Source organism: Ictidomys tridecemlineatus, chromosome 4, assembly GCF_052094955.1.
Source record: "Ictidomys tridecemlineatus isolate mIctTri1 chromosome 4, mIctTri1.hap1, whole genome shotgun sequence".
Classification (NCBI taxonomy): Eukaryota; Metazoa; Chordata; class Mammalia; order Rodentia; family Sciuridae; genus Ictidomys; species Ictidomys tridecemlineatus.
Genome location: NC_135480.1, coordinates 178,886,278 through 179,030,456, shown reverse-complemented (window position 1 = coordinate 179,030,456; position 144,179 = coordinate 178,886,278).

Here is a 144,179-nt window from a genome sequence, read left to right as displayed (position 1 = left end):
CAAAGCCTAGAAATAGTTACAAAGCATATATAGCATAGCAACATATTAATGAAATTATAAAAACATTATAAATCAACAGGAATTATAATGCTGTATTGAGTGGGGCACTAGTTAACCTATCTTTTAAAAAAAGTATTTTGTAGCCAACAGATAAATGAAAAAAATACACCTTATCACTAATCAGGGCAATGAAAATGAAAACCAAAGTGCCATATCCCTTGATACAGTGGAGTGTGTTTTGACATATTATACAAATATAAAGTGTAACTTCCCATGCTTGTGGTTGAACATGAGGTGGAATTACACTGGTGGTGTATTCCTATGAACATAGGAAAGTTATGACCAATTCATTCTACCATCTTTCCCCCACCCTTCTCTTCATTCCCCTTTGTCTAATCCAAGGAACTTCTATTCTTTTGTAACTTTTAGAATGGCTATTATAAAAATAAAAGATAAGTGTTGGTGTGGGCGTATAGAAAAGGGAACACTGTGCTCCATTGGTAAGAATGTAAATTCATGTGGCCATTATGGAAATCAATATGGAGATTTCCCCAAATACTAACAATAGAATTACCATTGATCGAGCATTCCCACTTCTGGGTACACATCCAAGGGAATTGAGATCAGTACACTGAAGAGGTATCTGCACTCCCATTTTTGCAGCATCATTCACAGTGGTTAAGATATGAAAGCAACCCAGGTGTCCATCATGAGATGAATGAATAACAAAAATGTGGTGTATGTACACAACGGAGTACTATTCTGCCTTCAAAAACAAATCTGTCATTGTGACAACATAGATGAACCTGGAGGACATTAAGTTAAGTAAAATAAAACAAGCAAAGAAAGACAAATACCATATAAGCTTACTTATATGTGAACTCTTAAAAAGTTTAAGTCATAGAAGAGTGGAATGATGGTTACCAGGGACTGGAGGAGAGGGGAATGTGGATCAAAGTATATGAAGTTTCAGTTAGACAGGAGGAATAAGCTTCAGTGATCTGCTGCACAGAATAATGGGTATAATAAGTAATAATGCACTATGTATTTCAAAATTTTAAATATTTTCACTACAAGAAAATAAGTATGTGAACTGATGGATTTGTTAACTAGCTTGAGTTGCTCATTTCACAATATAAACATATATCAAAACATTACACTGTACTCATAAATACATACAATTATTATTTATCAGTTAAAATAAAATTATAAAATTTCAATCATAGAAATGCTAGCAGAGTAAAAAAAATGATGTAAATGTACTTCATAAATCAATAAAGAACAACTGATTCTAGATTAAAAAGAAAAAAAAACAGAGAAGCAATTCAGAGCAATTTTTCCACATTATTGCTTTGTCCCAGATTTCTTTCAAATCCATTTTTGGACTCAGCTTTATCTTCTTCCTCAACTCTCCACTTCCTGGATCTGTTTTCCAGTTGATAATCCTCTTCCTTTCCAGTGTAGGTCCCCAAAAGTCCTTTTGGCTTAATGCCCCTGTCGACCTGAAAGAGTACTTCTGACTGGATTGGACAACACAATCTTTTCTGAGGGATATTTGGGATGATCTAATGATGAACGGGGTCAATTCTCATCAGACAACTGCAGAATTTCCTTTGTGGGTGGAAAGAAGAGTCTGGATACTCAGGCGTGGCTCTTTTCATCACTGTTAGAGAAATTGTGGGTCACTCGCGAACCAGAATGCATCGGTTAAAAGTGAAACTGAGACAGTGAATTTTTCTGACCATTCAGGTGTGATTAGGTGGGCTCAGAGGCTGCCCTAGGGGGACAAAGAACAGGGCAGCAGGTAGGGCAGGGCTTCCTACATATATTTTGACCAGGGCAATGTTTATGTACTGAGGGTTCACATAAAATTTCAGGAAAGGTTTCTGCAGCTAAAAAGTTTGAAGACTGCTTCTGATAAAAACAATTAAATTATAAAAATGTTCATAGGAAAAATGGATTTAACAAGCAGTGTGATTACCTAAATTTAAGAAACCCATGACTACTAAAAGCATTTAGCAGTTACGTTTGAGTGGTAGGAAGTGAACACTTTTATTTACTCTTTTTCTTACCTCTGTTTAAAATATTTTCTTTTGCTTTCTTTTTTTTTTAAATTAATTTTTAAATTTGTTCTTATAAGATACACATGACAGTAGAGTGTATTTTGACATATTATACATACGTGGAGTATAACTTCCCATTCTTGTGGTTGAACATGATATGGAATTACATTGGTCGTGTATTCCTATAAACATAGGAAAGTTATGTCCAATTCATTCTACCATCTTTCCTATTTCCATCCCCCTCCCTTCCCTTCATTCCCCTTTGTCTAATCCAATGAACTTCTATTCTTAAAACATTTTAAATTGATGACATATTGGTACTCTTTTTAAATTTTTGTACCTTTGGAGGTAATAATTAACTTAGATTTAGTGAAACACATGACCTATAAGTGCATCGTTTGATAACTTTTTATGTATGTATACGATCATGTGAGCACCACCCACGTGGAAATATAGAACATTTCTTTCACCCCAGAAAGTTCCCTCCTGTCTTAGTTCAGTCAGTCCTCCTGCTCCCCATACCCCACCAGAGTAATCACTATTTTGAAATAGTTTAGGTTAGCGTTGGCCTGTTCTGAAACATCTTATTAATGGAATCATCTAGTATATACCTTTTGAATTGAGGTTATTTTGCTCAACATAATATTTCTAAGACTCATTCATATTATTAGTACATTTTAGAAATATTCTCTTTTATAACTGTGTTATAACTTATCCATTATCCATTCTTTTTCTTGAACCTTTAGCCTACTTACAATTTTCTGCTATTAAGAATAAAGTGGCGATGTGTAACTGATGTGATCCTGCAATCTGTATTTGGGGTAAAAATGGGAGTTCATAACTCACTTGAATCTAATGTATGAAATATGATATGTCAAGAGCTTTGTAATGTTTTGAACAACCAATAAAAAAAAAGAATAAAGTGGCTGTGAACAAAACTTTTTTTTTTTGGGGGGGGGTTAAACATCATTCATTTTTCCAAGGCACATACCTAGGATTCATGTATCTTTAACTTTTCTGGATTATGCTAAATTTCTCTTGAATTAATTTATATTTCAATTAGCAGTATGTGAGACTCACCCATTCTCTTTCCCTCAATAAAGTAAACAGACTAGAAAGACTTTCTCCAAGTACTCCTAGACCAACAGTAAGCCAGGGAGAATGTGGCAAAATCAACTTTCATGTGGTCCGGCATCTCATCCAAGAGAAACATGCAGACAGCAGCAAGAAGCTCTTTGGGGCAGCAATAGTTGGTGTCATTGTGCACCTGGATTGCCAGCCTGGGAGGAGTGTGGGAGAGACAGGGAGGAGTGAGGAATGCCTGTCTCAGGAAAGGGCTATAGACATTAGGTAAGAGGTCAGGTTCCTCTGGTTGTTGCTTAGGTTTTCAGGGCTGGACTCCAGTTCCTTCCGGGAGCAGAGGATCTTGGATAGAAGGGATAAGTCCATGTGTCTGCCAAATTCCCAATGCTTAGATGATTTGATGTTTACACCAGCAACCTTCCCTGACACACCAAGGAGGGATCCTAAACCTGGGCTGACTTGAACCTGTGGGTAGGTCTTATGGACATACAGGGCAGAGTTGACACAGACAGGGATAATCAGTAGCCTACTCCAGGTGCACAATCAAGCCTAATCCTGTAGTTTGCATATCAATTTTCTAGGCATTCAGTTGTACATGAAGAGAGCTTGATCTATAAATGTGTGAAAGAAGTAGGCGTTGTTTGCCAAGACAAATGGAACAGTTGCACCAAGTAGCTGTTGGTGAGTTCTACTGTGACAGTGAAAAATCAGGCTACCTTCTCAGGTTTAGCCCCACACAAGTTCCTCACATTTAATCCATTCCATGGTCATAGTCTGGATGCTTAGGCCTCTTCGGGGGGATACAGAAATTTGTAGCTGATGACCTATGACAGAGTTTAGCTGATTCTATTCCCAAAATATATCCTCTAGCTTCTTTTCAATTTAATTGCCATCATTTTAATTGAAGTCACCATGGCTTATATTCTTTGGCATATTCCAACAGTCTCTTTCCTGGTCTCTTCTTATCAACTTGTGCCTCATGCAAATTTATTCTGTTGTCTTATGGGTCTGATTTTGTTATTTTTATTTTATTTTTTGCTTCTCTACCTTCAAGTACGTGCTCCTGAAATCTCAACAAAAATCATTTCAGGAGATAGATAATGTGGAAAATAGAAAATGTGCAGTTAGGGAGCTAGAAGACTTGGGTTCTAATCTTAGAACAACCACTCATTAGCTGTATCATTGAGCAATCCTTCCTCCACCCCCAAGTTTTTCAATTTCCTCATCTGTAAATAGGAGATTGGACCAAATGAGAAAGTCTTTCAGGGCCATCATTGGTCTAACATTCTGCCATGTTTTTTGAGTCTGATCCAAAGGATTTAACTTGAATTCTTATGTGGTGTGGAAAGAAATGAGACCTGAGATGGTATTCAATCAGCTTGTCTATTTTTCTTCCCTGAGACGTTTGGCATCTTTGAAGTTTGAAGATAGTTGCCGTACACTGAGGAAAAACCATATGAAAATGTTTTAGGAGCATTTCCCCATTTCAGCAGGTGTGCCAAGAGGACTGAGAGCTCCCGGCAGGGCAGAGGAAGTCTGTGCGGGGTAGTTTCACATTACTGGTGTGGGTTCTTGTCAAGTTCTCTATGCTTTACTGTACACTTGACTTGAGGGTTATACGGGTCCTCAAATGCCACTCAATTCAGATCTGCTGTAAAAGATGAGTCTGTAATCTTCACAGAGTGCTGCTGCTAACTTTGTAGGGTCCTGATTGAGTGGTGGATGTAAGACATATACATTTGTCCAGTTATATTTTAAAAATGCATTATGGCATAGAGCTATACACATATGTTATGCAAATGTCAGTTTCCTAATTTTGATATTGTACTTTAGTTATATAAGATGCAACCATTGGGGGAAACTGGGTGAAGGGCATGAGGGACCTTTCTGTTCTATCTTCACAACTTCCTGTGAATCTTTGTTTCAAAGTTAAAAAATGTAAGTCTTTTGAGGTGGTTTATAGGACATTGTAAGGCTGATTCTACAACTACTGCAAATGTCTGATTTGTGGCTTTTTTGTCCTAAAGCAAAAAGAAGATTGACTGATAATGTAATGGATTTTTATAATTTTTTTTTAAGAGAGAGAGAGATTTTTAATATTTATTTTTTAGTTATCAGCGGACACAACATCTTTGTTGGTATGTGGTGCTGAGGATCGAACCCGGGCCCCACGCATGCCAGGAGAGCGCGCTACCGCTTGAGCCACATCCCCAGTAAGGATTTTTATAATTTTGACTGTGAAGTCTGTCCCCAAGAAATTTCCTGTTGAAGGCTTGACACACACCTTCAGTGGCCTGTGTGTTTATGCTGTGCGTGATTGGCAGCAGGGTAACCTTCAGCGATGGCACTGTTTGTGTGCTGGTCTTACTGGATTTTTGGGTTCCACACCATGTCCTGCCATTCTCTTGTGTACTTCTAGGCTCCTCAGCCCTCCCAGGCTCTGGGAATAACTAAAGTACAGTGTCAAGGCAGACAGAAGGCGGTGGAGTGGCCCTGCCAATGACCACCCAGAACTCAGAAGAGAGTGGGTGGGACAAGATATGTCCCTGGGGGTCATTTGGAGATTCAGTCAATCCAGGATCCTTTCTTCTCTAGAAGAACTTATGGCGTGGGGAGTGTCAAGAGAGGAGGTGAAGGGTCTGTCTAGAAACCAAGAGTGGAAAAAGGATACTTGTAGTCGGCAGAATAATCTACTCCAGAGGTCCTCGTCCTCATCCCCAGAACCTAAGAATACATTAATTTACATGGCAAAGGGGAATTAAGATTGCTAATCAATTTACCTTAAAATAGGGAGATTGTCTGGGTCATTCTGGTGGGTTCAGTATAGTCACCAGGGCCCTTAAAAGTAGAAGAGACAGACAGATAAGGTCACGTGATGGAAGAAGGGATCCTGAGTCAAAGAATGTGGGTGGTCCCTGGGAGACAGTAAAAGCAAGGAAATGAATTCTTCAGAAAGCTTCCAGAAGGGAATACAGCCTTGTTGACAATTCGATCTCAGTCCCGGCAGATCCATGTTGGGTTTCTGATCTACAGAACTGAAAAATAATAGATCTGTGTTGTGGTAAGTGACTGAATTTGTAGTAATTTGCTACAGCACCGTGGAATGCTGACACCATGCTGATATAACAGAAAACGAATAAAATACTGCCTTACTAGGTTTTAGCAACCGAGGGAGGCCTGAGGCTGAAGACTCAGAGAAGGGAGCCCTGGGGCTGGGGGGAGCCAAATCTGAGCTGGTGGATACTGGTTAGGAAGTTTAAGAAGCCTGAGTTTAAGGGTCCGGGGTCTTAGGGAAAGGGACAATGTCCTGCTAAGAGGGATTGCATTAAAAATAATGAAACAGGAATTCGGCCCAAGCATCCGGGAAGCAGTTTTTGGGACTTGGAGTATCTGGTAATAGAGCAGAGGAGAGGTCTGAGTGGGGAGAGCGTACTTGGAAACAGTGGGTCATGTCAGGCTGGGGAACAGGGGTGAAAGGTCGGGGGTGGAATTCTGGATTTTGGTCATTTTTCTCCTGAGTTGTTTGAAATGGGTGAATCTTGAAAATTCCTGGGCCTCAGTTTTCCTGTAGGTAAAACGAGGGGCTCAGAGTATTGGGATTAATTGCTTTTTAGATTGAAATTAAAGCTGCATGATTTGGTGAAGGACCAGTGAGTCCTAAAGGAGTCATGTGGCTGTGGTCACAGTATTTCAGCTTACTGTGCCACAAAGTCAAAATCTCAGGCATGGCTCCATCTAATGGACCATGGCTTCTCCCTCAGCAGAGTAACTTCCACTCCACTTTTGAGTATTCACTGTGTTGCTTAAATGTATAAATAATGACCATGGCAGATGCAAGCTCCCAGCAAATGAAATATTTTATATTTACCGAGTTGTGTGTATCTGATGCTTTTTGTGGGGCAAACTGCCATCTCTGATTCCTTTGAGTAGGCAGGTAGTAACTCTTTTGTAGTGGGCCAGAAAGAGAAGCAGAGGGCTGTGGATCCCAAAATCTCTCAAATCTAAAGCATTAAATATTCCAGAATCCCGAAATACTGAATTCAGTAAAAATGTCTTTGCATTCTGTTTGATTTTGTACACTTTTCAGTTTCTCACAAACCTTTTACTGACAGAGCATCGTAGCATCTGCCAGTGATAGGGCAACCAGAGGGTTTGGCAGCTTGTGGGTGGGAGTTTCAGGGTTTGGGGACTTGGCTGCAGATAGATTGGGCTGTTGGAGTGGGTGGATGAAACTGTGTATTGATGATGGTCTTTGCTTTTCCTAAATCACAATTGCATCATCTGAGATAGCTGAGTTTATGTTGAGCTTTACAAAAGCCTCCTGGGAAAAGGGCAAAACTGGTTTGAGTGCGTAAGAATTTATTTATGGCAATCATGGTATCAAACTGAGACTGGAGACTGTGGAGAATCTGGACCGTTTTCTGTTGGAGGAGAAAAAAAAAATTCCATTTTACTTTGGTAAGTAAGAAACATACAGTAGAATCACTTTGTAGTTAGAGTGATTTTTGAAAGTCTTATTGTCCTTTTCATAGGGCGACAGATAGGATGTTCTTAAAATATACTGATTCAAATAAGGATAGATTCTGGAAAGAAATATCAGTGAGAAAAAAAAAAAAGAATAAAAATGAGCAGAAAGAAAACGGCCAGCTCCACAGGAGGTGGTTTGAGGTTGTCAAACATGGTTGGCCAGGTTTCTCCTGACTCATCTGTACGGCAGAGCAGTATGGCTGGCTCTCCTGGAAACACAAGGTCACAGATTTCTGTAGTTTCAAGATGAGTCACAAGGATGGGGCTTTTGGTCCTAACTCACGTTCACCTGCCATGCATAAATGTGACTGATTTCTTTGATTTTATTCCATTCTTGAACTTGTGGTACCTTGATTTCTAGTGATTATATTAAGTGATGGAAAGGAAATTCTATTAAGTGCTTCCCCTACCTCCCCGCCCAAAAAAAAAAAAAAAAAAAAAAACCACTCTAGAAAACTAGAGACCACCCCAATCATCCTTCTACATTGTTCTCTAAAATGGGTTACTTTGGGGAAGGTTCTGGAAAGAGTTCTTCCCATATTGTGTGTTACAATGTAACTCATCTTTGGTCAATTCAGTTGGGATACAATTAAGGACTTAATTTTTACCCTGTAATTTCTTTCCTCTGTATAGAATCTTCTTTTCCCTTCTTTAATGGTCTCTTAAGTAGGTACCAAGACATTCTGACAATTTAATGTTTTACTTTAAATTAAAGTGAGGTTGACACATGATAAGCTGCACACATTTAAAGGACACATCGTGATGAACTTTGACATAGGTAACACCTGTGAAGTCATCATGGTATTCCAAATAATGAACATTTCCATCAGGCCCCAGAGTTTCCTGGTGCCCTCTTGCAACACAATCTCTCCCTTCATCCCTTTCCCCAGAAGACTGATAGACTTCCTGTCACTAGGGACTGGTTTGTACTTGCTAGAATTTCATAGAAATTTAATCATATAGCAATTATAATTGGTAAATCGACACTGGCACAGCAGTGCCTAAAATCCACAGGTTACATGTTGGTATTGTACGCTCTCTGGGTGTGGACAAGCCTAAAATGAGACTTATCTACCAATAACTTTTTTTTCCCTGCCCTAAAAATCCTCTGTGCTCCATCTATCCATTTCTCCCCACTGTTAGCCCCTAGCAATCACTGAGATGCTAATCATTTTGATGAGTAAAACTCAATCTAGCCTCAAATCTAATTTAAAGCTTCAGTTCCTTGAACCCATAGCTCAAGGGACCCGACTAGTGAATTGGAGGGAGATGGAGTAAAAGACCAAGAGGAAGATGGAAAGAGGGAAGGGGAGGAGGAGAAGAGGGAGGGGAAAGGGAAAGGAAGAAAGGCAGTGGGGAGAGGGAAGTGAGAAATGGAGGAGGGTTAGGGAGACGGAAACCGGGTGAGAGTGGGGAGGGGAGAAAGTCAGGGAGTCTGTTTCTAAGCTATTCCTCCTGCTCTTCTCTCTGTACATACAGACCGTGCAGGATTGGGGTGGACAGCAGAGGCAATAGAAGCCTCATACTCTTGCCCACCTGCCAGTTGTAGGAAGGTGCCTTGGTCTCTCTGTGGTCAGCGTGGGTCTGTTTGTTTCTGGTGGCCTCCGCTGATGGAAAGCTCTCATCTCTGTCAACGAGGACTTCCTAAGAGAGGAGCAGCTGTGCCATGGCCCATGCCTCCAGGCCCCTTTCTGGAGTCACTTTATTTGTTCTGGTTGTCTGGGTGTCACCCTTTGTCCCACACTCTCCTCTGCTAGGGTCACTACAGAGGTTTTTCTCCCCCGCCTTCTGGGGTAGAGGTATTATGTTTGAGTTATTATGGATAGAGGTACCTTTTCTTCCCAAGGGGACTACCCTATACTTCTTCCTGGCTGTGCTGCTACAAGGCACCTCTAGGAAGCCTCTCATCTTCACTCAGATCCCCAGTGAAAAGTGGGCCCACATCTCTGTGTCCAAGGCCTCCCTAGAATGCTCTCACCAGGCTGCATTCCGCCCTGTCACTGGGCAGTGAGGTGCCTGGTCTCCCCCTCACAGTCAGTCTCCACTCTACAGGGAATTCTCTGGGAGCAGCACATCCCCCTCCCCCCAACAAGCTTGGATTGGTGGATAGAAGAAAGAAAATGTCCTCACTCTGCTGTCCACAAGGATGGAGGCTGTGGTCACTCCCTTCCAACCCCAGGCTTTTTACATGGACCGGAGAGAGAGTGTGTGCGGGGCTGATGGCTGTCAGTGGCAGGGTTGGCTTTGCTTCTAGTAAACCCTGAGGGAAGGTGTCTGTCCCTTTGGATATGGGGGCTTAGTGCCTGTGGATTTCATCTGTAGACTCTGGTGCTCATCCTGGGGCCACAGGGAAAGTCCCACTCAAAATCCTGGCCTACTGATCCATGGTTTTACGTTTGACTCTGTTCTCCTATTGGTGCGTGGCCCTTCGGTGCTCTGGGATGGTATAGCTTTTCATTTGTTTTTGTTTTAACCTGTCAATTCCTATTCCTAGAAAGGCCATAGAAAGTAATGGTTTATAAAGAATAATAAATGGCTCTGTTTGCTTTCGTACTGAGCTGTTTCCCAGGAAATATTTGATTTCCCTAGCTGGATGCCATAATTGCAGGAGGACTTTATATTTACATTGTTTATTTTAACAGGAGTTTATTCTGTGCGTCAAACCAAGGCCTTCAGATGTATTCTGTAATCAAAGCCCCTGGCGCTCAGGGAGGCAGTAGGGAACAGATTGGAGTCAAATCGGCCTGGCCTGGAATCGTCAGCTATGTGTGACTGGGAGGTCACTGCACTTCTTCCTCACAGGCAAAAGACAAACAATAGAACTTGCTCAGCCGGAGGGTTAGGAGGACTCCATGGAATAATGTGTGTACGGCACTGAACAGGATGCGGGGATCCTGGAAGGTTCGCAGTAAGTTTGGCTCCTTTCATTTCTGTGTGGTACAGACAATGCCATATGCAACTTGAATAGAAGCATGTCAGACAGGACAAGGGAGGCCAAGACTGGGCCCTGTACCAGATAGAAGGAGCATGGATCACCAAAGCAGAAAGCAGTCAAGTTCAGAATAGACAGCAGAGATTAGCTTCCATCTAAAAGATTAAGAGGGACAAAATGAGAATTATGGTCAAAGAGTGTACCTAGAAATTAGGTATAGCACAGCATGGTGAAGCTTGATAGTTTTGGATTTAAAAGTTAAGGTCCAGAACCATTTTGGAGGGCGGATAACCTGGGACTGCAAATTGGAGCAAATCAGGACCTCTGGCATCAGTGGTACTTGAAGTACCAGAGATGATAATTAAGTCCCTTCTTTTGCTGGAGGGAATATATTTTTTCCCCTTATAATTAGCAGGTCTTATTTCCTCCATTTCTGTTCCACTCACTCTGGTAGGGATGAAGCAGGATTAAATATCCCTTTAAAAAATATTGCTTGACTATTGTGAATTGTGCTGCTAAAAACATTGATGTGGCTGTGTCACTGTAGTGTGCTGACTGAAAATGTCATGCCAAGTGAAATAAGCCAGTCCCTAAAAGTCAAAGGTTGAATGTTTTCTCTGATATGTGGAAGTTAATCCAGAGTAAGGGGGGTTGTGGGAGAAAGAAAGAGAGAAAAAGTAAAAAAAATAAAAAAGAGAGGGAATTTCATCAAAATAGAGGAAAGATGAGTAGACAAAGGGGATTGAGGGGCAGAAAGGAGGGATGGGAAAAGGGAAGAGCAGTGGAATGAACTTTCGTGTGTACATACATGAATATAGCACAGGGCATCCCAACATCAAGTATATCCACAAGACACCAATAGAAAAAAAAACTATAAATAATTTCAGAAGATGAGTAGAGGGAGGAGATGGCTGAGGGGAGAGGAAAGTGCTGGGACCGAATTAGAGCAAACTATATTCCATGTTTTTGTGATTATGTCAAATTGAATCCTAATATTATATATAATTAAAAAAAATAAAAAAGTAACAAAAATATTGCTAACTGATAGGCAAAAACAATCTTATTCACATTTTTATTTTTTGATCATTGAGATTTAACATTTTCTATTTATTTGTGCTTCTACTTTTTTGAAGTATCTGCTCATGCCATTTATAATTTGTTTATTAGAATCTTAAGGTTTCTCTTATTAACCTGTGCATGTTCTGGATATATTGACTCTTTGTCAGTTATATTTCCTGTGTTTTTTTTCCATTTGTATTTGCCTTTTCAGTTTTATTTTTCACTTTTAGGACATATGGAATCTTAATAGCTTTATTACATAGTTAGCTATATAAATTTTTTACTTTAAAATCTCTTCTTGACTTTCAAGATGACTTCCATGACCTTTTCCCTGTGTGCATTTATAAATATGTGTGTGTATGTATGCACACACACACATACATATACATATATAAAACTATGGGCATCTTAAAGTTTGATTTTTACATGTAACTGTTGTTCATCTGAAAATTATTTGATGCAGATACAAATTTATCACAGCATGTCTATCATGCATTACTTCTCTTCTGCACTAATTTGTGATTTATCTTTATTACATATTAAAGTCATATAAAATAGGCCCTGTTTATGTATAATCTCTGTAATTGATTTCAAGAATATTAAAGGGATCTTTTTTGTATCAATGTTTTTGAGTATGGAAATATGGATAGTAAGCTTCTGGGTTGTATATTTACCTATAGCATCTCTCTGGGGTATCATGGTTATCCCATGTTAGTATAAACTCAATGTTTTCAAAATATGATTATCAAGTAGTAAGATAGCCCATTCAAAATTATCTACAAATGGTAATCTTTCCACATGTGGTCAAAGCTCAGCCACAGCAGTTGTGAAGAAACGGTATGCATCATGTTCAGTTTCATTAGCAGGGAGAGGTGAATTAAAAAGAAACTCCACTTCTATACTATTTGTAGAGCCATTAACTATTATTATGCCATTTTTATTCTTATGAGTAATGCCTTTGTGCACTACCCTTCCAACAGGCTGGTGGCTGTTAATTTAGCAAATTCAATTTTCTGAATGAGAAAAGTTGCCCTTGTGTCAAGTTCATGAATATAATGCCTGTTGGCGATATAATTCTTCCATTATCAGTTTCATCTATCACACTTCTGGCAAGTGGCCAGAACTGTGAGATTAAACATGTCAAAGACTTATAGGGGTTCCTGCTTACTTTCGCTTGTGCATTTGTTTACTTATTTATATTTTACTTTAACAATGATATGTCTATCTACACTACATCTTTACTGAGGTGGTCTATACTTTTTATATTAAGCCATTTCAGATCTGTTTTAGAATACTTCAATCGGTATTATTCTCTATTATTTATCCAGTGAGCTTGTCCATTGGAACATGCTGGTCTCTGGGCAAAGGGTCTCCTTGCTCATTTGGTGAGTTTACTCAATCTGAGTTTTGTAACTGCTAGATTGTGCCGGGAGGTTCGGGCCCACTGAGGTATGCTCTATGACCACTGTGGCTTTTTTAGCATTTAACCATTTTATGAGTTTCTCCCTCCCTTTGGACTTTTTGGTCTCTTATGTAAGGGACCCAAACAAACATAGTCACTCTATTGCTACTAAGTAGAGCATCAACAAAATTTATTTATTTGTTTGTTTATTTCTTAAATTTCTTGTTCAAAGTGACAGTGAGTTTTCTATTAGCCCCTTAATTTCTGGTGGGCTATACACTGGTTTTTCTAGACTCCATCAATTCACCAACCCATTGTATTTCCTCTTTTATGCCATAGAACCAAAAATACCAGCCCCATGGCTTAAGACACTTGGCTGAGACTTGCTGTATAGATTCTATGGATGAAGGATAATTATTAGAATCAATCCTAAAGATTTGGTGAGTTTACAGAAACAGCCACAGAAAGTTTCTGTGAAAAACAGGCAGATTTTTTTTTGACATCTAGGAATCAGACTGAGTTGGTAGTGGAAGAGAGAGCTATTTGAACATTCAGGAACTTAGGGGAAAATAGGCAGCTATTTCTGGAGCTTTGGTATTTTCTAGGATTTGTGGAGCAGAGTGTTTTCATCTATGTTATCTAATGTAGCTGAGGTTTCTTTAGCAGGTTCAAGACAGGATGGAGGAAGTAGATGGAACCTGTTTCAAAGCCTGGTCACATCAGGACCACAGGCAGAGTAGTAGTGTTTAAGCAGCCCCGGAGGAATGGTTCCCAGACCTTGGAGATGTAATGGTGATTGGGCTCCCAGGTTGTGGTAAAGAGATGACCAGGGAGAGGTTGAGCACCTAAGAAGCCAACCCAGCTGAGATGTCCATTTATTATATAACATATAACCCCAAAGATAAATTAAATTCAAATCTTGCCATTATGTTTGATTCTGCTAAGAGAGAATAGAGTTACTTTTGTTGTTCTTGTTTTGTTGTATTGTTTTGATTTTTGCTCCTTGGGTCAGAGATCAGAGCTTACTTTGCACTTTTCTCTACCAGAAGAGTGACCAATTGAAGCTGAAAGGATCTGGTCTTAATGTGTCAGATCACAAACAGTAGTGCTGGGAACCTGGGATTACAGACAGGAGATAAGGATGTGAAGTAGTAAGGAATTCCAATGTATAGACCAGACAGGGACACCCAGATGTCAGCATTGAGCAAGGTTGAGGCTGATAAGTATAGCTAGAGTATGAGCAAGAAAAAGCTAGGATTTGGGGAAACAGAGGTTTTGTTCAAGATTTTAATTTTTAGAAGAAAAGAATAGCATTTATTATATAACATATAACCCCAAAGATAATTTAAAAGAAAAATTGGTCTCTGGAAGTATTAATAATACTGATCAAAAGTTAAAAAAAATCATCAGTGCTTATTTGTGAATAGTACATAAATGTATCTTAAATATATACCTTGCTGGGTGCAGTGCCTGTAATCCCAGCAATTTGAGAGGCTGAGGCAGGAGGATCCCAAGTTCAAAACCAGCTTCAGCAACTTAGCAAGACCTTGTCTCAAAATAAAAAACAAAAAAGGCTGGGGATGTGGATCAGGCTCAGTGGCTCAGTGGCTAAGCGCCCCTGGGTTCAATCTCAAAAAAAAGTATATACCTTCAGGCAGATGTATTATGATAGACAGCATCTTAAGATCTCTCTCTCTCTCTCTCTCTCTCTCTCTCTCTCTCTCTTTCTGTCTATGTCTCTCTCTCTCTCTGTCTCTGTCTGTCTCTCTCTCTCTCTCCACACACACACACATACTCACATGCATAACTGTGTATAACAGAAACATAAATATAGAAATATGGAGGTGGGGGGAGGGAGAGAGAGAATGGACTCCTGCTACTCTGAAAATTAAGAGTTTAATATATATATATACATATATATATATTACAAAATTAGCTCCATTCCCTTCCTGATTGTGTGCTTTTATTTTTGGATTGCTATTTGCAATAAATGACTCAGAAACGGAAGTGAAAAATCATTTTACAGTTTGACTAGAGATTTTTTTTTCTGTTAGGCTTGTTGTAATTCTTACATAATATGAGTACAAATCTCTGAATGTTTATTAGATATCTGGGCTAGATTTCTGTAGAAAACAATACCAGCCCTCTAACTTCCATGCCTCTCTAATTATATGTAAACTTGTTTAAGATCATCAAGTACAATGATTCATCACTCCAAGGTGCTCTGCTACAGGCTACATTGTTATAAGACTATTGTTCCCTACTGAATATATTTATTTTGAGCCTTGGTTACTTTTTTTTTAATTTTTAAAATAAGCTCCAGATCTCTATCTGTACTTATTATGTAAGAAATAATAAACACTTGAATGCATTTATCTACATTAAAAAGTTACTTATTATGATAGAAACAGAAGGCCATGGCATTCATAGAAAAGTCTGTTCAGATTTATTGATATCATTACCAGCAGTATCATATTCTTCGTCATCATCATAATCTGTTACTATTGGTTACTATTGGTTGCTAATCACTTAGTTCAGGGATTATTATAAATTCCAATGGCATTTACAAATAGTATGTATTAAACAATAGAATCCATGCCCTTCGAAAAAGAAAGAAAAATGAATAGTGGTCAAAATGATAAGCAGTTCTTTAATTTTAAATGGGTTGTTTGCCAAATTTTGTTTCTAAAGAAGTTTGTTTGATTTGGAATCCCTTTTACTGATTAACAAAAGGTGAACAAATGTTATTTGTGGGTGTATATGTGCCCAGTTTTCTCCCCCAAACCCCCTCGGGAAGTGAAGCTCTGTGTGTTTAATCCTATGAGACTGTCAGAGTGGGGTGTTTTAGTAAAAACTTATCAAGACCCAACAGAGTCTTATAATGGGGTTTGCTTTCGCTTCTATAGTCCTACCCACACCCTGAAGGAAGACATGAAGATATATTTGTGCTTGCCATAGTGAGTTGAATTGTGTCCTCCCCTGACCAAAAAAAAAAAAAAAAAAAAGATATATTGAAGAGGTAAACTTGGACATGGGGCAAGGAGGATGCTATGTGACGGTGGAGGCTGACTGTGAGGTGATGGGTCTTGTAAGCCAAGGAATGCCAGAGACTGGGAAAGGACAAGGAAGGGTTGTCTCCTGGCATCTTCACAAAGAGCAAGGTGCTGTTGACACCTTGATTTTGAACTTCTAGCCTCAAGAACTGTAAGGCAATACATTTCCATTATTTTAAACCACCTAGGCTTAGGATAATTTGTTATGGCAGCCCTAGGAAACTAATATATCTTTACACAATCAAAATTAGACCATTAGAAATTTCTCATCTGTCTATTATTCCATGATGAACTGTGGGAATGAACTTATTAGAACAAAACTTAGCATGCCTAAGTTTGTTCCATGGTTTAGTTTGTTAAAACATGATGGTAGTGGTAATATGTAAACAACTATACTATTAATGTTTCAAAATATAAATTTTTTAGTTCAGTAAGAATTTTTAAGATATGTGATGATACAAAGTGAGTCCTACAATTTGTAGAATGATTGTGGTGACAGGATACGAATATATAAAAAAACTAAAGATAGTATAAGATGGTATAACAGAAATCATGCCAGTTCTTACATCAGTTAGAGAACACATATTAAGTCAATCAGATAGTTAGATCTTTTTTAAAAGTTTTTTTAGTTTTAATTGGACACAATACCTTTACTTAATTTATTTATTTTTATGTGGTGCTGAGGATTGAACCCAGGGCCTTGCATGTGCTAGGAGAGCACTCTACCATTGAGCCACAACCCCAGCCCCAGATATTTAGATCTTTTAAAAAGAAAATTCTTTTGTGTACTGGTGGAAATAAAATCTTATCTTAAGATTTCCAGAGAAGCAGGAGTCTATCACCTTGAGGGTTTACCTTCCTTCCATAATGCTCCAAGAATCCAGGGACCTTAATGAGTTCAAAGAATGTAATCATCTTTCCAAATATTTCACAGAGGAAGAAGAGAAATGATTGGATTTTTGTTATTGTTGCGGCTGGGGATTGAACTCAGGACCTTGAGTATGCTAAGCACACACTCTACCACTGAGCTACACCCCCAGCCCCAGGATTGGAAAATTTGATCAGCCTTCAGCTGGGTCTCACTTTTCAACTTTCATGGTTTCTGCTGTCACAAGTTACAGGGAACACTGGATCCTCAGGGTCTGATGCATCCTCTTTTACTCTTGTGATGATGTACTTTCTTGTCAACAGACCATGCAGCAGACATGCACTCCATACCTTGACTACAGCCCCTTCATTCACATTCACATCAATTAGGAGGACAGGCCCTACAGTCCTACAGTCCTGATCTGCCATTAACCAGGTGTGCAACCTTGGAAAAGTCACTCTAGCTCACAGGCCTCTGTTTTTAGTACTGTAAAATGTGTATACTGTTGTATCTTCCTCATAGACTAGTTGTAAGTATTCAAAAAGAACATGTGTGTAAAATACTTAGCAAAATGCCTGGCACACAGCAATATTTATTATAGTGAAACAATGATTCAGTAGCAGAGGGTTATATCTATATGCCTTCAAAGAGATTTAATAATGTGGGAGAAAAGTCTGTGATATAATTTTAAGGGCAGAGAGACAAATCTAATTTTATACGTAGTGTGATTTTTTTAATGTGGCAAAGAAAGTGCTCACCAAACATTCTGTTTTAGCTCCTTGACATTTTCCAACTCCCTCGCCATGCCTGGAATTATGTCACTAGTTCTAGACCAAGGGCTGTGATTAAAAAGTATGTGTCTGTTCTGGACAGAGGGACAGAAGAGCTGGTGTGAGGCCCTTGAGCTGTGCTTTGTCTCTTAATGAGACCACATGTTCCAGATGCAGCAGGAAGTGGTGAGGTTTCCATCAGCCTGGGTCTTGACGGACTAAGCCCTTGCTAACTGTGACGGACAGGTAAGTGTGAGTGAGAAATACACCTTGCTGAGTTAGAACCCTGGGAGGTGGGGGTTAATTTATTACTATGGGAAAGATGTGGCCTATCCTAATATCCTTATTTTTATAAAATTCTGCCTAAAAGCTCTAAAGACAATTTCATCAAAATTTCAGTAGTGGTTATGGATGAAGAGTGTGATTGTAGGTATTTTAAATTTTCTTTTATATTTTTCCTCTATTAAAATTTTAAAAGGTGGAAATTATGGGTTCAATTCATTCTAGGAAAATTTTGATCAAAACTGATTAAATCATAGGCATTGACTCTGAAATAATAAGCATTAGCTATTTAGAGACAAATTATTGATGAGAATTATTTTACTCTCTACCACTGACACTCAAGGATTTACTGTAGATCAGTGGTTGGCAAATTACATGAGCCGTATCTGGCCTGTCACCTTTTTTTTTGTAAATAAATTTTATCGGAACACAGCCACACTGATTTATTCAAGTATTGTCTATGGTGTTTTAGTGCTATCATGGCAGGGTTGAATAATTGAAATAGAGCCCACTGAGCCACAGAACCTGAAATATTTAGTATTTGACTCCTTTCAGAATTTTTCCAACCCCTGGAAAAGATTGTTAACCCTGAGCAGGGCCAGGACTCAGATGAGAAAAGTGAGGCAATTGCTGAGTATAGCATGGTTTTTCAGAGAACAAACCAAGATTTAATTAATCAAGTAATTTACTATTTCCAGGAATTAGCTCCTGTGGTTATAGAAGTTGAGAAGTTCCAAGATCTGTAGCCACAAGCTGGAGACCCAGGTGAGCCAATAGTTTCGTTCTAGTCTGAATTTGAAGACCTGAGGAGCAGAACTGATGGTGTGAATTTCAGTATGAGTTCAAGTTTGAATGAAGGCAGGAGAAAACCAACCTCTCAGCTTGAGATAGTCAGGCCCAGGGAATCCCCCGCTTAGCTAGCCTTTGGTTCTGTTTAGTCCTTCACGGGATTGGATGAAGCTCACCCACATGGAAGAGGGCGATATGCTGTACTCAGTCTCCTGACTCAAATGCCCATCTATTCTAGAAACATATCTCAGGCATATTCAGAAGAAAAGATTAATCTGGGCATCCTGTGGCTAGGTCAAGTTGACACATAAAATTGACTTTGAGTATGAAATTTAAAGAGGCACCAAAAAAACTCAGCCATCAAGGTTAAATAACATTTTAATATAATATTCAACAAGTATTAATGCAAAAAAAATCCATGATGAACAAAATGTTGAAATTTTAAATAAAGATAGAATCCGTCATGGTACCTTGCCAAGCCATATTGGAACCTAAGGCAATACTTATCTTGTCTTTATTTAGAATTTTGATAATTTGTTCATCATGTAGGGCACAGAAGTGCCCTAAATTCCCTCACACAATGCTTAACATGGAGTGGGCTTGTTAACAGTTTTTCATCAATTTTGAATTTGTTAGCCCATGACACTGTGAAGGAGAAATTACAAAAACTACCTGGTAGAAGGCAGAACTTTATTTGTAATTCTATTCATCAGTTTGTCTATTCACCGACAAATATTGGCGGTGAGCTTTGCCTTAGTCCTGGACGTGTGGGTGCTATCCTAATTTATATGACTGCTTTATGCTGGTATTTTGGGATTTATGATGCTTTAAGCATAATTTTGAACACAATTTTTTTTTCCTGATATTTATATAGTCTGTAAAGACTTACTTGAATAATCTAAATACTTGCCATATTACTTTTTGGCCAATTATTTCTGGCATCCACTCCCATTTCTTAGTTGATGAATTCATCGGATAGCCTAATCTCATCCTCTCCTTTCAGGGTCCTCTTGTAATATCTCCATCCTGATTGGAAAATGGAATGTTCATTCCCAAAGTCAGGCTTGTTGGGATTCTAAGCCACATTTTTCAGAGTTCAAGGGTCTGTGAAGACATGATCTTGAACTTTCATGATACAACATTTGAATGTAGTTGCCCCCCACCCAAAATGAACATTATACTGTTTTCTCCTTGGCACAGACTCTTGTTGATCAGTTCAGAGTTCTTGGATGAGAATAGGGAACATTCACCTTTGCCTTTCAAAGACCTGCTCTTTGAGGGGAAGAGAGAGAGAGGGAGGGGGGAGGAGAGAGAGAGAGAGAGAGAGAGAGAGAGAGAGAGAGAGAGAGAGAGAGAGAGAGAGAGAGATATTTTGATAAACTTTGGGCAACGAAGCACCATGTGAACGGATGTAAAGCTGCATAAAGGTCATTAGATAAAACATTTTAAAGGGATTATAAATAAGTAAATGTAGAATCAGAGAGCATAATTACACATTTAGTTTACAATTGAAAATCAAAACAGTAGCTACTCAAGTGCAAGGAAAAAATTGTGCAGTTCTGATAAACTGACAAATATGTAGTCTGAATTATATTTAAAATGTCAGCTGGCTTTTTGTGAGATGTCTTCATTACCAGGCTTCTATCCCCCGGGGCTCTTCTCCAGTAGGGAAGTAGAGGAAGAACAAGAAACCTTCCTCATCTCAGTTCTTTGACATGGATGAGGGGGTGGTGGGACCGAGGGAGAGGGAGAGAAAGAGAACACAGAAATGAGGTTTGAGGAAAGGGGGAAGTGGAAAGTAAGTGGAGAAGAGGAAAGGAGAAATGTGCAGTGGAGAGAGGGAAGAGAGCAGAAGAACAAGAGACCCGAGTTGGCTCCGAGAGTTCCTTTTTTGTGTGCTGCCCGAGATAACATGACATAGGGAGATGCACGTACCCATTGTTGGTGATGGAAACACACTTGGTTCATTATCACTATGCAAGAGCCCTGCAGACTGGTTGGATTAAGGGAGGGGGATGATGTGGGGGTGTTGCCACAGGATGATTTCTGCTGAAGGCACCGTAGTCTGAAGTTTGACAACATTCCTGCCCTGGTCCTTTCCTGTCCCCACAGTGAAGTGAGCTAAAAAGAACTGAACATCTACTCAGGACAAATGGTGACATTTCTGAGGAAGTTGCCTGAGAATTATGGCCTCCCATACCTCATTTTCCCACTGTGTTTGTCTCCCTTTTGGTTTTTCTAATTTTCTGACATATTTTGCCGAGGACCACCTATGGCATGTTGTCTAGAATGTGGGAACATAAAATGCTCTCAAATGTAAGCAGGGGAATTGGAATCTTAACATTTCTCTATTTTTATCATTTTTTTGGAGAGAGAACCTGAAGGTTTTTTTGCTTAGGCAGTTTTCTAACATCCCATGGCTGAGTCATGTGGAGGGGATATTTCTGCTATTGACAATAATTGTCTTTGCTCTGGAGAAAATAAAAGGATAGAGTATGTCTTAGTATCTTCCACAGTATCTAGTCATGTGCTTGGTTTACAGAAGATTCTCAGTAAAATCTCACAAGATTATTAATTTAGTTTCTTTGTAGACAATGATATACACATGGTAGGGATTTTTCTATCCAATTATGAGAATTGTGGGCTCTAAGCCAAATTGTGTATCTGCTATATTTTACTACTATTGTGTATCTGAATTATACTGCTTTTTTTTTAAAAAAAAAATTTGGTTTGTATCTTTGTCAAACCAAAATAGATGCATGGCTGGCAGAGTTCAAACAGAACAGGACTTATAAAGAATACAGCAATGTCCTGGGCCATCTTTTCCCATACCCGAGTCTTGGTCACTCCTCCGCTTTCTCAGCTGTTTAACCTCTCCATTTGAAAACAAAGCCTTATACTAACTTTAAAATAGTTTCATTTTGTGTACCAATGACTTCCTGCCAGGGATGATGGAGCTTTAGCTTTCTTCACCATCCATTCCTTTCTCTTTCTTCTCTCCCTCCCTATTCTATAGGGAATGTCACTCTATGGGTTAAGTTGACATTGAGAAATTCTTTAAACAATTCTTTTGAATGGTTGCATTCTTTGATTTATCAAGTATATCTTTGGAAATTTATTTTAAGATAATAATCAGAGGTGTGCACGAAAGATTTATAAACATGGATATTCATTACAACCCACCAGTAATTATGAAAGTGTAAACAAAAATCTGAAGTCTAGCATTAAGAGGTTTTTTTTTGTTGTTATTGTTAAAAAATCTAGTGGGGCATGATGGCATGTGTCTTTCATTCCTGTTGCTTTGAGAAACTGAGGCAGTAGGATGGCTTGGGCCCAGGAATTCAAGGTCAACGTGAAACCCTGCTAAAAAATTCTATTATTTGTTTGTATGATACACCATTAAAAAGAATGTTTGTGAAGACTGTTGGTACTATAGCTCATGATATAGAAAACAAAAAGAAGGTTATAAAACCACCAGTCTGCCCAAATTTACTTTAAAAAGAGTAAAAAATGTATTTACCAAATGGGAATGGAAGGTTTTATACAAAAATGATGAAAGTTGCTTTCTCTAAGATGATCATATTGAGAAGTAATTTTGTTCTTCTGTTTGGGTTTTTCTATATTTTCCAGAATGAATCATATTGCTAGATTGCTCTCTACAAGGGTCCTACTATTTTACACTAACACCAGCCAGAAATTGTAATGTATCATTAATACTATATGGTATGGTGCTGTTATTTTTAAAATTCTTCTTAAGAGTGCTCCTTGGGGGCTGGAGTTGTGGCTCAGTGGTAGAGCGCTTGCCTTACATGTGTGAGGCACTGGGTTCGATTCTCGGAACCATATAAAAATAAAATAAAAGTATTTAAAAATTTTTTTAAAAAGAGTGCTCCTCTTCTTTTTATTTGTACATCTTTGTGGAATTTTGACATGAACTAAATGAATTTACTTTTGGTATATTTTATAGGAAGACACAAAACTGTTATGATAATGTACATGTTAATTTAACTGACATAATGGCACTTTTTTCTAACTTTCTTCCTTTGATTGTGCTGAAGAAATTTTTTCATAGCTTCCTTTTCTTGTGTGTCTACCATTTTGTGAACTATTTTGTATTCACTCATGTCCTTCGATAGCAGATTTTAAGGTAGTCAGATGGTGGCAGAGATTATTCCAAATCTGAGCAGAGGACTAGAATAATAAAATTGTGAAATGGACTTGTGAGACTGCAATTCTACTTTGATAGGGTTGTGGTGTGTGTATAGTATAGGCAGAAAAAGGTTAGGTCTTAGGGATTCAAATGTTTTTAAAATTTTTTATTATTCCAATTGTATGAATTTGTGGGGTACAGTGTGATAATTTGATATAGGCATATAATGTGTAATGATCAAATCAGAGTATTTAATATTTCTCTTTAAACATTGAAAAACATTTTAAATGGACACTTAATAATTATACATATTTATAGTGCACAGTGTGGTGTTTCAGTGCACATATACTATATGTGCTGACCTGCTTTATAAATGTTGATCTTTGCTAGCTTTTCCACCTTCTTCTAAAAGCATCTTTTGCCCACAGCTCGCTCCTACAGTCTATTCCCTGATCTGTGGTTCTGCCTACCTACCAAAGGACAGGATTGTAGCTGATTGGAATAAGATGGGCATCTAATGCCAGTGCAGATAGTCATAGGCTGTTCTGGGATACTCTGCGATCCCCATGAAAAGATAGCCTGATCTGCTTGGACTCCTTGGAATTTGGTACTGGAAAATCCTGAGACTGAGCCAATGAACAGTGGGGCCAGAAATTGCGACCAACACGCAAGTGCCCAAGGTTTAGGAGGAGTGGCCACACTGCATTGTGTGCTAGCTAAAACTGAATGGGAATGGGAATGGAACAACCAGAGGAGTCAGGGCAATAGAGAGAAGGGAAAGGACAGAAGCAGCAACACGGATAGGGTGGGGGCTGAGTTTCATAGTGTTTTTCTTTTCAGACAGCGGTCAGTTATCAGTGAGTGTCCCTTCAATTTTCTTTTTCTTAACTTGGGTAGATCCTAGTCCTTCCAAGCATATTATAAAGAACTTGAATACTAGGGCAAGACACATGTGATTTGCTAGGTAGTAGATGAATATTAAAAATTTTTGAGCTGTGGCATATATATCATAAACATATTAAGTGAAGTTTCATCTAGTAGTAGTATGTAGGAGAGATAAAGAAAACTGATTTGGGAAGTTATTACCATAAAATATGTGGGAGATAATTAAAGCATTGAACCAAGGGTATGTCAGAAGGAGGGTAAATGACTAAATAGATGTAAAACATATAACAAAGGCAGAATCAACAACAAGTGATCAGTTACTGAATTTAGGGGACAAGGACAAGAATGAGCCAAAGTTGGAGTTGAGATTTTTTTTTTTAAGTTTTGAGGATTACAAGTTGGTATTATCATTAAGAGAAACAGGGAAGTTAGGAGGGTGGATTGTTTTGGAATGTGGAGAGGAGACAGCTGTTTAGTTTTGGTCCATTGAGTGTCAGGTGATGGTGGAAAGCACTATGGGAATAACTTCTGTGGAATTCCTACCACCACGTTCCTGACCCTGGTTGGTGGAGAGGATTTGACGGATGAAGATGGGTAACATGTAGTTTGTGTCTTTAGGAACTTCTAGTTTTATGGGTGAAGTTGTCTGTCAGTGGAGACGTTTTGTGGGTCTTGGGAGGGAGTTTTCGGACTGGATATCTGGTTGGCCATAGAGGATTGGAGAACAGAAGCATCCAAGGAGAGAGTGAGGGGTAAAAGGGGAGGATTCAGGGTGAAACCATGGAAACATCTTGTGTCATAGGGCAGGGGAAGGAAAGAAGAACCAGAGGAGGCATGGCCAGGACATTCTCAGGAGAAATTGGATCATACAAGGCAGAAAAGACCAAAGGAAAGGTGGGGGCCCAAAGCCATCGCTAATGTCAAGTGTTGTGGGAAGCTTGAGAGATTGCAGTTGGATCGGTTGTCGGAGGTCACTCATGATCCTAGAGGGAATTTACGAGTAAGGGGCTAGTGAAGAAATGCAGAAAGCAGATGAAAACCACTCTTGTAATAATTTGGGTGTTGAGTAATGATAAGTGGAGGAAAGGAGGAGGGAGCAGATGTCAAGTCAAGGTCAAGAAAAGGATTTAGTTTATTAGTTTTGAAGACTAGTTCTACCTGAGAAGGCAGAAGAAGAGACAACTGGTCAGGAGGGATCAAGGGCTCAGGAGAGAGAGCTGAACGAGCAAGTAAGTAAGGAGGTGGGAGTATTTTTGATCAAGAGTGAAGGTGAAGGAAATAACCTTGCTAGAAGGAGAGACCTTTCAATTCTGGAGCCTGGGACTGAGGGGAGGAAAACAATACACAAACAGAGGAATTCAACGGGGACAAGAAAGGAAGTACCTCAGATAGCTTCTATTTTCTCAGAAAGGTAGCACGCCAGAAGTGAAGTCTTGTGACTTGGGGATTTTAGGAACCTAGAGGAAGAGAAAGTTTTGAAAGGCCACTAGAAGGAATGGAACAGGGAGTGTGTAAAAGAAGAACAAGAGGATTTTTACATGGTTTATAAAGAGATCACAGAGGGATGACAGTTGAAAGATGACCCAAGAAAAAGAAAACAATTGCAAATTCTAGTGGCATTCAGTTTTACAGAGTTCCTCTCCCCGACTCATATTACTTTACAGACAAAGATTTAATTTCAGGGCAGTTAAGCAATTTATGCATAAGTTGTTGGAGTTGGAACTCCTGCATCCCTGAATGAAAATATATGTGACAATTGGTTATAAAGCTAATTAAGGGAATTGGTTAAATCTGACGAAATTTGGAAAATATGAGATTGACCCAACCAAAAGATCAATGCCTCTGGATGTTGAACAAACATGATGGTTGGTCAGTGAATCACAAGAAGTGATTCAGGAATATTTTCTAAATTATAGTGTGTGTTCTGGGCAAGACTATTTTGTCAGATGTTTAAACAATTATGAGTGCGTATAAATATTTAAATGTCTGATTTATACGAAATATCTGTCAACTGACTTATTATCTAAAAGAAACTCAGTTGTCACCATGCCCATTCTATAATGAAAGTCTAGTTTTCACTGTGAAAGTTACATTACAGTCGTGGAAGATTCTCTGGAACATTATTACACATTCAGAAGTAATCAATCATTTCCAGTAATGGAATGAGGAAATTATTTAAAGTGTTTTAAAAAGTATTTAATTTTATTCCCAGTTCTCAAGACTGAGTTCCTTAAATTTCTATAAATCTTCGCTTTGAATTTTTGAGAACTCATTTTTCAGCAGAGCTCCAAGAAACGTTGAATTCCCTTAGAGGTGTTAGTGAAGACAGAAACCCATTTGTCATCATGGACAAGATCAAATAATAACTTTATCTTGAGTTTCAGTAGTGATCATCAGGGGCCAAGGACAGTGATCACAACTCTTCTGTGTCATTTCCACATGCTATTTTTGTAACACAGACAGAACAATTGTCACGGTAATAGGCAGAATATTATTATTGCTGCTGGCTAGACAAGTCTCCGGACCTTTCTTTTTTTCTTTCTTCTCCTCTTCCTCCTCCCCTTTATCTCCCATCCCCTGCCTCTTCTTCTGTTCCTGAAACCAAATACAGAGTGAGTCCAGAAGCAAAAATGAAAGTGCCCTTAGACATGTTGTGCTTTTCAGAGCACACTGTCTTTGCTGGTTGCTGTTCTTCCTGCTACGACGGCAGATGGGAACATGTTCAGTGGTATCCCAGGCTTCAGAAGAGCTAGGGTCAGCGATATTCTGGCCCCTTGCCCAGGAGATGGAAAGGGATGACTCAGGTTTCTTGGCTGAATTCCATGAGGCATCAGAGGAGCCCTTCACACTGAACTGGTGCTGAACCTTTAATATGTTCCTGAACTGGAAGACCCTGTCCTTGGCCCAGATGCAGTGTCAGTGATGTACCCATCCCTCCTGGTGTGTGCGCATACGCATGAGCGCTCTGATGTTCCAGACTTTTAACTCCTCATGGGGCAGTGGCCTCACCTTTGCTCCCTCTCAGGTCTCAGTTTAGGATGGGCTGTTCCACATTTCAGAGGGATCCTTAACCAAGGAACCTGGCTTCCTTGATGAGGTACAGGGCCATTTTGTATGATGAAGCCAGGATTCGACAGGCCAGTCTTCCTATCTGACTTGAAAGTCTGGGCCTTGTCCATGGATGTCCTTACTTATGAAGGCACATTCTGAAGACAATGTCCCCCTTATGCTGTATTTGAAAGCTAAGTCAGGAGTGCCCACTTTTTACTGGACGCTCAAGCTAGTTTTGCTTCCCCCCTAAATCTGCCCAATACCCCTCTTCACTTTTTCTCTGTTTTCTTTCTCCCTGGCTGTGTGCCATCCCGCTTATTAGCTCTGTACTAGGAACTCTGAGCATCTCCACCACATACAGGTAAGAATTGTCAAATGGGAAGGCAGAAGGTCTGCCTTTGCCCCCATTTTCAATGCCCATCACCAAGATGGGGTGTGACAGAGCTGCAACCTGGTGTTTCTGCTGTCCCATAGCCAAGGCTGATCCTTCTTATCAATGCACGCATGGAGGCCTTTTTATAAGTATGACAATGCTTACACTTTATCAGCTCCTGCCGTGGCTAACTTGGCTCTCTTTTATAAGAAAAAGCATGCTGTTTCCCATGTTTAGCAAGACAACTGATCCTGCAGCCTACCCATTGTGCACAACACCGACCAGCTCTCATTAGAACAGGTATATAAGAGGGAAGAGCACAGGCATCGGAGCAGTGGGATCTGGCTCTACCATATTCTGACCATGTGACTCTAGAGAGGTCACTGTCAGTATTGTTTATCTACCATAGGGCTGTTGGGAGAATTAAAGGAACCAATACATGCATAGTTCTTAGCACAGGACCTGGCACATGATACCTGCTCAACGAATGGGCTATGATATCACTGTTTTCTTGAATGTGGGGCATAAGTCCTTGAATTTGGTCATCAGGACAGATGTAATGTTCCTGAAAAGTGGCAAGTAGACAATATCTTTCCAGGCATATTTTGATGACTCTGAATATATCGTGAGATTGTTTGGCACCCAGATTCTTTGGCCATCTTCCAACACCCAACAAACAACATCTTTATGAAAGCTGGGACAGAGGAATCATGGTCTTCTGGGGTGACCTGCTATGCTTCTCTGGGCTTGCTGTCACATAAGTCCCTACTTTTGATAGTTTTTACAAAAGCTTCCTGAGGGATCTCTAGGTTAACTGGAAAATGTGTACTATTTGAGAACCCAAGAGTGAGACTCGTTTTACCCTCCAGAGATTTGTCAGGTCAGAAGACTATCACGTCTATAGTAAAAGGATGGTTGGCTGTATGCCCATGTCCAAGTGTTACAACTGTGTAATTCATGGCTCAAGCCACTGGTATCAGCTCACAGGATAGTTCACCTCTTTTTTTTCCCCTCTTTTTTGCCATAGGATCTCAGGCCAAACTTGCCGCTCTTGTAGTGTACAGAGTTCCACAGCAGTGGCTGTTTGTAGCCTTGCTATTCCCCTTGAGCTCACTGTATCTCTCTCATCTTGGATGCTTTCATGACTTGGGCAAACTGCAGGCCATTCACAAGGGCAAGCAGGATATTCTTCAGCTACCCAAGCACAAGTATGAAAATACTCTGGTTAGCACATGAACTTCAGAGAGAATTTCTCTGTGGAAAATACCCTAAGCAATTCCTGTACCTATTACCTACTTGAGCTGAAAGTAAAGGATTTCCACTCATGATCCTTTGAGGGGAATGTTCTATTAGTTAGCAGCCCCCAAGTGAATCTGTATACCTTCTATTATGTGTGTGTGTGTATATATATATATAATTTATATTTTTCACTTAACATATTATCCTTTCATAAGTTTCTGGCTTAGATCTTTTCAATCCATTCTTTAATGCTTTCAGCATGATTTTGACATAATGTGGAAACTGCAGATTTGTTTGTTTTTCTCCTCTTCCTCACCCCCTCCCAATTTAGAACTTTTTAGAAGACTCTTATCATTTTCAAAATGGAGATCTAATTGGTGGGCATGGCCCAGAAAACCCTTGGTGGTGTGACCCCTGCCTGTTTTCCTTACTGCACCTCCTGCTGCCCCCTCCCAGTTTGTACTCTCCGTTGGCATCCTCACACGGGTTCATGCTTCTTTTTTGCACAGTCTTCCCCGTATCTAGTTTCTTGTTCCTTAATGAACCCCCCAGGCTTTTCTTGTCTTCCTTTCTAAAGGAAGAGGTAAAGTTTTCTTTATTTCTGCCTTCATGGATCCTGAATTACTTATTTAACAAATGCTTATGGAGGAGGTTCAATATAATAAAAAATACTGCATTTTAAAGGAAAATTAAATATTAAAAACCATTTTTGGCTTCAGCAAATGAATACATCTATTTGGGATAAAAATGTAGCTTAGCCACTTAGAGCAGGGTAGATTTCTTTAGCCAAAGGACAGTTTGATTCAACTATTTCTGCCTTTTCCCCTTCAAATAATTTATGATATATGAATGTTGTTGAAGAATAAAGGCAACCCATGTGAAAGGTGTGTGGTATTTTGGCATGTTTGTTGGGGAGAAACAGCACAGAAATGAACTGCAGATGCTTGGATTAAGAGGGTTAGGATTTGATCTCTGGTGTCTTTGTTAGGCATGGGAAGTAAGGAGCTGGAATATTTTTGGACTAGATTTTTTTCAAAGATCTTAACTAAAAGAAGGCAACAAAGAGAGGTCTGTCTCCATGCAAATAGACTTGTGTTCTCATCATCCCACAGGAAGCCTGGCTTGATCCTCCCCTACCTCTCAATCTCTTTTACCTCTACCTGCATGAGTCATTTTGGAGGTTCTGGTATTATTTATAGCAAATCTCAGTTATTTTGTCAGCTTCACAAGTTTCACTCTTCTTCCATCCGTTCTGGGCAATGCTCCTTCCAGCACTCCAGCAATTTGGTTTGAATGTGAGCTGCCCCATTCCTGTGGACCTAGAACCTGACCCTGGTTGGTTGATGACTGACAGGCGGTCAGAACTCATTACTTGGATTTTTGAACTAGAAATGAGGAAAAGCATGGTGGGTTCTTCTCTGGTGGTAACGGTAGCTCTTGGCCACCATTTTTCTCATCATATTAGTGTTGCAAGTTTAAAAGAATCAAATATACTTGCAGAGAAAAGCAAAGAGGAGACAGGGAATCCTGGTGGGACTCAGATTTTTGGTTGTGAAGTTGCTTATATTGAATTCTCTTTTTTTTTGAGGCTGCTCAAAGGCTGCTGTCTTTGGGGACAGTTGTAAACTGTCCTTCTTGGACCACTCAAAACAATATATCTTTATCCCTGATTTAATTCAAACTGGGGTTCTGTTATCTTGCAACCTAAGGAGTCCCGACCATTCCACATTGAGACGTTTGGGTTTGAGCTTCTTTAAAGGAAATTATTATTTTTTTTACACTAATCTAGGTTCTAATATGACTACAAATGTGACATGGGGAAGAAGCTCAGTTCATGTATTTTTGCTTTATGGACTTGAAGGAGTTTTTCTTTTCTTTTTTTTTCTTAGAGCTTATGAAAGGCATCATGGTAAAAAATAAATAATAAAAATAGCCTAATGAAATTGAGCCAAAGATGCAACCACTATGGAAAGCAGAATGGAGATTCCTCAGAAAACTTGGAATGGAACCACCATTTGACCCAGCTATCCACTCCTTGGTTTATATCCAAAGGACTTAAAATCAGCATACTACTGTAATGCAGCCACATCAATGTTTATAGCAGCTCAATTCACAATAGCTAAACTATGGAACCAACCTAGGTGTCCTTCTATAGATGAATGGATAAAGAAAATGTGGTATATATACTCAATGGAATATTACTCAGCTTTAAAGAAGAGTGAAGTTATGATATTTGCTAGCAAATGGATGGAGTTGGAGAATATCGTGCTAAGAAAAATAAGCCAGTCCTCCAAAAAATCAAAGGCTGAATGTTTTCTCTAATATGTGGATACTAATTCACAATGAAGTGGGGCGGGGGCACTAGAGAAGAATAGCATTACCTTAGATAGGAAGAGGGAAGTGAAAGGAGGGTAGGGGAGCGGGTGTGGAGATGGGAAAGATAGTAGAATGAAGCAGACATTATTACTATATGTATATATGTGACTGCATGACTGATATGATTCTGCAACATGTGCACTCAGAAAAATGACAAATTATATCCCATGTGTGTATATCAAAGTGCATAAATGCATTCTGTCATGTATAACTAATTAAAACAAAAAAATTAATTAAAAAGTAAAAATAAAAACACATTTTTCTTCCCTTTGGGAAAAAAAGTGAGCCAAAGATTTGAACAGACACTTCACAAAGGAAGATATACAAATGGCCAATAATATGGACATGAAAATGTGCTTAACAGTGACAATTTAAAGCCACAGTGAATAATATTAATGCCCAAGAGAATGGATAAAATAAAAAAATCTAGTATCACCAAATGTTGGACAAGATATGGAGCAACTGGAACTGGAGGGCGTGTAAACAATTTTTTTTTTTTTTTTGGTACTGGGGATTGAACTTTATGACTGAGTTACACCCCCAGTCTTTTTTATTTTTTATTTTTAAAGCAGGTTCTCACTAAGTTGTGAAGGCTGGCCTTGGACTTGTGATGCTTCTGCCTTAACCTGCTTGTGTGAGCCACCACACAGTTACAGGTTTGAGCCACAGTGCCTGGTATAAAATGATTTAACTACTTTGGAAATGGTGTGGAAATTCTTAACTAGTTGAATATACAACTTCCTTATCATTCAGCAATGCCACTCCTAAGTATTTATCTAAGAGAAATGAAATCTATGTCCACAAAAACACTTCTGTAACTTGATAAAGGTTGAGTTATATAATTATGCATTTGTCAGACTCATCAACTGTTGCACCTAAGATTTTTTAAAATTTTAATTTTTAAAAATTTTATTGAGCATACATTTTGTCTCAAAAAGGAAGTAAAAATAAATGTTAAATTCTAATTGATGATATGCATGCCAAAGTATTTAAAGGAAAGATGTTCTGATATTGCAAGTTACTTTGAAATGCTGTTAAAATAAGATGGTTTCATGAATGAAGAGAAAGATGTACAAATTTTGGGCTGGGGATGTGGCTCAAGCAGTAATGTGCTTGCCTGGCATGCAAGGGGTGCTGGGTTCGATTCTCAGCACAACATAAAAATAAAAGATATTGTGTCCACCGAAAAATAAATATTAAAAATCCTCTCTCTCTCTAAAAAAAGATGTACAAATTTATAGATGTGATGAAGCAAATATAATAATGTTAAGTGTAAAGTCCAGTTGGTAGGTGTATGAATGTTCACTGTAGAGTTCTTTCACCTATTCTCTGTTTGAAAATTTTCATTGTAAAATACTAGAAAAATAAACTGCAAAATGGAAAAGAAAGGGCATAAAATATATTAGTTAATTGTAACTGATTATATATTACTGAATGTAATTCAATAAACAACTGGCTTGAGTATACATGTGTTGCTACCACATAATAAATTACAAATAATATAATGGCACACCTTATTTAGGGCTGTCCCCAACAGTGCTGATTTGAAATAGTGATATCTCAGAAATATTTTTATAGTAACATACATATGCATCTACATTTATTACAGCACTGAAGACTAGAGTAATATAGACCTTCCTCATGATCTGTCAGCAAGTGCAGCAGATTGAGATCCATCAAAGGCTCACAGTCAGCCCAGAACTTGTCTGATCCTGATGATAGTGTGCAAATGACAGTGTTGGAGGAGCCAGAGATGTGTTATGATGAATGTGTAACATGTGAATTTCTGTAGTAGGTGATCTGATCAAGGAAGTGATAAAACCTTAGAGTCCATTACGACTTGCCGGAAATTTTTTTTTTAAAACAGAGATGGTGAAGAAGACAGGTACTGAAGCTAGACTGCCTGGTTCCAGTCTTGGCCATGCTGTTTACTTGTTAAATGTTCTGGGCAAGTTAAGCCACCTTTGTCTCACTTTTATCATCCATAAAATGAGTGTCTCTTCTTCAAAGAGTTATTATGAGAATAAAACAATTCAGTATATGTAAAGCCCATAGCACAGGCTGTGATGCTTACTTAGTAAGGACTCAACAACTAACTACCATTGCCATTTTTATGAGGAGGCATCAGATGCCTTGCTGCAGACTGGGAGGAAGAGCAGCCTGGGAGGAAGGAATCAACAGATGTCTTCACAAAGGTGGTAAGAAATTATGGCCCTAGGCATGGCATTCCTTCAGGGACTCAGAAGGGAAGGAAACTTTAATTACACTTAATTGCCCACTTATGATGTGTGGTAATGTCTTTATATAATGCTGATTCAGTTCAGGCTAACTTTTCCAGGAAGGCACCCACTTACCAAATAGGTTACCAAACAGGGTCAACCTGGAGAGCTAGTTCCCCTTCCAAGATCTGATAGCCCTCTTAGCTGGGAGGCCGGTTCTTATCGAGCTCCAGATCCTTTTCTAAGACCACAGTTTTGTAGTACATACATATCTTCTTGTCGCCCTCTAGCATCCACATTCACTTTCTAAGTAGGAGGAATCTTGCGAGACTTGAAAAGACTGTCAGGGCCTTCCCCATCAGAGGGGCAAAGAGGTCAGGCATCTGTTCTCCCTTGAAGCTTTCGTTGGGGCTTGCTCAAAGTCTCTTGCCTGAGCATTTGAATCCTCAGGGAGTAAGAAGCTGGGGCAGTTCAGAATTTCTCCTTGTGGTGGTGGTGGCCATGGCATCTGGCTTCCAGTGGTGGCTGTGTCAGCATTTTATCAGGGTTCTCAAGGTGCTGTGATGGCAGGGCCTATGGTGGCATCCAAAGTTCCATGGTGATGGCTCAGGACCGAACCAGGGTAGTCCTGGCAGGTGAGCTCACCAGGGGTCTGCTACCTGTATTTCGCTGCTTCTGTTTATATTTTGAGCCTAATCTGCAGCCTGTGTGTTGATTCTGAATTACCCAGTAACTTTCAATTAATCCATTTACTCAGTTTGTCTCCACTGCTTGCCACCTGGAAACCTACCTAACATGTTGATTTTCTAAGATCTGCTTGTCCTATTCTATACCTACAGCTATCCTTTGCCTTTATTTCACAGCAAATGTACCGACTGTAGACAAGTCTAACCTTGGTCTGTTGCAGTCTTTAAATTTTTAAAGTATAGGCTTTTCATATCCGGCCATAATCAGCTGTGGTTCTTTTCTTTTCTTTTTTTTTTTTTTAATTTCCATCTCAGCTTTTTTTAAAAAAAATTTTATATATGACAGCAGAATGCAACTGTGTTTCTTATCAGAAATTTGTGACATTACAGAATGGATTACATTTATTCAATTCATATCAGTTTACCAAACATCATTCAAACATTTACCTTGTGCTGGGTGATGGTTAGTGTGTTAGCTTTTCACCGGTGTGACCACAATACCTGACAAGAAAAGTTTATTTTGGCTCATGGTTTCAGAGGTTTCAGTTCATGGTCAGTCAACGTCATTGCTGTGGGCCTGAGACGAAGTAGAACATCAAGGCAGAAAGGTGGGGTAAAGAAAGGATGGGGGCAGAGAGAGAGGGAGAGGGAAAGGGAAAGGTCAGAGAGAGAGAAATATTGGGAGAGAGATAGCTGGGGGAGGGGGTGGGAGTCAGGGTGGGGGAAGGGAGGATCCAGGGATGATCATGACTGTATTACTTGTAATACTAAGTACAATGTGAATGTTACCTAAATAGTTGTTACACTGTGCTGTTTAAGGAATAACATGATAAAACTCTGTTACATGTTCAGTACAGACATGATTTTTTTTTAAAAAAATTATTATTATTATTTTTTAATCCAAGGTTGGTTGGATCCGTGGATGTGGAAACTAGATGTGGAGGGCCAACTTATTTAGAATGATACTCATTTAATTTGTTATATCATGATGAGATGCAGGTACATCAAATCAGCTGCAGCCAAAGAGCAGGGGGTGCAAAGAGTCCAATCAAGGGGTAATTGGTGGAGGATGGAGGGGTGGCGTGACACGATGGCTCAAATCTTGATAGAGAGGCTTGACCAGCCTGGGCTTATATCCAGCTCTTCCTTGCCCCATGAAATAGGACAAATTATTTAATGTACCTAAAGCTTGAACTCTTTACCTAGAAGGTGAGGATAATACTTACAGCCTCATATTACTCAGAAATTTAACTGAGTGTTCTGCTTGTTGCTGACACTCTGCTTGAGGCTGTTCAGGAGCATTTTAGTAGAATTTTTAGCTGCAATATCATGTTGAGGTGTTGTTCTTCAAGAAGTCTCTCTGTCCTTTCCCTGGTTGAAGTAATATTCTAATATGGAAACTCCAGAATATTTCCTCTCTCAATTGCCTAAACATGTACTTCACACATGGAAACCTCTCTGCCTCTTTGCTGCTCACCGTGGGCACTTACCACTACTGTCAGAAGGTTTGACACTCAGGATCCATCATGAGCCTCCTTCCGCATTGTTTTCCTGGGAAGACCAAGAAAAATGAGTAATTTTACCCAATTTGCTATTTGATCTTTAGACCCTGTCATTAAATCATTATTCATATTCTTTAGCCCACTTTGTTTTTAAAAAATGTATTATAAAAAGTACTTTATTAAATTTTGAGTCCTTCTCAAAGTATTTCTTAAATGATATTTGTGATTCTTTCTAGTTTATAGCTAATCTGCTCTGTTTTATTGCTTGTTTTCCTTAAATAGGCTATTTTTATATTATTAAAAACTTATTTTTTACCCCTATAATTATCATTTCAGCCATCAATTATACAAATGGAATTTTTGTTTATTTTTGGAAGGGTTTAATTTTAAAAATTTTTTGGAGGGAGAACTTTCTTTCTAGTCTTATATGAAACTTCATTTTTGGTTCTCTAACTTCTTTTTAATTCTTATTTTATTTCATTGCCTTAAGTTTAATGATTTCTTTTGTCCAGAAATATAGATGCTAAGATTTTGTTTTAGTCTATCTGAACACTCTTTCAGAAATATATCTATCCCCTTCTAGATCAAATGAACAAATACTATTATAAACCCACATTTTAAGTAGCATAATAGTTTTGTAAGACAGTATTTTCTTCAGGACAGCTATTTCTAAGTGATGCTTTGTATGTTTATTTGCCAATGTTGAAATGATCATATACTTCAGTTTGACCTAACTAGATTTTGTATTGTACTCATCTTTTGTATTTTTGAAGAAAGGTGTTGCTAGGTTGTGAACTTGCCAAAATCATTCACAGTTTAGTATCTTTAAGGGTTCATTCTGCATCTTAATTAAGGGGAACAGTTTTTATTTTCTTTTTTTAGAAATTATGATTATTAAAGCATATTAAGTTTGTAAATTTGTGGGTTTCACCATGACTTTTCCGCACATGCATATTTCAAGCTTTGACCATGTCTACCTTCCCCACTTTCCTCTCTCTGCTTAGTCCTCTTCCCCTTTCCTAAGAGTCCCTCTTGTACATTCAAGTCATTTTTTTTTTTTTACGTTCCCACAGAGGAGAGAAAACATGATTCTTGTCTTTCTGCATCTGGATTATTTTTCTTAACAGGATGACCTCTTGTTCCCTCCATTTTCCTTCAAATGACATGATCTCACTGTTCTATATGGCTGAATAATACACTATTGTGTATATATACCAAATTTTCTTTATCTGTTTATCTGTTGATAGTCACCTAGGCTGATTTCCTATTTTGGCTATTGTGAATAGCACCTCAATAAACATGGGTATACAGTTATCTCTTTTTTATGCTCTTTTCATTTCCTTTGGATAAATACCTAGGAGTGGTATAGCTGGATCACTTGGTAATTCTATTTTTAATTTTTTGAGAAAACCTTATACTGTTTTCCCTAGTAGCTATACTAATTTACATTCCCATCAAAAATAAGGATCTAATTTTTCTCTATTTTTTACCAGCATTAATTATTTGTTTTTATTAATAGGCATTCTAATTGAGATGAGACAGGATCTCAATATAGTTTTGATTTGTATTTACCCGATGGCTAAAGATAATGAGCATTTTTTCATATATTTATTGTCCATTTGTACTTTTTAGAAGTGTATTTACAGATCATTTTGCCATTTTTTTTTAAATTGGAAACTTATGGTTATGCTTTTGTTGTTAAGTTTTTTGGAGTTCCTCATATATTTTGGACAGATGAATAGCTGGTGAAGATTTTCTCCCATTTGGTGGGCTGTCTCTTCCCTCTGTTGATTGTTTCCTTTGCTGTGCACAAGCTTTTTAATTTGGCATAAGCCCATATGTCAATTTTTGTTTTTGTTTCTTGGAATTCTAGTTGGGAAATTATTTTTCATGCTAATACCTTGAAGTGTTTGCCCTATGTTTTCTAAGAATTCAAAGCTTCAGGTCTTCCAGTAAAGTCTTTGATCCATTTTGAGTTGATTTTTGTACAGGTTAAGACAGAGAGGTCTAATTTCAATCTTCTACGTGTTAAAATCCAGTTCTCCTTGTTGAAGAGGTTGTCTTTTCTTAGTTGTTCATTTTTGGCATCTTGGTTGAGTTGGTACTCTTTTTGGTTGACTGTAATGTGTGGGTTTATTTCTTTGTCTTCTATTCCATTGGTTTATGTGTCTGTTTTTATGCCAAAACCATGCTGTTTTTGTTATTATGGCTCTGTAGTTTATTTTGAAATCAGGTTTTATGATGCTTCCAGTATTGTTCTTTTTGCTTAGTTAATTTGACTATTTGGGGCCTTTTGTGCTTTAAATATGAATTTTAGTTTTTTTTTTTCCAGTTCTGTGAAGAATGTCATTGACATTTTGATGGGAACTGCATTGAATCTATAGATTGCTTTGGGTATTATGGCCATTTTAACAACACAATTCTCTCAATTCATGAACATGGGTGGTCTTTCTACCTTCTTTTTCTTTCTTCAGTGTTGGGCAATATTAATTGTAGGGGTCTTTTACCTCTGTAGTTTATTTCTAGATATTTTATATTTTTTGAGGCTATTGTGAATGGAATTGCTTTCCTATTTTTTTTCTCAGCAAAGTCATTATTAGTACATAGAAGTGTATCAATTTTTGTATGTTGATTTTTGTATCCTGCTAATTTATTGAATCTGTTTATCAGTGTTAAGAGTCTTTTGGTGGAGTATTTAGGATCTTCTAAGTATAGAATCACATAATCTGCAACAGGGATAATTTGATTTCCATCTTTCCTATTTGTATCTCTCTTATCTAATTGCTATAGTTAAAATTTCTAGTTCTATATTGAATAAGCATGGTGAGAGAAGACATCCTGTCTTGCTCCTGATTTCAGAGGATATACATTCAGTTTTTCCCAATTCAGTAGGATTTTGGCTATAAGTTTGTCAGATAGAACCATTACTACGTTGAAGTCTGTTTTTTTGCAGGGAGCGGGGGTAATGGGGATTGAACTCAGGGGCACTCAATCACTGAGCCACATCCTTAGCCCCATTTTATATTTTTTATTTAGAGACAGGGTCTCACTGAATTGCTTAGCATCTCACCATTGCTGTGGCTGGCTTTGAACTTGCAATCTTCCTGCCTCAGCCTCATCTATATGAACCTAATTTATTCAAGGATTTTATGAAGGAAATTTTACAAAGCTTTTTTCTGCATCTATTGAGATATTCTTGTGATTATTATTTTGCTTCTATTTATGTGCTGTATTATGTTTATTGATTTGCATATGTTGAACCAAACTTGCATCCCTGGAACTTGATTATGGTGTATGATTTTTTTTTTTTTAAAGAGAGTGATAGAGGAGAGAGAGAGAGAATTTTTTAATATTTATTTTTTAGTTCTTGGCGGACACAACATCTTTGTTGGTATGTGGTGCTGAGGATCGAACCCGGGCCGCATGTATGGCAGGCGAGCGCACTACCACTTGAGCCACATCCCCAGCCCTGGTGTATGATTTTTTAAAATGTGCTTTTGAATTCTGTTTCTATGGATTATTGAGTATTTTTGCATTTCTGTTCATCAAGGATATTGATCTATAGTCAGTTTCTTTTTTGTGTCTTTATCATGTTTTGGTATCAGGATAATAGTTACTTAATTGAATAAGTTTGGAAGAGTTCCTTGCCTTTCTTTTTCTGGAATAGTTTGAAGAATATTGGTATTTGTTGTTTAAAAGTTTGGTAAAATTCAGTGGTGACTCCATCCAGTCCTGGGTTTTCTTTGTTGGGAGACATTTTATTACTGCTTCAGCATCATTGTTTGTTATTGGTCTATTTAGGGTTTTTAATATTCTCTCAGTCTAATTAATTTTATTGTACATGTAGAGAAATTTATTCTTTTATTCTAGATTTTCCAGCTTACTGACACCTAATAAAAAAATTCCCTAATGATTCTATGAATTTACCTGATTTTTCATCTCCATTTTTATTTAGCTGGATCTTTTCTTTCTTTTTGTTGGTTTAGCTAAGGGTTTGTTAATTTCATTTCTTTTGAAAGAACCAACTTTTTTTTTTTTAAATTTCATTGATTCTGTGTACTGTTTCTTTAGTCTCTTTCATTTATTTCTGTGTTAATATTTATCATTTTTTTCCTTCTAATGGTTTGGGGTTTAGTTTGTTCTTGTTTTTCTAAGACCTTATCTCCTTGTCCAGTACTGTTTGTTTTATAAAATTGAGACTCCAATTTATAATTCTGTTTACATATTTACAAGTAAATATGTAAATATATAATTATATATTTATAATTGTTATATTCTCTTTATCTTAATGAATTGTTCCCTTCAAAAACATGTAATGAACTTTGTCTCTTATGATTTTGTCTTAAAGTATTTTTTTAATGGTACTGGTTTTTAAATTGGAAATTTATGCTTATGCTTTTGTTGTTAAGATTTTTGGAGTTCCTTATATATTTTGGACAGATGAATAGCTGGTGAAGATTTTCATCAGCTATTCATCTGTCCAAATTAAAAAATTAATTAAATTTTGTTTTGTCAGATATGAGTATCAATATTCCTGCTTACTTTTGGATTTGATGTATTTGGAATATCATTTTCCACCATTTTACTTTCAGTCTGTTTATGCTGTTGCTGGTGAGCTGTATTTCTTACAAGCGGTATATTGTTGGTTTTGTGTTTTAAATCTGATAAGCAAATTTGCATCTTTTCTCATTTGCTTATCTATCTTTCAGTGAGATTTATTCTTTCCTGTGCTCTCATGGTTGTGTTTCTTTCTTCCTCTTTTGGGTATAGAATTTCTTTAAGCATCTTCTGTAATGCTGATGTAGTGGTCATGAATTCCCTTGGTTTGTACTTGTTATGGAAGCCCTTTATTTTTCTTTTGATTCCGAAGGGTAACTTTGTTGGGGATAATAATCATCAGCAGCACCATAATAGGTTGGCAGTTATTTTCTTTTAGAACTTGAAGTACATCAATCCATGCTCTTGAGGACATTAGGATTTCTGTTAAGAAATTTGTTATTCTGATGGGTTTGCCTTTAAATGTGAGTTGGCACTTGTCTTTTGCAGCTTTTAATTTTCTTTCTATGTTCTGTACTTTTTTTTTTTTCAGTTTTTTGTTCTGTACTTTTGGCAGTTTAACTATACTATGTCCTGGAGAGGTTCTTTTCTGGCCATGTCTTATTTGGTATTCTAAATGCCTCCTGTACCTAGATGTCCATGTCTTTTTCAAGATTTGGAAAATTTTCTGCTATTATTTCACTGAGCAGATTTTTTTAAATGTCTTTAGCTATAGTTTTTCTTCCTTGGCTATTTCAATGATGTATATGCTTGGATTTTTTAATAGTGTACAGAGATCTTGTATGTTCTATTCATTCTTTCTTTCTTTTTTCTTTATTGCTTTCTGAATGTGATAACTACTCAACCTAGTCTTCAAGCTGTAATATTCTTAATTATGCTTGATCTAGTCTATTGGTAAGGTTTTCTTTTTCTTTTTTTCTTTGTGAGGTTTTCAATTGAGTTTTTAATGTGACTTCAAATTGAACTTTCAGTTCCGAGATATCTGTTTAGTTCTTTTTAAAAATCTTTCTTTATTGAATTGCTCATTCAAATCCTGCCTTGTCTTCCTTAATTCATTTAGCCATTTATTTTTATCCTCTTGAAATCATTGAGCTTTTACTAAACTCTTAAATTCTTTGGTATTTGATTCACTTCAAATATCTTTGGAATCAGCTACTAGAGAGTTATGAACTTTAGGAAGTGTCATATTGCCTTGCTTTTTTAAAAAATATTTCTTGTGTTTCCACATTGAGATTGTGCATCTATTGGGATGAGTATTTCCTCCACTTTTATGTGAGGGCCTTCTATGTCAGCTATATTCTCTTGATGCTGTACCCTAGGATATTGGTTTGTAGTATAGTGTTAAGTTTAATTATGATTGAAATTTGTATTGTAGTTTCTCTGTGGCTTGTTTGGCTGGGATTAGCATTTTTTCTTGTTCTTCTCTTCCTTCTCCTCTCTCTCTCTCTCTCTGTGTGTTTGTGTGTGTGTGTGTGTGTGCATCTCGCTCTTTTGTGGTACTGCAGATTGAACCCAGGGCCTCAGGGAATAGTAGGCAAACACTGTACCACTGAGATACATCCCCAGCCAGATTAGTAAGTATTGATACAATTTGTACTGTGTGAGAGCCTAAGGAACCCACTTTCTCCATAGGCCTTACAGTGGTGGTGGGAGGTGAGTGGTGGGTTGTGGGTGGTGGGTGGGGTAACTATGGTAGTTCAGGCAGATACAGTGTAGACAGAAGGCTATTTGGGGTACACCCTTTGTGGCCATTCCTCTAGTCGTATGTAATAGGGCATGAGAGCAACCCATGCTGAGGTTCCTTGTAGATGTGGTGCCCACAACTGTTGTGTTATTTCTTTCTGTTATTGCTTTGGGATTAATGTCGAGGAGCCTCACCCCCAATTGTGCCTATTCGGGGCCGGGTCAGTAGCTGGGGGTTCTTATTTACCTTATTCTTTAAGTTGAAGTATCTGCCAAGGTTTGAGTGGTCTTGGTTGTTGCTGGAGTAACATACAATTTCTCTGAGCTGGGGTAGATGTGTAGCTCGGCAGCAGGGGACCCACCCAAGTACTTTAATTGCTGTGTTTGATCCTCAGCATTGCCATAGAACAAAGGAAGGAAGAAAGAAAAAGCAACAACAAAAAGACAAAATAAATCAAATAAAGAAATAAAGTAAAAACCAAATAAACATCATCCACCACCACAAAACAATCAGAGCAGAAAAGAAAGGGGCAAACATAATATAGAATAATCTAAAAAGTTGGGCTGGGGTTGTGGCTCAGTGGTAGAGCACTTGCCTAGCATGTTTGAGGCCCTGGGTTCGATCCTCAGCACCACATAAAAATAAACAAACTAAAAGCATTGTGTACAACTATTTAAAAAAGATAATAATCTAAAAAGTTAAAAAAATTAAAAAAAGAATGTTAATTTAAAAGGGGGATTAAAAACAAATAAAAAAGAAGGAAAATTAAAAGGAAAAGGAGACTATTTAAAAAGTGGAAAAAGGACTAATAAAGAAGAAAAAATTGAGAGAGAGCAATAACAAATAAAGCATTACTGAAAAACTAAAAATTTCTTCTTCATTAAGGTGCTCGACTGGGTGGGCAAGCAAGGACGCTCACAACCTAAGGTGATCAGAGCTTCTTTCTGCCTCTTGCCAGGTGAGGCCCTTTCAGAGAGCAAAGGGCATTATTCATCCTCCTCTGAGAGCAGGGCAGATGCCAACATTGCAGCTTGTCACCAAGCTAGTGCTGAGGGCAAAATTTGTCTGGTACAAGTTCCCACTGGGCACTGTGCATTCCAAGGGCAGGGTTGATGTCAGGTGCTGTGGCATGAGAAGTCCTTCAGTGCTTTTTGTGCTGTGCATGCCAAGGCTGGGGTGTGGGAGAGGCTGTGGAGTTCCAACTCTGAGCTGGGAGGAGTGGTGGAGACCCATGTGATCCATTGCCTAACTACGGTGATGCTCCAAGATTCAGCTCCTGCTGGAAAAGCACATGCAACTGCTTTCCCCCACACTCTTTCCTAAACCAGTGATTTTAAAGGGGGAGGATCCTCTGTTCCTTTTTTATGTGAAAGTCTGATTTCCCAGTGTCTATAATTCTCAGCTGGGTTGTCATAAGCTCTACTAAGGATGGGGAAGGGGGGACACACCAATTGTCAAGGTAGCTGGCACCTGAGTATATATTGCCTCAGGGACCCACAGACAGGAAGATATGGGGCCTTTGTCTCCCAGAGCATTAAGGTCAGATATGACCTTCTCAAGATGGCTGCCTGCTAGCGCATTGTGAGAATACACTGGAAGCTCAGTGTGCCTCCCAGTGAAGCTCTCTTTTCAGGAACCAGTTTGTTATGCAGGTCTGTTGTTTGTTTGCACTGTTTCTGCAGGATGCCAATTTCTGTGCTAGTGGTGCTCACTTAGCCTGTACCCCACTTTCTGCTGTGCTGCTGTGTGAGCAGGTGCTGGGCACTCCTTTCACCCTCTGGTCCACTATTCAAAGTCTCTGGGTTGCTCCAAGTCTTCGTACACTTCAATATTCTCCCACAGTCACCTACCTTGATAGGCAGAGGCTCTGCAGTTGGTTTGATTGTCTCCTATAGAAGTGGGGAAGTGCTGGTTGCCTCTTGTCCACCATTTTAAATCCTCCTTGTTTGTGTAACTTCTGATGAGGTGTTTGCAAACAGTCTCCAGGTTTCTCTTTTATTTTCACTTTGCATTCCTGTTTTCTCCCACCTCAACATCTGTATTTGCTTATGTTGAAATCATTGGGAATGACACTGAACACCAGGCATTTTAGTACCAGAATTATTACAAAGTAACACTGTGACTTTGGTTAGGTCCTTTGACTGCTTTGGCCTCCAATTTCCTCATTGGTGAAATAAAGGGAGATTATTTCTTTTTCAACAAATATTTGTTAGGCAATATTATATTCTGGGCATTATTGCAGGTACTGGGAAATCTGCTGTGAACAAAATCATTCAGGTACTTCTCTCATTAGATGTATATTCTAGCTTTATATAAACTCTGATGCCTTTTGTGTTTATAGGGCTATATGTATGATGATCCTTCCATTGAGTTCCAATTCTCATTTGAACAGAATAGAGAACAACAACAACAAAACCCAAACACAAACAAATACCCCCCCCCCCAAAAAAAAACCCCAAGCCCTGAAATATGTCTGAAGTTTGTTTCTGGTTTTTGGGGGATTTCTTTGACTTAAAATGAATACCTTATAATTTGCTGTACAGGGAGTCCATAGAAACCAAAGTGAGATGTGTTCTAGAAAGGCTTTGGGTAAAAAGCTACCTAACATATCCCCTCTTACAATGAACCCTCAAACATTTGGAAATACATTTTGGATCTCAGCTTTTGGAAGCACACTAAAACAAAAAAAGGAAAAGAATTACTGGAACAATTGCCACTGATCTTTATTTAGATGTGAAAGTCAGCTTCAGTGGAAGAGGAAATGGAAGCTTTCTTGTTTGCTGCCAATATGACAATATTTATTGGGTTCTAAGATCATATTCAGTTATAGAACATAAAACTCTGTACTGAGGAGCAGTAGTAATCCAAAGAGGATGACTAAAAAGTATAAATTAATTATTTGACTGACAATATAATGATAAGTAATGCATGAGTAATGAGAAATAGTGGGCTTTTACACTTAATTGCCAATAGAAATCCTTAAATAGGAGCCCTTATAAGAATATTAAGACAAGTCTTCTTCTTTTCCTTTATATCCCATTTAATTTAACGTGGCTATTTGTAGGGATGGTAAGTGTTAAATAGTAAGGTAAGATTGGAATTATAGGGGCTGGGGCTGGGGCTCACCATGCCTGGCATGTGTGAGGCACTGGGTTTGATTCTCAGCACCATGTAAAATAAATAAAGCTCTATTAACAACTAAAAAAAAAAAGATTGGAATTATATTCAGGTAATGTTGGAACTTTATCAGAATGGAGCCATGCACAAGTAGAGTTCGTAACACTTAGTGGCTTTGATAAAACAATAAAGTAGAATGAACAAAGTGAAAGAAAATAATTGATAAGCTGGTAGAAAACCCAGAAAATTTCTTGCATGAGTATCAATTCCCAACAGGATTCTTGCTTTAATTTAGGGGATAGATTAAATAGTAAGTGTTAAGTTTTGTCTTTTTCAAAAGTCCTTACTCAAAAAATAATTCTTGTTTCAATTCTCAGTTACCATACTTATACATATTTTTTCTGCTCAAGGGTTCATATTAAATTTTCTTAACATTATGGCTAATTTCACTGGTCTCTTTAGGTTATTCTGCTAAAAATTCAAGAACAATAGCCACAGTGACTAAAAGGAAGTAGAGTCTAGTATTCTGAAAATTCATACATCTATTTATACATATACAAAAATAACCATAAAAGAAAATATAAACATTGCAAAAAATGGAGGCAATAGCTATTAAGATTTCAGAGGAGAGGAAAATTACTTCCAAATTGTAGAAAAAGGAAAATTTTTGTTCATAAGATTTGCAGTGACCTTAAAAGATAGTAGAATTAGGGCCTTTAGAGATGCAGGAAAGGAACAGTGTCACTGTGAGGTGGAGAGTGTATTGGTTTGGAAGTAATCGAGCTTTGGTTTGATTTTCTCTAATTTTCTCTAATTCCCAGTTTTATCTGTAAAAATTGGGAGGATGACATCAAAACCTTGCAACCAGCTTCTTGTGTGGTTAACATGGTATAATCAATTGGAAATACCTAGCAAAGTTCCAAAAAAGGAAATAAAGTGGGTTCTTTAAATAAAGACCCACTCTTACTTTTTTTCATGTGTGATGGGGAAGACATTGGAGGCAACACTAAGGAGTTTGCTGGAGACCTAATCCTGGTTCTACCATATACTAACTACAGTACCCTGGGCAATTTTTTTAAACCTTGCTCAGTCTCAATTTTCTTGAAAATGGGGATAATAATAGTACCAATTTCATAGGACTAACATAAGGAGAAAGTGAGTTCATGTGAATGTTTATAAAATACATGGCACAAAGTATGCACTTGTTAACTACCGTTATTTTCTTCTTAGACACCAATGAGCCCGTGGAAGTTTCTGAGTTGAGAGTGAGGGGTTGAGTGGAAGGTGAAATGGGTAGGGATGTGATAGAGAGTGGTTCAATCTTTTCTTTAGGTAAATTAAATCTGTTGGTGGTTTATAAACCTGTTGGTGGTGAAGGATTAAAGAGAGACCAAAAGTAGGTAAGACTAGTTATGGCATTAGAAAATGCTCCCAAATAGAGACTTTGAGAGTCTGATGAATACTTGTGGTAGGAGGGATGGAAAGGGAGATGTGTTTTTCAGAGTTCAGTGTGCTCATGAATCACCTGGGGATCATGTGAAAATGCAGATTCTGATGCGGTAGGTCTAGGTGGGATCTGAGATGTTGCCTGTATGAAAAAGTCTCAGCTGGTTTCAGTGATGCTGGACCACTGACCACTCTGGCATGGGTTTAAAGGGAGAGATTGATAGTATTTGACAATTCATTAGTCCTGAGGGCAGAAGACAGAGGCTGGTGGGGTCTTCAGAGAAAGGAGTTCAACTGAGAAGGAAAATGATAACCTTGGATTGAGCTGCTAGACTTAATTTCTTGACACTGGAATCGGAAGAGGTAGAACAGTATAATGACAAAAGAGTAGATTTATTATCAGAAGATGTGGATTCAATCCCAAATCCCACAATTATCAGAAAGCTGATCTGGACTTCCACTGTTCTTTGTCTCTAAATGGTAGACCACACTGACTCATTCAAAGGACTGTGTGTAGATTCATGAAGTTACACGGTTGTGAAAACTCACACAGTGGCCAGCAGAGAGGTGGCACTTAAGAATGAATCAAAGTGATAGCCACAGACTTTATAGATTCCGTGGACTAATCCAGCCCTTGGCAAGGCTGCTTTGGGCATTAGCATATACGTTTTTCCTACAGTGTGCATACTGATACTTCAAATTGTTCGGTAATTTGACAGCCTTCTGAACTTTGTGTTTTCTAAGTATTCATTAGCTGACATAATTTCAGGGGACTTGAATGCCAGGATTGGCAGCGGTTCCACCAGAGCTACATCCATTAGAAACCTGCAATTGTCAGATTCTTCCTTTTAAGGCACTTCTCCAGGAATAACTGTCTGAATCAAAGAGGAAAATATCTGGTCAAACTCATTTATAATCATAGTCCAATAATGATAAATGGCAGGCTATGGGATAAATCTGTGGCCTTTCACATACATTTCCAACCAGACGCAGCATTATTGATGATTGAAGAATTTTTTGCTCTTTAGAATATCTCTATATCCTTGTGCTGAATGTTTCAGACTGGTTGAAAGTAAATATTTTTACTTTTAAACTTGATCTGAACTTTCAAAATTGGCCTTACATCTATCCCTATATGTAGCTCAGTTAGTGAGATTTCAGGGATAAGGCTAAGATGAAGTAAACAAATTTATGATCTACAAGGAATTTATGGCACATGTATTATCCTGAAGGGCTTACTAACAACAATGTTTATAATATTAAAAAATTGTGGTTATGCTACTATGTCACTGGATTATTAAAGAATAACTTCTTTTATCTCTTACTTTATAAAAGAGATTAGAAAACAAAAATATAAATACATTCCAGGCCACATTATCCAGATATTATCTCAAATATGACTGAGATCAAATCATCCAAAGACTCATTAAGTTGTAATTCTTTTTAAAATAACTTATCCTTTCCAAAAATTAAATTACACAACAATAATTTTGTTTATATTTGGTTTGCAGGGATGCTAAAAATGCAGATTTGGGGACTTCACTTCCTTGTTATCACTTCAGTTCAAGGAAATTCAGAATCATGTGAATGGATTGATTGCTAAACAAATCATCTCAATTTCTGTTCTACCTCTTTGCATTTTGTAGTCTCCAGTTTCCTTCATTGCTGAAACCCAATATTTTCATCAGCCTAAAAAAAAAAAAATCCAATCTTTCAAGGTTGTAAAGAGCTCCAGAAGCAAATCTGTGCTGCCAGAATTATTTTAATCTTGCTTGAGTAGTTGGCTGGAGTCCTTGCCAACCTATTTACTTTAATTAACTCCACAGGTATGGTTCCCTCAAGATGAACTCTTAAGTGTAGTTGACTCCAGATTTAAAAAGGGAAACCCTCCATCTCATGAAATTATAGAACCATTAGGGCTCTTAGAGTCCCCCTCAAAAATAATACCAGATTTCTTCTTAAATGGAAAGCAAAAGTCTCTAATACTGTGCTTGCATAGGGAGCTAGCCTATGTAGGAAATAGGTATGAATATTCCCTACTGACAATTCCTAGTGAAGTTTTTGTTGAATGAGTGAATTCTATTACCCATTTTATCTTCTTCAAAGAATGCCTAAGATTTTTGTGAAAAATCTTTATTTAGATCCATTATTTTCACCCCATAAATCTTTTCTTCATATTTGGTACAAAAATCCCTCCTATTCTCCCCATAGTCAATTCCCAACAACTGCTGGATTTTACATCCTGACTGTGTGTGAACTCTGTTCTCTGCCTTGATCCTATATGGGGATCTGTTTTAGCCTGGCCCTCTCATTTCTTTCTGGGCTTTTGTTGCAGAATCCTAAGGGATTTCTCTGCCTCCAGTCATAGCCTCCTCCGATTTACCATTCAGAGTTCCTCAAGAGTGATGTATTTAAATCTAAACCTGATCATGTAATTTCCTTTCCATACTTCTTCATCATTCACAGTAAAAAAGTCTAGGTTCCATGATATAAAATCTAAGACTTTCCATAATTTGGCTTTATTGGGTTTGTTTCCCACCTGCTTCTCACCACATTTGGGGCCTGATAATTCTTTGTTGTCGGGGGTTGTCCTGAGCATTGTAGATTTAGCAGCATCCCTGGTCTGTATTCACTTATGCCAGTGGTACTCCCTTTCCCAGTTGTGACAACCAAAAGCCAAATCAAAACCAAACTTCAGACATTGCTAAATGTCCTCTGGGGGCCCAAATTGCCCTCTGATTAATAAATAGTCATTGGGTTGTGAATCACAAAGGGTTCGCACACACCCGGCTCTCCGGAACCTCCCTTCCTTTGCTTTTTGTTATTTATTCCTGGAATGCCTTTCTCGTTTTTTTTTTTTTTTTTTTTTTGGTTTAGTGTAGGGAAAGAGGGAAAGATTCTGTCCTTCTGTCCACTACTCCATCCTCAGGAAGGACTGGTGATCTGATTGGTCAAGTTCCAGGACACTAATTGGGTGGGGGATGGTGTTTTTCTGCAAAAGGCCACATATAAAGGTAAGATCCACTCTTCAATTAAAAACAAAATCACCCAATTAAAACATGAATCCATGCTTGTAAGAGATCCAAGCCATTTAGAACATAGAATTAAAAAATGAAAGGTTTCAAGAGTCAAAGCATTACAGAGTTTTTTAAAAAATGTTATACATACTACTCTAACATGATCACCACCAGACATCCCCTCCCTTTAGGGCAGTTGCCCCTTGAAGCTCCAGGGCGGTGTATAAAAATTTGCGGACTGGTGGGTTCATAAAAACACGGGAAACTGTTGACTTCCTGATGGCTGCCAGGATTGCGGGAGAAGGTGATTCACATTTCAGTCCTATCTAGCTCAAAGGCATTTCAACAAAGCTTATATGGCCACATCCTTCTTTCATGTTACTGTTCTTTCCTCAAATCCGTGTAGTTCTCTTCCCTTTGAAAAATCCACAACCCAGAATAATCAGAGCTATTATCAAGAAAGAGAGACTTTTGACATTTTGTGATGTATGATGTTACCAATTATCAGTTCATAGATGAACTTCAGAGATTCTGCTTCACAGGTCAAGGGTGGGTTTTGGGATCTGTGTGTTTTACCAGCTTTACCGCCCCCAGATGAGTCAGATGCGCTTCAAGTTAAAATGTGAATGATGTATCCAGGTATCCAACATTTTGACATCTGAGGATGCCACTTCATGTTCATATGGATTTAACATCTAGGGTCCACACTTTAAAAATTCCAAGTTATGTGGATTTTTAAAATAGCAGATGGAGGAAAGATGTTTCTCTATGCCTATGTCCTAAATATTAAGCAGATCTTCAAAACATGCTAGGTACAGAGAAAATATCTGCTAGGGTTCTTTCTTAAGGTAACAAAAACATGCTTGATGGTGGGGAAAATGTGACTCTTTTCATAAAAATTTCCAACTATGGGAGCAAGGAGTGATTACATTCTATACAAATTTCATTCTGGAGAACTTATTGCATAAATAGGGAATTTCACAACAGCCCTTTCCCCTAATTCTGTTGATGATGATTATTTTTAATTCTTTATTACTGTCGATGGTTTGGATTTAGGAATGTTCCCTGAAAAGTTCATGTGTTAGGCAATGCAGTAGTGTTCAGATGAAAAGACTGAATTATGAGAGTTGTGACCTCATCAACAGACTGATCCATTGGATGGATTAATAATAATCTAAATGGGCTACACAGTAGTAACTGTAGTCAGGTGGGTGTGGCTGGAGGATGTAGGTTCCTGGGGGTGTGGGCTTGGACTCTATCTGTCCCTGGCTCCTTCTTCTGCCTTCTTTTTCTCCCTCTCTCCCCCATTCCCCCTCCCCCCCTTTCTCCCCTATTCAGGCTGCCATGAGCTGAGCAGCTTTCCTCTGTCACACCCTTTGCCCTGTTTCTGCAATGTAGTTGGCTGACCGTGGAGTGAGACCACTGAAAATCTGAGCCAAAAGAAATCCTCCCTCTAAGTTGTTCTTGTCAGGTATTTTGGTCACAGCAGTGAAAAGCTAACACATCACCCCTTCAAATCCAGTAGGAGGTCACCAAGGATGGTTGGGAAAAGCATTCCTAGCATTCCTGGAAACAAAGGTGGTAGAATAAGCTGTAAAGAAAAAAAAATGCTTTAAAAACTCTAATTGACACAAACCTGAATAGCAAATTGTAACTGTGCTATGATTACAACTATAAAAATTCTGTCTGCATATGGACAGGGACTGAAAGGGAGCAGGAAAATATTGTAAACAGTTTGGTTTGTAGGATGGCAGAAATTTGGGTGGATTTTTCTTTCTTTTATTTTGAGTTTTTGTAATGTTTTGTAATAAACAATACTATAAAAGAAGCAGCTGAACCTGCTGACTAATTATTGTTAGAAAGAGCAGCTTCGCATCAACTCTATCACAGCTAAAATTGTTGTTTTGGGGCAGATGCTTTCCAACATTTAAATCAATGATATCAGATAACCTTACCCAAGAAGTCAACTCCTTCCAGTCCAGAGGAGGATCCCTCCTACCCCTAACCAACTCATTTTGGCAGGCACAGGAGAAATTAGTTCAACTGGGACCATAGTGAGGGGTTTGAGTCATTTTGTTGTTTTAATTTTATTTTTAAAAAATGGTTGAAATGGTTGATTGGTCTCATCGGCCCCAAGAAGGGTCTCTGACCAAATCTTCTGCAATATCATGAAACACACACACGAGCATTTGTCCAAAATGTACGAGAGGATTCAAACTCCGTTTTGAGGGAAATACTGGTATCACCTGCAGGAAACCCTGCAGCTTATCTTTGTGCAGAAATGGAATGGCAAGAATACAAGTCAGGTTCTTAAAAATTTGACGACAGCATGTCAGCCTCACTTCCTGCACATCTGCTGTTTCCAACATATGGATCATCAACAGCATAGACTATTGGCACTTGAGGCTCAGTCAGTGAATTCAGTCCTGAAGTGACTTGTAACTATTCACTCTCCAAAGGCTCACCTATGACATCTAATGCTGGAGAGAGACAATTTAATGGACAAGCATTTTTCTATTCCTCTTCTCTAATCTTTGTCCTAATAATTTGTTATAATAGCAAGAAACAACACATTCAGACTGAGGTACCTCTTTTCCTGATAGAAATACTCTGAGTTAAAAATTTACTATTATGATCTGAGCCTTTTTGAGAATCAATATAAGAATTGTCCACTAGAACAATGCTTATGCATTTTTTTTTGCAAATATCATTGCTGAGGATGTTTTGTCCTAAGCAATATGAAACTTATTATTCAAAACTGGCATGATAAATTCCTTCTAGATTGTGGATGTTAGCTTTGTTTTGCTTGTAACATAGGCAAAATGTGAGTTTCTCTTTATGCCTTAGCTACTGGGAAACTCATTCTCAACTATCCTTTGTCCTATTCTCCAGGCAGTTTCTTACATTTCACAGGAACTGAGATGCTCAGCACAGTTGGGCAGAAGGAGGAAGATCCTATTGGTTCCTGTTCAGTTGCTGTGCATGTTGTGGCTTGGTAGGTACAACGCTTCCAATGATCTCATTACAATTTTTTTTTTCTCCAAGAATTTGTTGTTCCTAAAGTGCTAGATTTTTGTAAAGAAAAAAAATGCATTTCATTTTCTATAAATATCAAAATTAATTACTCATCGTTATAACTATTCATTAAAATTTAAAATTAGATAAGCATGTTCCTCATAGATTTTTTTTTAAGCCTTGAAGAGATCCATTTTATTATAGCATCTACAGCTCCACTATTTAAGGAAATCATGACATAAGGTTCATAATTGAATTAAGTCAATACCTTTGCCCAAATCTTGGGAAGAAATTATTGAAATATGGTGGCTTGTCAGGTGGAAGGGAAAAATGTGAGCAATTGAATAGAATTGTTTTCGAGTGTCTCACCCCTATAAACACATTGAGGACATATCCATCCCCTCACTCACTCAACATGTGAGTCTGAGATCTTCCAAGGACCACTTTAGGATTTCAAAGGATACAATAAGCAGAACAGACAGAACCCACTGTCCTTATAAAATTTAAATTTTAGTGGTGGCGGTGGGGAGAATTAATAATAAATAAATAAACAAATATATGGAGTGACAGGTGGTGTTCAGTACTAAGGAGAAAAGACAAGTAGGTAAAGGAATGAGGGTGCACAGTGTGGGGGTGGAATTTGCTATTTTAAACAGTGTGATCAGGTGGCATCTGAGCAGACATCGGAAGGAGGGAGCTATGTGAGTCTCCCCAGGAAGAGTTTCCATGCAGAGGAAACAGTTTGTGCAAAAACTCCAAAGCAGGTGTATGCTTGATGTGTTTTGAGGAAAACGGAGAGACAGGTATGGTGGCAATGTAGTACCAGAAAAAAGAAGTCTGAGGCAGGTAGTTAGTTGACCTGTAGGGTTCATTCCTTTTTGTTTCAGTGTATTTTTTTTTCCCCAGGGACCAAAGCACTCCATGTTCTAACATACCATCATGAATATTCCTTCTTGAATTCTGTTTTAAGATTTCATGGGTCTGTGACTTCCTCCTGAACTGTAAACCTCTTGGGGACGGGGACATGTTATATCCTCCTTGAATTTCCTGAAGCACTTGGCACAAGACTTTATATATAATAAGTACTCAGAAAAATACTTGCTGGTTGGTTAATTTTGCTTCTAAGGCATCTATCCTTCTCCAAAGCACGAACACTACTGAGATGGGAAATTCATACCCAGCTTAACACTTCCATGTGACTGAATTAACAGAACCAGTTTCATCCTTGAAGTTTTGAGGGTCTGGAGTGTGTGTGGGGTGGTGTTGTTAAGTGAGGAGAAGAAGAAAATGTACCTACATCTTATCTTTGCCCATAAATGCTTCTGCTTGTGTATAAAGTCTCCCTGACAGGTATAAAGCATACACCTGTCAAATATTGTTGTTTTGGAGTATTAAGAATACATATTAGAGTACTAAATGTTGGAATGATATATTAGTGGCTTCAAAGGATTAAACAACACCCAAGATAGTTACTTCTTCTGCTTTCTGAGAGTACTCCCAACAGTGAATCAACTTTAATTCATGTCTATCACATCTATAGACTTCACAGAAAACTAGTAGCATAGGTTCAATAAGCTCCTTGTCACAGAAAGTAAGAGGATTAATAACATATCTTCATCCATTCATCCATCCATCCACCCGTCAGACATTTACTGAACACATACTATGGACTGAACACTGTGATCAGTTTAATGAAGGATTATGACCTTGATAAATGCACAGATGAATAGAAGAACTGACTTAACATCAGAGCACACTGTGCTAAATTCTCCCCAGTGATAAAACAAAGATCATGAGCTCTGAGAGGAAAGAGCAGCTAATTTCTTGGAAAGACAGGAAGTCTTTCTGAGGCAAGTGCCTTTTGTATTAACAAAGATCTTTTAGAGATTCCCACTCATCCCCCCCAGTTGGGCAGTTTATTTGCCTCTGCTGTTTTCCCATGCCGCTTGCTACTTGGTTTTAATTACAGCAGTACCCTGTTTATTATAATTATCAATTTGCCGTCTGCTTTCTCTGCTTGACCTAGACTCTTCAATAAGAATGAATAAGATTGTGTCTTATTCATTTTTATCCCTACACAGTTTCCAACACGAGTCCAGTGATATTAGCAGACTCAAAATGAGTGAATCCTGAAGAGTCAGTTGAAATTCAGGAGGAGGGAGAAGTGGATTGAAGACGGAAGCATGAGCTTGTGGCAAGTTATAAAGACGTCCATGGGTGTGGTGTGTGGGAAAGGTGGTGAGTGGGTTTGTAAGAGTGGCAAGGAGGGAAACTTCAGGGGAGGGATGGGAGATGACTTAGGAACGATGCAGGGTATTTTGATGAGTCCACTGGAAGCTGCTATGGAAAAGGACTTACAATGTCAAAGATTTTGAGAAACTCTCAAGCCATGTGCGCTTCTGCTGTCCCTGACACAAACTCCATCCTCAGAACTCTGGACTCCCTCTGCCCTTCACTCTGTCTCTGAGTCTGACTCCACCTTGAGCTTCACTCACCACATTTATGGTCATGTTTACTCCCTTTTTAAGGTTCATAAGGCAAATTTAAATTTTAGCTGTACACTTAACTCTGTTTTATTTATATTCTTCCTTTGCATGGACAAAGTTCCTTATTGAAATGACCTCATTGCATCTACTTTCTAAATTATTCCATGAGAAATCAGACTATCTTTTTTCAATCACTCACTCCTCCTAGAGACTGGCTTCATCATAATCCTAACTTCTCCTCTTCCTGTGGTGCTGGCTTCCAGTGAATACCAAAATAATACTCTGAACTCCTTGAGCAATAAATCCCCCTTTCCCCTTCCTCTGGCTCTGGGCAACCTCCATTCTACTTTCTATATGTATGAATTTAACTACTATAGGTTCCTTATATAAGTGGGATCTTAAAGATATTTATTGTTTTTTGACTGGCTTAGTCACTTAGCACAAAGTCCTCAAGGCTCATCCACCTTGCTGAATGTGTCAGGAATTCTTTCCTTAAGACTAAATAATATTCCATCATAGGTATGTACTGCATTTCATTTATGCATTCACACAGCAATGGAACCTCAGTGATATTTCTTAAATATCATCACTCTTAGAAATTTGTAGAAACTTGTCATGATTGCTCTCAGGATGGGGCTATGGTTTGCAGCTCCCTCTCAACCCTGTATATCTCATTCCCTTTACTCTCTTCTTGCATTATCCACTTGACCCTACCATGAGCTCTTTCACGTCTGAGTCTCGCCCCAGGTTCTTCCTTGACATATAATGTCATTTTTCAGGATAATCCCAGCTTGCACCTCAAAATTACTGCAGGATGTTGTCACCTCCTCCAGAAAGTTTTCCCCACTCTCATCCCCTGAGTTAGAGATCTCCTTTCCTGTGCATCTCGAAACCCTGAACCTTTTTTTTTTTTTTTTTTTTTTAAATCAGTGCACTTCTCACACTTAGAACAGAGGTGATTTTATTTCCAGAGTCTGGTATCTGTTGGATGCTCAATACATTTTTGTTGAATGAATGAATGAATAAAGAACTGGAGAAGTTTATGAAGTCAAGGATGAGGCAGGTGGACATTAATGAGGTAGGTGGTTCATGTGACTAACGGGCTCAAGACCACAGCAAATGTGAAGAAGCAATCCTATGCAATGCTCTGGACTGGACTCCCTTCATTCCCAGGAAACAGCGGGCTCAGATACTCTGTATGCAGAATGACATGCCATGCACTAGAATTTATATTCCCTGGCCCTCAAACCCCTGTGAGGTTTTGGTATTTTCAGTAGAGATTTTTTTTTTTTTTTTTTTTTTTTTGGTACTGAGGATTAAAGTCAGGGGCACTCAATTACTGAGCCATATTCCCAGCCCTATTTTGTATTTATTTAGAGATGAGGTCTCACTGAATTGCTTAGCACCTCACTTTTTTGCTGAGCCTGGCTTTGAGCTCGTGATCCTCCTGCCTCAGCCTCTCGAGCCACTGGGATTATAGGCATGAGCCACTGTGCCCGGCTTTCAGTACAGTTGTAATCTTTCTTTTTTTGGTAAATGATGCTTACGCCCTTCCTGTCTCTATTCTCTGCTGATTCTCTAACCTACTCTTCACCGATTCTGTTTCCTACCTTGAACTTGGAAATAAATTCACATGTTTAGGTCACTTAAACAAAAATGAGAAATTTATTCTATGAAGCAAGTGTGTAGTTTGTAAAAGGATCAATGGGTTATTTTGGATCAAATAACTGTGTTTTCTTTAGCCACTTTAAATGGTCTATTTTCATTTTTTTAAGCCATTGCCTTGTGAAAGGACCTAAGAATATCCCCAACTTAGTGTTAGATCCCGTAATTACATTTTCCCATTTTGAAAGCAGTTATGCAGTCCTTACAATAGAGTCAGTGCAGCTAAAAATACACTCCAGGCAGTTCATATTAACTGGGTAATAATAACAGGCAACAAGGAGGCTCGGTGTCCAAATATGATGAAAACAGGAAGTTCATTACACAAGCTGTTCTTTCCTGATAGATCTGAATTCTTAAAGCCTTAACTCAAAAATAATCCCTTCAGGTTATAAATAAAAGCAGAGAATCATCTCTTCCTTGTGCTTAATGGAGATGATAACATCGTAGCTAAATAAATCCATAGTTATGGATAACATAGGACACCGGAGCACCAGGGTTAGAGGAGGAGGGAGCAGGACCCAGAATCTTCTCCCTACTACACAGCGCTAGAGGCATCTGCCCCAGGGCTTCCTCTGTTCTTACCCCAGGCATAAGTTGCCAAGGAGATGCTGCTTCACTAGGATACGGTGGCAGGGAAGCAGGAAGCCTTCAGGTATGGAGAAGATTTGTATTTTCCCTCTGTAGAGAATGGACGCACAGAACCAAAGTGTCTGTCAAACATGATGTATTCTGGTTCTGCCTTTTTGAAGGTCATGGGCACAGGGCCTTAGAGAGCTTCTCAAGTGTCATTGATTGTAAAGATCTGGATTCTCTTGGTTAAAATGGGATGAATGTGGAGGAAAATTTTCACCTAAGTATCCAGAATGAACCCCACTAGCATCCATCCTGAGTCCAAACCCCAGCCCTCTAGGGTGTCCATGGCTCTGGGAGGAGGATCTTATGATGCGGCCCCACACTTCCTTCTTGGGAATCTCTCCCTAGTCATTAGCATGACCACTAGTAGGGCTGCTTTGGTTGAAGCAGCTGTCACATGCTCCTTAATGTCTCACACTATGGAGACCAGGATGGAAGGGTTACTCAGTGCTTGGCTACAGGGTATGTTGGGGTAGGGAAGGAGGTTTCAAGGAGAATGATAAATGCAAACCAGTCTGGCTCCCCAGAAACCATTTTTTTTTTCTTCTGAGGATGATGTAGTGGCATTTGCAGGGTTTGCCTTGAACTGATGAGGACAGAACCCATTAAAGGAGCATGGTCTTTTGAATGTCCTCAAACTCTCCCCACTATTGTACTTCAGGAGTGTGGTCTTCTTTCTTACTACATAGGTTCAGGAATTCCATTCTGGGAAGGGGATTCTCATGACCTGAGAAGTGATAGCAGACAGGGCCGGTCACAGTGGTCACAGTTGGTGGGGGGGGGGGGTGTCACATTGCCAAGGTCTCAACTTCAAGAAGAGCCTCAAATTTAGATTTTGATGTTATTTCCAAATAGGGTTAAATATATAGCCAAATCCATACAGTAATCTAATTAAAAAGAGTCACACATGACTTAAAACTTGTGTTCCATGACCAGATGACATTAGTGTGGGGTACTATAAATTTTATAATTCATAAACCTGGGAACACTTGTGTGGTACAGTTTCTATATCTATCTCTCTGCATATAATATCAACATTTATATGCAACAAAATATATTAAAGTTTTTCTGCCAGGTGCAGTGGCACATACCTGTAATCCCAGTGGCTCCGGAGGCTGAGACAGGAGGATCGAAAGTTCAGAGCCAGGCTCAGCAAAAACAAGGTGCTAAGCAACTCAGTGAGACCCTATCTCTAAATAAAACTCAAAATAGGGCTGGGGATGTGGCTCAGTGGTTGAGTGCCCCTGAGTGCCATCCCTGGTACCCTCCTAAGTGTGTGTGTGTGTGTGTGTGTGTGTGTGTTTCTAATGCTGTTTTGCATTTCTTTATTTTCTAAAGTACTGCCATTCTCAGAAATTGGAAATGATCTGGCTTGAAAGAAGCCCCTACCCTAGACCTTCTTCCCCACTGATGCTGACCATGAGGAGTGGTGGAGACTTTGGGGAGAGCAGGCAGAGTGATGGTTCTGTAAGGGTGTATAGAAACCCTCCCTCCTGGCGGATGAATGCAGCTGCTCTTAAACACACATGCAGCAAAATCTCCTAGGAAGCTCATTAGAAGTGACATGCGATGCACTGAGAGTTTCTGGCTCAGACCCAGGATCTTGGCTTGGGGTCTGGGAGTGCTCTTTGAAAAACACTGCAACAGATTGCAGAAGGAACTGCTGGGGGAAGTCAAAGAGGAAAAGAGGTCCCCTTTGGGAAATAAATAATGATTTTCTCTGGGAGCAGTGAGGAGTCTGTCATGGAGAGAGGCCCCCCCCCCCACTAGGTTAAGTAAGGAAACTGAGCAGAGGACCTGGTCAAAGAGAGCAAGAGGTGGGCAGGGACACTCACGGAACCTGGCTGAGAGCACAAAGGACACTGGGGAAGCATTGGAATGAGCAGGCCCTGGGGGTGGACAGCTAAGCCAAGGGGACATAGGAGAGAGGCTGCTTCTGAGGGATCCCACTGCAGGATTTGACACTTTCACAGGGGTCTGAGCACCAAGCTAAAGAAGAGTTGAAGGTCTGTGGGGCCTGGAGCAGCAGCCCGCCCCTCGCCACTCCCTCCCCTAACTGTGAACACACTAGAACACTCCTGTGGACTGCTTAGCTAGCCTGTGCAGACTGACTCCTGGTGATGTCCTGCTTTAATTAAAGCAAGGGAATGCTGAGAATTCTCGGAAGGGAGGGGGACGTCCTCAGCTTTGGGGTAAGGAGTGTTTGTGGTTTGAGCATGCGAAGTGTGATTTTCTTTCACAGATCAACCTGTGCTTCTCATACCATCAGTCGGGCTGCCAGAAGGGGCAATTTTATACATTTAAAAATGAGATGTTATATGCATTTGTTTCATTTTCTTGGTCTACTTGTGACTCACAGTGCTACAAATCCAAAATTCTTCTGTGTTACTTTTGCCCATTCCAAGAATCTACCATGCTACCACAACAACTCTTCCCATAAGTAATAAAAGAAATATATCTACTTTTCATGTAACTAAGTAAGTATTGAGCTTTCTTTGGTTGTCGATATCAGTGATCTCTGTTACATAATTTTTTTCTGAACTTTAAATTTCATTTCTTGAGTTTTCACCAATGATAGCAACTGTGCTCCATATTTTGGAGTTATCTGCCTAGCAACTTGACTATGAGCCATTCACGCTCACAGTACAATTCTCAAACTTTCTGGATTGCAAAGCTCTATTGTTTCTTGACTTCCACATATTATCCATTTTTTTAAAACAGAACAGATTACAGGAAAAAAGTCATAACAACTGAATTTCTATTTTGCTTCTGTTTCTGTCCCAGGTAATGGTTCCCAAGCTATATAAAAATATAGTACAAATATTGTTAATAGAACTTTGAAATCAAAGACAGTTGTTGAATATGTGTGTGTGTGTGTGTGTGGGGATTGTATATGGAAAGTCAATAGTGAGACATAGCCCTATATCTTGTATTTGATTGAAACTGGGCCTGAACCACACCTAAGCTCTCTTTCAGTTTTAAGATTCTAGAGAATATTTTGCCTTTTTATTTCTCACCCCACAGCCTGCTTCCTTAAAGGAGTTATAGACCTTAATTGATTGTGTAAGAATCCCTGATATTCTTTCTTGATTAGACTGTGATTTCCATCCATGTGCATTCCCTGGGGCATATAACAAAGAGATTTGAGTGACCTCATAAGAAAACTCACGGTGCTAATTTCCACGATGCCAAATGTGTCACAGCAGAATTTCCAGTGTCAGAGTTTTATCATGGCTTCTATCTTATCCTGGAAATAGAAAAAAAAAATGCAAAGTACACAGGAGCCACTGCTCCACGTCACAAGGCTGTGAGTTTCGTGGCTGTTTGTTGACTATTAGGTACCTATGCAGGCTGGGGGTGGGGTATGGCAGCAGAGGGCTGAACACAGCAATAGCAGACTGGATGGCAGCCACGAGCAGCAGAGCTCTGGGACATGGTCATCTGTTGCCTGCGGCTGCCAGGCTGACTTCATTCCTCATACAGCAAATATTTATGGACCACTTATCATGCAGAGGACACTCTGCTAGGCACTCAGAAGGACACCCAGGAGTGTGACACAATGCCCTTTTCTGGCAAGGAGTTTCCAGTTTGGTCGGAAGACAATTACAAGTTGGCAGCAAACACTCTGCACAGTACTTGTATTAACCGGAGTTGTATCAGCTAGAAAAGCAGAACCAACCCATCGGTCACAATTAGTCATCAATAAATAGGATTTATCATAAGGAATTGGCACATGCAGTTATGGAGGCTGGGCCATCCCAAGATGGTCTGCTGTCTGCCAGCTGGAGACCCAGGCAAACCAGTCAGTGGTGTGGTTCAAAGACCTGAGAACCTGGGAGCTAAAAAGCCGATGGTGTTGATTCCAGTCTGAGTGTGAAGGAGCACTGAGAGCTGGGGAAAGTGGCCGCTCCAGATCAAGTAGTCAGGCAGAGAGAACTCAGCTGCCCCCAACCTTTGTATTTACTTTTCAGGCCCTCGGTGGATGAGGTGATGCCAACCCAGGTTGTGGAGGTTCCTTGGCTTTACTCAGTCCACCAATCCAAAAGCTAATCTCTTTTGGAAACATCTTCCCAGAAACACTCAGAAATAATCTTTAGTCAGGTATCTCTGTACATGGCATGGCCTCGTCAGAAAAAATGACAAATAAAATGAACCATGAGGCTATGGCTCAGCGGTAGCACACTTGCCTGGCATGTGTGAGGCACTGGGTTCGATTCTCAGCATCACATATAAATAAATAAAAGTATATCAACAACAAATAAAAAAAAACATTAAAAAGAAAGAATAAATAAAATGAACCATCGCAGCACTTCATTGTTTACAAAATGGAATCAGGGAAATCATCCCCCTCTCTACAGCCTGTGCACCACCCTCTCCAAGTGCCCTCATAACAACCTATGAGGTATGGTTATTCCCTGTTGTCAAACAGGAAACCATGGCTCTGAGACGTTAAGCAGCTTACCGGAGCCACTCCTTTGTGCTTTCTGAAGTGCTCTTGCTCTTGTTGGATGGAGTGGGTCTAGGCCTGTCATCTCACTCCCATCCCAGTGCTCTTTGCCTCACACCATATTAACATGCATAAGAGATGTTAAGAACCCAGGTTCCAAGAAAATGCACAGGTGAACCCCATGATAGGATTTCAGGCATGCAGGTCATTGTAACTACAAAAGGGAGGATAGAGAGGTGGGTCAGATTTTAATGGATGGAGAACAAGGCAAGGCGTTTCAGACAAAGCAAATGCTGATTAAGATAGAACAAATTTAAGGAGGTGTTCACAGGGCTGCCATGTTGGGCCTCATCCTTTGTGTCCTCCAGGAGAGTCATTCACATAGACTCTCATATAAAGGGTGCCCCAGGGGTTGTTCAGTGCACAGCCTGCATAGTGTTCCAGGGGCAGCCCTGAATGTTACACCAATTGGACTGAGTTGGAAAGTGTAGTAGAGACGTGAGATAGAAACCTAGGAAGCAGGCAAGGGACTGATGGTGGAGAGATGGGAAAGTTAGCAATTGGATTCTTGATCTCAGTTGGTGGGAATTGAATGATTCTTTTTTTTTTTAAAGAGAGAGAGAGAGAGAGAGAGAGAGAGAGAGAGAGAGAGAGAGAGAGAGAATTTTGTAATTTTTTTTTTGTAGTTATTGGTGGACACAACATCTTTGTTTGTATGTGGTGCTGAGGATCAAACCCGGGCCACACGCATGCCAGGCGAGTGCGCTACCACTTGAGCCACATCCCCAGCCCTTGAATGATTCTTAACTAGACAAAAGAAAGTCACAATAAAAGCAATGTTTTGAGATGACTGATCTGGAGATTTTCATATTAAATTTGGAAAGTGAAAGGTTGGGGACAGCAGATCAGATAATATATTAGTTACCTCAATATGAGGTTATTTTGGTCACCTATACAAGAGGTTAAAAAGGGGCCAAGCAGTGGTGATGGCAATGGATGATGAGGAGGAGAAATATAGAACATATTCTCTCATTAATTTTACAAATGTTATGTGAGTGTTTAGTATGTAAAGGCAGTACACTATATGCCAATGATTTAATCCAAATAGGTATGATTCTTGTCATTCTAGAGTTTATAGACCAGGAAGAGAGTCAGACATTTATCAAATAAACACAGTATAAGTCTATAAAGGAAGAGTTAAAAAAATATATGAGAATATATAGGATGGAATTTGATCTAGTTTAGGCTTATCTGAAAAAAATTTGTAGTGAGATTGGGAGGTAGAATAGAAGTAAACTATGCAAGGGGAGGCAAGAAAATGAAGAGAAGCATTTTGAACAATGGAAACAGATTGTACAAAGGTCCTGTGGTGATAGGAAGCATGTGTTTAAAGAAGTGAAAAGTGACTAGTAGCTTGCCATATGGCGAGCAAGGTAGAGAGGGTTGCCATAAGGCTGGAAATAAGGACAGGGTCAGGTAATACTGGGTTCTTTGTTTTTATTTCATGAACAAAAAGAAGGCATCAGAGTATTTTAATCAGGGGGTAACACGTACAATTTTGCATTTTGAAGTGGATATTCTTGCTGCTCTGTGAAATACAGAGGGGAGGTGGACACTCAGGTAAGAAAGAGCCTGTTGCAGTGGTATGAGAGGGAGCTTGGTAGATTGAACAATGGAGATGGTAGAGAGGAAGAGAACATGGTGGAGGAGGACTTACCAGGACCTGGTGGCTGACAGGGTGGGATCAAGAAAGGGGAACATTAATCACCAGAGTTCTGGGTGTGGGAGTCTTGTTGTCCAGTGGTACCAGTAATGGATATTCTGAAAACTGGGAGGTAGTGCTGCTTTGATATGCAGAGCTGGGGTACATGCGGGTTTTCTAAGTGAAAATATGCCTACTAACCAACAGAATTGGGATTTGAAAAAGACAAAAGGATTGCACTTGTAAGATTAGGAAGGGTTAGTGAAGTTATGGTGGTAAAATAATATGAATGGGGAATATACAAGCCAAGAGGCTCTGGAGTTGCACTGTGTAGAACAGCAGCACTGGGTAAGGTGAATAGACAAGGTGGAGGGAGCCTGCAGAGAGGTGGCCGCAGAGCTAGAAGGAAAAATCAGACATTTAGCTACTGTCCTGATTTTTTTAAAAAAAACTATAACCTTATATATACTTCCCTTAATTGAATAACAATAGATATCTACCAGGAAGGAAATTTCTCTGTGGACCACAGTGTTGCAGTCACCGTGGTGTGCCTGCTGAAGAGTACGATACTTGTTTAGGGATGGATGGATACTTATCAAGACTGTGCTAGCCAGAAGGCTAAAGACTTCCCACCCCTGCAATATACTAGTTACAAGCAGAAAACTGACATTGAGTTTGTTGCTTTCACTAGTAAAGACTGTGGTCCAGAATCAGAATCTGCAAGACCTATCCACTGGTAAATAAATAGACCAAATGAAATCATCAACATGCTTTACTTTTTTTTTCCTCTAAAGAATTAGTAAGTAATTTATTTCTACATTTGAGAAGTTACAGTGTGTTCCTGTGACCAAAGTATACAAAACTTCCATTTGTATTCCAAATGTCTCTAAAATCCAGTAACACTAGTCTCAGCTTTGAATAAGCACATTAAAAATGCAGTTATTGACTTCCTCTGCTGAAACATCTTTATCCATTTAAAGGTATGCCCAGAGACTTCGGTTCTGGAGGATGGTAGCAGGCTCAATTTGTGCCAGCTGCTATCAGGAAGTATGGACCAAATTGGTTATTTCTGGATGTAAAACCAACTTGAGCTGGCACCAAGGACTTAATGCATTTGCAAGACAAAGCACCTAAGTGAAAGTCAATTTCAATCCCTTCTTTGGAAACTCTTTGGTGAAAGCAAAACTCAAGTGACTTCATCCAGCCAAGATTCAACTCAAAGTAGACTGCTCTAAAGACAAAAAGGAAAAATCCAATCCAATAAATTGGGAAATTTTTTCAGTTTAGGATTAGTAAAAAACCTAGGGCAAGACCTCTTAATTGACCCACTACATCCGTGCATGAAGGGGTGGGTACCACTCTCTGATAACCATCGTATGTGGTTTTGCACTTGGTAAGTTAGCTCTGGACACTGTCCCATGGTAGGGTGGTGAAGTTCCTGTTTTCCTTGTAGTGTCCCCCCAATTTAGCTCACCCTGTTTTCATAGTTTCTTCTTAAATGCTACTCTCCCTACCCCAGGATTTAAGTGGGAATATCAGATGGGTTCAGTGGCTGTTCCTGGTTCACTGAAGTATAGGTTCAATCAAGCTCTTTATATGTCAAAAGTAAGGAAAAAACTATACAAACTACTTATAAATCTAAAGCAATGCCATCAATCCATAGGTGGATTAGTGACAAATGGATGTTTTCAAAAAAGTTTAAATGCTGGTATTTGGTAGAAGTAGGTAATAACTCCTATTCTATCAGTTCAAGTATTCTTAGTATGGTTGCACTTCTATTTGTTTAATACACTGGTAATACTGGAATCCACAACCTTTGAACCTTTAGAACATGTGAAGAAGTGTTTCAAGCATTTCTAGACAAATCATATTTTTTAAAAATATTTTTAATTTTTTAGTTATAAGTGGACACAATATCTTTATTTTATTTTTATGTGATGCTGAGGATGGAACCCAGTGACTCATGCATGTTAGGCGAGCGCTCTACCTCTGAGCCACAATCCTAGCCTGACAAATCTTATTTTTTACTTCTGGAAAAATGTAAATAATCTTCAAGGCTACTTAAAACCAATCGTCCTAAGTTGACTATCCTGGGGAAACTTGTTTTCTATTAGGCCATTTAACATCAGTGATCATATTCTTGCCTTTTTTGGGGGGTGAGATGGTTGGTAAATGGGGTTGGTCTCAGGAGCACTCAACCACTGAGCCACATCCCCAGCCCTATTTTGTATTTTATTTAGAGACAGGGTCTCACTGAGTTGCTTAGTGCCTCACTTTTGCTGAGCCTGGCTTTGAACACAGGATCCTCCTGACTCAGCCTCCTAAGCTGCTAGGATTACAGGTGAGCCTGGTTCTTGCCATGTTTAAAACAATTACATTATACTTTTTATACAAACTGTATTTTCTTGCTTTATGGAGCATAATTCATACACATATAATTATTAAATATTGTTTGAGATCACTACTATGCCAGGGCAATTTCCTCTTATTTAGATGGTCCAATATAATCTCATCCAGGAGGCTTGAAACATTAATGGTTCAGTCTTGTGAATTTTAACAGTTCTCCATCATCGTTTAACAAAACCAACAATAGGCACAACTTCTTAAGCTGTGGTTTCAGTCTCTGCTAGTTCATATTACATGTTTATTTTGGACAGTCTTTTGTTAAGCATGATGCTTCTAGTAATGGCTTAAATAAAACATTAACATGAAAGTTAAAAAAAAAAAGGCCAGTGCAGAGCCAGAACTTTAGGAAAAGTTCACATTTTTTTATAAATCACATATAGGAGGATAACCACTAAAATTTAAACTTTTAGCAACATTTATTAACCCTTTTAAAAATTGAGGTACAATTTATGTGCAGTGAAGTGCTCTGATCTTTAAGTCCAGTTTTGATGACTGCATATCAAGATATAAAATATTTTTATCAGCCCGGAATGGTCCCTTTTGATCCTTCCCAGTCAATCGCCAGGCTTTTCCCCAGTCAATTGATCAATTGCTCTTCTTTCTGTCCCTGTAGGTTGGTTTCATCTGTTCTAGAATCTTTTTTAAATACAATCATACAATATGTGCTATTTTGTGTTTTGTGTATTTTATTAAGCATATTACTTTTGAGATTTATTTGTGTTGTGTGCATCAGTAATTAATTCTTTTTTTAATTGTTGAGTAGTGTTTCATTCTTTGAATATAACAGTTCAAAAAATCAATTCCTCTGTTGGTATACAACCAGATTTTTTTAAATATTTATTTTTTAGTAGTAGGTAGACACGATACCTTTATTTTATTTTTATGTGGTGCTGAGGATTGAACCCAGTGTCTCTTGCATGCTAGGTGAGCATTCTACCACTGAGCCACTACCCCAGCCAATATATCTGGATTTTTTTCCCCCAGCTTTTACCTCCTATGAATAAAGATGCTATGAACATTCTTATGTAAAGATTTACATAAACATGTTTTCATTTCTCTTGGGAAGATATTCTGGAGTCGAATTGTTGAGTCACAGGGGTAGATGTGCGTTTAACTTTTTAAGAAACTATTAAATTGTTTTGCAAAGTAGTGGTATCATTTTATACTTCCGGCAGCAAATGAAAATTTGGGTTGTTCTATATCCTTTCCTACATTCGGTGGTGTTTATATTTTATTGCCAGCATTTGGATGTGCATGCCTGTTGCTATTTCCTCTGCATTAATCTGAACAATATTGATGACAAAAAGTACCTTTGCATGAACTAGTTGACCATTTTTATTTCTTTTGTAAGCGGTCTGTTCCACTCTTATTCACATTCTAAGAGTTGGGTTGTCGTTTTAAATTATTGAATTATAGCATTGCTTTGTACGTTAAGACACAACAGATTTGTCATAGACATCTTTTTTCCTTGATGGGATATTTTAATGAACAAACATTTTACAGTTTGGGATAGTACAACTTATCAATGTTTTTCTTTTATGGTTCATTCTGTCTATCTTAAAACTTTTTTCATGCTTCCAGGTTATAAAGATTTTCTTTTATGCTTTTCTCCTTTTATTGTTTTACATTTAAGTCTATAACCCATCTCAAATTTATTTATTAATTTTTGCATATGGTGTGAGGTAGGGTCAAGCTCCCCCCCAATATGGATATGTAGTTATTCTAAACTAATCATTGAAGAGATTTTTCCTTTCACCACTGAATTGCTTTGATGGTCTTGTCAAAAGCCATTTGACTGTATGTAAATGCTTCTATTTCTGGACTCTCTCTTTCTAGTCCTGTTTTCTCTTCTAAGTGTTAGTACTGATTTTGAAATAGGACAGGACTGAGATTCTTAGATATACAGAGGCTTATAATTTAGTGTGTTCTTATAGTAAGCGTTTTTTTTTTAACCACTTAAAGACTTTGTCTTGTGTTAAGTGAGCACAAGATCATTTATTTGAGTACTCTAGGGGAAGTGCTTACAATGAGTTAAGAGTGTTAACTTGTTTGGGTTTTTTACTTGCTGCTTTAAAAGACACCTTCCATGAATGAGATGAAATCAGGCAACAATGAGCTGGTTGAGAACAAAAACAGGGACTAGAGGGAGCCTAGACATGTCGGGGATGGCTGGGTGAGAAAAACCAACTATTCCTGAACCAAATGAACTGCTGTCTTTCTACTCAAGCTTATTATCTCCAATGATGCAGTGTACCTGCCATGAAAGAGGCGAAAGCTAACTTACACTTGACCCTTTGCAATTAGTTAAAAAAAATTTTACCTGAATTTTTTGTACTCTCTTATATGACATGCAGTATCTCTTCCCTGGAGGTCTGTTTTCGTCAGCTTTTTTTGTTGCAGGGACTAAAAGATCCAACTAGAACAATTTTAAGGACAAGTTTATTTGAGGGCTCCCAGTTTCAGAGGTCTTGGTCCATAGAAGGGGCTCCATTCCTCTGGGCTCAAGGTGAGGCTGAACATCATGGTGGCAGAGTGTGGCGGATGGATGCAGCTCCCACCACAATCAGAAAGCAAGACTCCACTGGCCAGATACAAATACACACCCAAAGCCACGCCCCAATTCCACCTCCCCCAGCCACACCCTACCGCTTCAGTTACCACTCAGGTAATCCCTATTAGGGGATTAAATCACTGATTGGGTTAAGACTCTTATAACCCAATCATTGCATTGTCTTATACGTGAGCTTTTGGGAGACAGCTCACATCTAAACCACCACAAGGTCTGACTCAGGTGTACCAGAGCTCACAGACAGGCTTTCTATGGAAGGACCATCTTTCCTTAGAATTCAGACTGTTTAGTTGTCCTGCAGCTCTCTGGTACTTAACTCTATAATTTACAGGCTGTCCACTATTCTATTGCTGTGAGGGTTGGTCAGATCCTTTCCCTAGCTTTTTATATCCTTTGTGGAAGCAGGACTCCCGAGATGGTGATTTATAAGGTTATTCTTCTCTTTATGAAACAACTTCCTGCAATATTTTTTTGAATCACAATCTCCATTACCATTTTACTCACCTGCCTATAAACTTCTCCACCACAGCTCCTGGGAGGGATGTCTTAATATTTATTCATTTTTTATTTTTAAATTTTTTTAATATTTATGTTTTTAGTTGTAGGTGGACACAATACCTTTATTTTATTTTTATGTGGTGCTGAGAATCGAACCCAGTGCCTCATGCATGCTAGGCGAGTGCTGTACCATTGAGCCACAACCCCAGCCCTTGGTATTTATTTTTATTCTACGTGACTTGCACGGATTCTGGCAAAAACTAAAGACCCTGTTTATTGGAAAATCAATGAGTGAATGCCTTTTCTAATGTCCTCACTTTACACATACCTCCTATCTAAACTTTATTTTTCCTTTTCTAAGAATTGTAATTATTAGCACAATAATGGTACAAAGGAATGGCTCCTTTGTGACATGTTCATACATGTATATCTTTTAAGGCTAAAAGTAATGTCACTTCCTGTGAGATAACTCTATGAGATTCCTGAGGACGACTTTTTGTTCTTTTTCTGTGTCTATCTAATATTTCATAACCGTCCAATAGGCTTAGGGGATACTGATGATTTTTTTCTTTTAATTTAGATTGTAAATTTGTTGGGAGCATAAACCAGTTCGTCTTATTTTATATCTTCAGGTGCCTAGAACAATGTGTGGTACACATAATTATGACTCAGTTTGTTAAATAGACACAACAAAAATAGATTTTTAAGCAAACAACCGAATGTTTTCATTGAATAATTTACAGTTTGTTTGCATGTATGCAACTTTTATGTACATGAAGAAATGTACTTGTAATATATGTGAGTGTATTTTACCTCCTAATAATGTATGCAATTGCAGAATTTGCTTAGGGCAAAAATATGGCACCTGTGTCACGATTTTCTCCTGTGTGCCATGGTGGGCAAACCATTATCAGTTCCTTTTCCTATTGATCCCAGGCACAAATTCAGAATCCTACTATCCAATAATGATTCCACCAATGGATCAGATTTGGTGCATGGATTAAAGATTATTTTTCCTTCTCTAATTTGAGGGGCCCTGGGGGCAATGAGCTGAAAGGTCATCCTGGATGCCCTTGCTGTAGGGTCCTACAGGGAAGATTCTAATAAGCCGCAGACACTTCGCAGATTCCTGTCTCTCAGAACTTAATCACATTTGCATTTTGGCTATGATCAGATGGTGGAAACACAAACTCCAAACTGTCAATCAACTTGGGCTTCTTTTCCAACTTTTCACAAATAAATTTCTTCAGAAATCTTTGAACATTGTTTTAAACATCAGAATTATACAACTAGTTGTAAAATAATTTCAATATTTTCTTACCTATGTATTATACTTGGGAACCTAGAATTGTTCATCACTGTAAAATCTAGCTTAGAAGTTGTACAGATGAATGTGTATGTGTGTGTGTGTGTGTGTGTGTGTGTGTGTGTCCAAGCACACATGTGTGAACCAAAGTATTCTGAGATTGAGGGAGAAAAGAAAGAAGATATTTACTGAAAATATATTTTTATATTGTCCAGTTTTTACCTTTAAATATCAGTTGAAAAATGTAAAGCATATAGATTTCTGGCATGTAATTTATCTTCAAAACAGAAATTAAACCTAACCAGTTATAAATTTGAGTTTCTTTCTGAATTAACCATGTTGGCACTACCCCAGCTACCTCCTTATGTTCACATGGTTGCTTCCAGACTCTATGTAGAATTTTATGCCTCTGTAGTATCAAATTTGTTAAATGGCATATTTTTATATCAGTAATTTTTATAGCATATTGTTATTCCAGACTTTTACATGCCTCTAATTTATTCTTAACTTCAACATAGCAGTATTGATTTTTTTTCTAAGTTTGATGGTATGAACACTTCAGTTGTGTTTGAAAGTCACTTTAACACAATCAATAATTTGTACTTCCTTTTCTTTTACAAATTTAGATATTTGTGCAGGTACAACTGCAAGTATTAAAGTTCCTCAAGTTTTATTTTTATATCTCTTGGAAAAACATTTAAATTTTTTCTTAAAATGATTGAGATTATGTGTCTCCAGTGACTTTGAGTTATCCGTGACATTCAGTGCAGAATAATAAGAATAGTTTTGGTAGAAAATCAAACAGAACTTGCTATAGTTTCTTTAAATCAGATTCCCTCTTCTTATTCTCTCAGAAATGAGGAGTAAATTGGTCATAATCTTTCTCTTACTTGGACCTAATATTAATGTTTTACAAAATGAGGTCACTGGGTTGCAGAACTGGCCTTAGGAAGGATTCTATGGCAGTGTCCTTTCTCAGCTGTCTGGGTACCATGCTTCTGCGGCTGTCAGGGTCAAGAGTAAAGGCAACAACATGAATGAAGAAGGCTGATGAGCCGTGTTTTGGTTGCAATATGAAGCAGGGTTCACAAATGCAGCAGTCTGAAGGTTGATTTTTTTCTTAGATAATTTGCTTGAAGTTGAAATAAAACTGCTGTCAGATGAATGGTGGTACCTTGGTTATTTGGACTGTGGTTTTAACGGAAGACCTGTTCAGAGCATCAGTTATCTCTTTTTTAATTTTATGTTTTCTTTATTGACATAGAATTATGACCACATTCATGGAAATAAAAATTTTTTAAAAACTAAACTAAATATCAAGTGTCTTTTATTTTCTCTTGTTTTGTGTTCATTTACAACTATGATTTATGTGCAGTTATAATCAAAGTTTTTTTAACACATAATTTCTATTATAATTCTCAAATAACTTGCTAAAACATGTTTTCATGTTCTTCATGTAAATGATCATTTAAAAAATGTTTCACTAATTTTCACGTGCCAGTAGGTATTCTTTTAAAAAAAATTTCTTGAATGCTAACTTCATACCAAAATTTATAAATTTTATATAAGCTATAAACAATCACCATAAAATCAATACCCATATACTTATTATCTAGAATATTAAAATTATTTTGAAAGCCCCTGTGTACTTTTCCCTCAAATATTCTCTTTTTTACTCTTCTCAAAGGCCATGTGATCAACATCCGAAATCTTGTATTGATTGTACCCTTGATTTTCTTTATAATTTTACCATATTTGGTAATATCCCTAAAACATAGTTTGGTGGTTATCTTTGTCTATACTTAAGTGGAATCATACTGGATGTATTAAAAAATTTTTTTTCACTAAGTATTAAGTACCTGTGTTTTTCCCCATGACACTGTGTACTATATAGTATTCATTTTCATGACAGTCAAATATTCTATTTATACAAATACACCACAATATATTGCCTTGGTTATATGTGGACTTATTGCATTTTGTACCCATTATAAATGATAACAAATAATATTCTAATACCTAATTTTTATTACAAATGTTCAAGGGTTTCTTCATGACATGTTTCTAGGAGTGACTGCTAGTCATATGCGTGTACTTTTTCAAAAATGTAGGTAATTCCAAATTGTTTTCCAAAGTGGTTGTACCGAATTATTCTCCCACTAACAATGTATGGGAATTCTGCTTGCTTCACATTCTTGACATGCTTCATATTATCAGAGAATATCATTTTTGTTAATCTGATGAGTATGACATGCTTTGTCACTTGGTTTTAATATTCATTTTCAAATAAGTAATGAGGCAGAACACATTTTCATGGTTTTTCTTCTATGAAGTGCTTATATTTGCTCATATTTCTCTTGGGTTTTCTTTTCTTGTTGATTTGAAGCAGTACATATTCTGAATATTAATTCCTTGAGTTATGTGATTTCAAAAATCTTATCCTATTCTACTTTTTAAATTATTTTTATGGTTCTAGTGGTGAACAGATAATTTTAATGTAGTCAAATTTATCAAACGTTTCTTTTCATAATTGTGCCCTTTGTGTCTTTTTAAAAAAATTCTCTCCTCAAGGTATTAAGGATATTATTCTACATTGTCTTTTGAAATGTTATTGTTCTATCTTTCACGGATCTTTTACTCACTTAGAACTGAATTTATATGATGGGAAGTAAAAGTACATTTTCTTTCTTTTAAACGATTGTCTTGGTAGTACATCACAGGCCCAGTATTTATAAGGGTCAGAAATTTGTTGGCTCACAGTTTTGGAAGCTGGGGGCCACAAAAGGAGGCTGAAATTATCTTTTTTTTTTTTTTTTTTAAATAAGGAACTGACTTCTGCAATAAAAACTCACTCCCTTGATAATGGCAATATCACATCCCTCCAGGTCTGATCACTTCTTGAAGATCCCATCTCTTAACACTGGAACAATGGCAATTACATTTCAACCTGAATTTGGAGGGGACAAACATTCAAATCATAGCAAGAAGGATCACCTTGCCCCAGCACAATTTATTAAAAATTCATTTTTCCTTACAGCTTTGCAATGTTAGCTGTCATATATTAAGTCTCCATATATGTGTGGATCAGTTTCTGGGTTGTATATTTTGTTCTTTTGGTTAATTTGTTTATCATTATGCCAATATTACATTTTAAAAATTAGCTTTATATAAAGCTTGGAGTTCTGGTAAAACAAATCCCTTTGTTTCTTTCAGGAATGTACTGACTAATCTTCCAGATGAACTTTAGAATCAGCTTGTCAAAATTAATGAAACAATCTGCTGGGATTTTATTTGGATTTTTATTAAATTTATAGATCTTAGAGGAAATGGACATCTCTGAACTACTAAGTCTTCTAGTTCAATGAATATGGTATATTGTTTCACTTTGTTTAGGGATTCTTAAATGCTTTTTATAATTTTTTAAATGATTTTTTTGGTGGAGACATACATCTTTTGCTAAATTTCTTTGTGGATACTACTGGAAATGGCATCTTTTTTTAATATTTATTTTTTTAGTTTTCCGCAGACACAACATTTTTGTTTATATGTGGTGCTGAGGATTGAACCCAGGCCGCACGCATGCCAGGTGAGCGCACTACCGCTTGAGCCACATCCCCAGCCCAAAATGGCATCTTTTAATGTAATAGTATTCTAATTGTTTGTTTTTTCTGCAATAGAAATGCAGTTGTTTTTTGGAAATTGACTTTGCATTTGGCAAAATAGTCAAAATTTCTTTTTAATTCTAATGATTTATCTGTAAAAGTTTTTTGGATTCTCTCATGTGCAAAATGGGACAATTCCATTTTCCTTTCCCAGTTTTTCTTTTCTTGCCTCACTATACTGGTTTGAATTTTCCAATGTTTTACTGAAATGGGGGTAATGGGCATTCTGTCTTGTATCTTATGCAAAGCAAGTTTTTAGTGATTCCCTTTTAACTGTGAGGCTTTCTGAAAGTTTATATTTGTTGTTGACATCTTTCATTATATTAAAGAAGTTTACTTCTATTTTTAGATTACTAAGAATATTTTTTTAAAAAATGTGAATGGATATTAATTTTAAAAATTTTATTCTTCATCTATTAAGATGATTACATCATTTTCTTTATTAATGTGGAAAATTATGTTGATTTTCTAAACTAACATATTGCATAAATATTCTTGATTGAGACTGACCTGATTTTTCCTCTTAAGTTCTTGTCAGATTTTAGAATCAAGGCTGATCTGGCTTTATAAAGTGAGAAAATAAATTATAAAGAACTCCCTTATTTTTTAATACTCTGGAAGCAATTTTATAAATTAGGAATTATATTTTTCTTGGAAGTTTGGTGGAACTTGTTGGTGAAGCCATCTGGACTTGGAGGATTTTTATATCTGACTCAATTTCTTTAATGGTTATAATGTTATTCCAGTTTTTAAAGTTATGAACTTTTATGAGACTATTTTAGAACTACAAATAGATATATGCTAGATTATTACCCACACCCATCTTTTTCAACCTTTCTTTTGTATTTTCCTTTGTGTTTGTCCCTCTGCATTGCATTCTGAGTAATTTCTTCAGATCTGTCTTCCGATTCATGAATTCTCTTTTCCAGTGTGTTCAGTTTGTTGTTAAGTCTCTCTATTAAGGTTTTAACATCAAAGATTATATTTTTGGTTTCTAGTTTTTCTCCTCTTTTTTAAAAAAAGAATTACTAATCTTTGTCAAGTAAAATCTAAGTGTCAAATCTATTTGTTGTCTTCTGAAAATATTAAATGTTCTTAGTCTGTGTTTTTAATTCCAAAATGGAAGTATTTGCATCTCTGATTCTGCCATTTATTGTTTTATTATTGTAACATGTTGTTTATTTATTATGTAACCAGTGAATTTTAAGTGTGCCTTGGAACTTTGCTGTGGTGAGCTCTATGAGAAGAGAGTAAGTTCTTTCAGAGAGAACTTGTATTTGTTTTTATTAAGTGCCCGGGGGTAATAATATGTGGCAGAAGCATTTTTTCAACTAAAAGTTGACCTTGATTTTTAAAAATTCTTTCTTTTATACTTACCAGAAAGTGTAAAGTTTTCTTACAAACCCACAAAAGGACTGGCTGTAATTACCAGTTCTCAAGGGGAGATATAAATTGTGTCACCACTTCTCAACATGAAGTTCCCCACAGGATAATTTCTTTACAAGATCTTTGAAGATGGAGTCAGCTTACTTTTTTTTAATTCTTAAGGAGGCATAAGAATGGCATGGGGTGGCAATGCCCCGGGGGCTCAACTTCACCTTGGGCGATCTCCAGGAGGTTGCGAAAGCTTAAGCTCAGATGGAGCTGGTGGGCAGATGTTCTCCTGGTGAAATCTCTCTTCAGCGCTCTTCCCTTCTCTGAACTTGGGCCTTGGTTTAGTTTTTGACACGAATAGCTTTTATTTGCTTGCCATATCATATACTAATTTAATAAGATATAAAAATTTTTACTAAGATGTCAGTATTTTAGTTTTGGTGTTTTAAACTTTTTTCCCCTTATTTTTAACAGATATAGTTAGTTTCCGCACTTTGTCTGCCACACTGTTAGTCTGGCAATAAAGGGCTTAATAAAAGTTTATTTTTTAAAGACTTGACGACATAATGTAATATCACGTGATCTTTCTTCTATTTTGATGGAGTCCCTCTTTTTCTTTCTCTTTCCTTCTCCTTTTTTCCTCTCTGATGAGTCTCACCATCATGTACATCCACAAGACACTAACTATTAAAAGAAAAGACTAAAAACTAAAAGTAAATAGCAGAGAAATCAGTAGAAGGGGAAGGGAACATCGGGGGGGAGGAGGGAAGGGAGAGATTAGAGCAAATTATATCTCATGCTTTTATAGTTATGTCAAAATGAATCCTAATGTTATGTATAACTAAAAAGAACCAATAAAATGATAATTAAAAATATAGTATCACTCGAATATACCTCCGTTTATTTTTGCAATTAATATTTTAACATTTTAAATGAATCCATTTATCAGGTTGAAGAACTGTGAGTTACTTGACCAAGTTTTATTGGCCACTTACATTGTTCTTGGTATTTCTCTACTCTGAAAATAATATCATGAAAATTAAAACTTACTTTATGTATCTAAGGGTCTTATATACCATAATGAGGAATTTCCATTTTTCCCTGTAGGTTATGGTGACATGCCTACTTATTTTGAGCTGGGGTGTGACATGTTTGGATTTAGATTTTACAAAAAGTGAAAGATGAATGAATTATAGGTCATTGAGGTGAAAATCATAACAAAGCCATTTCAATAGTTTAGATAAGATTTGATGCAGGTACAAACCAGGTCATGAAGCAGAGCAGACTAAGAAGAGGGCTTAGATTAGAAGACACATGGGTTTCAGAATTTAGGCAATTATTGGGTAAAAGGGATTGGGGAGAAATAGTAGGAGGATTCCATTGTTTTTGATTTAGCAATTTAGGGTGATAGCAATATTCCTTAACAAAAATAGGAAATAATAAATGGAGCAGATTATAATTATGGGTATGTATGTGTTGAGTATGAATACCTGTGGAGCTATTCACTGGAGATTTTATATCTATATAAAATATTGTTATATTTACACATGCTTATTATTATTTATTACACTAAATTTATATTCATTCATTATTCATTATGTATATGAAATATTATAAACACACCTACCTTTGTATATAGGTATCTGGAGTGGTCTGTGATGGAGATAAAATTTGGGAGTCACAAGGGAACATGTACTAGCTGAAATTAGGGGCTTAAATAAGACCCTTGGGAGATTATGTGTGTGGGGGGAAGCTCATGCAAAACTATGGGAAAACCCAGCACCTAAGAGGTGAGAGACAGAGCCAAAGTAAATGAGAATATGGGACCCCTTAGTTCAAAATGCAAGGGAAAATAGATCTATTCCAAGACATTTCATGCAGGGTCTCTCTCACGGTCACGGAGACTTTTGTTTATTAATGTCATTTTAAGTAAGGAAAAATTAAAACTCTAAATTATTAGCATGGGTTTTTATCATTTTGTCATTTATCTTTATATTGTGCAATGTCCATTTTAAATGGCCTTATACACATATAATTTACATGTAATACATTCACCCATTTAAAATGCTGATTTCAGTGAATTTTAGTCCATTCACACAAAGTTGCACAACCATCTCCACAATCCAATTTCAGAACATTTTCATCATCCCAGAAGAAAACACCTTTACATTCATTATCAGGCTCAATTAGTCCCTTCCTCAACCCCAGGCAACCATTAATCAATTTTCTGTCTGTGTAGTTTTGTCTATTCTGGATACGTAATACACATGGAAGAATATGGCATGGTCTTTTGTGACTGGCTTATTTTAGCAATATCAACTGGTAGTGCAAAAATCAGAATATTTAACTTATATGTGGACTCAATGGAATGACATGGTCTGTATTTCATGACTCATCCCCACAGCCTTGAGTTGGACAGAAGAAACAAATTCGAATCAGACTCAGGACGCTTAGAAAAAGGAAGAAGAGGATCACCACCCTTCACTCCCAAGGGGCTGCCAAAAGAGTATTCCTGGCAACAGGATGCTTATGGGGCAGGTGCAGACCCTTGCCAGCACCCTGTGCCATGCCATGCAGTGCTCATGTCCCTGGCCCTGAAGGCTGCTCTGTTTTCCCTTCTGTTGTAGCCATGCCCTGGCCACGGGTGAGGGCTGAAGAAATCAAGCAGGAATTCTCTCTGTCTATGATCTGATGCCCCAAGTTGTGGCACACAATGACCCTCAAGGATCATTAAACCTCTGTATCACAACATGTTCAGGGCTTGGGTAAGGTGGCCAAGCGGTTTGTGGGCCAACACTCAGCCCCAGCTGGTGACTTGCTCTCAGGTCGTGGTGTTGCGGGTATGGGGCAGGAGGATATGTGCCCAACCCTGATTCTCCTGGTACAGTGCCAGGCCTTTTCCAGGGACAGAGGGTTGTAGCAGGCATGACGCAGAGGTGGAGAGGGGAAGGTCAGGCAGGGCCTGGGAGGCAAGGAAGCATCATGGTGGGCACTGAGAAGCCCTCTGTGGAAAGTGGTAGGAGGCAAGATGAACATGAACTGAAGCTTTATGCTCAGTCTAAGTCCCGTTGGACCTCAGTTACAGGACAGAAATTTAAAGATAGAACTGAGAATTTCGAGAAGCGACCACAGTATGTTAAACCCCTAGCAGGACGGCTTGTATCCTCTAGGACTGTATCTTGTCCCCAGTTTCTTTTTTTTGCAGCTGTACTGGTTTCACTTGTATGAAGGTGGTTCTGGTCAGATAAATGGAAAACTCAGAAGCAGCAGAAAGAGAGGCATGATGGGGAGCTACCAAGGAGCATTCACTGGAGGGAAATGTTCTAGGGAAGATAGAAGAGCAGACGGCAGAATCTTTGCAAGAGAGAAACGTAGATAAGGAAAGGACTGAAAACTCCCCTGACAGCCAGGTGACAGCTGAGATCCGTGTTTGTGGAAGGAAGGCTGTGGAACCCAGAAGATAGGGGTGCAGAGTGGATGAGAAGGGCCAAAATGGAGGCAATGAGTGACAACTTATTCAAGAAACTTGGCTGTAAAGGGAAGGTGAGAGTAGAACTCTGAGTAATAGGGTCTGGATAGGGTGGGTAAATGACAGCCTGTGGGCATGGTTTTTGTAAGAAAGCATACTGAAACACAGCCATATCCACTCATTGATGTATTGTTGATGTGTGTTTTCACACTACAACGGCAGAGTCAAGTAGTAGCAACGGAGACTATGTGGTCGGCAGAGCTTAAGCTATTCACCATCTGGCCCTTAATAGAAGACTTTTGACCCCTTTTCTGGATTGGTGGTTCTTAGTGTGGCTACTGGACCACCAGCTTCAGCATCACCTGGAACCTTAGACATATAAATTCTTTAGCCACATTCTGGAATGTGTATCAGAAACGTTGGGGTAGAGGCCAGTGTTGTAGTTTGGATCTGGAATATCCCCCAAAGCCTCAGGTGTTGAAGGCTTGGTCCCCAAGTCAGCAGTGTTCAGAGGAGTGACCTTTGGGAAGTGGCCTTTAGATGATAAGGCCTCTATCTATGGATCATAGCTGGACGAGGTGATGAAAACTGTAGGAGGTGGGACTTAGTTGAAGAGAGTGAGTCCTTAGGGACTGTATCTTGTCCTTAGGGACTGTATCCTCTAGGACTGTATCTTGTCCCCAGTTTCTTCCTTTTCTTCTGTTTCTGCTTCTCTGTCTCCACAAGATGAGCAGTTTTGTTTCACCATTCCCTTCTACCATGATGTTCTGCCTTGTCTCAGGACTAAAGCAGTGGAGACAGCTGAACATGAACTAAAACTGTGAACCAAAATAAATCTTTCCCCCTTTAAGTTGTTTTTCTCAGGTATTTTGTCACAGTAATGAAAAGCTGACCAACACAGCCAGTAATCTGTGTTTTCTTAAGCTCATTTGGTAAATATGCTATGGAGTGTAACTGTAATCTCAGCAACTGGGGAGGTTGAGGCAAGAGGATCACATATTCAAAGTCAGCCTGGATAACTTAGAACTTGTTTTTAAATTAAAAAATACAAAGGATGGGGGATGAAGCTCATTGGTAAAGGATTCCTGGGTTCAAATCATAGTACTGAAAAATAAAAGGTAAATCTGATGCACCTTAAAGTTTGTGAACCACTGTAATAGAGTGCAGATGGAAAGACTTAACGTGCCTGGAAAACAGAACACCTTCCTCTGTGCTAGAGAAAGGAAGAAAGGATGGGAGGGACGAATGAAGTCGAGTCCAGCTCATTGGATTCCATTTACTCCCTCCCCTATCTCACTTAGGCGAGGAATACTCTGCCTTTTCAACAGGGAAACAACCAGAACTGATTTCCAAGTGATGTGTGAGGCACTGCCTAGGCCTGTGTTTTAACTTAGTGGAGGAGATTTCAGCTCTGGATATGGAGGAAAGCTCTATTCCACAGTTGTAAGGTGGAGCACTCCCAGGAGAACTGCATGTTTACAGGTGTGGAGGGATCTAGAGGCCATTCATGCATATGTAGGTACTTTGGTCTTAGAATAGCCTCTTAGGCCTGCTCCAACCTAAAATTCCAAGAATCTGCCCAAGATCAACACTTCTTTCTAATTTGGTCTAGTTGTTCTGTCTAGAGTCAAAAATCTCTTCTTGGGACACATTCTGGTCTACAGGGCTCTTTCCTTGTTTCTAGGTGTCAGATCGCAGATAATTGAGGTTTAATTAAACCAGCTGGTCAGAGAGTCCATTTGCCTGCTAAGATCATCAAAGAGCAGAGACAATTTGACTTTCATAATGGGCCTAATGCCCTATTCTTTTTTATTTTTTTATATTTATATTATTTTTTAAAAATACAATCATTAGTGTCATCTGCTCTATTCTAAGAATTTTCGCTTATACTTAATGAATGATTCCTGTATTCTGAACAGTTATAAGATTAAAAAGCCAAAGTAGGTTCTAAGTCAGTGTATATTTTCTATTCTTGTAGCTTCGTCTTTTACACCGTGATTAGTAATTCAGTTCCACTGTGTCCTTGACAAACCAGTTCACCCAGTCTCCAATCTCTCATTTGCTTCCTGTGTGCTATACTATTGGAGTGAAATTTTCTTTATGAAAGAGCCCATATATTTTCAGGTACGAAGTGCCTGAACTCCAGAATTGTTTTCCCTTTGCTCTGTTAATCATGAAAAAGTAATGGAGGAATAGACTGGGTGACAAGTGTAGCTGACATGCCCAGTGTGACACTTTGTGACCTGTGGGTTCTGAGGGTCTCATGTGAGTGTGCTCACATTTGGGGTGGTGAAAGGCTGGTAGTAAAAGGGGTGGTAGGCAACGATAGAGGATGAGAGGGTCCCAGCTGCTGATTGTTGCTGGTTGCTAAGAGCCACAGCCAAGTAATATGATGCATGGCATTTTTGGTTGAAAGGTGACACCAGCTAGCCATTGAGATGATATGATTATGTTAAGATTTGCATTCATATGGATATTGGACTCCTGCTGTTCACCTCAGCCTGCTAGGGACTCCTGGAGAGTTCCCATTGGTTGGGGAAGTACAGTAGGAGGGAATTCCCGGGGAGGAACTTCCTCTGGGGTTGGGAGAATGCCACTTGGGTCGGGATTCTTCCCGGGGGCGTAGGGGGCATTAGCGGCAGTTTCAAAAATTAAAGTGTGTTCCTGCTTGAGTGGCTCATGATTTTGTGCCTAGCCAGACTGCGGCAGCTGGTCCCTTCTAAAAGAGCACACTGCCTCTAACCCCTAGCTGTTCCAAAGGTCTTTAAGAACTCCTGTGGTAATGTTCACGACTATTGACATTATATTTCTGGGGCTTTGAGAAATGTCACTAAGAATATTTAACTGGAGAGCCAAGTAATAAATTAGATATGACTATGAATGAATATTCTTTTTTTAATCAATTTTTTATTGATTTTTAAAACAAAAATGACAGCAGAATGCATTACAATTTTGTTATACATATAGAGCACAATTTTTCACATCTCTGGTTCTATATAAAATATGTTCACATCATGAATGAACATTCTTGATGTCTAGTGGTGTACGTGTGTGTGTTGGGGGACGTGTGTGTATGTATATGTGTGCATGTGTTTTATAATAGCTGCATTTTCTTTGGTTAATTGTGCTTATGGTTTTGTTCTTGACAATCAGTTTCTCAAATGACAAAGATACAGTTTATCTTTTACATTTGCTTCAAGTATTTTTCCTAGCTACTTATTTGCATTTGTATTTTGGCTATTTTGTTACAGAATCTAGATGTATGAAATGGTCAAATTTATTAGTGTTTATAAAATGCAAAGGATGCCTACCTGCAGGCCAAAGAAATTCTCTGTGTCTGGGAATGTCTTGTTTGGGAGTGCTATAAAGAATGTATAGCATCATGGCATGGCTGGATGTATTATCTCTGGCTGGTGAGAGGGGAGCAAAGAGATGAGAGAATATTACTATTTGCTGCCATTACTTGGATGTTAATGGCTTAGGTGCTCAGCTTTTGGAGGGCTATGTCAGATCTTTTAAAAATAAGTTAGCATGGATGTATGTCCAAGCTTGACTCCTTGTGCACAGCCATTGGTAGGAAGGCTCATCACACAGTCTGTGCTCCTATACGAGGAGGAACCCAGACAGTATGGAGGTCCTTTCTTGCCTGAGTGCTCAGTGATGGGCTATTGCAATGATGCTGAGTCTATGCTGCAACAATCCTAAACTCTTTGGCCACCTACCTACATATGCTGGTAGTTTCTGAGTTCTTGCTTAAATGGGGAACTGATATGATCTATCTTTGTATCTTTACTTCTTCTTTCATAGTTGACAACCTACTCTAGAAATTTTCATTAGTTTTAAAACTCTGCCTGCTGAACTTGCTATGATGGACTGTAGAGTATTGAGCAGATTTAAAAGATTAAATTCTGTTCTTACCAATGTAGCTTCTATGGTGGCTAAAATCCCACTGGATAGGAGACTGCATTCACAGATAGTGGCTGTTTGTGGAATCTGCATGTAGATGTCCTTACCCCTGGATTTCCAGGAAAAAAAGTCACATGGAGCTGTTGACACTCAAGTTCTGCACTTCCCATGTTACCTTGGCTATTGGGTCCACCCTGGCTTGAGGATCCTGGTTTCAGGGTATCATATCATCTTCAGAACTAATAGTCGGTCTTCAAGGCCACTGCACAGCTTGCCTTCCAAGTAAGTGGACTTTGAGGACATTTTTAGAGCAAGAATCCAGACTCGGAGTTGCCTCCTTTTGTCTGAGAGTGTAAAACTACCTTTGTACTTAGAATTGAATTCCAAGCTACAGGGGTTCATGCCTTCTTAAAATCAGGGCCCAACAACTCTAAAAATATACTGACAAAATTTTTTGATTATAATTTATTCATCTTACACTAACATCTTACACTAACTAATGATATTTATAATAAGAAGTGGGATAAACTTACAATTCACTGTGGCTAACATTTCTTGAATGTGGCAATCATTCAAGACTAGGATTCACTTCCACTCATCCTTAATATTCTGTACTGGCTGGGGTGTAAATGAGGCCTGCTGTGGGTTGGGGGAGGGTGAGTAACCCATGCCTATTCAGGTATCTTCAGGAGTTATGGATGGGAGGCCACCTTTGAATGATACCCAGACTGGCTTGTGACCTGTCCAGGCTTCTGGTTTGTATGAATGTACATTTAACACCTAATAAATGCCAGTCTGCATCCAACTTCCTGCAGAGAGTCCTGTACCAAGGGCATCTCTTTAAAGGTGTGTGCTTTATAATCATATCTTGCCTAAGACTTCTGTTATCAAAGCGAAACAAACCTCTTTTCCTTAAATTCTTCTTATGTAAAAAATTCCAAGGGAATAGCCTAGTAGAAAAATAGGCAACAGATATAATCATCATAAAAAGTAATTAATTAAAAATGTTTGTAGCTACAAACATTTTTAATCATTTACTTTTTAATGATGATTTTAACCCATGGGCAAACAACTCCAAGTTGAACAGGTAGATTGACCAGATGATTACACGCAGTGTTGATGACACAATATGAAGCACCCTCAGATGGCACTGGTGAAGAAGTACTGTGTACTTCTGGAGACATTATAGCAAATGTCACTGAAAGCCTTAAATGTGCATACTAGCAATTCCACTCCTACCAATTCAGCCAGGAGAAATAATCAGGCTATTCTGTATACAAGGACTTTGACTTCTGCACTACTTATAATAGCAGAATAACAGAAGAGTATCAATGTCCAGTGGGGGATTGGTTAAATTATGATATAACCACATAGAGTTCTGTTCTTCCTTCTCCTTCTTCACCAGGGATAGAACCCAGAAGTGCTTAACCATGGAGCCATCCACAATATACTTTTTTAAAAAAATTTATTTTGAGATAGGGTCTTGCTAAGTTGCTTAGAGAGGCTTATTTAGTTGCTGAGGCTGGGCTTTGAATTTACAATCCTCCTATTGAAATAAAAAGATATTCACAATGTTTTGGGGAGTAAATTGATTATAAAATCAGAAGAATAACATTATGTTGTTTTTAAAGGATCTACATAAAAATGTTAGTGGCATGGTGGATCATGGGTGTCGATTTTTCTTTTCTGCCTCTCTATTTCTAATTTCCCCGAGTAAACAAGTATTACTTGGCCATTGAAGAAATATTAAACATTAAGAATATTTGCCTATTTTGTAGGCAAATGGGCCTCTTGATTTAATTTGTGTTTTGGATTACTAGTGAGTTTAAACAAATTTTAATATTTACTCGTTTCTTAATAAAACGTAGAGTTCTGCATTTTCAGATGAAATCTACAGTTGGAAAGGACTCAGCAACTTCTGAGTTAAATATATTTAGAAGCTTCACTTGTAGATAAGACCCAGCAAGTCCACACAGGTTATATGATTTGGTCAGATTTTAGATAAAACAATGGCTTATGTCTGATCCCTGGGCTATTGAATTTTCTGTTACGGTTTATTGACTCCCTAAGATCCCAGGGTCTTGGTACCTCATAGATGTTTCTCTGCAATATCAAGTCTTCCACTGTATCTATTTAGAGGTTAATTTGTGGTGCAGGATTGCTAATGATTAATTTTAAAGGTGATTTGAAAATCAATGCTGAGTTACATGATTTTGTTTGTGAGGAAGTTGAGAGCAGTAGTCACTGTACAGTTAAATTTGTGCAAGGTAAGGAAGAATTCGGGATTTGGGTTGGAAGATTGGGTTTGACTCCAGCTGCACTATTCCCAAGCCTTGGGTCCTGGGGCAAGTTACCTGAACCCTTCTGAACTTTGTATTTTAACCATCACAAAGTTGTAAAGAGGATTTGTGTCAAGATCTGGAAAGTGCTAAACTGAAGTTTCTACTTCACTTGCTTGTTTAGGTCTCATTAAAAAAAAAAAAAAGATTTGAGAAGGCAGATCTATATCACCTGCTTGTCACTGTCATGATTTCTACTCTGGGGGAAGGTCCATTGTCAAGGTAGAGGTCCATTCAAGGTGGAATGCAGAGAGAAAGCATAAACATTTACATACAACCTGTTTCAGAGAAGGAGAGGGGGACCCTCCTGGAGGAGAAAGTTAACTCTCCCAATCCAGGGGTGGGAGGGAATCTGAGTTAATTATCTGGATCAGACTTGTAATCCACTAAGGGCAAAGCACTTTTTAGATGGGGTAGAATGTGTCTGTTAGTGAAGAGTCTTTGGGGAATGCTTGAAGAAGGCTGATTGATCCATGGTTGGCCTGTGAACTTCTCAAAGTCAGAAGCTGGGTCTTGGCTATTTGCCGCTGGGCCACCAGCACCTAATGAAGATGAGTTGTATGAGTGGCTTCTAACACTTGGCTCCCATTTGTCAGGTACCGTGCAACTCGTATTATACTTTTCTAGGACGTTTCAACCTGGAATCTAATTTCCTTCCATTCTAGGACATCATCTGCTTATTTCTTTGATAAGTGTTCTCTTTTGTTTCCTCTGTTCTTTCACTTTAGAATTCCTGTTAGTTAAGTGTTAGAGGTTTTGTGTTGATACTCTCACTTTTTGTTTTGTTTTCTGGGTGACTTCCTCAACTTTATCTTTCAACTATTCTGTTTACGTTTTCCCTTAGTCCTATTTTTAAATACTAATATTTTTTCACATTCTCTGAATACGGTAGTTCCTCTTATCCAAAGTTTTGCTTTTCACAGTTTCGGTTCCCCCTGGTCAATTGTGGTCTGAAAATATTAAATGGAAAATTCCAGAAATGATTAGTAGGTTTTAAACTGTGTGCCATCCTGAGTAACCTAACGAAATCTCATGCCATCTTGTTCTTTCCTGCTCAGGACATGAATGATCCCTTCATCTAACGTATCCACACTGTATGTGCTACCCACCTGTTAGTATCGGACTAGATTATCGATTTTTCTGCAGAGGTATCACAGAGCTTGTGTCCAAGTAACATGTCTGTAGTAGCCTAATGCTATGTCATAATGTCTACATCATCCACCTCACTTCATCTCATCATGAAGGCACTGGCATTATAAAATCAGAAGAAAATGAGAGAGAGGGAGAGATCACATTCACATAACATTTATTTCACTGTATTATTATAATTGTACTATTTTATTTTTAAATTTTTTTGTAGTTGTAGATGGACAGAATGCCTTTATTTTATCTACTTATTTTTATGTGGTGTGAGGATCAAACCCAGTGCCTCACACATGCTAGGCAAGCGCTCTGCCACTGAGCCCCAGCCCCAGCCCCTGTACTATTTTATTATCACTTTTTATTAATCTCTTGCTGTGGATAATTGTTAAATTAATCTTTATCAGAGGCATATCTGTATAAGGAAACACATAGAATACACATGTTCAGTATTATCTGCAGTTTCAGGCTTCCACTGGGGGTCTGGGAATGTATGTATCCTTTGTGGATAAAGGGGACCACTGTATCTGGACACTCCCCCACCCCTGCCCCATGGAATTCTCTTCTTGTTTAATAAATCTAATAGGCTTTTAAAAAAATCTCTCTGAAGATATCAGTTAGCTTTTTTTTTTCCCTTGGGGGGAAGATTCCTTTTTAAAATTTCTTATATTATTTCTAATGCTTTGTGTTTCCTATCTTATTTTTACATGACTATATGGGTCTCTGTTGTAAATATTGGCATTCTTCTAAAATGCCTGATGATCCTTGGCTGTCTGTTCATATTTTAAAGAGAGCTGATTGAAAACACTATGTATTCTTGGGCAGAGTTTGGCAACTGTCCACCCGGAAAGAACTGTCTCTTTAGTTGGGGATTCTTAAAATGCCAATATGTTTTTTAAAAGGCCTACTTTCGTAGGGTAGAATCCTTTAATCTCTTAACCTGGTGTGTGTATGTGGGGTAGTAGATTTAAATCTTCCTCCCAGAATGGTTTGGGTAACTGTTTAGGGAAAAGGGGGCTGGAGATTTTCCATTATCAGAATGTTGCTGTTTATTAACTCTCTCTGTTTTAATAAGGCACTCATTCTTAATCTCAGGAATCAGGATTTCTAAGTACCTTCAAAACTAATATTAAACCCATGTATGGGATGCAGTGAATAAAATTAAATGAGATAGTATTCCTGAAAGCACATTTTAAACTAAAAATAAATTAATGGAGGCACTCTTCTTACTTAAAAAGATAACCAAACTGAGCAATTAATTGGCTTGTATCCTACTCTGGGTATTTAATAACCCTATTGTGTTTTAGACTGGCCCTACATGTTTAGAGCAAGGTATTTAGCTTTCAGTGACATGTTGTAAAAGGCCATTGGCAAACTGCAGGAGGGTGGTGAGGACAGTGAAGCATTTAGAATGGAGGTCATCAGACTGTGGCCTGTGGGTCAAGTCCAGCCAGCTGCCTACTTTTGAAAACCAAGTTTTATGGAACACAGCTAAACCCCCTCATTCACATATTTTCTATGGCCGCTTTCATGCCAGAAATGAGAGTTGAGGAGTTGTGACAGAGACTGAATGGTTTGAGAAACTAAAGTACTTATCCCTGGCCCTTGACAGACAGTTTGCCAACCTTCAATCTACAAGAGGAGATTCAGTTTGGGTCCAGCAGAAGGAAAGATTAACTCTGTAGTAGTTAATAAGAATAATGTCTAGTATTTATTGAGTGTTTACGTGTGCCCTGCAATTGTACACATGTATTAACATATTTAAGAGTAAGTAAAGACCATCCTGATTAGATTATGTGCTCTGCAATATCAAGTTGATAACTCTAGGTTGTAGAATGGAGCCTAGCAAGTATGAGCTGAGTGAATGTTGAACCAAAGGACAGCTTGACAGTTCATGGAAGAGATGAAGTCCACTTATTGGAGATCAGTAATGTAGTTTCAGGGAAGCAGATTTCAGATCATCAAAGAATGCTTCCGACAAGGAGTATCAGCCTTCTCTGAGGTAGTGAAAATTGCTATGGTTTGGGTAAGTGTCCCCGAAAAGACCCATGTACTACAGTCTTGGTCCCCAGCTGTATTAGTCAGCTTTTTGTTGATGTGACCAAAAACCCCAATATGAACAAAAGAGGAAAGATTGACTTTGGCTTCTGGTTTCACGGGTTTCAGCCCATGGTCAGCCATCTCCATTGCTTGGGGCCTGAACTCAGGCAAAGCATCATGGTAGAAAGGCGTGGCAGAGGAAAGTGTCCCAGCTATTGGCAGCCAGGATGCAGAAAGAAGAAGGGACCAGGGACAGGATATAGTCTCCAAGGGCAAACCCTAAGGTGACCTGCTTCCTCCAACTATGCCTTGTCTGCTTACGGTTTCTACCTCCCCACAGTAGTCCATTCAGATTACTAATACATCAAATGCATTAATTCACTGATGAGGTTAGAGCCCTTGTGATCCAATCGTGTCCCAAAAGTTGGACCTCTGGACATTGCTACACTGGAGATGAAGTCTTCAACACATGAGCTTTGGGCGTATGTTCCAGATCCAAACCATACCCCCAGCCCTTGGTGCTGTTGGGCGGTGGTAGAACCTGGAGGTGGGGCCTTGTGGGTGAGGTCTTCTGTCCATAATGGAGGAGGGCATGCTCTTGAATGGGACCCCAGTTCCCTTATCCTCCTCTTTTCCCCATCCGGCCATGATTTGAGGGCTCCCTTTTCTACGTGCTCCCACCACGGTGTGCTGCCTCACCACAAGCTCCAAAGCAACGGTCCAACTGACTGTGGAGTGAAACCTCCAAATTGTGACCCCAATTAATCTTTTTCCTCTTTATAAGTTGATTATCTCATGCATTTGTTACAGCAACAGAAAGATGATTAACACAGATATCTGTTCCTGAGAGGAGTTCACAGGAGCCTGGTGCCCCCACTAGCTGTTCATTGCTTGTGTGTGGAGGTTTCTGGCTTTGAGAGGCAGCATGAGTTAAATGTTTTGGTGTCTTAGGATTCTACAACTCAAACTAGATGAGAGAAGACTAGAACACAGAACTTAGAATCAAGACAGTTCTCTTTCCATGGCGTCATGCGCTTCCCTTAGAGTTTCCATGAGAGGAGGCACAGGGAGACTGGTATAGTGGAAAAAAAAACCATCACAATGAGCACCCAGAGAATTGGGGTTATAATTTCACTTCTGCAACTAATTTACCACATGAGCCCAGCAAGCCTTTTAATCTCTCAGGGCCTAAGTGTCCTCAAATAAAGGGGGCAGGACTAGATAATCTCTAAATTCTCTTTCTGTTCTAAAATAATTTTATCCAAGGATTAGCAGGGCCCCTCCTACTGAAAGGACAGGACAGACTGCTTCCAACAAGATGTTTCCCTGTTATGTATTGCCAGAGAACTGAGGTTTGGCTTTTAAAAACACGTTGCCCACCTCCGGATGCCATTCCAGTCTCAGCTGCTCAATTTCCATCCCTCTCTGTATCCCTGTCCTATCTTCCTTTCTGATACTTCTTACTTGGGAAATTAGGTTAGTTCTGGCTGTCGTTTGAGTCTTACTTTAGCATGTCCAGGGCAAGCTCTTTCTTGTTAAATTTCTGCTCATTTGGCCGGTGAAGAACTGGGAGCTGTTCAGCTCTTGGGAGGTTGGGGGTATTAACATTGACCTCAGAAAGGTGATTGGACCTCCCTTACTTAAAGCACTAATCATGGAGAGCTCATATTTCTCATGGGGGAACATTTTATTCTTGGTGGAAGCAGTTTCAGCTCCCAGAACGAGATGTTTGCCCACTTCTCTATTTAGGTTCTTTTAACTAAAGCGATTGACCTAAATTCTTTTAAAAAAAATGATGGCAAGAGTCAACCTCAAATAGACTGTCAGGTAGCAGCTTTTTTTATTATTATTATTATGCTCCATTCATACAGACATCAAACTAATAACCGTGATCTCATTCTGGTAGGTTTTAGTTTGAACTTTGCAAGCACTGAAAATTTCAACTGACTTCAGTGTTTAGTATTCAACTACCTTAATAGTTCGTTGCCCATATTTCACGTTATATCTGACCGCGTATTTCATATTAATTCTCAGTGGCCCTAAAAGCTGCAGTGTCATGTTAAGAACTCCTTTTAGTCCAAGGCATGCCAATACGTGTTGCCAACTTCCAACTCGTTCTCATCTAGAAGATTAGCAAGGCCGCCACATGGTGTTCTTTTTCACAAAACGTTATTGCCTGCATTATAGCTAGGACTTGATGTGGTGACATTAATCCCAAATCTGCAGAATGGTACTCTTAATTCTGCCTGGGTGGAGAGCAACTTGAGCTCTCTGCATAAGCCTTTTATTTTAGGAATACCATTCTTTGTCATCATTTCTATTAGGAATCTTAGTCAGTTGTTAGGAATTTTATCTCTGTACTGAAAAAAAATAATATTTCTCTCTTTTTATATCAAGATACCCAGACTTCATATATTCAGTGAATAATCTCCAGCATAAGTTGCTGAATATTCTCCCCAGATATATTTTAATTATTCATTAAGAAGCAATAGGAGTTCCAGCTAAAAGTGGAGCCTGGCTAGCAGTCCCCCCCCATGAAATCTTTCTCAACTTTCCTACTAAATTGCATATGGAGACAAAATTTTTAAAAAGAATTTAAACACACACACACACACACATGCACACAACAGTATAATTTCAAAATTGATGATCTATGTGACTATAAAAAGCAAAGCTGAGACCAGATCTGCCTCTTTTCATGGTACCCTAGCAGCTCTATTATATGATATTGACATAACATAGAACCCCTCCAAAATGAGAAGGGAAGGTGCCTCTTTTCTGTCCATTGTCAGACTCAGGCTTGAAGTTGGCATTGATGAGAATCTGGGCAGGTGGGCTTTTACCCATGTGAAGCATTTCTTTCAGGTAAAGTTTTGGCTGGGTTTGGCAACAAAACCATCACAAGAAGACGAGTCAGCAACAGCAAGCCCTGGTTACAGTGCATGCTGGGAATTTTAGATTTTTATGGATGTTGTGGATTCATGGTATCAGGAAATCAGTGTTTGGGGAGCAAAGGGAACTTCACTAGAAGAGATGCGTGCGAGATGACGTCATGCAGAAAAACAGCCTTGGACCAGATGCTGTGTGCTTTGAATAGGTAGAGGAGCTAGTCAAGGGAATTTCAGCCATCCTGAGGAATTTCAGGGAACTGTTTGGCTTCCTCCATAGAATACAAAAGGTCTGGATATTAAAGAGCAGAGAGTAAATATATGGTTGGTATTCCTGAAGAAAATACTTAAATGGAATAAAAGCACCAATTAAAGAAGTAACAGGAAAAAAAAAATTCATGAGCAGAAGTAAGACCCAGATTGAAAAAAATCATTTTGTTCCAGACAGATCAATGAACAAAGGCACACACAATGATGTATCCTGGCAACAGTTTTAATTCATAACCATAAGAAAAGACTTTCATAAACATCTAAGTAGAAGAAACAGAGTATTCTAAAAATATAATAAAAATCTGGCTGTTCTCTGGCTTTTACTCTGAAAGTTTAAATTTGGAAGAAAATGGAGTATTGTATGCAGAATTTTGAAAATCAAAGTAATGTATTGCTTTTATACCCAGCCTAGTAATCTTAACTTGCGAAATAACGTAAAAGACATCTCAGATATGCAAGGATTTAGAAATATGCACCCTCCTTGAAAACCTTTACCTGAAAGAAATGAGAATGGAAATCTTATGCCAGGAAAGGATTATCCTTAAGTCTGAAAACAAGTCAACCAGGGATATATCCAAATCTGTGTTGAGCAAATGTTTTTTAGTCATAAGATCCTTAATCTAGAGAAAATTTTTCTTGGAAACCAAATACAAAAGCTACAATGAGAGAGAAGCCAGTGGGGAGGGGGATAGAGAGAAAAGGAAAAGAAACCAACTGGTCCAATTTACCTACCCAACCACCCCACCAAAAAAAAAAAAAAAAAAGGTAGAGTAAGAAAACATAAAAACAGAAAACAAGATGAAAGAGTAAAGATCTGATATGTCAGTTGTAGCTATAAATTACTCAAACTACATTTTAGAAGATATGAATTCTCAGCTTATTTTTCAAGATCCCTATGAATTTCAGCTAAGTACTGTTTGTAGGCAATATATCTAAAACAATGGAATATAAGGAGTTTAAAATGAAAAAACAATTAACCCTATGGTTTATTTTCCAAATGAAAATATATTTAAGCAGACCCTTGAGATGTGTAGTGCAAAATGTGTTCAAAAATATAGAGAAAATTTTGTCCTTGATAGGTTATATTGAAAAAATATTAAAGAGAACTTTTTATTTTTTTCAATTCATTTATATCTTTCTATTCTTCATATCTTTCATCTCTATGAGGATATTTCAGACTTCTTTTTTATTTTTAACTATTAGACCTTTACAGAAATTCATCATTAGCTCTTAAAGAACAATTGTTATACTTATCAACAGCAGAAATTTCACAAATTACATTTTGACTACAACACACTAGAAGGGGAAATTAGCAATCACATTTGAAAAACAAAAAATTCAACGATTTGAGTTTTTTTGTCTTTATGGGTAGGGTGGGGGATTACTTGTGATTGAACCCAGGGGTGCTTTGTCAGGGAGCTACATTCCCAGCTCTTAATTTAAAAAAAAAAATTTTATTTTAAGACAGGGTCACACTAATTTGCTTAAGGCTTAAGTTGCTGAGGCTGGCCTCAAACTTGTGGTCCTCCTGCCTTAGCCTCCTGAGTTGCTGGGATTCTAGGTGTACACCCATGATGGCTGGCTATTTGAGACTTTTTAAAAATCACTTTCTGAGATAATTCCTATGACAAAAAAAAAGTGTACCTTTAGACAGCAGACTGCTTGGGATAATATTTCTAAATTTTCTAAACTCAGGCCTTTACAATTATGAAAATTTAGTCAAGGATTAATTGAAGAAGAATTTGCATTGAACTATACTATACAATAAAATTTACAAATATTAAGTGTTAATTGAAGTATTTTGATAATGTATATATTTGTGGTTTATATTTACCTTGATTAAAAATGTTCAGAAGTAGTTGGTAAATTCCATCAGTCTTGAATGAGAAGTTCAACTGCTCCATACCTTTACCAACATTTGCTATTTACTTAAAATGTTTTCATTCCAGTGAGCATAGCATAGTATCCCATTGTGTTTTTAATTTACATTTTCTCATGACCAGTGATGTTGAGTACTTTTCCATGTATTTATTAGCTGTTCATATATCTTTTTTAATATTTATTTTTTAGTTTTTTAGGTGGACACAGTATCTTTATTTTATATTTATATGGTACTGAGAATCGAACCTAGTGCCTGATACATGCTAGGCGAGCACTCTACCATTGAGCCACAACCTCAGCCTGTTCATAAATCTTTAAGTTCCAGTTTTCTTTATTTGTTTCTGAATTATAGGAGAATGTATATATGGATTATACTTATTTGCAGATATGCAAATTATAAATATTTTGTTCCAGTATACAGCTCACATTTCATTTAATGGGGTCTTTTGATAGGCAGAAATTTTTGTTTTAATAAAGGCTAACTTATGCCACAGTTGTAAATATATTCTTCTGTTTTGTTCTAGAAACTTTTTTTTTCACATTTAGATGTATTACTTACACTAATTTTTATGTTTGGTGTGAGGTAGGGGTTGAAATTCAGTTTTGCTTACTTATAGTTATCTAGTTTTTTTTCCCTATCATACCTTAAAAATATTTTTATTTTCCCAGTGATTTGTCCTGGCATCTTTGTTGAAAGTCAATTGAGCCAGTAGATCTATTTGTGAATGATCTTCTTTGTTTCATTGACCTTTTTGTATGTCTTTATACCAATGCACATACAGTATTGATTATTGCTGCTTAATGGTAAGTCTTGATATCAGGTCTTATAATTTCTCCAACAGTGTCCTAACTTTTAAAAGTTCTTTTGGCTAGTCTGTGCTTATTGTAATTCCATATAAATTTTAGAAAAAATTTGCAAAGAACAAGTCTGATGATCTTTCTGCACATCTTTTGTAATCACCAATTTTCTGCAACATCATGGTGATATATCATTTTTCATTCCTGTTCTTCTGATCATAACCATTGTTATGATCTTTAGAATTTGCAGTTAAATTTGAAAGCATATTGAGAGGTATTTACTTGCTTTCTTACTGGGTTGAACTAATTCTTTTTTCCTCTTGTTGGAGTACATATAGCTGAATCATAATTAGTATCTCCAGAAACTTGGCACATTTGGTCATACTCCCTAGCTTTGTAAACTCTATCAACTTTGTGAGAAATTTATCAACTTCTGCTATCTTTGTTTGTATTGCCTTGTATAAGACAATCATTTATACACACACACACACACACACACACACACGTTCATACACAAATGTTCACTTCAATGCAGTAATATGATATTTTGAATCACTTTTTAAATGAAAATGCAGAAATAGTTTTTAAGCTAAAATTTAACCCTATGTTGTACTATCAATGCAAATAGCTCATTTGAGGTGATAAATGGAACATCTTCTCCTTCTATGCATGGCTCAGCTCTCAAGTATGTAGGAATTACAACTGCATTTCAACAACTTCCCTACTTGGCCATGCTAAGTTTCTTTGACATCTATTGAAAGATTATTCAAATTTCAGAATAATTAAAATTTGAAAATAGCATTAATGAATTGTAAAATGGAAAAATTATAGAATTGCTCAATAAATTAAAGAGCTGTCTTTTTAGAAACAATCAAGGTATGAACTTTTTGCCAGTATATTCAAGGAAAAGAAAAAAAATTAGATATGCAGATTGTTAAAATAATTATCAAAGCATACCATGACAAGGTTTTTAAAAATCTGCATAAGATGAATGATTGTCTAGGAAAAGATGTATTAACAAAATTACCTCAAATAGAACATCCAGTAATCACTAAAAAAAATTATAAAAATTGTCAAATAACCAACTCCCAGAAAGGCTCTAGGCTAACAGATTTACAGGCAATCTTTTAACAACTTCCCATGAATGGTTAATTCCTATCTTTGAACTGTCCAATAATAGGCGGAGGTAAACTTCTCAATTAATTTCACAAGGGCTAACATCATAATTATAGTTTTCATGGGAGTAGGACAGAGGATCTTAGAAATGCTATAATGGATAAAAACTTTTTATTTAAAAATTTATAGAAAATTAAGAATAAAGTTGCAGGAGGCAGGTAGTTATTTTTTCTTTGTTCGTTTGTTTTTAACCAGTTAGGAATCAGATTCCCTGAAAGGTAGAATGAAGCTGAAGACATGGTGAATCAAGCTCAGAACTTGTAACTTTAAAAAAATCTTTCCATTTCTGCCATGTATGTCAAGGTCACGTTTAACTTGGTCTCCGTATGCATGTTCCTGTGAGTGTTTATCTTATGGTTAAGAATTACTGCATTAAAAACATGTGACTAAAAGATCCTTCAGAATTGTTCCTTTGGAAAGTGGGGAGACTTAGAAGTTGGGACTGTAGTGTTGGGAGGAAGCTTGTAGCTCATGGTCCCCATCCTCTGCTGAGTGCTGGACTCATTCCCTTGGGAGCCAACCTCCCTTAACCATCTGGGTGACGAGGAATCAATTATTCTCTGAATCAGCCTAGGCTGAAGCAAGACAGCAGCCATTTTATTTATTCCATCAGTGAAGATAGAGGTTTTGTTGGTCTCAAAGTAGATTTGATTTTGGGTTCCCTTTAAGAATAAGAATACAAAATTATGAAGATAAATGAAGTTGAAATTTTAGTTGAATAACTGGAGGAGGCCCTGTGTCAGAAGGGTCCTGAAGCCCAGCTTAGTCACCTTCTCATGAAGTTTGCCTCTGTCCTCAGTCATGTCAGCAGTTCCAAACTAGGTCATTTTGAAGTTTCTTACTTCTTTCTTGCCATATCAGCTTTGACTTGGAGTTTTAAATTTCTTTGAAACTGGGCTGAGAAATAGGCACAAGGTCCCAGGTACAAGCTACCCTATGTCTGACAAGCATAGGGTAGCTTCTTTCTTTAGAGACTACACTTCTATTACTGCAGTGGTACCACTGTGTTAAAGAAAAACAAAGTGCACAGATGATTGAAGTTGATTTAAACCACCTGAAACACATTTTACTAAGAGAGGTAAATTCTGTTCTTCACTTCTTTAGTCTCTTTAATGAATTATCTTGAAATCATTTCTATCCTATCACAATCAACAATAGTAAATAACAATTACTATTCTTGAATATTTACTTATTGAATGTGCTGGGCTCATTCTATGCATTTTACATATCTTATTTAATGTTCACAAAATCCCATGGGGTAGGTAGGATTATTGTATTAATTTTACAAATAAGGAAACTGAAGTGCAGAGATGCTAAAAACTTGCCCAAAACCCTTACCTAGACTGTATAGAAAAGTGAAAAAAATTTGCTGGTCAAAGACTAAAATGTAAAAGCTAAGCTGAGCACAGTGGCACATGTGTGTAATTCCAGCAACTTGGAAGGCTGAGGCTGAAGGATTGCAAGTTCAAAGCCAGCCTCAGCTCTGGTAAACTTAATCAGACCCTTCTTATAAGAAAAAATAAAAAGGACTGGAGATGTGGCTTAATGGTTAAGCACTCCTGGGTTCAATCCCCAGTACCCAAACGAACGAATGAACAAATGAATGAATAAAACTAAAGTTATAAAATTCTAAGAAGACAACATTGGAATAAATTTTTATGGCCAGGAATTTGGCAATAAGTTCTTAGATACAATACCAAAACTACAACAACAACACCACAGATCCATAGGACCTCATCCAAATTTGTAACTTATGTTCATCAAAGGACACTATAAGGAAAGTGAAAAGACAACCCACAGAGTGCAGAGAAATTTTTGCAACTCATACATATGATAAGAGTCTGGTTTCCAGAATACATAAATAAATATTAGCCACAAGACAACATAATTAAAAATGGTCAAAAGGCTTGAACCAACATTTTTCCAGAGAAGATGTACAGATGGCCATTAAGCACATGAAAAGATGCTCACCAGCATTAATCATTAGGGAATGAAAATTTTAAAAACTTCCATGAATTGCCCTAGGATAGCTATAAATAACAACGAAACAAAAACTACAACCCAAAACCAATTCCCCCCCCCACACACACACACCAGAAAAGAGCAAGTGTTGGCATGTGTAGAGAAATTGGAATCCTTTTACATCGGTGCCAGGAACAGAAAATGGTGTAGCCATTGTGAAAAATGGTTTGGTGGTTTCTCAAAAAGCTAAACATGGTAAAACAATTCTACTCCAGGACATAAACACCAAAGAGTGGAAAGCAGACTTTCCATCAAAAACTTTCACACAGTTCTTCTTAGTAGCCCTTGGTGGAAAGGTAGAAAAAATTCAAATGTCTATCAATTTGATGAATAGATTAATAAAATGGACAATATCCATACAATGGACTACTATTCAGTCACAAAAAGGAATGAAGTACTGATAAGACTACAACATAGGTGAGCCTTGAAAAATATTATGTAAATAAAAGAAGACAAAAGGTCACGTGTTATCTAATTCCACTTACATGAAAGCTACAGAATAGACAACTTCCTAGAGACAGAAACAGATTCGTGGTCTCCAGGGACTGGGTCTGGGGTAGTCGGGGAAGCAACGGGGAATGACTGCTTGTGCTTGTGGGCTTTCCTTCCAGGGTGACGACAATTTTCAGGAACTAGGTAATGTTAATAGTTGCACAACATTGTAAATGTACTGAACCTCACTGAATTTGCACATCTTAAAATGGCAGAAGTGGTCATTTTCATTTATGTGCATTTTACCACAAATGAAAAAGAAAATTTGCCCAAAGTTCACTCTGCTAGTAGATGGCAGAGCCGGGCTTCTGACTCAGGCAGTCTGGCTCCAAAGTCGGCCTCTCACTGAGTATTTTCTTGTGAACGTGAAATACTTAATATTACCTCCAAGTTTTCGACAAGGTGGTGTGTTCTCTGCTGCGCTTGTCTCAACTCCAGCTTACTATGCAAGTATTGACCAAAACAACTATTGCAACTATTTTCTTGCAACTATTTTCATCATTTGGAAGTCTCAAATTGCAACTTCTAAAAATTATTCTTCACTCTTTCAGCAATCCTTCTAGGATGGCAGGAGGTTTTTGAGAGTGCATGTGACGGGAGCCTGGCTAGCCCAGAGGGAAAGGGAAACTTCCTAGAAGATTCACAAAGCTGCAGGAGGGGCAGGGGCAGTGGTGAGCCTTGGCGTCAGGGACTTGACTCTCCGCGGGACTCTTTTCCTCCTTGTCTCCTTTCTCTTTATCAACTGCTTTTGCTTTTCACCCTGGGTTGGATTTATTCTCCCATCTTTTCCATTGGGTTTGGAACGTACCTACTAGCAGCTTCCAGGCTCAGGTTCCGATCTTGCCTTTGAGAGGGACTCCGTCTCTTCCTCTAGCTTCTGCTTGAAAAATCCTGGTGAGGACTTGATTGACCTCCTTTGCTACGTGTGCATCCCGTGGTCCAGTAGCTGTGTGTGTGCATAGGGATGTGAGCACCGACCCTCGTGGTCCCCATGGGACCTGGGCTATTGTAGCAGGTGTAGTTCACCAAAAGAGGGAGTGTGCCCTTCCTAAGAAGCCAGGTGAACAAATAAAAACCCACCACATTTATTAAACCATAAACCCATGACTCACACAGAATGCCCAGAAGAACTTATGCATCTGCACTTGGATTTTAAACCCCGCAAGGGTGAGAACTCATGGGTACCTCATCTGCCTACTGTCTACCCACTGCTCTGAGGAATCCCTTTTCTTCACCCCACTTTGTCATCTTCCCTTCACCCCACTTACTGAAAGGGAGGAGCTCCCACTACTCCCTCACCTCTTTCATTTCTTCATCCATTTCAATCAGGCTTCCACACTCATTGCTGTTTGGAAACCGCTCTTGGGGAGGCTTTGGGTGTCAAGTCCTATGGCCTCTAGGCCTCCACCCAAGTGGTGTTGTTTTCGGAAGCTCTTCTTTGTTGATATGCTGACAATTTTTCATCCCCTCCGACTACTGCTCCTCATCCCATGTTTCTGGCTGCACTTTTGTCTCTTAGACCAGGTGTCCCCCAAATTTCTTGGCTCAGACTTTTCTCTTCTGACTTGCTCCTCCTGTGTTGTACCACCCTCATCTCTTTAGGCACGTGACGCCCATGTTTGTTCTTAAAATCCTGTAAGCTCCCTCCTGGATGTCTTCATGTGGACTCTCTGCAGATACTACAACTTGGATGTATTTTACTTTTTGTTCCTATCCTCCCCTATTTCTACATTCAGGCAATATTCAAATTAACATTTTTTTTTTCTCCCATTGAAATCTTACTGCACTTTCAAGGTCAAGCTGAGAGTTACTTCCTTTAGGAAACCTCTCTACGATCTAATGACTTGAGTCATTACTTGAGATCTTGTGCAGTTTTAATTACTCTGTGGTCATGGTGATGGAGTTCTGTTATATGAAGTTGCGTCTGTGTCCCCAAATATTGGAGAGTTACTTGAAGGCAAAAACCAGGCTTGTTACCCTCCTCCCTTCACCTGCTCACCTCTGAGCACAGGATCATGCATATAGGGGAACAGTTAGCAATAGCTCTAATTCTGGCCTCTGAATTGAGCTGGAATGGGGAGGGGTGCAGGGTTTGATGTATCAAATAGGTAGTTTTAAAACACATAAAAGGAAGCGCTCTTTGACACAGCAGGGAGTAGACTTATTACTCATCTAGGTACAAGAACATAGATGAAAATACACAGAATTTCACCAAACTTAGATGAGTTTAGAGATGCTTCATGTGTTACCCCAGGGATAATGGAGACATGTCTCACCTTTCAAGTGCAAGCCACAGTTGACAATCGCTATGATTTTTCAGGACGATCCGGGCTGACGAGGGACATCTAGTCACCCACAGATCTGGCAACCCTTCAATTATTCTGTGCAATTCAGATCACCAAGCTGGCTAATACATGCTTTCCACTTCACTGCAATCTCTGGAGACACAAACGCCTGTCCACACCCCAGAATGAATCCAAGCTGAGGTTCAGCACAATTAGTTATTTGTTTCCTCTAACATCTGAACCTTGTGAGACTCAGCCACCTCCTGGGAACCAGCCGTCTGCCAACGAGGCATGAATAAAACAGAGAAGGCTCCAGCTGGCAGCACCTGCTGTGCTTCCCCTGATTTCTCCACACACATTTCTAGACTTCTGAAATCCAGGGACCTCTCTCAAGAGGATGCGTGCCACATGGGCTGGGCCTCTGAGACCTTGAATCTGTTTTTGAATTTTTCATTTTTTGAGCCTCAGCCTGACTCAGGTATTAGACAATGGATCTGGTCCTCAGGTCCTTGCCTGGCTCTGATCCCCTGGTGACCCTCACATTACCCTAGATATTATTAAGCTTCTGATCATAAAAATACCTTTGTTAAAAGATCATCTTTTAAGGCTATCTATAGTCTGCCAAGACTTTTCTCCTGTCCTGTAGTATGGCAGATTGGTTCATTTTTACCATAGACTTTTTACCAGGGTCCTGTTGAAGTCTGAGTGCTTGTCTTTCCTGTACGATGCCTCTCTGTGAATACATGGATGGTCCTCGTTCCCACTGCTCCTGTCTTAGTTCTGCCTCTTCTGGTACCTTGCTTGTTCTCTTAGTGCCTGTCAAGCTCAGTGCTTAAGGACCTGGTTGCTAGAGTCAGATAACTTGTACTTAAACCCTATGTCTGCCACCTTCTAGCCGGGTGGCTTGGGGTGAGTCATATAATCTCCCTGTGCTTCAGTTTTCTGTCTTCAACAACAATTCTACGCATCTCTTTGGGTTACTAGGGTGCTTACGTAGATTAATATGTAACACATAAGGTGCAAAGAACCTGCTTATATAGGTACTATAAAAGTGTTATTATCCTTCATAAAATCCAAGGTGCTTTGCACATTAGTTGACTTTTTTGAATGAAAACTGAATTTTATAGCCATTCTTTATGTTGGAAAACAAAACAAAACAAAACAAACAACAACAACAACAACAACAAAAAAAAAACAGAACAAGTGAGCCTCTTGTGGGTAGGATGCATTTGATCAGAGTTCAGTAAAGATGAGGTCTTCTCAGTGCACACAATCCCCAGATATGAGCCTGGAGAGGTCGATGAAGGATTAAGTGCGGAGGACCTTTAACATGCTGCAAAGGAGCTGGAGGACACAAGGCCAGCAGAGGAGAATCCCTGAGAGTTTTGAGCTGAGAATGACAAAGAACACGGAGAGTCTGATCTGCAGAAGATGTCTGGCTCATTCAAAAGCAAATAGGGCTTGTTTGCTTGGCTCACCCTAGAGAGTTTGAGTTTTATTCATTCATTGAAAAGTTTCAATGGACATTTATTACTAGGTGCCAAGTACTTGCTAGGTTTGGAGAGTATAATGGTGAGAAATGCTGACAGTTTCTGTCTTCATGGAGTTTATGGTCTAGTGGGGAAGAGATATCACCAAAATGAGGAGCCCCACAAAAAATCTTCGTTAATGGTGCCGAGGGATTTGGAGACCACCTCTTCCTCATTCATCCCACCCGTCCCACCCCACCCTAGAGGAGTGAAGCATGGTGTGGGTGTGACTGATCTAATGCTTGACTCCAGGCAGTGGGATCTGATGAGTATAACTCAGTTGCTTCTTTTTCTGTTGCTCCTTTCACTTACTTGGGGGAGTTTAGCATTACTTGAGGCTAATTTATAGCCTTGGCCAAGAATTTTTGGTCTAATCAAACTGAGTATTCTTATCTCTTCTGCTAGGATGTTTTGCTCAGGAATTGTCCTGGAGATGGAGTGCATAGACAGACCTAAGGCAGTCATAAAACAGCATTGCCTCTGGCCATTGAAACTCATTTAGGCTGGTCATCAGAGTGGACCTTAGTGTTTTGCTTAATATTTCCATGAAGTGGAGCTTTCTTTTCCTTGGATATAAGCAATAAAATTGTTGCTTGCAAACATTCTGCAAAGCCAATGTATGGAGTCAAGCTCATAGAACAGTAGAGAACAGGGGGTGCAGCCCTGAGCAAAGCATGCTCGATGTTTCCTTACCTCTGTATTTTCTAATTGCATAAACCAAACACATTTCCTTCAATGTTCAAGCCAGTTTTTGTTTTTGTTTTTAAGTCAGGATCTCAACTAGGTTGCCCAACCTGGCCTCAAACTCCTAGGCTCACGCAATCCTGCTTCCTTAGTCTCCCAAGAAGATGAGACTATAGGTATGTGCCACTGAGCCAGTTTAAGCCAGTTCTAGTTGGTTTACTGCTATTTGCACCTGCAGAGTAACACTAAAAGCATCCTAATGGATTCAAGAGCATCATAACTGACTCAAGAGATAGTCAAGTTCAAGGTGCTTACTGCAGAGAAATGCTGAAGGAAAGCGGGAGGAGTGCTGGGTAGCACTCTTGATTGTGATTAGAGGGGTGATGTGATGTATTGGAAAGAAGAAGGACTTCAGAGTTGGCCAAGGCTGGTTTTCAATTCTAGTTCTGCCACTTACTGGCTCCCTAACCTCTTATTTCTTCATCTTTAGAATGGGGGATATTAATAGAACTTGCAGGATTATGAAAAGGTTTAATTGAGATTAATTATGATGCTAGCTCAGCCCAGTGCCTCTTGGTATAATGCAGATACTAGAAATGTAAGAACAATTGTTTTTTTAATAGCAGCTGCTACCAGATAAGTGGCGACAAAAGGTACTTGGTTCTAGGGTTAAGGACTCAAAGACACAATAGGGTTCCATAGAATAGAGCTCCCAAGGTTCTCACCAGGTTTGGATTTGTTTGGGTACAGACAGGATCATCTGGGGCTAGGAAGAAAAGGACAAAAATGGGGGAAAAGGTTGTATGCTTCAGGGACTATTTCTGTTTGGAAGAGTTATCTGGATGGATTTCCCCTTTAGTTCTATGTAAGGAAACAGTACTGCTCATTTATAATGGACACACTGTCCTTCTTGTATGCTGTTAGATAAAATTGACAAAAGTTGGCTATCCCACTCCTTCTTTCATCAGTTGTCAAAATGGCCCTGTGACAGGTGAACAACGATACAATCTTTACCCCTATTGCATTCAGTTCTATCTTCCTAGGAATGCATTTTCTTTAACTTGAACAAATTTGGGAAAATTTCTTTTGTCTGATGGAGACTTGACAACCATATCATTCTCAGCAGCAATGCATTTATAAAATTTTTCTTACAACTGGTTAATTCTTCAGGTCATATAATCTATCATATACTTTTTACTGATTAATGTCAATTTGAGAGAATATCTTTGCTTTGATATATTCCTTCATGCTGAGGCGGAATAATGTGCATCTCAATGGCCCAAACTTCCTACCTGGGATTGGGTATTAGAGTTCCATTTTTGAGAGATATATCAAAGGAAGGGTACTTGGAACCTACCCCAGCTTCCAGGATAAGTGTCTTCTCCACATGTTCTTGCTATGGCTTTGGCAAGAATGAAAGAATATTTAAAGAAATATAAGCAGCTAAGTATATATACTCTTTTCTTAATTAAACTTTGTCAACGTCCAATCTAACTTTTAATTGTTCTTTTTTTTTTCTTTTCTTCACTCTGCTCTAAGGATATTGTCTTATTTTCCCAGACTTACTTCTGAGGGCTTAACTCATTATGAGAGTTTCTCCCTCAGCTTGTGGTAGAAATTGCTTTGCCAGTTCCTAGTCCTTAGGTAAAGGAATATTTCCTTTGCAATTTGCTTTTCTTAGGGATGCACTACTCTCTCATGTAGGTTTTCTTAGCTAAAGGATTGATTTTTGTTTTAAAGAACAAGATCACCAAGATTCACATAAACTTCATGGTTGTAATTTTCCAATCGATAGTGGCTACAACTGGCTGGCCATTCAACATCATTCCTCCTTAATTCACGTGCCCAATATAGGGAGAGGGAGTCTGGGCTTTGGGCTCAAGATCTAGTTTTGTAGTTTATTTTTGTTATCTAGGTCAGCTACTTAGCCTCTCTGAAGCTGTTTCCTCATCTGTAAACTATGTAACAACTTGGATCACAGTATTATTCTGAATGTGAAACAAGGTATCAATAGCACCCAGCATGGTACCTGTGCATTGTGACTACTCTAAATTTTAATTCTCTCATCTCTCTCATTCCTTTTTTTTTTTTTTGAGGCTTACATTTGGGGTAAAGTTATTTGCACAAAATACTCATTATTATAATTTAACCATGATAACAGCTTGTAGCATACTTTAAACCTTATTCTCAAAGAATGATGCCTAATTTTTTTGGACTTGAATAGAAAGTTCACTGCATTTGTTAATCACCACAGAATACTGAGAGAACTGACAGTTAAGAATTTAATTATTATCAATCTATGATAAGACATGGAGGATAGGAGCAATTCCAGACATTTGGAATGAGCAAATATTCCAAATTTCTAAAGGAAGAGCAAAACATGGATCATATCCCCCATCCCACCCAATGATAGAGTAGCCAGCATGACACCAATCCCTGGAAAAATGATAAACAGAGCAACAATATCTATGATTTGTAAGCATTTGGAAAAGGAAGCAGTGGTCATTAGGAACTAGTATGGATTTGCAAGAACCAAGATATTTCCCTTTTCTTTTCTTTTTTTCTTTTAAGCAATTCTAAGTCCTGTGGATCACAGTGGTGCTAAAGACATGCTGTAGCAGAGCATTTAACAAAATTCTCATCACATCCTTATGGATAATATACTTCGAAAAATGTGGTCTGGATTATTTATCCATCTTCCATTTTTATCTTTGTTCTAAGGAGATTTTTGGTTGCTTTAATAATACATACGATTCAATGATAATAAGGCAAAAAGTGAAGAAATTAGGGTACAGGAAAAACAAGGGGAATTAAAAAGGAACCATGAGTGAATGGCTGGTCCATAAAACGTCCACCACGATACTCTTTCATTCCATGCTCTATACACTCCCTAGAGGTGGTTTACAAATTTTCCCCCAGACTTCCTGACAGTCTAGGAAATGAGGAAACATTATAAATAAAAGTGTCTATAAGAAAGAAAAACAGTGCCGAGAGCCGAGAGAAACTTCTGTTGTGTCCTCGTGAAGAGGACATATGTCATGTAGTAAACCATCTGCTCAGTATATCCTTACGTGAAATGCAATGGTGAGTTTCGAGGGGTGCTTCTTATGAAGTACCTTCTTGTAGGCCTATGCATTATGGGCACTTGAGGGTGAGCGGTTTTGAGAATGCCATCAAGATATGCAACTCTCTGACAGTCAGGTCCTAGTTTGACAACTGGTTGATTAATTATGTCCAAAGGCCATTGATTAAAGATTTGATGTGCCAATCACTCTGCTTTATCCTTGGATAACCAAAACTATCATCAAGGATGAAGCCATTGGAAACACTCCTCACATTTTTGTATGAGAATTGGGAGGGAGGGTAGATAATAATGGTTAGAAGATCCTGATATCTGTCACATTGGGATAATGTTTACAAGATACAGTTAGCAGCTAAATAAGCATACGTAACAGTACATTTCGGGTAAAAACAAGTGCTTGAGTGACAGAACCAGGGATACCCTGAAAGCAAATTATTTGGAAAGTATACCTGGAACCTCTAAGACTTCAAACTCAAATGGTACAATAATATGGCCCAGCTTCTAGGAAAGTTGCATCTGCAGAAGGCATTGTGCCCAGAGTGCTGTTTATTCTGCCCTGGCCAGTTCATACCTGGGCCTTGGTTTAAATTTGTAATGCCTTTTTCCAAGAGAAATCAGTGTGAGAGTATCTGGGATGCTGAGGAGTGTAAAGGAAAATTAAGAGAAGCTGTAGATGCTTGTCCTGTGGATAAGAAAATAATGTCCTCATGGATTCATCTAGAAGTGGAGAGGAAACTGAGCGATAGAATATTTTGAAGAAAAATGTTCTAATTGCTAGAACTCTCTGAAAAGTCAAAGTGGCCTTGTGAGGGGTGAACTTCCCATCCCCGGAAGAACACATGGAGGCTCTGGATAGCTTCCAGGAATATTGTCAAGGACCACTGGATGAGGACTCAAGATTGTTTCTGGTGACCTCCAAGTTCCCTTCCAGCTCTAGGGTTTTATGCATCTTCATCTGAAATGACAGAAATTTCAACAGAAAAAAAAAAAAATCCACAAGTTATTTAAAGAAGAAAATCAATCTAGTCTCAGACTATTGTTAGTGTCTCAGAAGATCTGCCCCCAAATGACTAAGTTAAAATAACACAAACAGAAGATGATGAGTCATGCTGCTTTTCCTAATGGCCTCTAATGTGCAAAGTCCCAGATCGCAGCTGCCACTCTGAGTGACTACGTGGGGAGGGAGAACTAAATTATGGTAGGTATAGCCCTGCCATGTTCCCGGCTGGTGGCCTGTGTGTATGTGATTACCTAGTATTCCTTGCCAGCTGTTTTTTAACATTAGTCATAGTGATTTAAAACAACCACCCTCTTTTCATTTATCTCAATAAGCACTGTACTTTTTGGAGGAGTAAGACGTCTCATTTGAAAGTGGAAGCTTTTCTTAGTTCTGAAGTACACGTGATGTGATTGTAAGCCATGGACTGACTCCACAGGGTCACTCTGAGTCTCAGGTCCTACTGTCTCTCCTTAGTCTTCATGAGGATACTGAGGTTGAGGCAGGGTGATGGGGGAGGAGAGAATCAGTCTCTTCTCCATGGGCCAGAATAAAGGATGGTGTCAATGGGTGGGTAAACTTTTGGGACAGGTCTGTAGAATGTGAGCAACCAGGACCAATGGTCCCTAACTACCTCTCCCTGCTTCCAGTGCAAGGGCATTAAGGTGGGTAGGTTTTCTTTCTTGGTTCTCTTGGTTCTTGAATGAGGTAAAATCCGAGGAGTGCTGGATTGATAAGGAAATGAGGATTTGATCACCAAAATAAGCAAAGTCAGGGAGAAGAGACCCTGGAGCTATGTGACCAGGGACAGAATAAGAAGAGGATCCTGAAAGCCCAAGTCAAAGGTCTCTAAAATAGGAACCAATGGGATGTCCAGACATCAGAGCAAGAAAGAGTCCAGGGAAGGCTGTCCATGCAGAATTTGCTAAAAGGGCTTAGGGTTTCACAGGCTAGCTTTTATTATGTCTCACTCACGGGCAGCTCAAAGGCCTAAGTAACCAGCCACAGTCAGAGGCTCCCTAAAAGCCTGGCCCTAACAATGGGTATGCAATTCCTTGATGAGTCAAAGCCTTCTTTCTGTTCCAGGAAGTCTCCAGCACAGATGGGTCAGCTGACTAAAGAAATCTGGTTCCCTTAAGGCTAAGAAATTGATCCGGAAAATAAGATTTCTATTTCTACTGCTCGTTCCTCTGCTGAGAGACCTATAAAAAACTGTGGGTCAATCCACTCTGATCTCAACAATGCAAGGCCATGTAAGCTGGGCTCCTCCACTCCCTGCCTTGGCGGTTCTGTTGGTCAGTGCATCCATGGGTGGCTCCTGGGACTCAGGATGGTGGATTGCCTCCTGTGTGTCCTTTCACTGTCTTTTCCCTCAGACAGACAGAGCCTTTAACATATCTTTTCCACACTCTAGAAAAGTCTATGTACCTGTATTATGTTCTAGGAAAGTCTAGATATATTTCCTGTACTCCCAAGCTATATTACTGGCCTAACCATGATATAATTCTGATTGCATACTACCTTAAATCACATTTTACTATTTTATTACTCATCAGTGAATGTTCATCTTATAAACCATCATAAAATAATTGTTAGAGTTCTTTAGGATTTCTTCAAAGTTTCCCTTATCAATGTATGGCTTACTTTACAAATTGATTCAAATTCTTTCTTGAATCATTTGTCTATATAGGGATAAAACTCAAGACTTTGAGTTGGTTTCATGTGCACATATCTGGTTCATTATATGTATATACACATATATTTATATATAACATAAAATTAACAAATATATATATTTAAAAATATACATCAAATAATAATATATAAAATGAATATAATAAATATATGTGTGTATATATATGTGTGTGTGTGTGTGTGTGTGTGTGTGTGTGTGTGTATGCTTTTCTGAGCTTGTTTTTCTATCACACTAAAGTCCTTTCTCTTCATGACTTTCTCCACATAGTAGCCAATAATATATGTTTACTTACTTTGAATTTAAGGTAATTAAATGTATGAATGGAATCATTCAGATTATTTTTTAACAAAACTTGAACATCTATATCCTCTGCACATATTATTAGTTAGGCACATATTATTTCATTAAATCTGTACATCAACCTTGCAAGTAGATATTGTTACTCTAACTTGACAGATAATTAAATTTACACTAAGGCTTAAGAACATTGTGAAAGTTCACACAGCAAGCCAGAATTCAAACCCAGTTCTCTTGGCTTCAGAACTAATGCTGACTTTTTGTGGTCATCGCTGAGTATATCACAAGAAATGTATGTCAATTACCATCTCACATTGTTGATGGGTGGAGACTGTCTCTCTCCCTGCCGCCCAATTTATAAAATGATGTCAAAGTATTTATAATATAAAATTTACCACCCTACTATTTTTTAAACATACAGTTGCAGGGTATTAGATACATTTGTAATATTGCACAACCATCCATGTTAGTCGTTTTCACCACTGTAACAAATACCTGAGAAAACCAACTTAAAGGAAGAAAGATTTACTTAGGCTCACAGATTCAGAGGTTCCAGTCCATGACGGGCTGGCTCCAAAGCAGAGACGTCATGGTGGAAGAACAAGACAGAGGAAAACTGCTCACTTCAAGGAAGCAGGGAGGCAGAGAAGAAGGAGCCAGAAACAAGATATAGCCCCCAAGAACATGCCCCCAGGACCCACTCACTCCCTTCTACTAGATCTCAACTCTTACACTTCCCACTCCATCCCAGTACCCCCATTCCATATGGAACTAGCTCCATAACTCTCTCCATCAAATGAAACTGAAACCCTGCATCAGTTAGATAATGACTTTCCATTCCCTGCTGCCCCCAGACCCTGGTAACTACCATTCTACTGTCTGTTTCTATGATTTGGACTTAAGTGCTATTATACATGGAATCATACAATATTTGTGATTTTATGACTAAGTTAAATAACTTAGCATAACTTCCTAGTATTTACCCATGGTGTAGCCTGTATCAGACATTCCTTCCTTTCTAAGGCTGAATAATATTCCATTGTATGTATTTACCACAGTTTGCTTATCCATTCATCCATTGATAGACATTTGGGTTGCTTCCATGTTTTGTCTACTGTGAGTGGTGCTCTTTTGAACATGAATATACATTCAAGACACTGTTTTGATTCTTTTGGGTATATATCCAGAAGTGGAATTGCTGGATCACATGTTAATTCTATTTTTTTTTCATGGTACCAGGGATTGAACTCAGGGGCGCTTAATCACTGAGCCACATCCCCAGTCCTTTTTAGTATTTTATTTAGAGACAGGGTCTTTCTGAATTGCCTAGCGTATCACCAAGTTGCTGAGGCTGGTTTTGAACTCAAGACCCTCCTGCCTCAGGCTCCGGAGCTGCTAGGATTATAGGCATGCGCCACCACACCTGGCACCTGGCTCTATTTTTAATTATGTCTTACATAGTAATTGTATCATTTTAAGCCTTCTAATTTCTTTTCTTTCTTTTTTCTTTCCTTCATTTTAATGGTAGACATCCTTATGGGAGTGAAGTGTATCTCATTTAGTTTTGACTTTAATTTTCCTGATGATCAGTGAAACTAAACATCTTTTCATGTGCTTATTGTCCATTTGTGTGTATAAATATTTTTTGAGAAATGTATATTGAAGTCCTTTGCCCATTTTCAAATTAGGTTTCTTTTGTTTGTTATTGAGTTTTAGAAGTTTTTAAATGTATTCTGGATATTGATACCTTATCAGATACATGATTTGCAGATATTTTCTCCCATTCTGTGGCTTGCTTTTTTACTTTGTTGATACTGGGTTTTTTTGCACAAAATTTTCATGAAATTCAGTTTGTCTCTTTGTTATTTTGTTGCCTGTGCCTTTGATATCATGTCCAAGAAGTCATTGTGAAATTCGATGTCATAAAGTTTTACTCTATTTTTATTCCAAAGGGTTTTAGGTTTTGAATATTACATTTGAATCTTTGATTCACTTTGAGTTAACACTTGCATATGGTGTCAAGTAAAGATATAACTTCATTTTTTTTTTCAGGTGGAGATTTAGTTTTTTCTAGTATCTTTGTTGAAAAGACTGATATTTCCCTAATGAATGGTCATGGAACCCAACAATCATTTGGCCATGTCAGTGAGGGCTTATTTCTGTCCTATTCCAATGGTCTATATGTTTGTCTTCCTGGCAGTAGCACTCTGTTTTGATCACTGTGGCTTGTTGTAAATATTGAAATCAGGAAGTTTGAGTTCTTTTGTTTTTCATTTTCAGGATTATGTTGGCTTTTTGGAATTCCTTGAGACTGCATAGGGATTTTAGAAAGACTATTTCTGCAAAAATGTTACTGGAATTTTTGTTAGGGATTGCATTGTACATGTAGATTGCTTTGGGTAGTATTGACATCTTAACAAAATTAAATCTTCCAACACATGAACATGGATTGTTTCCGCTTATTTATGTCTTCTTTAATTTCTTTCATCAATGATAGGTAGTTTTATTGCACAAGTGTTTCATCTATTTGGTTAAGTTAATTCCTAAGTATTTTGTGCTCTACAATGGATTTATTTTATAATGTCCTTTTTAGATTATTTTTTGTTAGTATAAAAATACAACTTGGCCTGGGGATGTGGCTCAAGCGGTAGTGCGCGTGCCTGGCATGCTCGGGGCGCTGGGTTGGATCCTCAGCACCACATACAAACAAAGATGTTGTGTCCGCCGAAAACTAAAAAATAAATATTAAAAAAATACAACTTAATTTTGTGTGTTCACTTTGTATACTGCTACTTTACTGAATTCATTTATTAGCTACTTTACTGAAATCATTTATTAGCTTTTTTAACCTTTGTTTGTTTGTTTGTTTTTTTGGTGGAGTCTTTGGGTTTTCTACATATAAGATCATATTATTTGCAAAAAGAGATAATTTGACTTCTTTATTTCTAATTCATATGAAATAGAATTTCTTTTTTTTCTTGCCTAATCTCTCTGGCTAGAAATCCTAGTACTATTTTGAGTAGAAGAGTGAGAGTAAGCATCCTTATTTCTGATCTTATAAGAAGCTTTCATCCTTTCATCATTGAGTATGATATTCACTGTGAGCTTTTTATATATGGCATTTAATATGTTGAGATAGTTTCATTTTATTACCACTTTTATTATTAAATGGTGTTTAATTTTGTCAAATTATTTGTCCGCATCAATTAAGATGATGTGGTTTTCTTTCTTCATTCTGTTAGCATGGTACCTAACACTGATCAATTTTCAGTCATTGAAACATCACCGGAAATGAATCCCACGTGGTCATGGTGTAAAATCCTTTGAATATATTGCTGAATTCAGTTTTGTTTTCTGATATTTTGTTGGCTTCTGTATCAATGTTCATGTAAATATTTCTTATTTAATTTTTCCTTCTTAATCATGGAACATAGCTTTCAGTGGCCTAAGTACCTCAAGAGGTTTGTATTGAGTCTGTGGTGTACACAGCATTGACAGGCTGGAATATAATCAGAAAGTTTTTGTGGTGGCAAGAGAATCCAAGGTGTTAGTTGTCCAGATCATCCTGTACCTGATGCCTACGACAAGGAAGGCAAAAGGTAACACCAAAAATCAGAATTCAGATGTGAATGAGTCTTGTCTAGAGAGCAAGTCGTTCATCCTTCCTATTGAAAATGGAATGCCCTTGAAGGTACGCAGCAAATTACCAATGCAAGGACTGATATAACTTGACCCTTCCTAAAAAAACAACTCAAAGCAAATTCCTGTTTCCTATTTTACATAAATTCCTGAAGGGGTAATGATTCAAATGGATAAAAAAAAAATGCAATCATAGTGGTCTAGTAGAAAATCTGGGAGAGCCTGAGGAAAGTCTTCCTAAATATGATTCCAGAAATAGAAACAAATAGGAAAGATTGGTCACCTCCAACCAAATAAAAGTTAGCAGAGCCCATGTCCCCTAAAATGATATGATAGAACAAAAAGGCAAAAGACAAACTGGGGAAATATTTGCAATATGGATGACAGACAAAGAGATAAGATCATTAATTTGTGATCAAAATTATATTCAAAATTGGCCAGTTATCAAAAAAAGAAAGAAATACCAAGACCAATAAGCCTTTGAAAAAATATCTAATTTGAAAATCAAGAGAGTCAGTGGAAAAAAGAGACCTAGTTTTCTAACAATTAAAAAGAAAATAAACTAACATTTTGAAAATACACTTTTACCCTGTTAGCAGAAATGCAAATTGGTGCAACCATTATAGAAACCAGCCTGAAAATATATATTAAAACCCTTTTAAAATGTGTTATACCTTTAATTCAGTAATTATATTTATGGGACTATATTTGAAAAAAATAATTATACCTATAAAGAAATGGTTAGAAAGATGTTCATTAAAAATATTTGAAATACCCACAAGATGTAAAAAAATAAATGTTTGGTAATAGGAGCATAAAATAATTTATCATTTATATAATGGAATCTTATGTGATCATTAAGGTCATATTATAGTTGAAAATTGTTGAAAGTGGCTTTAAATGAGATTAAGGACAGTGTTTTCTTCCTTCCTTTCTCTTTTTCATGGACTTAATCCAGGACCAGGTGCATACTAGGCAAGTGTTATACCACTGAACTACATCCCCACATCAATGGTGGTGTTTTGGGGGTCAGTACTTCTTTCTTTTTATTCTTCATAATCAGACACTATTACAGCACCACATTGTCTTGGTCTCTCAGGGTTGTCACATTGGTAATGTGCACTTTCTCTTTCATTAATGCTTTTCACTTACATCTTCCCTGAAGCTGGCATAAAGACTTTCTGCCTGTTGGTGTTTGTCCCATGCCCTGCCCACTTTTCTGGTTCCTCCACATGAGCCTGAGCTCTAAATATTGGCCTATCCCATGTTTAGCCCTTGGGCCTATTTGATTTTCTGTCGACATTGACTACCTACGTAGTCTCTTTCAGTCTATGAGCTATAACACCATTTATATGTTGATAACTCTCAAATTTCTAACCTGGCCTTCTCCCCAAGTTGCAGACCCACTAACATATCCAACTGCTCCATTGTGATGACTAACCAACTCAAATGTCCAAGCTGAACTCCTGATTACCCACGCCACTGCAGCCCACTCTTTCGACGATGCTCCCTGTTCAGTAAATGAGACATCTCTTCTTTCAGATCCAGGATCAAAAATTTGGGTGACATCCTTGACTCCTCTTTCTCATATCCTGTCTCAAAACTGTCACATATCCTGAGGCTGTGTCTTCAAAAAAATGCAGAATCTGGCTGCCTCTTCCCATATGCATGCAAGCCACTGTCTCCTGAAAAATTCCAGCCTATGGATTGATATCCTGCTTTTACTTTTGCCCACTATAATCTGCTTTGAAGTGATTCTCCAAGACCCAGGTCACATGATGTCACTCTTATGCTCAATACTCACCAACGGGTTCCACTTCCTTCAAAGAAAAATTCAAGACTCTCAATGGTTTATGAAGTCCTACGTGATCTTGCTTTTAGCTACCTTTCTGACCTCATCTTTTACTGCCTTTCTCCTTACTCTGTTCTACCCACATTTGTCTCCATAGTATACTTAGCACGTGCCCAAGTACTTCACTGTCTTGTGGCCTCTGCCTGGAATATTCTTCCCCTCCTGTCCCTATGGTCCACTCCTTTCCCTACCTCAGGCCTTTCTCTAAATTCACTGTTTTTATCGAGGACATTTCTGATCATGTCATTTAAAATCACAATCCCCGTTCCTCCTTCTTATCACTACCTCTCCTCCTTCCTGACTCTGTTTCCCTCCATTGTACCTATCATCATCTAACACTTAGATTTTTATTGCCTATTTTCACTTCAATAAGAATAAAGCTCCATGAGGACAGAGATTTTTCTCATTTTGTCCACTGCTTTATCCCAAAATGTTGAGGATGGTACCAGGTACAAAATACATGCTCAGTAAATGTTGCTGGATGACTCTACCAATGTTACATCTGAAGACATACCAAGTTGTCACTCTTGGTGTTAATATGATGAATATAGCAAACTTTTAAGTGCTCATGGGATGAATGATTGCTGTAATGTCACAAGATGCCCAGAGATAACAAGGGAAAGGTAAGATGAGACCGCAGAGGTTCAATTAGGATGACGGATGTTCCTTGGCTCTCTTTCATTATGTTCCTGTCACTTGACATGGGATGTAGCTTGTTACGATGACAGAGGAGAGGTAGCTGATGCTGGAAGAGGATCGTGGAGTATGATAATAGGAGACACTTTGAAATCCACCTCTCAGAGCTAGGTGGGAGGCACTCCTGGGGGAAGACTTTATTCCATCATTTAAATGTCTTAAGACTACGCAGACCTTGCCAGTTTCCGTCTTATTTATACCACCCATTACTTCAAGTTTTAAGGGGTTTCTTATTCTGGTAGGAAATACAAATTAACAGGGGAATATATTAACCACAGATTGTATTCAAAAGATTATAAAAGACCACAAAGACAGAAATTTTGCTTAGTTGTGGGAAAACCTATGCTTTCTATTATGTATGTATCTGAAGATACATCTGCCAGGATAATGTAATAGAAGTATATGCTCACACACACACACACACACACACACACACACACACACACGTGCGCACACACACACATGCGCGCACGCGCAGACATACACATACACACACACACAAGTCGGTCGTTGGGACTGTGTTCTTATTTCTTCTCATTTTGTTTATTTACATATATCTTTAAATATAAAAATTTAACTTTCTCTAGTAAATATAATGTTTTTATAGTAAGAAATAAATGACAAGCATCATATGGATCATCAGGCTGTCTGGGGGCCTAGGATATTTTAGGCAAGGACCGGGGAGTCTCAGTGTTGGAAATGACTCTTAGGTGGTAGGGCCTCTTCAATATCCTTGCCAAGAGCTTTTCTACATACGGACCTCCAGCGGCTGAGTGCTCTCTACCTTTCCAGGCAGCCCATTCCATACCTGCCTAACACCTCCACACAGAGCGTGTTATGCCCTTTGGAGTCAAGATTCCGGACTTTTAAAATAGCTTCCTAGTTCTTTCTATTTCATTCTTGTACCTCTCGATTTTCAATGGTATGGACTTCCAAAAACCCAAGTCAGGTCATGTCACTCTTTTCAAAACCCATTTTTCTACTCCTTTAGAGAAAAATCAAGAATTTCCCATGACTTACCAGGCCCTCTGTTAGTCAATCTATGTTCTTCATGAAAACCAGATCCTTTAATGATTGCTTGTATTTCTGAGCCTCATCATCTCCTGGGCACTTCAATGTGGACATTATTGTCCTCTAAAGTTTCTCTTAGAGTTTTCTGTTTTGGGATGAATACAGTATTCCTGGGATCACTGAACATCACAGTTGCAATGTTACTGGCCTGATTCCTAAGTCTTTGATCCATTTTGATTTGACTTTTGTGCAAAATGGAAGATAGGGATGCAGTTTTAGTCTTTTACATATGGACATCCAGTTTTCCCAGTGTCATTTATTAAAAAGGTGGTCTTTTCTCCAACATGTATTTTTGGCAGTTTTGTTAAATATCACATGGTATAGTATTTGGTTTGTTTCTGTGTCTGCATGTCTATTTTGATGTTAATATCATGCTACTTTTGCTACTGTAGCTGTGTAGTATAATTTGAGATTGTGTATTGTGATGTCTCCTGCATCACTTTTCTATTCAAAATTGCTTTGGCTATATTAAGTCTCATATTCTTCTAAAAAAATTAAGGACTGTTTATTTTTTCTTTCTTTTTTTAGTTAGGTGAAGAATGCTATTGGTATTTTGAAGGGAATTGCATTGAATGTGTATGATGCTTTTGATAGTATGGTCATTTTAACAATATTAATTCTGCCTATTTAAGAACACAGTGTGGGGGCAGGCTTCCATCTTCTGTGATCTTCAATTTCTTTCTTCAGTGTTATATAGTTTTCATTGTAGAGATCTTTTACCTCCTGGGTTAGATTAATTCCCAGATTGTTTTTTGAGGTTATTGTGAAAGTGTTGGTTTTCTTGATTTCTTTTTCAGCTGAATCACTGTTTTAGTATAGAAAAACTATTGATTTTTTAGTGTTGATATTGTATACTTCTGCTTTGCTAAATTCATTTATCAGCTCTAGAAGTCTCCTGGTGGAATTTTTTGTGCCTTCTGGATATAGGATAATGTCATCAGCAATGATAATTTGACTTCATTTTTGATTTGTATACTTTTAATTTCCTTCTGTTGCATGATTGCTCTGGCTAGAGTTTTGAGAACTATATTGAATAGAAGTGGTGAGAGTGGATATCTTTGTCTTGTTCCTGATTTTAAGGAACAGTTTTCAATTTTTCTCTGTTCAATATGGTGTTGACTTTGAATTTGTCACATATAGCCTTAATATGTTGGGGCAAGTTCCTTCTATCCCTAGTTTCTCTAGTGTTTTTAAAATTAATGGTTGCTGTATTTCATCAAAAGATTTTTCTGTATCTAACGAAATGATCAAATAATTCTTGTTCTTAATTCTATTTAAGTGGTGAATTACAATTTATTAAATTGCATAAGTTGAATGATCCTTGGAGCTCTAGGATGAAGCCCACTTGATCCCAGGTGTATTATCTTTATAAAATGTTTTTGAATGCACTTTGATAATATTTTATTAAGAATTTTTGCATTTATATTCCTCAGAGATATTGGTCTATAGTTTTCTTTTCTGGCTGTGTCTTTGACTGGTTTTGGTATCAGGGTTATACTGGCTTCATAGAATATATTTGGGAGAGTTCCCTTCCTTTCAATTTCATGGAATAATTTGAGAAAGATTGGTGTTAGTTTTTTTTTTTTACATGCAACAAACACTGTTTATTGGTTATCAGATTGGATAACAAACACAGAACCATTACAGAAAATCTGAAAAGTATAAAATACAAAGATAGTCAAAACATGTAATCCTGCCACCCAAACAAACACTGATGAACATACACGTACACAAACACGTTAAAGAACTGAAAGGAAATACATTAAAGTGTTTATCAATGGTGTTAGTTCTTTAAAGGTCTGGTAGAACTCAGCTGATAATCCATCTGATCCTGGGATTTTCTTGGTTGGAGACTTTTAATTGCTGTTTCAATATCATTATTTGATATTGGTCTGTTTAGGTTTTCTATATCTTCCTGGTAAATTTGGGAAGTCATATGTGTCTAGAATTTTGTCAGTGTCTTCTAGATTTTGCAGTTTTTTTGAGTATAAATTTTCAAAATAGTTTCATGTAATTTTCTGGATTTTAGAAGTTTCTCTGGTGTTCTCTCCCTTTTCCGCTCTAATTTTGTTGATTTGAGTCTTCTTTTTTGCCTTTGGTTAGTTTGCTTAAGGATTTAATACTCTTATTTACCTCTTCAAAAGACCAACTCTTTTTTTGTTGATCCTGTGTATTATTCTCAATTTTAGCTCTGATCTTTATTAGTTACTGTCTTTTACCTCAATATTGTAAAAGCAATCTATGCTAAGCCTCAGGCTAGCATCATTCTGAATGGAGAAAAATTGAAGGCATTCCCTCTAAAATCTGGAACAAGACAGGGATGCCCTCTCTCACCACTTCTGTTCAACATAGTTCTCAAAACACTGGCCAGAGCAATTAGAGAGACAAAAGAAATTAAAGGCATAAAAATAGAAAAAGAAGAACTTAAATTATCACTATTTGCAGATGACATGATTCTATACCTAGAAGACCCAAAAGCGTCTACAAAGAAATTATTAGAGCTAATAAATGAATTCAGCAAAGTGGCAGGATATAAAATCAACACGCATAAATCAAAGGCATTCCTGTATATCAGCGACAAATCCTCTGAAATGGAAATGAGGACTACCACTCCATTCACAATATCCTCAAAAAAAATAAAATAAAATACTTGGGAATCAACCTAACAAAAGAGGTGAAAGACTTATACAATGAAAACTACAGAACCCTAAAGAGAGAAATAGAAGATCTTAGAAGATGGAAAAATATACCCTGTTCATGGATAGGCAGAACTAACATCATCAAAATGGCGATATTACCAAAAGTTCTCTATAGGTTTAATGCAATGCCAATCAAAATCCCAATGGCATTTCTTGTAGAAATAGATAAAGCAATTATGAAAGTCATATGGAAAAATAAAAGACCCAGAATAGCAAAAACAACTCTAAGCAGGAAGTGTGAATCAGGTGGTATAGTGATACCAGACCTCAAACTATACTACAGAGCAATAGTAACAAAAACAGCATGGTACTGGTACCAAAACAGGCGGGTGGACCAATGGTACAGAATAGAGGACACAGAAACCAATCCACAAAACTACAACTATCTTATATTTGATAAAGGGGCTAAAAGCATGAAATGGAGGAAGGATAGCATCTTCAACAAATGGTGTTGAGAAAACTGGAAATCCAAATGCAACAAAATGAAACTGAATCCCTTTCTCTCACCATGCACAAAAGTTAACTCAAAATGGATCAAAGAGCTTGATATCAAATCAGAGACATGGCATCTGATACAAGAAAAAGTTGGCTACGATCTACATACTGTGGGGTGGGGCTCCAAATTCCTCAATAGGACACCCATAGCACAGGAATTAATAACTAGAATCAACAAATGGGACTTACTCAAACTAAAAAGTTTTTTTCTGAGCAAAAGAAACAATAAGAGAGGTAAATAGGGAGCCTACATCCTGGGAACAAATCTTTACTCCTCACACTTCAGATAGAGCCCTAATATCTAGAGTATACAAAGAACTCAAAAAATTAAATGATAAGAAAACGAATAACCCAATCAACAAATGGGCCAAGGACCTGAACAGACACTTCTCAGAGGAGGACATACAATCAATCAATAAGTACATGAAAAAATGCTCACCATCTCTAGCAATCAGAGAAATGCAAATCAAAACCACCCTAAGATACCATCTCACTCCAGTAGATTGGCAGCCATTATGAAGTCAAACAACAACAAGTGCTGGCGAGAATGTGGGGAAAAGGGTACACTTGTATGTACAAGGATACACTTGTATGCTGGTGGGACTGCAAATTGGTGCAGCCAATTTGGAAAGCAGTATGGAGAGTTCTTGGAAAGCTGGGAATGGAACCACCATTTGACCCAGCTATTCCCCTTCTCGATATATTCCCTAAAGACCTAAAAAGAGCATGCTACAAGGACACTGCTACATCGATGTTCATAGCAGCACAATTCACAATAGCAAGACTGTGGAACCAACCTAGATGCCCTTCAATAGATGAATGGATAAAAAAAATGTGGCATTTATACACAATGGAGTACTACTCTGCATTAAAAAATGACAAAATCATAGAATTTGGAGGGAAATGGATAGCATTAGAACAGATTATGCTAAGTGAAGCTAGCCAATCCCTAAAAAACAAATGCCAAATGTTTTCTTTGATATAATGAGAGTAACTAAGAACAGAGTTGGGAGGAGGAGCATGAGAAGAAGATTAACATTAAACAGGGATGAGAGGTGGGAGGGAAAAGGAAAGAGAAGGGAAATTGCATGGAAATGGAAGGAGACCCTCATGGTTATACAAAATTACATACAAGAGGAAGTGAGGGGAAAGGGGAAAAAAACAAGGGGAGAAATGAATTACAGTAGATGGGGTAGAGAGAGAAGATGGGAGGGGAGGAGATGGAGGATAGTAGAAGATAGGAAAGGCAGCAGAATACAACAGACACTAGTATAGTAATATGTAAAACAGTGGATGTGTAACTGATGTGATGCTGCAATCTGTATACGGGGTAAAAATGGGAGTTCATAACCCACTTGAATCAAAGTGTGAAGTATGATATGTCAAGAACTATATAATGTTTGGAACAACCAACAATAAAAATTAAAGGAAAAAAATTTAAAAAAAATTTAAAAAAGGATTTAATAATCTTATTTACCTCTTCAAAATACCAACTCTTTTTTTGTTGATCCTATGTATTATTCTCAGTTTTAGCTCTGATCTTTATTAGTTACTGTCTTTTAGTGATTTTGGAGTTATTTTTTCTAAGGCCTTGAGGTAGAGCATAAGCTTATTTATTTGGGATCTCCCTATTTTAAAAAAAATATTCATTTATTTTTTTAGTTGTAGTTGGACACAATACTTTTATTTATTTATTTTTACATGATGCTGAGGATCCAACCCAGGGCCTCTCACGTGCTAGGCGAGCGCTCTACCACTGAGCCACAACCCCAGTCCCTCCCTATTTTTTTAATGTAGGTACTCAATGCAATAAATTTTCTTCTTGGTACTACTCTCATACTGTTCCAGAGATTTTGACATGTTGTACCTTTGTTTTCATTTGTTTCTACGGATTTATTTCTTCCTTTCTTTCTTTTAAAATATGTTTTAGTTGTAGATGGACACAATACCTTTATTTATTTATCTTTATATGGTGCTGAGGATCGAACCCAGTGCCTCACCCATGCTAGGTGAGTGCTCTACCACTGAGCCACAACTCCAGCCCTTGTTTCTACGAATTTCTTCTCTCATTTATTCTTTGATTCATTCTTCATTTAAAAGGGTATTGTTTAATCACCGTGTGTTTATGTAATTTCTATTATTTTTCTTGCTGTTGATTTCTAGTTTAATCCCATTATGGTGTGATATGATGCATGGATTATATCAATTTTGTTTTGTATTTGCTAAGACTTATGTCATAGATTAGAATATAGTCGATTTTGAATAAGTCTCCATGTGCTGCTGAGAAAGTAAATTCAGCTGTCTAGTAGGTAAATTAGCTGTCTAGAAAGTAAATTCAGATGTCTAGCAGGTCTGTTTGATTTATAGTGTTATTTAGGTTGGTATTATTTAGTATCTTTATTGATTTCTTATCACATCTGTTGGTGATAAGAATATTATCGTATTAGGGTCTACCTGGGATTTGATGTCAAATGGTATATTTTTTTAATGTAATTGGGTGTGTTGACATTTGGAGCATATATATATAAATTCTGTTTTGATTCTCATTTAGGTGATTAGTCTTCTGTTGATTTTCATTTACTTGGGAGTTTGGGGATTTGTTTTTGGGTTCTTCTGTGTAAAATTTATCTTTGAGAATTCTTTGGAGTGCTAACTTGGTTGTCATGTATTCTTTTTGTTTATTCTTACTGAGGAGAGTCTTTATTCCCCATCAAATATGAAAGAGAAATTTGCTGGCTATAGCAACTGGGTTAGCAAATATTTTCTTTTAGAGTTTGGAATATTTTATGCTAGGCCCTCCTTATTTTTGTGTCTTTGTTGAGAAGTCAGAAGTAAGCCTAATTGGTTTGCTTCTAAATGTGACCTGATGTTTCTCTTTTGCAACTTTTAATATTCTTTACTTATTTTCTATGTTAGATATTTTGATTATGATTTGTCTAGAAGAATTTTTATTCTGGTTAGATATTTTGGGGGTCCTATATGCATACTGTATAGGTATCATTTCTGATATAAGGAAAGTTTTTTGTGACTATCTCATTTAAAAGGTTCATAATGCTTTTATCTTCTCTGTCCATGTTCTTTTTTGTTCCAATAATTCTCAGGTTTGTTTTTTTGATGTTGGGATCTTGTATTCTGATCATATTATATTATTTTTCCCTTTTATTGTATTCTGTGCACTCAAATTCATATATTCTATCTTCAAGTTCTGAGGTTATATCTTCAATGGCTGACATTCTATGGTTTACACAATCTAATCTTTTGGTGATGTCTTCAAGTGAATTTTTAATCTGGTTCATTGTGCCTTTCATTTCCAGGAGTTCTGATTGGTTTCTTTTAAATGTTTCTATTTCTTCATTGAAATTTCTTTCATCTCCCATGTTTGCTGTCTTAATTCATTCCTTAGACCTTTTTTTGAGTCTGAACATTTTAATAATTAGTTTAAAATTGTTTTTCCTTGGAATTCCATCTACTTCCATATCTGTGGAATCTTTTATTGAGGGATTTTGAATTTAGGGTAGAGGGGAGATTTGTTTGCCTGTTTCCTTGTGTTTTCAAAGTTCTTGGATTTGCACATTAATTGAGGTGGATACCCTTCCTTATGTGTGTATTTATTTTTCATTCTAGAATTTGTCTCTGTTTTTGATAGATGAGTAAATGTTGGGGTGGGGAAAATCTCAGGTAAATACCCATTTCTCCAGTTAACCTTTCCCTATTTCCTTAATTATATCAATTTCTTTAATAAATATTTTAAAAAGAGAATTTGATACTAGAGATGAAACTTGAGGGGGGAATCAAGCATGTCTTGGTGGTAGAGTTATGACCAATAGAAATAAAACATTCTTTTTATATTTATAGGTATAGTATTTTTAAATAAGATCAATTTTTTTAGAAGAAACATTCTGGTAGGCATTGTTGGTAAAGACTAAAATCAAAAAGAGGAATTGAACCTATGAAATGCCTTTTCTCATGAAACAGACTATCTAGTTAGGGTTAGTCTGAAGTATCCTGAGAGCAAACACAGTATACCATAAATTGCACCATGTACACAGGATATCAGAGAATTGGAAAATTAAAGGGTGCTGAGAATGCATTGGTATTAATATTCCATCCAATGAATATTTTTCAATATCCCATTTCTATTAGTGACTGTGCTGAAGTCTTATAGAAATATACAAAAAATTTAAAGCACTGACCTTATCTCTCATGTTTGTGATTCAATGGCATTCAAGATTAAACAGTTATAGGAGTTTTTTTCAAGACTTGGGAAAATTTTCATGACAATGTTAAACTCAAAAAATGGCACGCAAAATTATATAGTCAGTATGAATTCAAGTGTGTAAAAAGTTCCCAGAACAAGATTAGGAGAAAATATGCTGAAATGTTAAAAATAAAAAATGTCAGTCTCATCAGAGTGGAATTATGGTGATTCTTCTCCACTTCTTCTTTCACGTACTCACCAATTTTCTATCATAAAATGTATAATCTTGTTTTACAATCATTAAAAAAAAAATTGAGTTAATTCCATCCATTGTGCTGACATTCTTGTCTTGAAGGATAACAGAGACTTTATCCTAAATCTTGAGGTCATTTCTTTTACCTTTATTCTTTTTAAAAAATATTTTTTAGTTGTCAATGGATATTTCATTTATTTATTTATTTCTATGCAGTGCTGATGATCAAACCCAGGGCCTCACACATGTCAAGGCAAGTGCTCAAATGCTGAGCCACAACTCCAGCCCTTGCCTTTATTCTTATTGACCATCATGTTAATCATCTTTGCATTCCTATAACAAAATACTTGAGATTATTAATTTATAAAAGAAAAGGCTTATTCAGCTCATGATTTTGCAGGTGCCCATCCAAGATCAAGTGGCTCACCTTACGAGCCAGGAAGCAAACAGAGACGAACAGACTGGGGTCCCAAAATCCCCTTGGAGGGCTTCTCTACCACACATGTGCTCTGACCCTTCTAGGTCAGAGCATTTTCCAAGATAATGTGAAGCGGTAGGGCAAAGCGAAGAAGTTGGACTGTTCTTAACTCCTATAAGCCTCTGTTTCCTCATCTGTAAAATGCACCTAGGGATAAGATGAAACTTCAAAGAGCTAAACTATGTCAAGGGCCCAGCATGGTGCTCACATGCAACTGCTGCTCCATGACCATTCTTTCCCTTCCTTCCCCTTTCCTCCATTTCTGTCATCTGCCTGAATACCAGGATGATGATCTTCAGGGCATATTGTCTGTGGTTCTTATTATATACAACTATTAAAGATCCAGTTAATCTATTTTGGTTGCCATCAAAGCAGAGGATTGCCATCAAAATGTCTATTTATGCAAACAGAATGGAGCACTTTATTGATCCACCAATTAGTTTTGTTCTGCTATTTTGGTCTAGTCTTGGCTTTTGGGAGATTCTTTTGCAGTTAGTGAATAAACAAGTAAAATAAATGTATTGCGTGGGATTAAAGCTAGCAAAAAGGATTATCCAAATTACTTAGCTTTGTTCTTATGGTTTTTCTGATGATTATTTTAGCTGCTTATTTATTTATTTATTTTTTAACCATTGATGAAGTTTCAGAACAGTGGAGTCCTGTGTTCTCTCTGCCCCAACAATATACATGGGAGTACTGAAAAATAATTATGATTCATCTCACCAGAGGACACTTTCCACTTCCCACCTTGGTACCCTTGGTGTTAGCGTGAAAGGCAACATGGTATGGTGGGAAGTGTTTTAGACTTGTCCCTGTGTTCAGGCTCCATAAGAATTGGAAATCATTTTTGCTTTGTAGGGCTAGAGTGAGGATTAAATCAGTTAACATCTATGAAATCATTAAAAAAAAATAAAATGTTAGAATTGTAAGTCATTATTAATTGTTAGGCTTCCATACAAATAATACAGAAATATCCATCTCTATCCTTTCTCTGTGTATTTAAATATTTACTTTATTCTCCACCACACTTGCCATGTAAGTAACCCAAGAAAAAGAGATAATTATCTTTTTTAAAATTACCAAAGAGCCTCAGCTTCTATATGTCTTCTCATTTAACTGGTATGTGGCTTCCAATGGGTGTGTGCTAAATGTTTACCCAATGGTTTCTAAACGAAAACGAAATAGACTTACCCCACCCTTGTGATGGAGAGTATAAACATGGAGACTTTTAAACACAGAAACAATGAAGCTTCACTTTGATTCCAGTATCTTCTGTAACATTATGGAGTTCTATTTATCAGTCCTATATACTAGACAAGGAAATAAAAAGTAAGGGGATTAAGTAACTCTCTTACAGTAATGTAGAAGAGAAGAAGCAGAATCTCACTGCAAACTCAGGGCCCTTGGGTGCAAGCCCAGAGCACCATGACCTAGGCGTCCTTCTGACATGGCTTCTGCTAATGTGATAGTGAGTGTTTTGCCTCTGAGCTTCCCCAGGGCCTATGATGAGACACTGGGAGGCAATTTGGTTTTGGAGGTGCGGAGGGGGAAGCTGGCTGTTCTACAATTGCTTGCCGAGCCATCTGCTCTCTCTTCCTCTTCAGAAATGATGCATTTGTCACTGTGGGCTGCTTTTGCCGAATATTTGGATTATGTCACTTTCTCTGTATGTCACATGTGGGGCCCTTGGTGGCATGCAACACAGCCTACATTGGTTTTCCTACGTAATGCAATAGGTACGTGCAGTTGCTTTCCTTTCAATGTCTGAACAATTTTAATGCCATTTAGACGAGAGTCACATGGCTCGGTAACAATGGAAGCCTTCATATTTCCAACTTCCCTTTTTGTATGATGCTAATGGAAATCAGGGAAAAACCATCACATACAACACACATGTGCACACACACACACTCACGAAAACAAACCAGAGTGACCTGTTGATTGAGTAGGACGCTGGTTACCATGTCACTCCGTTTTCTGCCAGGGGTAAAAATTGTATGCGCAGGCTTTGTCTGTTATTTTACAGCTTAGTATCCAAACCTATTCATGTTTAGTAATAATTATTAACAATTATCCTGGAACAATTTATAAGTGAACCAGTGGTTGAAAGGCTTCTGTGTGGGTGGGAGAATTTTTATCACTGTAGGAATATTTGATAAGATGATTAGGAAGCAACAGACTTGGGTGAGCACTGCTACTAATTTGCTTTATGACATTGGGGAAGTAATTTCACCTCTTTAGGCCCCAGTTATCCCCTCTATGAAGTTATGAGTGCAAAAGATCTCTGATAATTCTAGCTCTGTGGCTCTATGATTAATTGATTTTGTGATATATAAAAATTAGAGATGACATGTAGGGGACATATTTTCTGGGAATAGTAAAATGACTACAAACATTTTTTTTTCTTCTTTGTGAGTAAAAAGAAGAATTATAGGAGGGTTACCAGGCTGTGAAGCTATCTCTGAGCAGGGAGAGAGTAGAGAGCGTATTATCTAGATATGAAGTCTATAAAAGGCAACATTCTGGCAAACTTTAAAAGACTGGGAAAATGCCATTTTTGAGAATGTATTTAATGTGTTTATGGTTCATTAGGGCATTTAGAGTCCCCCCAAACTTGATGGGTGGTAGCTTATCTGGTTGGATTTATTTAAGTCATTTCTTCATTTCTTAAATATACAGAGAGTAATTACCATGTGCCAACCACTGTGCTTGATGCTAGGGGTGTAAGGGTGAATTCAACTCATTACCTGACCTTCAGGGACGCCATGTCTGATGAGGAAAGCAGGTCTGTAGACAGAATGCAAGTGCAATTACAAGAAGGCTGTACAGATGAACATAGCTGTCGAGGAGGCCAAGAGAAACCTGCTGGGAAAGGCTGACAAAGAAAGGAATGGCTGACGTCGAACAGGCCTTACAGGATGAGACGATGATTTCCAGGTGGAGATAGTGTATGATGGAGGGAAGGCACCGAAGGACAGTCCAAGAAGAGGGACAGCAGGCAGAAAGATACAGAGCTGGGAGATTATTATGCCGTATTGGTCAGTAACAAGTACTGCAGCGCAGGAGTCCTGCAAGTTTTATACATCCTCCTTATAATTCCTAGAGTCCAATGTCTGAATCCTCCCCCTTTTGAAATCACTTTTTGTAAGAAAACATAATAAAGGTATGAATTTAAGACAAGTTTTGTTAACAACACATAAATAAGTTGTCTCTGAAGTTTTGTTTTGGTGAACACTTATTGCTATACTGTTTAAAGGAATTGTCTTTCTTTTCTTCCTTTCTCTTTTTCTCCCCTTCTTTTCTTTTCAGATAACCAGAAAGTCGGAGGCCCCAGGGCTGGTGCCAAGAGCGGATTTGTGACTGGGAAGGCGGATGGAGATGGTGAGGGCATTTGGGTTGGGATGAAGAAGGAGTTGGAGAAGTGTTCAGGGTCCATGAGGCAACAATGACCGGTGGAACCTATAGGTCAGAGGTCAGAGGTCAGAGGTCAGAGGTAATGGTATATACAGAGGCCAGTTTAGTAGGTCCATGGCATGAAATTAGTCAGGGCTTAGAAAGGGCCAAATGTGCCAGCAGGACTAGTTAGGTAAGAGTCCTTCTCCTAGGACTTGGTAGATTGGTTCAATACAGTGTTACTATGCAGATAAGTAATTATGTTGAAGATAATGGGAGTCAAGTTTCTTACCATTGGAGAAAGAAGTCACCAATATGGAACAAGGGAAATCTAGGCTGAACCCTGTGTTGTTGGGTTGTAATTGGAAGTGTTGATATGTGTTCATGGCATGTGTGTGCTCAGGATGTGCAAGCACACAGAGTTAAATGTAGGGACATGAATGATCTTAGGATTGGGGCAATAAAATATAAGACAAACTTGAAGAACTTTACCAGAGTGCAACAAAGTGAAAAAACAATGGGGCTCCTAGGTATTTATTTAAATGATTTGAAAACCTTATGTCCACGAGAACATGTCCACACTGTTTATAGGCACACTGGTATGTGTTTATAGCAGCTTCACTCATGATTCCCCCCACCCAAATGGAAGTAACTTAAATGATAGGTGAATGAATAAATAAACTGTGTTACATCCATACAATGGAGTAATAGTTCATAGTGGAAAAAATGCACTATCAAGCCACCAAAAGACATAGAGGAAACTTAAATGCACATGGTTAAGTGAAAGAAACCAGTCTGAAGAGTCTGCATATTGCACGATTCCACCTATGTGGTATTTTGGAAAAGGTGAAATTAGAGTGATAGTGAAAAGACCAGTGGTTGCTAGGGTTTCTGGGGAGATGACAGGTGGAGCACAGGGCATTTTTAGAGCATTAAGTTTGTTCCGTATGATATGGTGATGGTAGATACAGGACACTGTGCATTTTTCAAAATCCATGGAATAGGCAACACAAAGATTTACCCCAAACTCTGAACTTTAATTAACAGTGTGTCAACACGAGTTCAACTGTAACAAACATACCACACTAACACAAAATGTTAATAATAGGAGAAACTGGGCTGGGGTTGTGGCTCAGTGATAGAGCACTTGCCTTGAAAGAATGAGGCACTAGGTTCGATTTTCAGCACTGTATATAATTTTTTTAAAAAAGGTCCATTCACAACTAAAATAAATAAATAAATAAATAAAATTTTTTTAAAAAATAGGAGAATCTACCTCAAAAAACTAGGAATGAGATCACCATATTCGTAGTTATTCCACTCCTTGGTATATAGCCAAAGGATTTAAAATCAGCACACATTCAGTGATGCAGCCACATCAATGTTTATAGCCGCACGATTTGCAATAGGCAAGCTATGGAGCCAACCTAGGTGCACTTCAAAAGATGAATGAATAAAGAAATTATGGTATATATACATAATGGAATATTATTAAGCCATAAAGAAAAATGACTGCATGACCTTTGCCAGTAAATGGATGGATCTGGAGACTACATGCTAAGTGTAATAAGCCAATTCCCCCAAACTGGAGTTGTTGAATGTTCTCTTTGATACATGGATGCCAACCCAAATAAGGTGGGGAGGGGAAGAATTAGAAAAGGAGAATTAAGGAAAGGGAGGGGGCATAGGAAAAGGAAAGACAGTGAAACGAATCTGACGTAACTCTCCTAAGTACATATATGAATATACTACAGTGAACCACACCATCGTGTATATCCAAGACTGGGGTCCTAATTAGAATAAGATATATTCCATGCTTGTATAATTATATCAAAATGGATCCTACTGTCATGTATAACTAAAAAGAACAATAAAAAATAGGAGAATCTGTGTGGGGAGGAAGATGGGATTGGTGGATGGGAGAGGAGAGCAGGGAAATTCTGTACTTATGGCATAAGCAGATCTCCTTGTGTTTATCATACTTTGAGTTTCTATCTAAATCTATATTTCATTTAGATTGTTGTTTCTGGTCATTATTTGTCCAAATATTCATTGCACTTCTTTCTTTTCTTTCCGGAACCTTCATTATATATATGTTGGCATGCTTGGTGGTATTTCATAGATCTCTGAAATTTTATTAATTTCCCCCATTTATTTTTCTTTTAATTCTTTAGCTAATTCAATTGATATAACTTCAAATTCACTGATTTTTTTTGTTAACTCAGATATACCGTTAAGACCTGTTAGTGAATTTTCCATTTACATTAATTTACTTCCCATGCTGAAATATCCTTTTTTTTTTTGGTGATCTTATTTTTGACAAAAGCTGTAGATTCACAGCAAAATTGAGTGGAAGGCACAAGAGATTGCCCATATACTCCCTGCTCCCATATCTATCTCTTTTTTAAAAATAATTTCCATTTATAGATAATCTCTATGTGGCTAGACATTTTCTCATGTATTCATTTAGTTCTTTAGACATGGTTTTCTTTAGTTCTTTTACCACATTTATAACAACCAATGTAAAGTTTTTAATCTAAAAAAATCCAGCACCTGGGCTTCCTCAAAACAGTTTTCTTTGCATGTCTCCTAATTTATTTTGTTTTTGGTTGAAAATGGGACATTTAAAATAACATGTAGTGACAATTCTGGAAATCAAATATCTGCCCCTCCATATTTGTTGTTGCTATTTATTGTTTGCTTATGGCTTTTCTGAACTAATTCTGTAAAATCTATATTTGTGGTATGTGACCACCCAAGTCTCTGCTCAGTTAGCTTGATGATCAGTGAATGTTTGGATGGAAATTTCTTTAAGTATCTTTTCAATAATTTCACCAGTTCTTTGCTGAGGGACTGTGGGTACTGTGCATGCCCTCTCCATTTAGCCAGGCAGTTGACAGCTCTACCTGGCCTTTACTTCCTGCTCCTACAGAATTCCAAGTTCAGATCAGGACCCTCTTAGATTTTTCCTGCACCTGGCCATCACTCTGCACATCGGATGGCTTTTTGGATTCCTAGAAATTGATTGAAGCTTTTCAAAGCTCCTAATGGACAGTCCATTCCCCAGATTTCCTTTTCATGTTGTTCTGTCACCTCTTTGCTGAAACTCTTATCCACAATATAGGCAGGCACAGTATTGAACAATGGTCACTAATTGTTCTTGAAGCATGCCTCAGAGAGAAAAGCTGCCCCCACTGAGCCAGACCTGAATCACGCTGTATACAAAGGAGCTCTGCAAATGAGGATTACCAGAAATTTGCCACATAGGTCAAATGATAATAATCGTTTGGAGTGGGGCTTTTGGGCAACTCCAAACCAATTGACCCCTTCTGTGCTGCTAGTATACTGGTGTTCACAGCTACTGTGATTGTGAGGCTGTTCATTTTCAAAGCTACCATGGAGATGAGAGGGAAAAATAGGAGTAGGGCAGGGGAAACACCACCATGAAACTCACCATTCATTGAGGTTCCAACATTTTTCTTGAATAAATTATCCTTAGATTGTTGCAAGCCATTGGTTAATCTCTAGAGTTCTAAAAAGGTTGATTTTGACATATTTTTTTCATTGATATCTTTTTGCTTTTTTGGAGGAGGAGATTTTCAGAGGTCTTCATTCCATCAATCTGGAGATCAGCTTTTTATAAATGTGTTAAAAAAATCTATTCAAATACCCATATGATTTTTTTCTCTCTTTTATTTACTTAGTATGGTAAATTACAATGATAGATTTCCTTTGAATTCTGGAGATGGGGGAGCATCTTAGGATCATGATGTATACTTTTTAAATATATATGTTTTTGAATTCAGTGAGTTAATATTTCATTTAGAATTTTTGCATCTATATTTGTAGAGGTACCACGCCAACAGTTTAATTTTCTTGTTCTGATCTTATCCAGTTGGTAAAATTAGATTATATTAGTTTTAGAAAATGAGTTAGACAGCTTTATCTCATTTTTTGTATTTTTGAAACAACTTGTATAAGATAGAGACTTATCTGTTCCTTGAAATTTTGGCACAATGCACCTGTAAAACCAACGGTGTCAGGCAATATTGGGGGGGGGTATGTCAATTTCTCACTTTTCTCCCTCTTTTTTTTTTTTTCTAATGACTTTCTGGCTTCCTTCCTAGTTTTTGCATCTGAACAAAACTATCACCACAAAAATTACTAACAGGGGCTGGGTAGAGTACCTGCCTAGCATGTGTGAGGCACCCCTCAAGCCCCAGCACCACCAAAACAACAACAACAAAAAAATTCCTAACAATGTTATCTGCCTCCTGCAGAAGGTTGTTTTCAGAAAATGCCCCTGCCCCTTTATTTTTTACTTTTTAGAATGATAAATTTTCTCATTTCTTCAGCATTATATTTTTTTAATTTTAAATTTAATTTAATTTAATTTTTTTAGCTGTAGATGGACAAAATACCTTTATTTAATTTCTTTCTTTATTTTTTTTTTATGTGGTGCTGGAGATCAAACCCAGTGCCTCACATGCTAGGCAAGCGCTCTACCACTGAACCACAACACCTGCCCCAGCACTATTTCTATAGGGTGTTTGTGCATGTGTGTGTGTGTGTGTGTGTGTGTGTGTGTGTGTGTGTGTGTGTGTGTATTTTATCTACTCATTTTCAAGTGAGAGAGTTATCCATACAGAAAGCTTACAAAAATGAAATTACATATTTTCTCCTTCTGTCTCCTATACCAAATCCCTTTTTAAGTCTGTAGTTGGTTGCCTGCAATTCTGAACCCTGTTCTTAAGTATTTAACCAGCATTACTTTAGTGTGGGTTTGTTCACCAAAGTTGCTATTTTCTACTCTCTTTCTGGTTTTCTGATACTCTGCACCTATGGAGTAAAGAACAAACTGTCCCCCTGCCACAGATAGTGCTGTACCAGACTTCTTTCTGTTTTTGTACCTGCTTATAATCCTTCCCTTGAGGGGAATTTCCATTCCAGGATATAATACATCCCTGGTGATTTTACTTTTTTATTTTTATTCTTTTTAGCAAAACAACCTTTTCTCTTTTAAAAAACTTTTCCCTAAAAGTGCCTTCTCTGAATAAATGTAAATAAAAGAAAGGGTTGAAAGAAAAGTCACAATAAAGGAGCAACAGAATGAAATTAGCTAACTATGTCATATGCATGTGTGAGCATGTCACAATGAATTCCACTTGTGGGTATAACTCTATAATGCACCAATTAAAAAGTAAGTCAATAAAAAATAGATAAGTAAAGGCATCTCATAAGAGCAGAAGAGAGGCAGGTCATGTCTGGCTGGTCCCAACCATAGTGTTCTGAGCTTCAGTACGATTATGATGTCAGACAAGTGTCTTTGCATTTTATTTCATATCATTTAGACTTCTAATTTTTTTTCTTGTTATTGTGAAGCAAAAGGGAGCCACTGGTTGTTTCTCTCTATCCAGTTTCATAGCTCTTGCAGAGTGAAAACTCCTTCCAGATTCTGGCAACCAGCTTGTCTGCATGTCTCAGTTTTCAGAGTTGTTTTTAATTTTGGGCTTTTCTTTCTGGGTAATTTTACTGGGCTGCTGGAAGTAACTGCATCAGGGATTGCTAATTTGATTCCATTTAAAAAAGGAACTCCATTGCAAATGAATTTAAAAATAATTTTTTTCAAGTTTTATATGAAATAGTTGAGGTTCACTTTTGAGTTGCTATAATTTATAGATTAACCTGTGAAGGATTTTTATCTTTATACTATTTACTCTTTCCTTTCCAGAACTCTTATTTACAATTTAACATAAAATTTGCCTTCATTTAAAACATCTCTCTCTCTCTCTCTCTCTTTCTCTCTTTCTCTTTTACAGTTTGGTGGTCTTTGGTACGTATTGTTTTCATTTTAATTTCTGACTACACTTTATTGTTCTAAAAATGGTGTGGAGAAGTACTATAAGTTTACATACATATGTTATCACTGATTACTTTGTTGAATTCTTTTAACAACTGACAATTTTATAGGTGATTTAGAATTTTTCTACGTATACAATGATACTGTATGAAATTAACAATTTTTCCCCTCTAGTATCTAAAATTATTCCTTTAAGCATCTTTGCATTTTTAAGGGTCTGAAATGTATTAATTAATAAACAGTGAAACTGGACATTTAAATTTTGTTTCTGTGCTTAATGAGGACATCTCTAATGTTTTTACAATTATGTACAATGCTATTTTATGGTTTTAAGTAGATAATCCTTTATATGAATATATTTCCACACAGTAAAGATCTAAGAGCATTTTGTGAAGTTAAAATGAAATATCTTTCTATCCTTGCATTTTCTGTTTAAAACTTACAAATACATTGAGCGTTTTTTTTTAATCCTTTGGGTATCTATCTAAATATGGTTTTTATTGCCTGTGCTACTGATGTGGTATATTGTTTTGATAATTTATCTTAAATTGAATATTCATTCAATTCCTGTATCCAATCCCACAGGTACATATTCTTTTTTTTTTTTTTAGTATATAGTTGAATTCTATTTTGTTTAAGATTTCCCATGTATATTAATTAATTATTAATAAATCATTTTATATAATGTTAATCAGGTGTTAGTAGATCATATTTTGCTTACAGTTTAAACATTATTTCTATATTCAAAATGGTTTCTATAACATTGATATTGTTCCCTCATCATTTTAGATAATTAATCTATAAACATATAATCCCTCTGTTTTTTGATATTATTTTCAATTTATTTTTCATTTTCTTCTTTTTTCTTAAAAATAATTGTTACGTGAAGTTCATGTTCATATAACTATTTATTCACTCATTCTATTTTTTATTTTGATTATGTATTCTTTCTCACTTCTGTTGAATTTAGTTGTGTTACACTTGTGAGTTATTTTTTCTATTCATCTTTCAGTTTTTACCAAGTTAGATTTTGGACTTATTTTTCTGTTACATGCCTGTTCAGTTTTCTAATATGTTTATTTACGTTCTACTTTTCTCTCTTCTTGTTTTTGTTTGAGTTGAATTTTTTCCTCATAGAATTTAATTCATTTATTCACAAAAGTGTCCCAATTTTTCCCTGATGTACCAGGTGGTCATTTACATGCCCAGGGTATGCACAATGGTGAACAAAGTCTTCGTCACTCTATCAGTAGATGACCTATTGTGGTAAGAACACAAAACATTGAAGTTACTCATTTACATTTTAAAGTGGTCAATACAGTATTGTTAACTATGGGCACAAAGTTGTACAACAAATCTCTAAACCTGTTCATCTTGTATTACTTAAAATTTATACACATTCAACAACTCTCCAGTTCCCTCTTTTCTCAATTCCTGGCAGCACCATTCTACTTTGTTTTTATGAATTTGACTATTTTACATACTTATCAGAATAACTGGATCTGTAAGTTCTATTGCAATTTTTTTTGTTTGTTTTGAGGAGACACCACACCATTTTTTATAGTGGCTGCCCAATTTGCATTCTTACCAAGAGTGTGCAGGTAGATTTTTTAAAAAATATTTTGTTTTTTAGTTGTAGTTGGATGCAATACCTTTATTTTATTTTTATGTGGTGCTGAGGATTGAACCCAGCGCCCCACACATGCTAGTCGAGCGCTCTACCCCTGAGCCAAAACCCCAGCCCTAGTAGATTTGTATATAACCTAATTTAGCCTGCCAGATAAATATGTTTTAATATAATAGCTATCCTAACAACAATAAGGTGACCTCTCACTGTGGTTTGCTTTGCATTTCTCTGATGATTAAGTAATATTGAGCATCTTTTCATTTACCATTTACTTGTTGACCATTTATATCTTCTTTGTAGAAATGTCTGTCCTGTTTTAAATTGGGTAATTTGATGATTTTTTTTTTTTTTTGCTTTTGAGTTGAAGGAGTTTCTTACATATTTTGGACATTAACCCCCTATCAAATATGTGGTTTGCAAGTATTTTCTTTCATTCCATGGGTTGCCTTTCCAATCTGTCAATTATTTACTTTGCTGTGCAGAAGCTTTTGGTCTGATGTAGTCCCACTTGTCGATTTTGGCTTATGTTGCCTGTACTTTTGGTGTCATATCCAAGAAATCATTGCCAAGACCAATGTCATGAAGTTTTCCTCCTATGTTTTCTTCTTGAAGTTTTGCAGTTTCTGGTCTTACACTTAAATCTTTAATCCATTTTAAATTTATTTTTGTGTAAGGTGAGAGTTAAAGAGTCCCATTTCTTTCTCTTTTTTTTCAACCTTTATTTTATTTATTTATTTTTATGTGGTGATAAGGATCGAACCCAGCACCCTGCACATGCCAGGCGAGCACTCCACCGCTGAGCCACAACCCTGGCCCCTATTTCATTTATTAATATGTGGATGTACATTTCCCCCAAAATAATATTAGTTAAATGACTATCTTTTCCTCACTGTGTTTTCCTGGCTTCTTTGTCAAAGATCAATTAACAATAGATACATAGATTTATTTTGTTCCATTGGTCTATATGTCTATAGCTTTTTAATATATTTTGAAATCAAGAAGTGTGATGCATCCAGCTACTTTTTCCTCAAGATCATTTTAGCTCTTTGGGGTATCTTGTGTTTTTGTATGAATGTTAGGGGTGTTTTTAAAATTTTCCATTAAAAAATGCCATGATGATGATTACTGTCTGGAGTGAGACACAATCTCAACATAGTTTTGATTTGTATTTTCTGTTTGCTAGGGATATTGAACATTTTTTCATTTATTTGTTGGGCATTCACATTTCTTCTTTTGAGAAATGTCTTTTTAGTTCTTTTGCCCATTTGTTAATTGGGGATGATGATGATGATGATGATGATGATGATGATGATGATGATTTTGGTGTTAGGTATTTTTCCAAAAGTACTAAAAGCAGCATATTGTGGTGATACAGGCACATCAGTGTTTATTGCAGCACCACTCACAATAACCAAGTTATGGAACCAGTCCAGGTGCCCATCAACAGATGACTGGATAGAGAAAATGTGGTCTATACACTAAGTGGAGTTTTACTCAGCCAAAAAGAATGAAATTATGGCATTTACTGGTAAATGAATGGAACTGGAGAATATCATGCTAAGTGAAATAAACCAGAGTCAGAAAGTCGAGGGTGAAATTTTTTCTCTCATATGCAGAAACTAGACCAAAATAAAGGGGAAAATGCTGGGGTCGGGGAGTCCATGAAAATAGAAGAGAGGTCAGTGGAGCAGAGGAAAGAGATTGAGAAGAAGGGAGAAGGGACAGGAAGAGAGAGGAACAGTGGAATGAAATTGACCAAATTACTCTATGTACTTCCATGAATAGGTCACAGTGAATTTCACCTTTATGTATATCTATAAAGCTTTAATTTAAGAAAAAAGCTATAAAGAAATAGAAGAAAGACTACTAGTAGAGTAGATGAAGGGGAACGGGGGGAGGGAGGAGGAGAGGAAGAGAGGACTGAGGTAGAGCAAATTATATTCCATGCTTATATGTTTATGTCAAAGTGTACCTCAATATTATGTATAACTATAATGCCCTAATAAAAACATAAAAAATATTGTATTCTAATTCATAAACATAGGATGGGCTTCCATTTATTGATACCTTTTTTAATTTGTTTCAACAATGTTGTAGTTTTCATTGTATCAGTCTTTTTTTCTTCTTTGTTAAGTTTATTCCTAAGTATTTTATTCTTTCGGATAAGTGGGATTGTTTTTAAATTCCCTTTTGGGAGAGTTGGTTGTTATTGTGTAGGAATGCAAATTGTTTTTGTATGTTGACTTTGTATCTTGAAACTTACTAAAATTATTATTTCTAACAATTTTTATTTTTTGCAGATAATGTCATCTGAAAAGAAAGATTATTTAGCTATTCCTTTCTGATTTTTTTCTGGCTGGTGCTTTCAGTCTTATATTAAAAAGCAGTGGTGAGACAGGGCATCCTTGCTCTGTGCCTGATATTAGAGGAACAGCTTTCTCTTTCTCACCATTGACTATAATGTTAGCTGTGGATTGTTTGGGTTATGCTATCCTTTAAATATTTGTCCCTTTCAAAACTCATGTTAAAAACTAATTAACATTGCGATAGTATAAAAAGGTGAGATCTTTAAGGGGTAAGTAAGACATAAGGGCTTTGCCTTTTCATTATAAAAAGGTGAGGTCAGACCCCCATTTCTCTTTATTTCTATTTTTTCCCCTCCCACCAAGTGGTCATGAAGCAATAAGGCCCTCTCCAACAGTCACCATCTCAATATTGAACTTTCTAGCCTCCAGACTAGGAGCCAATAAATTTCCTTATCTTTTCCCTAGATTTCTCAGATACTCTATTATAGTAGCAAAACTCAGACTAACGTTGTCTTTGTGTCCTTTGAAATATTCAGATGCTTTTCTTCCTTTCTTTGTGATGAGATGCATAACATCATGACTTTCCTTTTAAGAGTCGTTTTTACTGCATTCAGTAGACACGTGGAGGTTTCAAGGACATTTTTTCTGTGTTGTCTGCTCTTGTTTTCTTAATTATTTTCTGTGAGCAAATTACATTCATGGAATTTTTTAATACTCAAAGTTTTGGTTCCTATTATTCTTATTAATTTCCACTTTTATTATATTATAGTTGGAGAATGAGGCATCAATATTTTATTTAAATTTTCTTTCTAGATTAGTATGCCAGCAAGATTTGTGGTGTGCTCTCAAAACAGATTTTACAGAACACCTAAGGTTTGTATGACTCAGGGAATCCGAGCTTCCTTCAAAAACTCTGAAGAGGAAAGATTGGTTGAAAACCATATTTAACTCTCCGTTTTCTAGATTATTTTAAGGTCAAAGTTATCATTACCTGATTATTAAGATTAATGTATGAAAACCCAAATTATCACTATCTTGCCATGAGTTATGCATATGAAAAAGAAGAGTGGCAAACAATAAAAACCTGCTTATGGAGCATGTTTCTTAATTTTTTTTTTTTTTTACTTTTCTACACCATTTTATAGTCATTAAAGCTTTTTTCAGAGTTATTTTCATCCAAACTGCACAAGGACCTTATGAAGAGACAAGTAGGCATATGATGCTAATCCATTTTATGCATGAAAAAATTAAGGCTCATGGAAGTAAATGCTATATTCAAGTCCCCAGTTTAGTTAGGGAAAGATCTGGAAGTAGAACCCAAATCTCTTGCCTCTTAGTCCTATATTTATTGCACAGTGTCACAATACTCCAAATCAATTCTGAACTGAAACACTTCAGTGTGGAGTCTTTTCTAGTAGTTGGCTACAAATGATACATAATTTTAATAACATATGCTTATTTCCAGAGAAAGGATTTTATCTTCATTCTATGCCAATGTTATTTTAATGTGTGACATTACATAGCAGGCTGCATACTCTTACATGAAAAAAAAATTAAGAAAAAATGTTTGCATGTATCTATTTTTGCAGACCCATTCTAATTTAAGGAATCATGATGATTGAAAACCCATATTTCAGAACAAATTAGAATAAAAATTTTTGTTACATCTTGACTCTTACCTCCTTTGAAGGCTTATAATTCTAATGGGAAATCTAGAGAAATATTTTAAGTTTTCATCATAGATTTCATGAATGAAGCTGTAGGACAGGTGGGTGTTGAAATCTTCCACCTTTTCTTTCTTGTCTCATTGTACCAAAGAACTCATCACTGGGGTTCCTTCTTGGACAGGAGACATGTGACGATAATACCTATCCTTTGTACTATTTGGTACTTCAAAATTTACAAAGTCCATTCCTAGATTTTTTTTTATAAAAATTTATGATTTTTTTTATAAAGGGTTAGGGTTAGAAAGTATGGTTAATACATCTGGACCCATCTTTGTGAGAAAGATGGGTCCAGATGTATTAACCATACTTTATAGATAAAGAAACAGACTCAAAGATGTGAAGAACACTGCCTAAATTCACAGTGAATGGATCTCTAGACTAGACTTACCTCCTTTTGCTCACTGTTTAGGACTCTTTCTGCCACTGTTTTTCCATGGGGTCACTGGAAAGATCATTTTGAGAACCAGCTCTGCCAAAAGATTTAAGTTGTTCCAGACAGTGACAGCAAAATCACTGAGCACTTTGCAAGGCTGAAGAAAAGAATAGAACATTATTTAGCGACATTGTGAAATACCTTACAACGAAGGTATAAAGATGTAATCAACTGCTAGAAACTATGCAGCTACATGTGGGGACTTAAAAATCATAAAACACATTTATCCACCTGACCTCACTGGCATTTCTGTGATGGTAAATAGTCCATGTTTTTAATTGTTGCAAGGTTTTTATGTATCTAGTGCATTTTTGGAAGCGAATATGCCCACCTGTCAAAACACAAGTACACACATAAGACATGTACCTATACTCAGATATGCATGAGCTCACAGGCATTAAAACTTTCCCATAGAGATTTCTCAGCAGCCCTAGAGAATAACTGCCTCCAAAACGGAGTCCAAATACTGGTTTCCTAGACCATGTCCATAGGCAACATGAATACAAAGACTGCCCTCCAGGGTCTTAGAAAAATCTGTCCAGTTCCCTGGAAGGGCAATAAATCAGGCTTCAGTAGGCTTTGTTTGCATGAAAGTGAGGTAATTCACAAGGACATCTTTCTCATTTCTGAATAGAGTCCCAAGGCTGCAGAGTTACCTTTTTCTTTCTAAATTCACTGGGATCCTTAAAGGCTGATTCTTGTGCTTTTCAGAAAGTTTATACTTGATACCACTCCATTTTGGAATGTTGAATCACAGGGAGGAGGTTTTCTGTTCTTCAAGTGGTTGGAGGCTGAGTCAGGGTGTGCATGAGTTTTGCCATCGCTGTTCTCCCATTGGATTGGGTGCTGCTGTGCACTTCCTCTGGTCTGCATGTCCATGAGATCATTGATGTGACAGTTCTGACAGCTGCTCAGCTATCTACTCACACAGCTGATAACATTCTCATGAAGGTCGGTAATGATGCCCTTATATTGGTCTCTGTCCTTCTGAAAGTTTCTGTGTCTCTAGAGGGAGCAACCCATCTCCATCTGGAAGAAGCATGATTCTGGGAATGTCATAAAGTTTAAGGGAGGGTAAGTTGAGCCTTAAATAGTCAGTACATAGGAAGAAAAATCCAGGAAGCCAGATTGTGTCCCAGGGTGGAGAGAGAAAAGCGTGATAAATACCCTATTTAAGATTGGGACACCCAGGGCTGGGCTGTGGCTCAGAGGTAGAACACTCAGCACCACATAAAAATAAAATATAGATATTGTGTCTACCTATGACTAAAAAAATAAATTTAAAAAAAAGATTGGACACCCAGTAAGAGAAACGTGAGTCCCCAAAGGTTGGGCTAGGGTGGTGATTAAACTCTTCTGTCTAATGCCAGGATTGATCTAGACTACAGCATTCCTATCCAGGAGAAAAATATAATGGGAGCCACAGATATGAGCTGCATAGCTCATTTTAAATTTTCTAGCAGCCACATTCAAAAAGGTAAAAAGAAACAGGTAAAAGTAATTTTAATAATGCATTTAATTTAACCCAATATAAACTAAATATCATTTCTGCATGAGATCAATAAAACATTGATTATATTTTAAATTCTTTTTCTCATATTAAATCTCTGAAATCTGGGTTTCTTTTGCATGTACAGCCCATCTCAATTTGGACTAGCCACATTTAAGCACTCAACAGCCGTATGTGGTTAGTGGTTACCATATTGGACAGTGCAGGTGGTGAGCCAAAGGAGCAAGACTGAGCTTGTGGGTGGGAATCCAGCAGCTTCTGTTGGGGGGAGGAGCAACTTGGGCTATAGAAAATGGAAGCGGTAAGCCTGCTCTCTGCCAAGTTCACTTCATAAAGCTCAACCTTTGAACGTTTTAGTTTATTAGTGTGTCTTTTGGTATGCTCAAAACCCCTTTCCTAACAAATTAAAAAAAATAAACTTTGCTATTTCCTTTTTGCCCATTGCAATGCTCCAGTTCCTCACTGTGACAGGTGAGGAGCCTCTTCATGTCGACTTAACCTGAATCCATGGTGCATCCTTCTAATCTCTCACGTCTGCAGTTGCACCATCTCTGCTTTTAAATACAGCAGAGGACCCCTTTCAATGACATGTTTGGTTGCCAAGTTTATTGAAAGGAGTCCTTAAAACAAGTCATCAAAGGAAGGAAATCATAAAACCTACAAAATAATATATATATCTTAATTTTTAACTCAAAACATATGGCTTTATGCTGAGATGAGGAAGGGATAAGGGTGTGCTTTTAAGTGTGGATGATCTGATTGAAGTTCCTCCTACCATTTCTTGCTTAAATCTAACCTATAATGCATGTTCTGCATTAAATGTATTTGAGAGATAAACTGATTATACTTTTAGATTTTTACTATTTTTTCCCAAATCTTGGTATTTGTCTACCACATCTAAATTGCTAGCAAAAATCTTTTAGTATTTTACAATTAAAGAGTTCTTCCAAACTATTCAACCTAATTTGCATGGAAACAACAACTCCTCTTTTTTTTCACAGTCCTACTGGTTTATGTACTATTTAATTAAATGATGTGTTACAATGACAAATACAACTGGCTGCGATAGGTTTGGCAACAACTGAAGTAGGCTCTTGGTAAACGTACAACTCATCTGGCAGAAGTTAATGTGAGCAGGTGTCCTGGAGTAGCCTACCAACCCTGAGCACTCAGTATGTGTTAAAATATGCCTTGCAGAGGAATGGAAGGTACTGGTTCATTGGGTGAGTTAGTTAACAGTCTCTAGTGCTTATACTATTGATTCCAGCTGATCTACCTTGCTCTTGGCCTGCTTCTCCTCCTGAAACACCCCTGCCCCCCGCACCGCCACCCTTTTGTCCTTTACCTTTCACTGGTAAGACTCTGGTAGGCAGAATAATAGTCTTCAAAGATGTCCATGTCCTAATTCCCAGTACCTGTGAATATGTTACCTTACATGAAAGCAAAGCAAAACAAAACAAAAGAAACCTTTGCAAATGTAAATAACTAAAAGATCTTGAGATGCGAGGATAATTCTTGATTATCTGGGTGGGCTCAATCTAATTTCTCCTCTAAAGCAGAGAGCCATTCTTGGATGCAGTCAGAGGTACATGTGTCAATGAAAGAAAAGCACAGAGATGCCAAGTTGCTGGCTGTGAGGATGGTTGAAGGAGGCCACAAGTCAAGGAATGCTGGTGGCCTCTAACAGGTGGAAAAGGTAAGAAGATGGACTTTTTTTCCTTAGAGCCTCCAAAAGGAAGCATAGTTCTGCTGATACCTTGGTTTTAGCCCATTTGAGACCCAGGTTGGGCTTCCAACCTCCAGAACTTTAACATAATAAATAATGAATCTGTGTGGTTTTAAGCCTCTAAGTCTGCAGTGATTTCTTAGTAGAAATAGAAAACCAATAAAAATTAATCTTCCAGGCTCACCTCAAATTAAAAATTCTCTCCAAAGATTTTTCTTGACTCTTGACTTGGTATGCACCTTTTCTCTTTAGGACATTTTATCTGACTTATCTTAATTTTCCTTATATTATAGTTGTCAGCACCCCTTTCTTAACCCTCTAGTAGACTATAGGCCCTTTGCTTAGCCCTTTAATATCCTTGAGACCCTTGTATTTACTTATACATGTATTTTTAACTATATATTCAGATAGTCTCCAAGTTTTGTCCTTGGATTAACATAAACTTGCATTGCACAGTAGGGCAGCTACCGGCCTTATGTGGCTATTTATGTAAATGCAAATTAATTAAAATTAAATCAAATGAAGTGTTGAGTACCTTAGTCTTACTAGCCACATGCTTAGTAGCTACACAAAGCTTATGGCCACTGTACTGGGCAACACAAATATTAAATATTTCCATCATTTCAGTTTTACTGGATAACACTATTCTAGATGGCCAGTTTGACTATACTTGAACGGTATTTTTTCTTGGCTTCTTCAGAAGTGAGGGCCATTATTATTATTATTATTTTACTGTTATTTTTGAGAAGCAGAGTTTTAAAATATGAGCTTATTTGTATCCATCAGGGTCCTGGTAGGAGAGCAAGTCTTTTATGATGTCGAGGTGTGGTGAGAGTTCAGAGAACCAACAAAAAGTGCTGAGTCAGCAGGAGGGTAGCCAGTTCAGAAGCTAGGGCCATGTAGAGCTGAAGGGTTTCTGGAGTCATGGGAAGTGCCAGCCACACAGCAGTGGTCCTGAAGGATCACAGCCTCTAACAGTGGGGTGGCCCAAAGCAGAGAGGAAGCCAGGAAGGAATTCTCAGTCTCTGTCTCCTGGCCTTCAGTCTCTAGCCAAACGCAACCTCACACCAGCGAGCAAGGCAGCCTGGGAGAGACAGTCTGCAGGAGGTGCCTCCTGTGGCCTGGAACCCAGGGAAAAGCAGGGAGTGAACATGGGGTGGAGAACAAATGCAACTAACAAGCACCATGATCAAGGGCATTGCACCACATTTCTCGGTTCCATTTAGAGATAATTATTTTAGAGGTAGGTGATAAAAACCTTTCCCTTCTGTAGATGGATAGCTCCATTTCAGCATGGTGAAGGATAACAATATTGGTTCCCTTTTGCCTTGGTATTCTGAGAGGTCAATCGAACTCTGCAGTCCATAATGGTGAGAGGGCACTGGAGTTGCCTCTCTGTGTTTGTTTTGTTCCTGGCTTGAACTTCTCATTTTAATTTACATTTTACTTTGTCCCATGGCTTTATTTTTTTTGTTTTTTTTTTTCAATTTTATTGTAAGATTTTCCTTTGTGTTTACAGTCTGAAATGAGACGGGAATAAAACCGAAAACTAGATAAACGCCTGTTTGTTTTCCTTAATTCTCAGAACCATCTAGGAGTGTGTCTTCCTCATAGTTGACTTGTTTAGATAAGTGCCGACAAAGTCAACCAGGCAGATAAGTAATTTATATGGTAATTTCTGTCTCTACCCATAGCTAATACTGATCATGCTGTTCAATACATATTTCTTCTACCTGGAATGTTTGGAGAGCTTCTAACTTTCTGTATCCTCAGAGGGGATAATAAAGGGAACTTAAACTGAAACTCTGATGCTATCAGTGAAGTTATAGCTGTGAGTCACAAATTCAAAAAAAAAAAAAAAGGAGTTCTTCTGTTTTGTCTGAGAGACATGGAGAGGAACAGGGACATTTATGAGAGGCACGGTGAGATTTGGGGACTTTTATGAGAGAAGTTACAAAACTGTGCAAGATGAAATAGTACCTGCCTAAAATGAATATATGGTTGGAAGCTAATGCTATAATAATTTTAATTATTTTCACACTCCCCCCCCCCCCACCAGCACACTGCTCTGCTCAAGACATAGATCATAAGACATAAAGTCGGGAAAAGACGGTTGAAGAAGAATTCAAACTTGGAGGATTCCTCATTGGTTTCTATATCAAGGTTTTTAAAATCTCATGCCTCTAATAATATTTATGTAAGACATTTTGCTGTTTTTAAAAACAATGAATACAAAACACTTTGAGAATAAGATGGTTATTTGTTCACCTTCCTCCTGTCTTTTCACTCTTAATTATTCTACAGATTCATTAATATTGTATTTTTATAATTT